The following is a 144,179-nucleotide window of genomic DNA, read 5'->3' as shown; positions in this document are numbered from 1 at the left end:
TCTGTTTCTGTTTTCCTAGGCGTTCACCGCATCCTTATCATCCGAAACTCTGAATTCCTGACTCGTTCTTATGTTTATGTTGTGTGGCCTAATGAAATCAGTTGCAATCACAACTAATTTTCTGCGTCACCGAAATAGAACTTTCCCAATTGCCTTTTGCCGAAAGAGAGATGCCAATTGCCTTTTCAATTGACCGCTAGGTGGTGAACTTTCAATTTCCCAACCCTTACCTTCTTTCCAAGTTCCTATAACAAATAGCCCACTTTTGGGCTGGATGGAAAAACGCATACATAAATAAAACAGCCAACCTCCACTGGTCTCAGTCCGGGCGGAGGTATTTTCAATTTAATTACAGACTAATTTTCTGCGTCCAACCATACTGGTCGGTTTTTCACCACGGAAGTCTGCATTGAGTGCGTTAAGCTTGAGAGCTTTGTAAAAGTTGTGTAGTAATCCAAAAAAAAAAAGAACTAAGTTAGATGAAGCGGAGCCCAAAGACGAATAGATAAACACAAGAACTGGGATGGGACTATTTGGAATGGTTTCGTAAGGTATCTCCATCAAATGGAAAAGAAGATCACCAAACAATCAGTAATAGATCGAACTGCTCCTGGGCTTGATTGATTGTGTTTAATTTTATTATTAAACGGATTGGGTTTTTTCTTCCTGATCTCTCACTTAACTAACCTTGCTTTGTGTTTCGTATTGTTTCGACATTTGGACTCATTGTACTTTTTTTTCTTCTTTACTATGATTTTTCGTAAGACAGTGCCCTAATACAAGTGATCTTGAACTTACAGCAAAGAGTAAAACAACTTTCCCAATTCCCTCCAAGCAACCCGGTTCAGGTTGCCCACTCGGCCAAACTGTCATAATTTATTTTAGTCACAGTTTTCCTCCCCAGACCCGCGTATCCTCGACGCAAGCAATTGGCCAGGCCAAGGGATCGCATCCCCTAGTCGTCTTGCGGGTTCGTGCGCGTGCTTTCGCGAATGTTGGATGGCTCGCAAACCGGATTGCCCGATTTCCAGCACCATAGGAATGGTAAACGCATCCAGGGGCCCCAGTAATTGTCGGTCGCCGTTCGCACAGGGTCGGGCTCGCTTCGGTGGAGAGTAATTAAATTTACGAACTTTCACGAAAAGAAAACAGAACTTGCTCGGAGCCTGGAGTCTGGAGTGTTTTCACGATGCTTCAACGGTTGGTGCAGGATCTTTACGGTAGGATCAACGTGGCCATGTGGCCGTACCGCTTAGGGTGGCTCGTTCTGCTTTTCCTTTCATGATACTTTTTACTTCATTCAAGCAAACGGCAGTGGATGCATTCGGTTGTCGGCAGGGTAACAAAGAGTTAATTTAAAGTTTGAACTTTTTAACTGGCGTGTGTCTGCACCAATGTGACAACTGCATCTGGTTACAAGGAAATCAATATTAAAAAGCTGTAAACCACTAGAAAGTAGGCAAATTAATTTGAAAAGGTATGACTAGTAAAAAAAAGATAAGGATTGCATAAGTTATTTATTCATTGCACGGAACAGTTTTTAAAGAGGGATGTAATGTAATTGTAAAACTGCATAAAATCGAATAGTTGCAAACTAGTTATGTATATTATTCATTGAAATTATTATGAAAGATTGGATAAGTTAGCAAGAGCACAAGCAATAGGCAGAATTGATTTTGAGGCATACGTGTACTTTAATGTATCAAGCTGACACCGATCCAAGGTAACTATACCAAATACACAAGCCATGAATGTGTTTCGCAACGAAACCCTGCACGTGAGAATCGGGAACCCAAAATCAGCAGAACAAGAAGGTGAGTGTGTGCTAGGCGATGGCTTGGAAATTCTGTCATCAGCAAAAGAAAAACATCACAGAGAAAAACTTGCCTGCGACACACGAGAAACTCTCCTAATCTTTCACTCGTCCTTCCGCTACCGATCGTTTCGCCCATCACCCCTCGATCCTCGACCCATCCAAAGTTCGTCGAAGCGGTTGGAACGAACTCCTTCGCAATTTTCGTGGGATGTTTCATTTTTCGGCAGAAGGGGAGATTGTGCCAAAGTCAAAAGAAGTCAAACTACTACCGTCGTCCGAAGCAGTGCTGTTTCGTGTTTGCCTTTCTTTTTCCAACACGCTGGTTCGATGCCGGATCGCTCACAGCTTTCCCACGCCACCGGGGACGACAGCGGAAGCTATTCCCGGTGGCGCTCTTCGCATTTAGCACATATGAATTCCGGTCATGATTTTACTCTAACGAGGCTAGACCACGTATTAATTTGTTTTGTTGTTTTTTTTTCTTTACTTCCAACCTTCCCGCTCGAGGCCTTGCCACACGTTTTCTTTTTGTTTTTTTTTCCATCAATTTCAACAACTTGCCTGTCGCTTTCCGGTTCCATCTGTTGAAATTATGCTTTCCGGCCGAGTTTGCGTCAGCTTAGCGCTCAGTTGTCACATTTGCTCACTACAACACTCCGTAGCTCGCGCTCTGCCCTTGCACTCCGTCCTTGCATGTTGCCCATGGTCCTGCCGATAACAAACACCAACATACGGTCGCGTGACGGGGTATAAAAACAAAAAAAAAAAACATACGACCTTATAAAGGACTCGCGAGCGTTTGATGCGGAAGGCGTTAGTTTGATCAACAAGAAAAGAAAAAAAATGCTCACGCTTAATGTCTCTCAACGAAAGGAAAAACACAAATGAAATCATAAAAACAGGAAGGAAATGAGTGCCAGTAAGCTGGCCTTCCACAAATTTCGCGGAACGCGGACGAGCACCGGTAATTGAAATCATCCCGGAAATATGATTTATTCATACACTGTAACCGGTAAGAAAAGGGGGAGAGGGACGATTTTTGTGTGTGCCTGTTCCATGTCAATGAATAGGTAAAGTATCCGAAGCTCACAAAGTGAGAATGGTTTTGTTTAAGTTCCTGAACAATATTTTGATTTGAGTTTAACGTTTGATGTTGTCCATTCTGGTCTGAAAAAAAAGGTCTTTCAGCTTTGTTGCAAGATTTTTATTGTTTAGTGTGGATACAGCTTATTCTTGTCACTGTCATTTGCTAAAAGACAGATTGTTCAGGTGACATTCTGTTGAAAAGACACTTCTGTTGAAAATAAGTAATGTTCTTTTCGCCATACATGCCAGCTTAACATGTTAATAATACAAGTTGTATTTGAATAGGCTTTTATATTTAGCTTTAAAATGAAGCGCCATGTTCTAATCGCACACCATAATGGTGCGTAAACTGAATCCACCTGAAAAATCTAATTCACGTCCAATCGCCAGTTCGACAATAGAAGTTTATCGCCTTGTGCAGGTGAACTGTACCTTGCAAAATGAACCATCCACCGGGGGAAATGCTTGGAAATAATAAAAAACAAACATGACCAGGTCAGGGCAAGCAGAAAATACACACTGACTCACAAAATCTTGGCCAGTCCTTTGGGTCCCTGTGATGATGAGGAAAATTATACTTTTCATCAGTTTTCCCCGAAGAAATCCGGAGCGCGTTGTGACGTTTGTTGCCGGCGGGCAAAAAAGTTGCCATCTCATAGAACACGATGGCAGCGGGTGTACTTTAGGAACGTTTTGTCAATGGGGGCCGTTGGTTTGGGGGTTGTTTGAATTCGTTTATTTGCGACAGATTACCAGAACTGTGCCTTACCGGTGGTCGTTTAGATGCCGTTGTTTCTTTTCATCACCGCGGTTCATTTTTTTTTATGTTAGAGAATGCTAGTAAGTAAGCATGAGGGAGGAAAGAAAAATACCGAGAAAAAAAATACAACATTGTTAGAACTAGCAGTGGACACAATAGAAAACGGGTCCAGAGCGGAAAATGAAAGACTGCCCGTGAGTGAGCAAATCGGAAAGATTGTAGCGGGGGAAAAGAAACAACGCACAAGCAACTTTGGCAAATGTCTCCAAGGCTTGTTGGCTGCAAAGTGAGCGTTGATGAAATTGAAAATAAATTTTTAATTTCTCAATTCAACGGTCCCACGTTGGCCAATGCTCAAGTGAAACGGGCAAGGGCGAAAAACAACAAAGATTCATCAAGCGCCAGTTTAGTCAATCATCGAGTTCGACCCCCGAGAGAGTTGGGCTTTGTTCCTGATATTGGGTGGAACGGGACCGCCTTTTGCTAAGCATTCCAGCATTGATGCCCAACGAGCGGATTGCGCAGTTTTAATTGACATTATTTACTCAATCATAAAATGTCACGCTGAGCTATACTTATTGATACTGATTTTCTTTTTGGTTTGTGCCATTGACCACTTTATGTTTACACTTAATGAGGAATATACCACCGTCTTCTGTTTTGTTTGACTTCTTCTGGCATTCAAAACGCTATGAGCGTTCTGTTCTTATTTACAATACATTTTATAACATAAATGGTTTGTCGACTCAATTCTTACTATTGATAAATTTATAAGCATTCGAAAATCGAGCTGCCTGCAAGATAGCCATAATGTTTTCTTCACAAAAAAGTTGACAGAGAATGGGAGTGATCCAAAAAATCAAAACAATGATATTAACGAATTATAAATAGCATTTGGCGTAATTATGAACATTTTTATGAAGTTTTGAAGTTTCACGTAATAACTGTTTTATGATCACTGAGGTATATTTTATATAATAAAGAAGTTAGAAATATAAGGAGAAGATCAACATTATCAGGTATGATTTATTATAAAATAGACCACAACGATAGAAAGGCATTTTAAGTTCAAATAGTAGACATGCAATGAATAAAAAACTTGATGAAGTACCTTGAAGCTTTAGAATTCAAAACGTACTCACTAATTAATTTACGAAAAATTCAATGTACGATCGTAGAATTTACCTAGATCAACTGAACCACGATGTAGCGAATGGGGGACTTGATGAACACAATGTTACTTAATACAATTCAAGAGATTTGTCAAAATTACACGATTTCGTCCGAACCCAACCGAACTACAAGTGACTAAAAAGGGCCTGCTTGCACGTGGCTTGCGGAAGAAAAGGCTCCAGAAAAATAGAAATTCCGGAGCCGGAACTCTCAAGAGCATCGGCACTTAGGGACCGGGAATGAAGTGGTTTATTACGCGCAGGAAAGTGTTTAACAGAGTTCAACTGTCGGTTGGGCATAAATCTGCTCGCTTCTGCTACCATTTCCCTCCAGTGTGCCACCCGGCCGTCGACAATCTGCTGCTCTCGACTTGACGTTGGACAGCATTCACCGTGCGGGCCACGAATTCGCGCACGCCGACGATTTATGGTGCTCACCGGAAATGTCGATAATTGAAAAGATAATTCTTTACAGCGGCACGGTTAAAAACGGGGGCGCCGAATCGGAAAAGAAACATTTCAATGGGTTCCAAATTCGGACGCCGATTAAAAGCGCGATCCGGCGCAATGAATAGGGCGACATAATTTACGGCAAATTGGGGATATAAACCGGTACAATATGAATGCTGTGATTTATGCAAAGGAAAATGTTGCTTTGTCAACCGCCGTGAATCAACGAACGTTGATGGTGGATTTTGGAGTTTCATTTACTTGAATGGATATCGTTACGAAGGAGATCGTTAGAAGCAGAATCGTGATAATCACGTTCCACTGATTGTATCTGTGTTTTAAAAATAAAGAAAATCATTAACACAAATCGTTCATCAACTGTTTTCCCAATTAATGAGGGAAACACTGTTCCGACGTTTTATATTGTCCCACAATGCAAATGGTAAATGTAAGGTTTATCCTTCTTTCGTTAATTTATCCCCGATCTTACACGTATTTTATGACCGCTTGGCAAAATGTCCCTCACGCATAGGTTAAATATGTTGAATCTCAGACCTTCATTTTTCACCCAACGGCCATTACAAAGCAAACCTTAAAGACCATGGATTATTGTTTACTTTGTATTTCATCTTTACCGCAACGGACGATACGGGCAGCTGTGGTGTTTTTGTTTGTCTGTTTATCATTGCTTTCTGGCGACTCCCGACGTCTCATCCTCCCTCCTCCCCTTGGCGACCGAGGTCACCTTTGCTGGACCACAGCGTGACCTCGTTAGGCCGCTTTCTGCGGCATGATTAATGCTTCAGAGGCGGCCCAAAATTTAAGTAAGTATGCTCGCGGGTCATGCTGCGACGAGAACGGTAAACAAAGTCCCTCGCTGCGACCGTAGCAGGTTCTGTCGGGTGGATTTTTTGGATGGAAAATTATGAAAAGGAACATGTAAGGAACCCACTAACCACTCGTCAGACACTGGACAGGTCTGAGGCTTTAAAAAATCGCGGTACGGTTGGCAAACAAAACGGTTCAGCTGAGGAGTGGTTTTTGCTGTTTTATTTGCATGTCCCACAGCCCCCGTTTCGAGCTGATGGGCTGCGCGAACCATACGAAGCGAACCATTCAAACGCGACCGAGGGGAGAAAAACGGTAACGACCCAGAAGAACTTTGCGTCATTAAAAACCCGTGAAGGAAAAGAAATCCCCCCCCCCCTCCTCCCCCCTTCTAGCTTGTCAGTCAGTCAGCTTAGGGAAAACAAAGAAAAAGAGTGTCAGGTAAGAAAGGGAATCCATGGCGAGAACAATGTCGTCATTTTCGAATGCCTTTTTGCTTCGGCCCGCGGAGGAACCCATTCATCGTTTGGTTGTCCTGCTTGGCTTTTCTCACCCGCACGAGATATTCCGCCCGCAGTGACAATAAACGGGAAATCATCATTAATTACAAAGGATTACGGCACCATCAAACCGGGGCGGCAGGGGCTTCCTGCGAGCTAAGGAACACAAAAATAAAACGGACGGTATCACGCGGTGAAGGCTTTCCGATCGGAGATGTCGGTTTTTGTGTTTGTTTGCTTGTTTTTCCTTTCCTGCGAAGGTATGAGTCAAAAAGTGAAAATAAGTGTGATACGGACATACGGATTTTCCCACCTGGCCGAGCACCGTTCGAATAACGAACCACCGGTAAAAGCAATCAGAAGCGCTGGAGCACGAGAGTCCTTTGAGTGGGTGAGTGCATTTTACCGAAGCGGAGAAATAGGGGGAGGGGAAATCACGCCTGTCGCCTTCGTGATGTGTGAAGCCATAAATCTTGTGGCCAACCGGTGACAACCTTTCCTGCAGTCGCTCCGGTCGGTACGAAATGATGCCGCTTTCTTATTCGGTTGTTGATTCCAATATGTTTGTGCATTCAGCCTTTCCGAGGGTGTGCTTTGGGCATTATAGAGATGCATTTTTATTTACCTGAATCTAAATCATTTGTGCTTCGAAGAAGGTGGATTTTATGCCATCATTAGTAGACATGTGGAACAAAATAGTAAATTTAGTTATTTTAAAAATATATGTTGGTGCCTTTTTCTTCAAACTCTTTCAATACCTCGTTGTAAATCAATCTAAATTGAATGATTATCACCAAATTGACCATAATATCTTTCAATTAAGGGTACTGACTATGCGAAATGACCTCCGGAAGGACATTCATCAATTCAAACTACCACGGAACATCTCAACCGGAAGCCCGTCAAGCTTTCGGCAAAATCGTAAGGACATAGCTCATTGCCCTCGTCCAGAACCACTTGGGTGTCCCTTTCGGGCATGTTAATGCTGGCGGAAAACACTTCAATCATCGTCGCGATGGCCACGGTTCGTGGGGAGGTGGAGAGGAGGAATCTTCGTTAAGTTATCCGTAAATATATCCGTCCGAGAAATTGAGCATCCACTTTCCCGCGCGGGATGAAAAGGATCGAAGGGACGGATTCTTCCGGGCACTGTCACTCGGCACTCGGCGATCGGAACATTGCGCCGTAGGACCGGTATCGGACTGCACGCTCCTTCGGGGCGAAAGATTTATGTTCCCTATCGGAAGGCCATTATTCATTCGCCCGGTCAATGGCAAAAGCCAAACGAGAATATAGTTGAGACTAATAGTGGACGGAATTTTCGTACAATGTGTCAAGTTGTTTACTGTCAAACGGAGCACTAGAAGTCCGGGGCCGGGCCCGCCTTCGCTCGAACCGGCGAACTCCGTGAAAGTGGTTCCCAATTTCCCCTCCCCAAACAACAGTATCGCCCGGGAGTTTCTTTTCCGTTACCGGGGGGAAATCTCAATTCCTGGTGAATGTGCTCAACAGAACTCCTTTCGAAGGCGTTACCGGCTTCAGTTCGCTTCGGGTGAAGGATTCTTCGAGACGGATATCGGACTATCGAGGGATTTCGTCCCATTGCTCCCCCTCAAAATCGCACAATGTCTTCCAGTCGCTCCGGAAGTGAAACCAACACAGTTGACGATAAAAAAAACGCTCGCTTCCTTAACACCTTTTTCTTGAGCTTCTCCTTCCCACAAACGAAGTATGTGTTTCCTTGACGAATCCTGGCCCGCACTGGCTCGCCATATGTTGTCAATGAGTATTACACCTGTGATTGGCAACCGGAAATGATGTTTTCCCCGCAACCATCGAGTCCGTCGAAAAATTTCTCGCATTACTAGACCTCAGCCACGGAAAACAGGAAACGTTCGTCCGTGTTTATGTTTGGGGTGGAACCAGGAGGTGGAAATACTAAATGCAATGTTGTAATACAAGCGTAATTAAATTTCTGTCACCCATCGTAATGTTTTGATATGGTGGTAATGGTGGCAGCGGAGAATGATAATGTTTAAAATTAGGAGTGAAACCTGGACGCCGGCACACAATACGAGATTAGTTACACGCCTCGTTAATCTGCTTGACCGTGACATGCTTAACACTGTCGCACTGTCACATGCTCTTCGTAGGGGACATTTGTCGATTAGTTTGGTCTGATGGTGTTCTCATTAGAAATGGAGGAAATTGAATTCGGTTTTACAGGGTATAAATCCCCGTCGCGAGTGGTAAATAATGTTTAAGCAAATAAAAACCTTGAGGAATGCGAACCTCACTACTAAATTTGATTATGTTTTGTTTATTTATCAGTAAAATTTGGAAAGTAAAATATCTGAAAACGTTGTAAATCGATAGATTTGATCATCATGAAGTTCCTTTAATAATTTGCATAGTATAGATAGTCTAGGTAGATATTACATCAATTGATTTTGTTTCTTAAATGCACATTTGTACAATACTTCAATTCTGTCTAGGGTAACAGTAAAGTTAAAAAAATGTTAGTTTTATCTATTTTTTGTATATACAATCACAAATTGGATGAGAATTCCCTACCATCAAATATCTCTTATCCGTATAAAATTTGATACAAAAATGACAAAAACCCTTTGACAAGATTGAATATTTATCGCTCAATCACATATTTTTAAGTGTTTGGATCACTATTTCGTAATAATAAATCCTAACTAAAAAAAACTTTATTATTTAACAAAAAATTAAAAGGATAGCAGTTCCATCTCGTATAAAATAACGAACCAACCTATCATTGACTGTTGCGATGGGAAGCATTCGTATAATTTTAAGTTTGTCATTTAACATTTATCCATAAGTTGAAAATCATTTTTTCAACCGCTTTACACTGTTTAGGAAGTAAAAGTCAAAATTAAAGGGAATGTTTTGTATACAATGTTGCTTATTAAAGATCCCAATGAACTCCGTCTGTGACTGCCTCGTATGGTGCAAAACTATAATGCGTAAGTGTTCCATACCCATCTCCACAGCCTCAATCAACAGTTTGTTCCTTTTGAGTGAAACACAAAACCAACCGAAAGACGACACCCAACTCCGATGCCGGTTCTCATAATGTTGCGCATAAACGCCTGGACATGGGGCACAACTTTCACTGGCGTCGCCGCCGGTGGTGGTTCGCATTTCATGCGTCGCCGCGTAACGGAGGGCCCGCATGAATATTATTACTTCTGCCGCTTATCGACGATATGTGCTCGGAATAAGTAAAAAACCACAAAGCTGTCCCCGAAACCCGGCATTCGCCGTCTCATCCTCGGGCTGGCGGACAATCGGAGATATCAACCGCAAGTGTTGCCCTTTTTCCTTGAGGTGGGCTGCTTGACTTTTCTTTTTCGGTGTGGCTCACATGAAACGAAAGGGTCGAAAGAGCGCCGATTCCTTCAGGCGTGGCAGCAGTACGCCGTGTGGTGGCAGCCAAGGAAATCCAACCGGAAGGCACGCAGCGCCGAAAAAATGCCATATGCGGTGAATGACTTTTCACTTTTTAACTGTTATGATCCTTTCATGGCAAATAATATTCAGGACTCGTTTCTGGTTTCGGGCTTCAGCTGTCGTGGCAGCGATCGGAAGATTGGCCGTTTTATTTTCCACTGCTTTTGTCTCTTCAAACCCGCTCGGCTTGGTTACGATTCACTTTCGACTTTGTGAAGCGGTGTTTTCCCCTCACCCAAGAAGAGTAAAAAGTTGCACCAAGGGATATACAGACATAACAAGGGTGTTGCAGGAAAAAGATAGGAAAGAGTTCGTGTAAAGGCATTGCTAAATCCGGTGGCCAAAATCCCAGTTTTCTACCAAGTAACTTGTGGAATTGTCCAAACACTCGGCGTTTGGAATGATATTATTATTTCCCAATTTCAGTGCTGAAGCAAATAAAAAGTACTATCCAATATGGTCTTTCGTTTTACTATGATGTTGTGACATTTGGCCCTAGAAGAATTTTAGTACCGAAGTAAACCGACCGATATCATTTTTGTTACGTTTTATTGTATGTTTGGCAAAGCAGTGTTATACAAGTTTTGTTGTCAATTCGATGTAGTTATGTGGAGGATGTAAATCGAATGCGAATATGGATTTTTTTAAACCAGTTTACTATTTCGATGTTTTATAGACTTTAAAGCTAAAAAAGAAAAAAGAAAGAGTACGATAGTGACACGTTTAAGATTTTTATTTTTTTTATTTATCATGCTGCTGCTTGAAGTTAATTAACTTACTTTCATATTGAAACATTTAAAACATCTATGGTTGTTTGAACTTCAACTGCGCCATCAATTGGAAGCAATGTATTTTATTGAAATTCTTGTTTTAAAGAAAAACTTTCAGCAAAAAATAATACGATTCATGAACTTTCCATCACGCACAAAAAAAAAGCAAACAAGTAAAACACTTCAATTCAGTAACTTATCTCCATGATCCGCCTGTCTCTTTTTCTGCCTTCCTCGAAGGAAGTCGTGCGTGGCGTAGTCCAACTCATGCTGCACCAATTCCGTTCTCGTTCCGAGCGAAGGATAGGGCGATAACTTTTCCCTTTGATTTTCGGCACGCTTCGAGACACCAGACCCCGAGCTAGAAAATTATTATTATTTTCACATTCGTCCACGGGGCGAGCCCGGCTTTGGACTCATATTTTCGTAATCGAAAGTTAGCTTTCGGGAAAAGGAAAAACACCGGAAAAGTTCTCGCTCGTGCAACCGTTGAAACTAGCGCCAGTTAGCCGATGGCTGAAGGGCGCACGCTTTGGCCGAGTGGAGCTGGCGGTAAGCCGGTCCGACGCAGGACGGTGAAAAACAATTTTTGACAGCACTGTTATGAACGATATCTTTTTCAGAATTGACTAGCAATTTTCCCGCTTTTTGCTCGTTCTCGTACAAACTGGTGCAAATAAGTCCACTCCGTTTATCGATTCCACTTGTTGTTGCGAGGTGTGCGGTTGGAGACATGGTTGAGGGGCGGACGAGGGCAATTGGAATGAAAACTACCGTGTTGGTCGGCCAGAAGGAGAGAGAGAGAGAGAGAAAGAGAGAAAGAGTGAGTATATGTATGCGTTTCCGATAGCATCGGAGGTCAATATTTGCATATTTGCACCTCAAAATTGACTCATATTCGAAACCGTCCCAAGCAGCCACATGTCATGATGGTAATGGAGGCGCCCGGTGTTTCCGGTCGGAAGGCGACCGGGCCCGGGTCGGACCGGATGGTAAGTTAATTAAAGAAATTGATATCATAAATTGTCGCAGTTCCTGCACCGCACGGGCCGCTTATGATCGATTTATAGTGTGAAAAGTGTTGCAAAACAATCGAAAACGGTCATCATTCGGTGTTGGAGTTCATTTTTTGTGGTTTTCCGTTCTGTCGCAAGCAAGTGTCCCCATCGAATCCCATCCAATTAGAACTTACTGGCATGTTTAAGCAATTGAATTCAATTGCCCAGTGACATTAGGTGATTTGGTTTTATTTAAGTTGGACACTTGTGGTTATTGGTGTAGCAAAATTTTTTCGGACATATTTATGGCACGGAAAAGTTTTTCAAACACTTTGTTTTTATTACACGGGTACTGTTTGAATGATTGGTTTAGTTTTCTCGATTTTATTTAATTTGTCACTTTTGTTCAGTCTAGCGCTATTATTTACGGAATGAGAACGTTACGAGGTCAAACAAAGTCCATTCGTTTTAGTTATGTGTTGACGTCACTATTTAGCTCAAAGAATACTATAGCAGGAGAAAATGATCTGGACTGACAACAATGTGAAAGCAAAATTGAAAAAAAATACTGTTGATGTTGTTTATAGTGATTGACAAGTTATGAACAACAGGATGTTTAAAAAACTGAGTTATTCATTTGACAGAAAAGGGTTCTGCAGTGTATCTATGTTCTACAAGACGCTGAATTGTTGACCCTCCTTGGAAAGTAATGCTCGTGAGCCAATGATAATAATAATAATGGTTGTCCATCCACCCAGCCTCTCGAGGTGCGTACCGAGTGCAGGAGAAGGAGTTGCGAAAAACTTTTACACACCACAAGTGACCCTTCAGTGTCTATGCGGTGATCCAATTATAGAAATGCTGGAACCACTCGTAATTTTCGAATCAACCAAACTCCTCCCCCACCCACGCCGAAACGGATTGCCCTTTTATTTCGGCCGCAGCCTCTCGAAGGCGCTTTCGTTTCGTCTTTTCGCCCGGGGACGACCAAACACAATCCCTCTGGTTGCATCGCGGACATCCAAAAGCACATCGGGACACCGACCCTCCTTTGCGAATGCGAGCGTCCTTGGGTATTCCGCTGCAGAACCGCTTGCACAAGACCGGCGGAACGCGTTCAATGGCGACCAGCAGCCGGAGCTCTCTTGAGGAGTCTCGACGAATTTTCTCAAGTATCTCATTATAATTTTCATGCAATACTATTCCCGCCGGAAGGTAAGTTTCCAGACATCGACATCGGCGCATGCAGCGAAGACACACGACTGCTGACCATTGCCCATTCCCCACCGGTTGTGCGGGGTTGTCCTTTTCGTTATTTCATATTTCCTCTGGTGGCCGAAGCGGTTGAATCCTCCATTTCCTATCACTATCTTGGCCATCAAATGGTCCACGTAGGTGGAATGCAATTTGCTATCTGCCACGCGAGCCGGTTTCGATGGAAATTATTCAATCAAAAAGAAGTAACGTTTTTATGTGAGTTTTATCTTCTCGTGAATTGACTTCTTCTCTAAGTAAATGTAAAGGTTTCGTCCTGAGGGAATCATCCGTTGCAACATACGTTGAAATTGAACCAATCCATGACTTCGAAACTCTGGGGAACGTGATCCTGATACGCGATTGATGCACGATAAGCGAGAAAATATTGCTATTACCTTGGAAGGAAAGATCAACTAGAAATCGCAAATATCTGGGATTTCTGGTACGCTCTCACTGTAAATATTATTAGGTAGTGTCCAAAAGGCAAATTTCTTCAGAAACAGTTCACAAATAAATTAAATGATCATCAAAAGAGGTAAAATGATCTCCGAAGGAAGCACATTGAAGGGGGCTTAGAATCTATCCAACAGATCAAAACAAATCATAGTCGAGCTGATGAAACATACAAAACTGTTGATACTTCATCTAACAACACTGGAGGCATAAATCCCAAAACCTACATTTGCTCATTATTTGACGCCTGGTGCGAAAGTAGTAGCATTAACATCCCGGAGTAATTATTTTAACGAGATCCACAGCTCCACCGAATCCACTGCGTCGGAAAAGCGCGTTTTGTCCCAACCCCCCCCCCTCCCCCCACCTCCCCACCCATCCGTGATCGCAACAACATCGCGGAAACGTGCACAAATTGCTACGAAAATCGGAAAATATATTGCTGCCACCGGGAATGGCATGTGCCGTTTTCCGCTAGCGCGCCCAAACACACACACAGCACAGCACAGTACGGTACGGCACGGTTTTGATCTTCCCGCAGTGATACGGGAATGTGGAAAATCGGTTTCCGTCGCTTTTCGTGGGCCGCCGCGGCAACGGCCGGTAATTGCATCGTGCTTATCGAGCCGTGAAATAATGAACGTTTATTTTACATCGATTAAACTCCATTTCCATTATCAAAAGATAACAAAACAAAAGGGCCGGCGTCATCATCGTCATCGTCGCCGGCGTCGTAGAGCGCTAGCGTATGTGCCTATGCGCCAACACCTTGCGCCAATTCGACGGGAAATTGTGGTCTTTCCACCGGGGAGCGCGAAATGGAGAATTCGGTTTTCGGGCCACCCTCTAATGAGTGGAACGGAAGTACGCAAATATGTTTCCCAATACACAACGGACCGAAGTGTACGATCGCATTCGCGTTCGGCAAACCTTGTGCGATGTAAATTAGACTCAGCTGAATTGTAATTCTTGTGATGCGTGAGTTGGAATTGAGCAGCTTCGGATGGGTTGGAAATGGGTACGAAAAATGTCAGTACTTGATGCGAGTTCAAACACACGAGTGAACAGGAATCGCAAGCTTGTCTAGGAAATTAAAAATTTAGGATCTGTTTGGTTCGAAACAAAATCAAATCAGTTGGAACTAGAAGTTAGATCCTCCACTCCTTTGGAATGATAATTATATTGGATCATAGTTAGGGAATCATAACATGCCATAACGATTATTTTGTTATATTTCGCAAACACAATAGTCTCAATGGTTCTGGCACTAACTTTCTGGCAAACACTTCATTTTAAAAGCTCTAAAAACGCCAAAGATCATGTAATTACATAAAGAAAAATGCTTTCCTCAGAGCCCCAAATGATCAACGTCACACCAACGGTTTCTTTAATATTCCATTAAAGTATTCCAGCGGCTCGAACATATTTAATTTCATTCTATTTAGCCCGCTCCCAATTAGTACACACATTATCGTGTGCGAGCAGTTTCCAAAACACACGATTACCGATTCGCTTGCCGCCCGATGGACCACAAACAAAACGAATTTAACATGCCAGCGACCATTGCTGCTGCCGCTGTTGTTGTATGGTGAATAATTATGCTGCTTAAATGGATCCGGTAGTATCCCAACGTGGCGCCCCGCGTGCGTTGTCAATACTCTTATGGGTCCTGTTATCTTTGCGAGGCGCGTTTTTCAGGCCGGGTTTTTTTTTTGCTGCTTTTGGATGCTGTTTTGTTTTTATGTTCTACCTGCTCCATCCATCCGACCTGTCGTTGGTGCATTTTTCACTTTTCCACAACGTCACGAGCAGTCGGAATATTATCAACTGCACAAACAAGTACAAAGGGGTGGCGGGGAGAGAGGGGTTGTTTGGTACTTTGTTGCTTTAATGTGTGAAAGTAAGCAGAACTTTAACCTTTTCATGCTCGCTGTCAAACAATTAATTTTGTTTTTATTGTATCAATCTGTTCGCAATGGTGTTTAGCGAGGCTTGAGGCTAGTTTTAGGATGAAATATGCGGGTTTTTTTTTCATGGCCTTCTCTATCCCATCCACAAAGCAGCATAGTTTTCCCTTGATCTCGCGCAAGTAGCGAGATTATGGTTTCGGTGTAAACGATGACAGAGTGAGTAGGCCGTGTGCGATCGGTTTTGTTGGAATTTCGGTTGCGTTACGTAACGGTCCGGTGTTTGCTCCCTTGAGCCTCCCACTGAAGCCAGGGAATCACTTCTGACCACAAAAGGCTGCCCGTGACAGATACTGTTGTATTGTAATTTTCGGTCTGACACGAGCTCGGCCTATTGTTTCAACTCGATTTCGTTGGCCGAATCCCGACGATTCCATCGGTTTGCTTCATTGGCCGGCCGACGGTCGACCATTGCTGGGTGGTTTTGGTTTGGTTGGGCTTACGATGTGTGTGTGTGTGTGTGGGTTTCTGATTCAATGATGCAAAAGCCGGGCCCTATTTCACTCCCCTCCTCCGCCCACGATCTGCATGCAAACTGCAACAAACGATGTACGATGCGTCGGCACGGTGGGATGAGATTCAGCTTCCCGGTGAAACGTTGCCGTTGGAATTCTTGATTTCCCACTCCGACCAGAAAACCAGAGGCCCGAACCAAATGCGTTTACCAAATAACAAAGTGTGCAATGAGGCGCAATGGGGGATGGAATGATTCAGGAGCAGAAAATCGTAACAACTCCCATCCCAGCGACGGGCTACCGAAGGTTATCTGCCGGTCTATAGCCGAACCGGGGCACCTTTACCATCCGCAGAACAGACAGGGCTGCGTATGGCGAATGTGTCGATGCATTGTGCCAATGCAATTACCACACTGATGGTTTATTTCTTTCGCGATTGCATTTTAGATCATCGGCTGTCGGATGGGCGTACGTGCGATGTCTAATGAGCGCACAAAATAATTAACACTTTTTCTAATAGTTCATAATGTACAGCCTTTACGAGGTAAAATCAAAGTTTATCCCGCAGAAATAGATTTTCAGTCGTTTCTACATATTACTACTTATATTTTTGGTTCAGGGGGCTCCTGATTTGTTATACTGGAGTTGAAATCAATGCAAAATAGTCTATTGATCTATTTGCAAGTTCAAACCATTGCCTAGATGTGTAAACCTCCTCTTTCATTCTCAACATTTAGCATATAGTTCTCCAATTTAAAAATCAACATCCTTGAAAGTTATATAACGTTTTATCGTTTGGTTTTGACCATTGAACAAGTTGAAGACAAAGTTTCCAATTTAAATCTTTCTTGGTGGACTTACCATTGCTATCCTCCACAAACTGCACCTTTGCACAATTCTGATGATAGTGTTTTCAAATCAGTTCAAGCAAATACTTACACTCAGATTGAACGAATTTCTTTGACATATATGATAGTTTAGTAGTTTAGCTTTAAAACACTGTCTTTCTGAAACCTGCAAAATTTTTGAAACTCCTACGTTTTGGCAATTCTATGTCACAAAAATCTTTGAAGGAAGATTTGCCTGCAATTGCTAGAGGCTCCATAATAAGCTTCAGCGGATGGGTTTCGGTGGGTCTCTCCTTCTCTGGCTTGAGTCCTTTCTGTCAAATCGGACTTATAGGGTCAGGGTCGGCGGGGCTCTCTCCGATCTTTTCGTGGGGCAGTCGGGTGTTCCTCAGGGGAGCGTCCTGAGTCCCCTCCTTTTCGCACTTTTCATCGCCGATTGTGCCAGGGTTCTGCCACCTGGTGGATGCCTGATGACGCGGATGACGTCAAGTTATTTCTTCCTGTATCCTCGTCCAATGATCTCCTCTCCCTCCAACGTTTTGCTGATGCCTTTTCCTCCTGGTGTATTGCCAATGGCCTCGTCTTGTGCGTGCCAAAATGTTGTGTTATCACTTTTAGCCGCTCCTCGGACAAATTGATACACAACTATGTCTTGAATGGTCTGCCGCTTCCACGTGTGTCTGTCGTGAAAGACCTCGGGGTGTTGCTTGATGACCGGCTATCTTTTGCGCCGCAGCTCGATTCGGTAATCGAGCGCGCTAATAAGATCCTGGGCCTAATAATCCGCATGGCATCCGAGATTCGGGACCCTTCATGTCTGCGTGCGTTGTATTGCTGCTGGGTGCGTCCCATCCTGGACTATGGATGCGTCATCTGGTCTCCCGCTGGTGTCACTGCTCTGGATAGGCTGGAGAGGGTGCAGAGGAAGTTCTCTCGTATTGCCGTGAGGCGTCTTTTGAACGACCCCAGCGCTACCTTACCTCCCTATACTGTCCGGTGCCAACTTCTGGGGCTAGACAGTCTTAAGGACCGGCATAACCGCGCGCGTGCTCTGTTTATTGCTAACATCCTCCTTTCCAACATTGACTCTCCTTCCCTGCTTGCGGCTATTCCCTTTTACGTTCCTTTTTATCAACTCCGCGAGCGTCCTCCTCTCTTTATCCCCACCCGCCGTACGCTGTTTGCGCAGAATGACCCATGGTTGCGTGCCCTGCGTGCCTTCAATGCCGTGAGTGATCGGTTTGACTACAATATGTCCCTTGCCAGCTTTCGCTCCCACCTTGTGTCCCATACGTCATGATCCTTCTTCGTCTCCTTCTCCGCTTCGTTATCCTTCCTTGTTCCCCGCTTTTGTTCCAATTGTATAGCCCTCGGGGCAAACAATTTATGTATAATAAAATGTAAAAATGTAAAATGTAAATAATAAAGCACTTCAACTTTATGATTTCATGCACCATCATCAAAGCAAACAAGCAAACAGCAATTGAAGAAGTGTGTACAAGCGTATAATTTTAACTGCGCGTTCTAACCTTGACATGTCACATGAGCGCTGTAATTTCCAAAACCAATTACTTTGATCTTTGGCACAAAATGTCAGTCCATTGAATAAGGTTGCCATCTGCACTGAAATGTAGTTGATTCGTCATCAAACATGTGGTCTTATCCTGAACGCCTCGTCTTTAAGGTTTTCCCAACCTGTTTTGTCTTGCCTAACGTACCCAAGAAGGAAACGCACTCCTCGCATGTCGAGGAAAATTATTAACAACTTCTAGCGAACCTGATGCACCGGTAGCAAACAATGGTAACCTTCGCCATCCTCCCAGGAACAAGCGTGGTGCACTCTTTAATGTAAACTGGACACAATCTGCCGACAAGAGCATAAACCATTGTGCAAGATAATCCACCCCAGAAGGTGCAGGAAATCTTGATGGATGAAGACCATCCAGGCATCGCTTGTATCATCGATTGCTGAAGGGCAACAACACGATCCAGCTGGTGCGGGATATTTGAGCACTCGGCCATCAGTGTCGTGTGCTGCAATCGGTTTTCCCGTACTCACTTCACTCCATCGATGATGTATCCCCCGAGCTGCACCTCAATCCAACCAAGACAATGGTGTAGATGCACCCTTGAGCTTGTTGTGTGAAAAACACACGAGCTATCGATATCGAACAAGATGAATATTCATTAGGCAACGCTAAGGTTGCACATTTCAATTAAGTTCAAATCAAATTAAGTTCTCCCCGGCGTCGCGCATCCCTTGATTGACCTTCCCACTTGACCCTGGCCATCGCTCGTGCTCATACTTCATACAAAAACACACACACACACACACGCACACACATGCTGGGTTTGTCGTGGAGCACAAACTTCTCCAATGGTTTATGGTTGTTATTAGATCCAAAATGAATTATAAATGCTGGTATCAGTTTTTGTCACACTTCCAGCGACGAGTTCGTTGTTCGTGCCGGTGCTTCATTCGACGTTTTCCGTGCCAACGCGTCCGATGATCGATGTAGAGGCCGTTCGTCCCTTGATAGTTTCTTGGATTCGCGGCTTTAGAAGATTGGAACACAAATACCTCCTTGAAACTGAACAAGACCGTTGGAAAGATGAGCCAAGTTTTGCCAACAAAAAGAGGTGTGATGGCATCTTTAAGAAACTCATCATTTCGGTAGTTTGCGGGAACGGGTTTTGTTCGGTAAAATGAAAAAAATATTACACATATCAAAATAGGAAATAATCAACAAATATGATCGAAAAGTTATGCTTTAGTATTCATTTATGTTACGTAAGTAAAAAGATTTCTTAACGCATTTTAATTTCAAATAATTTGAAGTGTCGATGTAAAACTAAAATTGATGGGTTTTGAACGGTGGTTTAAACCTTGCATTAGTCAACGGTACCGCGAATCATCATTCGCGAGAAAGACAAACCACGCCAGTCTTCTTTTAAATGATACCATGACATCAAAGTGCCATCATTCCTATCGTTTCGACGTCGTCCGTTCAAATTGGTCTGCGTACAACCATTGTACCACCATGCTCCAATTGAATCCTTAGCACAGTCGAGACCACTTTGGTCATTGTTTTGATCGAACGTGCTAAAATTTTTACCCCTACTGAAGCTCATCGAATCTCCTGCCGTTCCGGAGTATGCTCCTAGCTTCTTCAACGCGTAATATTCCGCTTCGCTACCGATCTCAAACTCGTCGTACCTAGCGTATCCGTAGTTGCCCTCCAGATCTTTGACCTCAACAATCAGGTCGTGCGATCGGCTTTTGGTCATCTGGTGCATATATTCTAGGCCCAGCCAGAACTCACCATCGACATTGCCGAATCCATTCCGGTATTCCGTCCAGTTCCGGTAAAAATCTACGCTACCATCATACCTATGCTGTATTACTGTCCAGCCTCCATCGAACTTAGTTTGCTCGCAGAACACCTCGAATGGTTCAGAATCTTCCCCTGAACGGAGCAGATACGTGCCAGATATGTTTGTCACTTGTCTACACGAATAGATAGGATGTACAATGTCATCTACTTGTGTCGTATACTCGATTGCCGCAACCGTTGCCACATTTTCCAGATCGTTACGGTGTTGTTCAACATTATTCGTTTTACTTATCAGTTTGTTTTCCAGTTCATCGAATTTTGACAAGTACTTCGCTTCAGTAGATTTCAGATTTTGCACCCCTTGCTGCAAATATTCATACATATTTGATTAAAATAATATCATATTAAAATGGTATAACTTACCTTCATTGCCTCCTGCAATGTACTGTCCATCGTTTGCATATTTGTTCCTAATTGTGATAACTTCATCTGGAGAGTTACGTCTCTTTCTTTCATATCTTGTTCAAGTTTGGCATAAGTTTTCTCCATACGTTGTTCCGTTTCCTGCAAAAAGCGGCAAGCTCCTTCATTATTATTTTCAATTCCCGCAAGCTTTGGGGACATGAGTTTTAAATCCATCACCTTGATTGAATTTTTCACACTGTACTCGACTTCTTTTAGTTTGTCCTTCAGAGCATCTAATTTGCTCATCAATTGTTCTAACTCGTTGCCACCAACAGCCATGCTGAGCCGGGCAGATAAAACCACTGCAAAACACAGCACCACAAAGTACCCATGAGAATCCATGACTTTGGCACTTTTGGCCACACGATCAGAACGAGTGATGAACGACAACTGAGGTTTACAGCGATTCCGTGGGCCGCGAAAGATCAAGCGAGTTCAGCTAACAGAAACATGGCTTGTGTTTTAAGCGATAGTGTGATGTCATCGCCGAAAATAGCACGATACACATTTGACCAACAGCGTGTACTTACAAGGTGTTTGTGTTATTTTTAATGAGCTTATTTTCATCACATCAAATACAAAATAAGTTATTTTTTTTTTCTCGTGTGAGGACAGCTATTATCCCGAAAAGTCAATATAAGTTTTGTAACAAAGTCGACATAATTCTGTAAAATTTCAATACATATCGCTCTCAACTACGTAGATACCCTGTAGACGAAACATGATTGATTCCAACTGGATTCAGTGTCTCAGCTGATTATGCTGAACGTTATCTCGCTCGTTGTTCACGGCCTTCTTAAGTAACAAACGATCCAAGAGTTATTTTTCCAATCTTAATTTCAGTCTAACAGACGGCTCGAACCGTTTCAAAACACTGGACAAACGTGTTTGGGAGTTACGTTGTGTTTGTTTCAAGCGGAATTATCGCATTCGTTTTGTTCAAAAAGGGAATGAAATAATCTCTGATCGTTCGTTGCTAAGCAACCCATCAATAACTTTTTTTTAAAGTTTATGAAGCGCAAGATTAAATGTTTTGTATTTATATTGGATTTATAAAGCAACTTGTGCAAAGAACAAAGAAGAAAACATTTTTGTAATTGTAATCAAAATAGATTGAGCCTGTAAACAAACATAATTGCAGTTAAATACAAATTATCGCTTAGTAATAATTTTATACTGTTATTTATATTTTTTTATAAAATAAGATAAATCGAACGCTTACAAATCTAAAGGATTTGACTTTTATTCAACATCCCAGACCCCACTGTAATATCTGAAAATCGATTGAACGAACATTTTTGCGCCGACGTCAATTAACAAAGTTTACCGTCTGTCTCTAGCTCAGTTTGAATATCAGTCTGCGGTCGTCTTTGTTTGTAAAGCTACAAAAACGGGTCCTATTCATCTAAAACACACGTGAGATAGAAGAAACGGAAAGCTATCCTTCTTCCAGAGTGACGCAGGGAATTGAACAGAAAAACAGATAACTTGCAGCCACGAATTTCTTTCGCAATTGTGTGGATAAAGTGAAACAATGATCACACTATTTGCACGTAAAAACGATCTATTGATTTTGTCCTGGTTCATGACCGCAAAATCAAACAGTATGCGTATACGACATTCTAAAGTCGGGTGGCTCGTAACTAGAGTTTTGAAAGAACCAAACTACATTTTATAGATCACAGCAGATTGAACTGTCTAGTGCAAAGACTTTTGAGGGTTTTTTTTGTAAAGTTTGATAAAATCATCATTAGTTAAACTAATTTATTAATTTTCCTTAACCAGTAAATTACTTGAACTTCCTTTTCCTTTTTTTATTCGGCTAAAGCTTTAAGTAGGTACAGAAGGTTTTGATTTCGTTGCCCAGCAGGTGAAAGTTAAAGCAAAATAACCATACAAGCCCTCGATTTTACAAATTCTCGTAGGATTTTACCCGATTTGTCTTTGTTGTATTTCATTGTTTTTTTTTATTTTGCTGTTGCTTCCAGCATCAGCACAATGACTACCATTCCACCGGCGGTTCAGATGGCAAATGCCGTATCCGTTTCGCCCGCGCCATGTTTTATGCAAAACCGTTGCACTCGGCCCCAGAACCCGGCAGCGGAAGCGTATGAATTTTAGAGGAAAATCATTAGCACCAGAGTGGGGCCGCGCCGGATCTTTAGCGACGTCGGGACGCAAGAGAATGACAACGATATGGTCGGTGGGTTTTTTTCCCAAATCCCAGGTTTGGCTCCGTATCCGATTGCCTGACCCGAGTTGCGAATATTGCGTTGTGCGTAGTATATTCGCCCGAATCGGACCTCTTCGGTGAGGATGATCTATTTCACCGCATCCCGTTTTTTCCGTTCTCCCCAGCCGGTGATGGCATGGAAGGGGAAGGTTTGAGGATGTTAAAAAGTGAAAAATTAAACACCTCAACAATACAGCAAAAAGTGAATGAAACAAAAAAAGACTGATGGGATCGTTTTGGGACCAAAAATGGATGGAACATGATTTTCCGAACCGATTTCTGCGCGCTTCCGGTTCTGGGAATGGCCGACGCATTCCATCCTTTGGGGAGGTCACAGTTGTAATCGATAATCTGCGACATTGATTTCAACTGAAGCGGTCAGATTTGTGTACCACACCGTTGTTCTGATTGTTCCCGTTTGGTTGGCTTTTCGGTTGGAGTTTTCCCGTGCATCCTGCGGGACACCAGAGGAAGCGCTCGTTTGCAACGAAAGGGATCGATTTTCCCCAGAGCCGCAGTGTAACTAGAGACATTCAGCGGGTATTATCAATTCATTGTGTTTTTATTTTTCAAGGTTCGGATTGTGTTCCCGCGTAAGAGCGGCTATGGTGGCGCAGGTACGTTTGAAGTTGTGTGTTGTCAGCATTCACTTTATTAAATTCTCTCGCGAGCATTAAAACCTACTTATCGAAGTTGATGGTTTTTCTAGTTGTGATAAAATTTCCAACGAAATGTTGAAAGCAATATCAGACCTTTTTCTGTTAGTGAAGTTAGTGAAACATATTATTCCCTCTTCATTTTCAGCATGGAAACGGTTTGGAATACCGACATTCGCTACAACTACATTACTTATACCTCGTTCACCAATGCTCACGTGGTGATTTAATTATAACCTTTTCTATTTCCTACCAAATGTCCTTCAAAATAGTGAATAGTTGAATGAGGAAGTGCATAAAAACCAACCCATCTTACCAACTGTTGAAAGCACGTAGTAAAATACTCCTCGCAGTCGCAAAACTAGTGGGTTAATTCATGCTCGCCGCGAATGAAGAAAAAAACCCCACACTGCAGCCCGCCATTTAGGCGCGCCGCGTCAATGCATTATGGTGAAAATTAATTAGGAAAACCTCAAGCCCCCTCCAAACTCGGCTTGGCAGCCGGCGATCTCGCGCGTACTCGAGCGCACAAACCTGAAGGGCTTCGGCGAGTTGCTGAATGGCAACTGGTCGGGTGATGCAATTGCTGCCATTCGTGCTCGTTTTTCCCCTTTCCTTTCCCTTGTGTTACTCGGAAAACACTCAAGCCTGTCTATCAGTCGACCCTCCACCCTCCAGTCGTGTCCCACGAGTCACGTTTGATGCACCTACCGTTGGCAGTGAATTGGGGATGGGAAGAGTTGCATTTTTTGTGTTTTTCTACTTCTTATGGCACATTTCATTGAATTTGCCACATTGACTCGAACGACCCGGGACAGTTTTTTGCTTCATTTTCTCCGGAAACAGAACGACTCGTCGTACGATCGTGTAATGAAGTGGTGCCACCGGAGTGTCTTTATGCGAGGAATGTGATTATTGCGGCCCGAACATTGCCTGAGAGAGTTGAGACCATTTTTAACGAGGTAACATTTTTGTCCTACACACAACAGTGCCAATGGGAGACAGGAGGCTGTCTTTCGTATAAGCATAGAAAACGCGGTCGGTAGCAGAGTTTTACCCTAGGTTGACGATTATAGTCAACCAATGAATTGCAACGTCGAATGCAATGAGTTGCAATGCTTGCAACGAGAAGGAAAACTTCTGATTAACGAAGCGCACGATGAATTAACCGGGAGGAAAACAGTGTCAAGTGCATTTGTGTGAGTAGAGATTATTTGAACCAACTTAAACAACGATTTCTTTCTCTGGCTGAGTTTTGAAACGGCAACATTTTCGTTTGAGAGGCAAATGTAAACCGCAAAAACTACAAAATTAATGACGGCGTGCCATTCAAAACACTTATGAATTGAATAAGTTAAACTCAGCTCATGTTCTCAAAACTATTGCTTTACACAATGTTTGCAATAGCTTAAATTTTACGAAACACAAGTGCAAACATTCAAAACATATATATTCTCCATAAAAAGTAAGTCACATAAGCAGATAAATCTAATATCTGAAAAACGGAAGATGAGCTTATGAATGTGAGAATACAACTAATGAAAATTTATGAGTGTTATTAAGCGATACTTACCATGTTGTGCCTTAACACAGTTAGATGATGAAACACTTGTAGAATTGCAGCATAATTATTCTTTCATTGCTGCTCAAATAGACCCCAAAACTCGGTTTGCTATTTGCCGCTTTTGTAAAGCAAAATATATTTCAGTTCTGTTATGTTTTAGTGTGATGTTTGTTTTTCCATTTTGAGTTTGTTCTTTACTTGCTTTTTATTTATACAGGGTACTGTGAGCGCTCGTGTGTAACTGTCTGTACGTTGCCTGTGTGTTTGATTTGGATTTCGTTTGTTTTTGTTTACTGATAACAATTGTTTTGCTTGCTGCTCTTAGTATTCTTCTAGCTATGAAACAATAGTTTTGCAACATTCTTGGCAAGCTACACTTTCCACCGTTTCTGCATTACATTTGTAAGTTTTCCAGCTCGTTGCTTCTCTTGACTCATTCGCTTGCAGCCATTGCACCTACGGAGTATTATGGGTAGTTTGTTGTATTCATGTTGCTGTAATATTTCTCCAATATATGTACTTATGATCTTCCACCTCCCCAAGGGTGGCAGATAGAAGAGACTAATTGCTAAGAAACTATGCACTGTAGGTTGGTAACGCCAGGCTCCAGTGGGAACGTAGTATTCTTGTAGTGTGAATGCTATGTCCCCTTCTGGCTTACTGCATATGTCGTTTGGGTGTAATTACTAATAGGATTGTATTTTTAATTCTGCCTCCGTTATGCTCGTTCATCTATCAAATTACTTACAGTTTTTGTATACTCCTGTTCTCCTCTTCTGCAGTTGGTATCTCTACTGTTTTTAGATCAGCTTGAGACGTTTGAATGTTCTGCAGTTCCACCACGCTACTATCACTCGTCATGTTTTCCGTGCGACTATTGGTTGAGTAATATACAACAATACAGATTTAGTTCTATAATGGGATAACATCCACTGTGTCGGTGTCCTTACATCAATTGAAAGAGTTTTGCAAGCATTTCGCTTCCTTCCCTTCGTGCGATCCCAGCTACAATGGGTTTCTTTTAACGATTAGCTTAATGATTAGTTTGATTGATTTACGACCACTTCCGAAACCAAGTATCGTATTTGATGCACTCCTTGCATTTCGCAAACCGTAACGATGTTGAGTACCTGCATTTTTAATTTTTAGTGTATTTTTCACAAACAAATGAACCTCCTCTTTTCCATTGCAAAATCAACCAGCTAACAGCAATAGAAAGATCATATTATATTGTTATAAAAAAAATGTCAACCAAATGTTCATTCCCTCCTTTTTACAACTTTCTTACTCAAACATATAACTTTGAGAGATATTTTATTCAAATGTAGAACCGAAACGATCGTTTTGAGGCCTCGAGCTCCACTGAAATTACGGTGCAAGATTTCCTGATAAACAAAACGGCAATTTGATTTGACGACTGTTTAAATTCGTACCCTTGACTTATGGCTGAGGGAAGAGGTCCCTGGGGGCCTCATAAAAACGTGCCGTTATATACTAACGAGAGGTATTGAGGTACAAGGAAAATCAGCACAACCCAACCTTGCTAGAAAGCAGTAAATTTTAAAGCTAACCAAAGAGTAACCTCGTTCATCAAGCAGCAAAATTGAGTTCGAGTAGATGTTCTTGTATTTCGCCGATCGAAACTGCGATGCTTCAGTGCACAATGACACGGTTGTGCTTGATACTAATCCATAATATTTCTATTTAATTTCCTCTCTATGATAAGGCAAGTTAATATACACACTGCCGAATAACAAACGCTGTGGCGGTTTGTGATTAGCAGAATAATTTTACTATCATGTGTGCCACTTTTACGTGCAGCATTTTCGTTCTTCACTTTACCACCCGGGGGGTCCTTACAAAAGCAGCTCGATAAGTTATGTGTTTCCCTTCTCTTTGTTTGGGCAATCCACTAAGATACTAACTCTATTGTTTGTTGCCCCATCCATGGAACACTCGGTAGCTCACTCGTTTCAATGGTTAAGCATTTTGTTTTTCTCGTGAAAATCTGTGGAAAACACAACGAACCACCGCGTGGGACATTCAAATGTACAGGTCAAATTCAAACTTAACTAAATTTACAAGTCCAAGGATGTAATCGGAACCGAGTGGGACAGGAAGCAGGTGCGGATAATATGGTTACCTATCGAATACAAAGTTACAGTGGATAGATAGATGTTCTACTTTCGCTTCTACCTGGCCTGCACTGCTGGAGCCATATTGCACGTAAAGATGATACAATTTCCCTATAATAGACCGGTTCAAACGTAAACAATGTGTTTCAACAGAGTGGGGGTTCCTTTACTGCACGGCGCAGTCCGACGATGGAAGTCACCGTCACTGGTGCAGTCGGGGAAGGATATGGACGATTAACGCAAAAACTGTCGTCCATCGAACGATGGCTGTGCTTGCTCCTGTAAAAGTGTGTACAAAACAAAGATGGGTTTGAAATTTTAAACTAGAAGCCTTTTGAAGAAATTTCTCTTTTCTTATCTTTGTTCATGCACAGTTATAGGAAACTAACTTTAGTTTGTTTGTAAAATATGCTTACCGTTTACACCCGCTCCATCGTCAACCGATCTGTCCCGATTGGATTTGTTTTCACTGGACTTGTGCTCGGAACGATCTACCTGATTGTAATCCGATTGGAAACGGATCCCTAGACGAATAGAAAAGTAAATCGTTTCTAAGTACATTGGAACGACCTTTTTCAGGCTTTTTTTTGCAACACAAACTCTTAGTGCAATAATGCATTTGATACCATAACCATCAGCTTACCTTTGTCAAAGTGGTTTATCGTCATTGTAGACAGACCGAATGGAGATTCGTACACTCTGGTCGATGCAATCGTCGTTGTAATTGTTTCCGTCGTCGATGGTGGTATCGTTGTGGGAGGACTTGAAGCTGTGGAGAAGAAAAGAAATCAATTTTACTATCTTTTAAAACTGTAAGAAAGGTATAATATTTGTTTGTTGTTGTCATAAACAAAGTGTAGTATATTTATAAAAACTCTCGTTGACTAATAATTTGACGCTTCATGTCCCCAAACATGACCACAAGTCTCGGCGGGGGAACACTTAAGCGTGCCCATAAAACATCCGATGACCCAATCGGGAACTCGTAAAATTATTCCCCATAATCGTAAACATTAGTACCGATTTATTCTATTACCTTCTATTTCCACTTGCAAAATCATTAGCACTGGACCAGCCCTTGCTGTACATCCATCATTTCCGTTCCTCGAGGATACGATTGTTCCTGCACGGCCGATAATCTCTCGCTCCACAGCAACCGTCCCGATTAAAGACTGCTCGAGAAGCTCGAAACAATACTCGCCTATCGCTGTACTTCGGTATCAGTGGAATCATTTTTCTTTGCCGCAAGGCCCTTCCCATCTCGTCAACGGATGAGGGGATAAATAATTCCCGCTCCGATCGCGAACGACAGTGTGTTGATAAGTTTTATTTCTCCACTTGATTGATGTCGTAAAGTGTGTTAACAAATTTTCGTCGGAATAAAACTTGGTCACGATTAAACTGGCTGGTTGTTGAGGGTAATAAATGAGAATCTTAGGAAAATTAGCAAAGGAAAACCCGACTAAAGCAACCAAGAAACGGGCGAGCAGAGAATATGAGTTTTTCTTAAGTTAAGTTGAATTAAACACTAAACACCGATTTACAATTTAGATCGACAACAAGTTTTGTTACATGGAATACGAAAAACATTATATAGTGAAGAAAACATCTTAAAGAAAATCCAATTCAAAGCAGAAGGATGAGTTTAAAATAATATAAAAGAACCCCTTTTGTCTAACTCGTTTTTGCTGCCAATTGGAAGCGAGAAGTTTGTCCTTTCTCTGCCAATAGCACCGAATGCAAACATTAAACATTCTACACTTAGCAGTGCTAGCACTCGTCGTCCGCTCGTCACGCATTGCCAGCAGCTCGTCATCAACGGTCACGTTCGGCAAAGGTGGCTCGGTGTCGCAGAATGTTTGTGTGACTTTGGCAACCGTCTGGCGCTCCCGGAGCGAGGCAGAAGACGTGCAAATGAAATCAAACCCCCAACCGGAAAGCCGAATCCCCGGCCCAAACAAACGCTCCACCGACCCGTTTCCCGCAAAACCGGGTCGGTCGCCATACAAGCTTCTAGAACGGAAGCGTTCCGAAGGCCAACGTTAGCTCGTCGTTTGAGATCTTCATTGCCCGGGATTGGCTGGCTGTTGTTTCTGTGACAACGGATCCAATCTGTGGCCAAGTGGCTGGGAAAACACACTGGGAAAACACATCCACGTTACATGTGCTTGTCATCGGTGTACAATAACACCCTGTTGTCTTGGAGTGACACCCGACCGGGCGTCGGTGAGGGTGGCAAAAGCCAGAAAGTAAGCTTGGCTTAGCTCCTTTACGCTACCACTTGCATGATGGTCGTCCACACCGACCCTTTGCCGAGCTGGAAATGCAACAAGTTGCACCTGGACTTGTTTTCCTCAAGCGCATTGGCTAGCGATTTCTTGTCCGGTATTATGTTTGGCAGCTGGTCGTGTTGTATTTTAATATTCTTGTGAGCTTTACAGCAATAAATTCGTTCCATGTTGAGTTGATATTTCAAAGCTAGATTTAGAAACAGTCTGCACAAGCTTAAATTAATCTGTTTACTTACAGTACAGCCGAATGTTTCCCTCGTTTTCGCCGCGCGGATTCTTGGCGATGCATTTGTACATTCCGTAGTCGCTGTGTTGAACATCGGCTATATGCAGTCGCATTATCGACCGGTAGGACGGTGAATCCGAAACTGTATCGGTTCTGTTTGAAATAAGAAAACATGAAACATTAATCGTGCAGATTTCTGGCCGTAAAACAAAAAGTCTATACTGGATCGAATGTTTATGACTGGGTTTTCCTTTTGCATCGAAGATACTTACTTGTACTTCTGGAAGTCGTGAATCATCTGATCGTTGTCCCTCGTCCAGTAGTTCAGTGAGGTAGGGTGAGCTTCGACGACGCACTCCAGTGTTACGTTGTAGCCGATCGGAATGCCAACGAGCTGGTGAGGTATTGATATCATCGGAGGAACTGCAGTTAAGGAGAGAAAAACAACGATGCAAATTGAGAAACGGATTAGATTTTTCCAGCAGCAACATGCTTCATTTGGTACAGGGACGCTCAGGTGCACATGATTTGATCACGCCGATATGGTAGGCCATGGCCACAGTTCGCGGTACACATACTCACAGTCAACACTGACTTTAATGCGCTTGGAAACACTCGGCGGCACACCGTTGAAGGCGATGCACAGGTACGCGCCCATATCGTGCCGGGACACTTTCGACAGCGTCAGGGTGTCGCCTTCCCATTCGACGACTGCTGCTGAGCAATTGATATGGGAAAAGTGGAGAGGAAAAAAAACGTTGGTAAGTTTATCAATTTGCAGCAGACACGAAGGCACAGCGTTCGAATCAACTCGTGAAACAGTGTGCACGCATTCACCCACAGCAACTTACCACTGTTATTGCGCGAGACGGCAATTTTGGAGCTGTTGTCACGTCTCCACTTTATCGCTGGCGCTGGACTTCCGGTGGCCTTGCAGCGTAACGTCACGTTGGCACCTTCGCGCACGATCACATCACTCGACGAAACTGAATCGTCGATGTTCGGTGGCACTACGAGAAAAGTGAAACGAAAGTTCATAAGTGATATGTAAAGTTCTTCTCTTTGCAAATGTTTGCTTCGACGGGAGAAGTGTGCGATCGTCTTTTGAATCCTTCTAATCTACCGCAACTCCATGAACAAACAGCCAAGTTCACTTTCCGAACCGGAAAAGCCAGTAAGAGGACTTTTCACCCACCGGGTTTTGATCTTTATGACGAACAAATCTCTTTAAGCGTTCAATTACTCCGCAAAGCCGTGTCGCTTAAACCGTTTCCCGGACCTCTGACCACCGTGCATTTACATTAGGTGCGAAGTTATGGCAAGTTTCTGATTCGGCTCTTTTCTACCTTCTTTTCCTTTCGCTTCCACTGCAGGGAAGAAAAATGTTTCTCGAAAACGGCTACCGCACGAACGGAGTGAAAATCATACGAACCATGTCTCCGGCCATATCGAACTCATAAATAATGCAAATTATCTAAAATCAGTTTTCCACCACCGACCGAACTAAACGCCAGCCACAGCAAGCCATGGGAGAGAGAGAGGGAGTGAGAGAGAGGTAGGGATGGTTTGGCCAGATAATCGGAAAATTCGACGCTCACGTCCGTGGGCTAAGCATGATGGAATATCTACCGTAAAGAATTTGGCAGCAGCGAGCGGGACGGAATATCGCCGGTATGGATAATTCAGTCACCAGCACACTTTTTCCCATCTTGATTTTTCCTCTCGCCCCCTCTTCCAGGCCAGGAGTGCATTATGGTTATTCAAATCATGAATGTGATTTCTGTGGATGTGACATTTAATTTACGACAAAATCCCACTTTTTCTCACTTCTTTCCCACTTCGAACCGCCGTGTACGCTTGGAAACTTTTGACGCTGCTTATTTCTCAAGTTTTCTTTTTTCTCTGCACAGTTTTCGTACACTCTTGTCGCGGTCTCGTTCGGATCACTTCATTTGAACTTCCTCCGAAAGTGAGGGCGTGAAAATGACCTCCGATGATGGATTTGCACGTTACTTCGAGCCTACTTTGATGGTTTTGAAGCTTGAAGCAAAAAGCCTGTGTCCCGAATGGTGTACGGAAATTGTAAGTATGAATGGAAATCTTATTTGTGTGTCAAACAAACTCATTCGTAGTTTTTGTGTGACCAGTGATGGATTTTTCTTTCGTTTTTGTTTGTTCAATGTAAAATATCATTTGGCATGACGAAAAACTTTTCTTGCGTAGTTTGACTGAGTTTTGTCGATTTTGCAATGTGGTTAATGGTTTTTTAGAATCTTTTTCATTTCATTTGGCAAACAAAAATCTATCACATTCTATTTTCAAAGGTGAAAAATAACCAAGAAATCCCTTCTGCTGCTTTGTACACAAAAGTGAGCTTCTAATGGCTATCAGCACAATAAGAAACTGAATGATAAAGGACAGTGAAGGCCATTCCAAAGGAAAACTAAACTTGGTGTGGCCTCTTCTGGACGGCCGCTATGGTAAGCATCAGCTGCTTCAAACAAACCGCCTGGCATTCAAATCCACCGAATCGAAGAGAAAGAATGTCGAAATGAACCGGATAAATCTTCCCATTCATCGGAATCGGAGCGCGCATCGGGCGGGCGGTTTCCAATTTTAGGCCAAAGACAAAACTATTTCCTTATTCCGCGCTCGTTCTTAATCAAAACTTATGAAATCATAATAAAAATAATTGCAAGCGAAAGAAACACACCGACATCGGAAGGGTGTCCGCCAGACGGCGGGGAAAAGCAACCATAAAGAAAGGTGGACCAAGATGAGAAAATGCTTCCTCCCCCCCCACCCCAGTTGGGGGCCGCCATTGATTAAACCCGACGGAACGGAGCGTGAAAATGTTGGTGCTAAACGTGCCGAAGAATCGGGTCGGGTGCGCGGGGGAAGAAGTTGGGCACGACGGAATGAACATTTGTCATGGGTTTGACTGGTTTTCGCAAGCCACCGGGTGGCAGTGAAAATGGAAAACAAAAGATAGTGGAAAGTCTTGATGCGGAATTGGTTTCAGCTTCTTCTTCCCGCCGGAGAACCACTTTCGCTCGCAGCTAGAGATTGTAGGTAAATTTAAGATTTATGTTTCGGTGGGTAAATCAGTGCACGTGAACTAGCCTTTAAGGATACGAAATACAGTGAAGGTAGAGTTCGAAAAACAAAGGAAACTATCCAACATTTTTAATGAAGTATTGGAACTAGTAGATGGATTTCGTTTAATCATTTGCTAGTTCGATTTTTATCTCTTATTTTTCTGATCAAAAAGTCTCTTAAATGTAATTAAAAAAACACGTTCAAAACTAATGCCATTAAGTCTTTGAAAAGAGTCCCATCAATTTCCCTTGACATAAACTACCTTCACCGAAACTCAACGCTTTGGTCGGATAATCGAGTCAAGCCTGTAAAGAGGGCTTTCCAGAAGCAATCTCCGCTTTTCAACCCAACATTTGCACCACATCCACTCGAGGTCTTCACACGTCCGGTGCTTGCGTTTTTCGGAAGCCGCTCACTAGTTCGTCAGCTTAATCACTGTCGCTCTACGATTGACTCGTCGGCTTCCGGCCCGGAGCCCGTAATTGAATTAACGTTCTGATAAATCGACAGTAAATGATGAATATATGATAGGCACCGTTTTGTCAATCACCAGCCAGCCAAGTGTGGCAAGGTGCATATGTGTGCATATTAAATTATGCCAGGCGTTGACTATTAAACCATCACCCGTCACTATCGCAACCGGGGAAAACCATCGGGAAGTCTGCGTGTTCCGCTACCGAACCTAGTTCGATCAACCTCCTGCTGCTGGCGCGTGGAGAGGAGTCGATGTTTTGGGCTCGGCATCCTTAACCACAAACGCGGAAGAAGGGCGTTATGGAGTGGGGCAACAGGCCGATCCCCACTTCCTCAACCGGATGGATGTAAATATGACGAATGATGAATAGACGATGTGTCACCGGCAGCCAATTAAGCCCTTCTGCGAACGTCGGCCCGAGCGACAAGCGGCGTCTGATTTCGGACGGACGGACTGTTGATTCGGACCGGAGTGATCGATCCGTGCGCGCAACAAGTGTTTGCTGGAAAGTGTAGGGCTTTGGTTTGGAAATTATGCAGCTCGAGCGGGCAAGGACAATCGGGAGGGGGGATGCACGGAGGAGAACGAATGGGACCAGGATATTGCCTATTTCCTGCCACAGGCTGATGGACAATATTAAAAGTGGTGACAATTTTGTCGAACGGGATGCTGCAATTACTGTGGGATTTTTATTGGATTTTCTGTTAGTTTCAAGGTGCGGAACAGTGTTTCGAATGTGGGAAAACTAACCGAGAGGAAATTCATTGTCACGGGTTTGTCAGCTAGTTTGGGGGAATCAAAAGTGCTTTAAAAGCTATGGAAAGTTTAAATTTATCTCTAATGCTTTTAAATATGTTAGGATTATCTAAACTAAATGTTCAGAAACAGCTTAAATTAAGTTAAAATAAAATAGTTTTTCGATTTTGCTAGTATTGAAATGTACTATGAACGATTCATTGTGTTGCGAGAAGGAAGGAATTGATTTCAAGTATCGTAAAATCTTTAACCAGTGTTCAAACTCGACCTTATTCGGATTTGCTTCAACTTTTCGAGTAATCATTCATAACAATTATTATTTTTGCACTCAAAGCCAACTTACCCACAACGTGCAAATATCCGAACTGCGTTTTTGCCGTCACCGTGTTGATCTGGCACATGTAGCGTCCCTTGTCCTCCTCCTGCACGTTGGTTATATGCAGGAACCACGTTTTGTGCTTGTCGTGCTTATCGTGCGTGACGCTGATCCGTGGGTTTCGCGTGATGACATGATTGTGCACCGTCAGGATGGCCGACTGCTCGAAGTGCATCCAAGCGACCTGTGGATTATATCAAACACAATTACTTTTCGAGCCCAAGGTAACAGCTTCCTAAAGTAACATTTTGATTTATAATAAACTGTATAAAAACCTCATCTGCTTAAAGGCAGTATGTGTTATGTATTAAATTTCGATCCATTTATTGCTCAATTTTTCAATCAAATCAATCAATCGAAAACCCTTTCCTCGACGCAAAGCATACGTCCCGTGTTCAATATCTTAACCGTCGTCAAACCCTGCGATGCCTTTTCTTCTCGAGAGGTGTCAAGGATCTGGAGAAAGGATGCTAATCGAATGTAAACATGACCTCCTTCGTACCGGCCGGGTCGTGCCGGTTTTGGCCAATATTTGTCATAAACAATGATGCCTGCAGACATAAATTTCCCTCCACCAGGTCCGCACCCGTCAAACGGAAGGTTACCGTGGTGGGAGGGAGGGAGAAAGAAAAGGCCGGTCCAGCATTAAATCACGGCCTCTTGAAATCCACGGCTCGCCCGAGGTTTCGACCGTGTTGTTTCGAGCGACTTTACAGCATTCTCCGGCAGCCACCAATGTGTGTGTGTGTTGTCCAGCCGGAATTTTGTGTTTCCCATCGCCGTGCTTCAGCTCGTGTGCAAAAGGTTCCGTAATGACAATCCGGCGCGGATGAACAGGAAGGAAGGGTCACTTTATGGGACTTGCAGTAGATACGCGGACAGTCGGACCGTTTCCGAGCCGGGTGTCTGCACCGGCAAGCTACATACCGGACGGATAAAAGACCTCTGCAATGGCTTGGCTTGGGACTACTGTGCGGCAAATTAGCTCATCCGAATGGGCCATAAGCGGGCCGGGAAATGTCCTTTTAATTGAAACCCGCCAGAATCCCTTCGGGTGTTCCCTGCGTTTTGAGGAAGGAAAACCGGAGCACGGAAAAACGTGTAAACATATGCTAGACTTGGCCTACGGCCTCTACGTTCCGGGGCTGCGGAACGTAAGTTTTCCCTCGCACGCCACGGCCCAACTTTAGGGCGGCCTGAAAATGGTGTAATTTAAATAAAACAAACATTACCGGCTGGGATCGAGCCAAGTGCTTCGTGCACTCGATAATTTTGAGCGTTTGAAGCAGAGCACAAAAGGATGAAAAAGGGACATCTCATTCCGGAATTGCCGAAGTTTTATACGTCCATCTAGTCCTTTTATACGTCTACGTAAATGTTTTTTTCGATAAAAGTGCATATGCATTGGAAACTTCATACGATGCAGAGTGAGACTCTTAAAGAGTAAAGTAAAGCATCGAATGTTTTGTGTTTTAACAAAAAAGGAATTTCTCAAAAATAAAATGAAATTGAAAATGTGTTGTATTCTATCATACAACTCTTCTTAGATATTCACACATTTTTTATAATTTATGAAACACGGTCGCTGTATTGCACTTCTACATGTCGCACCCATCTAACATAACCGCAATGAGCCGTGATCTTGCATAAGCGATCCACTATTGGCATCCCAAGGGCTACAAAAAATGTCCCATCCAACAGGCCATTTCACCGAACGATGGTATCCACCGCTTGCACGTAACCCAAACAACGATTAAACAGTTCCAGCGTTCGAAACAAGCATCGTTCGCTCCTTTGTCTACCTCCATCTCACTTCAACGCTACCATAATTAATAAAGGGAGCTTTAAAATTAAACTAATTTCAAACTGAGTCAACAAAACAGCCAACGTCATTTTCCTCCCATTATCGCTTTTGTCGACCTTTATTGTTTACACCACCGGGGGGGGGGGGGGGGGGGGGGGGGGGGGGGGGGGGGGGAGGAGCAACCTCCGGCGACGGGCGGGCGGAAGGGGAACGAGAACGGGATGGTTTCCGATGTGCTAAGCTTCTTTTATGGTCACCCGAAGCCATTGGGTGTTCGCATGGGACGGCTTTCCACGGCGAAGCGTTTTCATTTTGGCCATTTTTTTGTCGCAATCTGGTTCGAGCCTCAGTGTGGTGTCAATTTGAACGAAAATTTTTTAAAACGAAAACAGTTGGACAGTGGGAAAAATCTGATTAGGTTGAAGTTCTATAATTTTTTAATAAATTTATTAGTTGTTAAAATAATGTGATTATTACACCAGACATAGAAATACATTTCAACAAACGTAGCATAACATTTGTGCTTTTCTCCTAATTTCATCCTGAAGATAATCTATTCTATATCAAATTAAATTTTTTTGGTTTAATAAAATCGCTACCAGATTCCAAAACAAAAAAATCATGGTCATAGGGCACCAAAGAGCAAGGTGTCACTAAATTCAACGTATGTAAGGTACCGTACACCTCCAAAGGTCCCAAGGTCCTTACTGTGGGGAAAACATGCCTTATCACGACCGTACCGTGCTGCAATCTCCAAACCGAAGGCGAAAGCACCACAAACTCCCACTTTTTTTTTCCTTTTTTTATTTTCATTTCCCACACCCACACACCAGCATGGCGGCAACCGAAAGTTGAATGGTCGGCCCCGTTAAAATCGGAAGCGTGCGGAAGGCACAGCTGTATTTTTGATGAATTATGCTCTCTTTAGCCGCTTGTGAGGAAAGGCGAGGTATTGCAACAACCTTGCGCAGTGAATAAAAGACCGTGTTAAACTGCGCGCTGGAAGCTGCTGCTGTTCTACGATAATTTTATTCAAAACGGCTGCCCACAGCATTTGTCTTGGGTGAGGAAGAAAGCCACGTGTAAACGGTACTGTTCATTGTTATGAAGGATAATCAAAGAAATGCGATTCATTGTACATAAGCTGTTAGCGAAGAAAGTACAGCGATAAAGAATACCTTTTGTTTGGATTATTGCAATTATTTGAATTTTTTTAGCAAATTCATCCGTATTCATAAATACCAGGAAAAAGGTAAGATCAAATGAATAAATACAGCCAAGTTCATAAAACATCACACCAATAAATTAGGCAGTTGTAAAATTTTCAAATTTTCCTTTTTTTAAACTCTTTTCTGGATCGTTTGATGATTGTTCTATATTTTGGATTGAACTTTAAATTTATTAAAAAACTTTAAAATCCCTGTACTTCAATTTTACCCAGCATTAAACAATAAACTTTAAATTTTAACCATATCATTCAAACTAAGTAATTCAGATCGAACACAACTCCTTGCATTAAATTTGCAGTTAAAAGGTCGTCAAACAGACATAATCAAAGGTGTAAGGAAGCGCTTGCCAAACTTCAACACCACCACAAACTAATCGATTTCATAACTGTAAAAAGACCAGAAAATACGACCAAATTTGTCCCGACACAAGGTCCATCCACACACACACACTTGACCGAAAACTAACTCGAGTGCTCCGAGTTCGATCTTTGGCCGTTCATAATTTATATCCTATGCCCTCTTAACCTCGAACCATTCACCGGTAACGAGCGCATCCGGGTGGTGGAAAACCGACGGGAACGGGCCTTTGGCCATGGGAGAGGAGGTGTAAACATTCCTTACTTCTCAATCGGAGAAGCTGGGCGCCTCAACCACCATCCACGTGGTGCAAAAACTTCCATATCTGCTAATCTGCCAGCATCGATGGCGACGCACGAGACAGCCGTTTCGAAATGTCCTGCAAATCGAATGCGGAAGCGAATTTTCCAACATTTTCTCCTTCGACTCAGCACAAAACCCGCCCCGCCGAACGTCGTCGGGTCTGGTCTCCGAAGAAGTTAAACGTAGACGAGCGCGCGGTTTTGAACCCGGTCCAGTTCCAAATGCCATCCCAACACTCGCCCCACCCAAACCCCTGGAACGCCACCGCGAGTAGGGGAAATCCATTACATCAGTCTAGCCGAAAAATGTGTGCTGCGAAAATTTCGTAAACAAACCTATAAATCGTCTCGACTGATGCTGGCGGGAAGGGTGAGGTGTCTTCTGGGTGACGCAAGGCAAGGACGGGAAGGAATTTATCTGGGAACCGTGAAATCAGGACAATCGGGAACTCCCCTACCGCACAATCGGAATCCCGGTACGGGAGTGTGCGTTGGAAGGCGTTGGAGAGAAAAACGACAAACTTTTCTCAATGGAATCGAATCGGGAAAGGGAAGAGAATGTGATACTAAAGGACGAACGATTCGTCATAAGGAGGTCAAATTGAAGCAGGTAAAAATGGACTTACAGTGAACTATGAACCAGGGAACTTTTTTATATAAACAAAATAAGAGGGCAAAATAAGGACTAAACAAGTCTAAATTTGTATTTAATGAAAGAAAAGGAATAGTATTTTTCGATTTCATGTAAACTAAACTGATTTCAACTTTTTTTTTCTAACCTTCCCTTATAAATCGTAACAACTACATCTTCCTCTACCACACTTACCTTATACGAGCCGAGATTTTTCACCGAACATGCCAGTTTCACGTTTCGTCCTGCCGGTACGGTAATATTTTCTATAACATCGGTGAACTCCGGATCCTCCAGAACGGCTGCAAATGAAAACAAGAAAAGGAAAAACATTGGAAAATGTTGCGGGAATTGGAAAACACGTCATTTGGAGCACGTCACTTTTCCTTTTCTCGACCGCCCATGCCGATACATAAATATGTTACGTTGCAGAATCCCGATGGCGCACCGGGAACGTGTTGATTTGTCTGACATTTGTTGCTCCAAATGTTACCACATGTTTGACGTCGCTGTCAGTAGGACGAAGTTCCGGCAGGAGCTTTCTATTCGAGGTTACCTGTGCCCGGATCTCTTCGATGGTGTGTCTGTGTGTGTGTGGGGGGTCTACGGTTCATCATAATCGACAGGATCCGGAGCAGAGTTAACATTGAGTTTGACAGAAGCGCAGCATAAAATAACGCCAACTACGGTCCGGATTGATTCTGGAGGCTTGTCAGCGAAGGTGCTTTTGTGAAGGCGCTTTTCCGAGTTGGTGTTATGAAAGGAACATCCTTCTGCTCGATCCGTTTCACAACCGGCACGTTGTTGAACCCAAGGTACGGTGAAAATCAGCACGACCAAATGAAAGCAAACGGACCAGGTCCTGTATCTCATCACGAGCGCTGAGTTGAATTATCTTCCATTACCTTGTTTCATTACGATCGACGCTGACCATCTCCGGTCGGGTGCCCTGTTAGTCGACGAAATAAAACGCACCCATCTTTAAGGCATGTAATGTGGAAAATCCCGACCGAAGAGAAACTTTGCCACACATTCCACAAGCAGAGCGCGAGCTGAGGATGTTTCCTGTAAGCCCACTTTTGTCAGCCATTCCAGCCTTCTCGCATTCGACACCGCCGTCACCGAACAGATGACTTTTCTAGAAATTAGTTTTTCACCGTCCGTCAGCTCGTGAGGCCCGGATTAATGCACTCTCCGGCTGGCGAGGTGGCCAGTAGCACCGGATAATTTTTGCTTTGTTTTGTTATTCCGGTCACGTCAGACACATTTTTTTGTTTCCTTTACTTTTGTGAAATTGCTCGTCTCATCCTGTGCAGAAAAAGATGGACTGACTTTTCCGACGATTTCTAGTAAAATGGCTCGATGAGCGAAGGTTTCAGCAAATGGTTAGAATTTTGGTATTGTGTTTTGTGTGATGCTCATTTATCTTAGTTTTTGAGGAAATTTTAATTGCTAATTAGTATGATTTAGAACTACCGTAAAGACTTGAAACGAATCAATGAAATATAAAAAAATCAACCTTAGTTTGAAGAAAATATTTAAGTATAAACTGTATAGAAAGACAGGCTTCTGGAGAGTTTTTAATTCGACCAATCTTACCCTCGCAACAGTCTCCGAATACTAATCTGTCAAACCTGTTTCCCGCTTCGAACCCGATTCCGTTTACGGCTACCCGGCTCCGAAGTTTCTCCTTGAGCGACAATTTTCCGCAACACTTCCACTCGGGTCTCGGACCGGAATGATAAAAGTTCACTTTCAATCGAAACCGATAATGTCGCTTGAACGACGAACGACGGCCGCCCTCGGTGGTGGAAAACTCCCTGCGCTCGAGCCGGCCCGGTGAAAGGTGAAATCCGTGGCACGTAATCGCAAGGATGCTGAATGAAAGGATACAATTGTAATTCAATTAAGCTTGATACTGAAATGGTGATTCAACCTAATTTCGATTCTTTCAAGTCCACGAGTCGAGGGAAACGGGCCAAAGCAACGGGTGGTAGCGGGCGCTTTGAAAGGAAAGTTACACACACACACCACCGGCAACATACGGACCAGTGCATCCTTCGGCCGAAGGATAGCGTCCCGTGTCGCCAGTGTCACGGCGAGTTTTTCGCATTCGAGTGTATTTATCTTCTGCTCTCCAATGCGCTGAACCCGCAAGTCCGGCCGAATGTGAAACCAATCTGGTGCTGTCCTTCCGGCGGCGCGCGATAAGAGGGTTTGGGTTACGTATTTTCTTTTAATATTCCGGAAATGTCGACAGTCGAAGTAAATAAAATTAAAGGCTGCAGACATTCCTTCCCACACCCGTTCGGAGCCGTTAGTGGGAGCCTTTTTAGCGATTTGGAATGCGACACTCGCCTCCGCAAAAGAAAAGAACGATCTCGGAAGGGCTAAAGGGCGTGAGGGGCGGAGATGGCGTAGGTATTCGGGTGTACAAAGCACACACACACAAACGACTCAAACCCAGCTCAGGAGCAACTGGCGTCCTTGTGGTCCTTTCGAATGTACCAAACCGACACATAGATGAGGGAACGGGAGTCTAATGAAGCCGATGAGTTCAAGATTGTTTTAACGAGCGTCGAATTCAACCGTAGGACTGTCCCATCGGAAACTTTTTGGAAAAACCCGCACACACCCGTTCGTCCCCGTTGCAGGGAGTTTATCTGGTAGAATGGTGTGCGGGACTATGTTGGCTCAGCCTTGATTGAATTCTTTCAACCTCTGCGGACGATTTTAGCGAGTTCTGATTGGAATGAGTTGACAAAAGAATTACAAACTCGATGGGCCAGTTTCACAAAGTGAAATACATTTAATAAATATTTATAAAATAAAATAAAATGAAATATAACTGTTCTACGGTTATTAGTTTTAATCATTGTTTCTGAATATGGTACTATTTGTGTGACATTTTATTTAGATATTTAAAGGATCTCATTGTTTTCTATTCTCAATTCATTTTTGTTCAGTTGTATGAATTTACTGTTCTCATTGGTTTGATGATTTTTCAACAGATTTTAACCTTTTCATATTCGTCCCGCTATTTAACTTCAACATGTTTTCTGGACACATTTCCTTACCCGCCCTCCAACACCGAAATGTCTGAACTGCTGAAGGGCCATTTGTGTAACAATAAATGCAACCTCTCCATTTCCGGGTTTTGTCTTTCCGGGTTGCAGAATTTATGTTCGCCAGCGGTTTTCTGTTTTCGATCAATGCCGGCACCTTTCTCTTTCCCCTGTTGGTGGGACACTTCACCCCTTGACATACACTTACACACACATGAGCAAAACAAAAAACATGCTCGAAAACATCCGGTACAGCTATGGCGACATGTAGCTGGTCGAACGAGAAGGCTGGGGAGGTGTTTTTGCGCTCGGTAAGAAGGAGCATATTTTTCTAAATTAAGCACGCATGAAATACTTTTCGCCCATTTTTCGTAGCCAAACCACGGACGTTCCCGTTCGGCGGGTCGGCGGGGACCGAAAAGCTTTTCCAAAAGTGCGATTTACTCGCACAGGTTTTTCAATAAACATAAACTTTTCCCACCACCTCTGTCACATGGTGTTTCTTTCACTTTTTTTATATTTGTGCGAGAAAAAGTGTGCTGAATCGAAAATGAGCAAGAACTAGGAAAGAATGTAGAGAGCAGTGCGCAGAAAAGAAAAACCCCAAAACACTCTCAAACAACCACAACCGGGGGCGACATAACACGAACGGAAAGCAACCCCACCGGGAGACAAGCGTCGGTAGAAGGTCAAAAAAGCATCGAGCTCTGGAGGTTGGCGAGGGAAAAAGTTGGTAGCTTCGTGCATTGTCGTATGCCCTCCCACCGAATCATCCCAGTGCCATCCTATCGCATTCCGTTCGCGACTTTTCTCTGGTGCTGGCGAACGTGGAAATGAACTGACTACCATTGTCAAATGGTTGCAAAAGTGCAAGGATACACCGCTTCGAGACATGTCGAAGAGCGTTGGGCGCCTGTCGGGGAGGGCTGCACTAGAAAGAACGAGACTCGTAAAGTAAGGGCAGTTCCAGGTGGAATTGTGGGTGGTTGTTGTGCATGTCCTTGATGCTTGGCGTCACGTGGCCGGGACGGAATACTCGAAGGACCGGTTTGGGAAACGAAGGAGAGTAGCAATCGGACGTGGTTTGGAAAGATCAGCTACGATCCAAATGGCATCAGATGGGGATTTCGAGTGTCAATTGCGGGATTCTGTTCACCAAAAAGTTGGTAAGTAAACCTTCAATTGCTTTAAAATAGTGGGATTGTTGCTTGAAGTGGCGATTCCTTGTGCAAGGGAGCGAATTGATATTGCTTTTTCCGTTAAAGGGGCAAAAACAGGATTATTGTTTTTAAAATTACTTGTCCATTATAAACTACTAGAGTGAGTCAGTCTATAACATATTAAAATAGTTTTAAAATAAAATGCAAAAAATGTCAGAGTTTGTCAGGACGGTTCTATTTCTGTTCTATTTCTATTCTAATTCCAGGATACACACTCATCCATCAGTAATATATTTATTCTTTCTCCTTTCTTCTACGAAGAATATAAAAAAAGAATTCCTCTGAAACTTCAACGCACCTCTTTCTATTTTCGAAAGAAGTGCTTGCTTTTTTACAAAGGATACAAGCGATCTACAAAATAACTCGAGCCGAAACTGAAGAGTGAAGGTCTGGGAGTAAATCCGAAAACATACTTATTTCTCGGAGCAAAAACCCGTACACAACACACGGCAAAAGCCATTCTGCCAAATCAAATAGACACTCGGGAGCGACAAAATGCCGAAAAAAGTATCCAATTCTACCTACGGTGCAAAGGAACGAGGGGAGGGAAAAGGGTGGATCGACGGTATGTCCATAAAAGCATCTGGAAAATCGGAGCGTTTCACAAACGAACGCCAGCCCAGGTCCCAACTGCTCCGTCGTGGATTATGATTTTTACGTACTCGCCATTTCCATATTTCGATTTCCTGCTGTCAAGCGATGTCAAAAGTATGTTTCCGCTAGCCGAAAAGTATGAGGTCACGTGTTTGTTTGTGTGCGTATGAGTGTGAACAAGGAGAGAGAACAAACTATAGCGAAATGTACACACAGCAACAAGGAAAAAGATCAACAACTCCAAAGATGCGCCAGACAACAATCATGTGTCCACACGTGGGCCACGGAAAGCGCCAGACCACACAATGTGTACAATATGCTAAGAGCTCGAGCATAAAAAGAAAACCAAATGGGGGGTGGTGGTGTAGGAGATATTGATTGATTTTGTTAAAAGGATCCCCATGGGGGGAAACGTTTTTGCAAGCATTCCATTTTTTGGGAGGAGCAGATAAAATGATTTGTTGATCATATGCGAATGCAATCACTTTGGGAAACCCCCCGTAAGTAATTTGATTAATGGTTGAAAGCAACAATGGACGATTTGTTGGAGAACGACTTGGGGAGTGCCAAGAAGGCCTTAGAGAAGTGCCCATCGATGATTGAATCTGCATTAACGTTAGATATGTTATAAAAAAGATTGTGATCTTAGAGTCTTATCTAGGCACACTAATATAAACTTTTTGATGAAAAAAGTACGTAAAGTTTCTTCGAAAATAAAAGAAAAAATCATCGCCAATAAGAATACAAAACACAGCTGATTTTAATAAAGCAACATTAGTATGTTTTTATTTATTTGAATACTTCACAGTGAAACTTGTGACACTGGAAAATAAAACTTTCTATCTGTGGGGAAAATTGTAATCAACAAAATTGCAGAATTTTGACAAGCGCGATAATGATATTATTACTATCCCTAGCAATTGTCAATCAAAATGACTGATACAAATAGTTCTTCTTGTTCATGTGACAACTGACACCATAAAAATGTCCTGTTTTGTGGAAAAGCGTGGTGATGCATGGCTCTTACGAAACAAAATCAAAATAAAGCGCTTCACGCAGAAATCAATCATACATGTATTTCTGGTCCGTTTCAGCTTCCTGTCGCGGGAAAAATGTCAACCCTCTCGGCCGAGTGATGAATCTGTTCCGTGACCTCCGCCTCTGCTGTGACGGACCATCCGAAAATAGCATCTCCATCCCTTTCGTCAGTCTATTTCCGACGCTAAAACATTTCACGCATTCTTTAGCGTATACGTCCAATATATCGGTCAGATGTGGAAAGGAAAGGAGAAAAAGGCTTAAACGCACGAAAAAGAAAAAGTTGTCACTTGTCACCGGTGATTAGTTTTGCCCCGTCTCCCTCAAACCGCAGAGTAACCACGGTCGACCATTGGAAAGATCGGGAAATGTGGTGACATTTTGGAGGTAAACGAATTCAAAACCCGACTCGTTCGATTTGAGTCCAACGTCCAACGAGCATCATCAGCTGATCGTTGCTCATCAAGCCGGTGAGCATCGAGGAAACGTGGCAAAACATAACCACCGAACCACGAAGCTGGCGCCAACGGAGGAATGCATTTTCATTAGCCGCGTTAACATGGACCGCTACCATGTGGCGATGGGGAAGATTTTCCCTCTGGCACTGCCACCGCCTACCATCTGTCGTCATTTGTGCCTCCGGGAGCCGCATGCTATGCTCATTACACAACATAAATTCCCCGTTTCCCTAAACGAACCGTTTGCGGCTTGTCAACGTTTACTTAAATTCAGGCGAATCTAAAGCAAGTCTTTCGTTACATTTACTTCGCTATGATGAGACTATAAAATCAGGTTTAATAACCACTCTCGCTCTGCTCAGTAAACGAGGGAGATCGAAGTTGTTCGTGCACAAAGTTTTATTTATTCTCTACATCTACTTTATTGTCTTCTTAGATTTTATGTTACCAATACACTGTATTATTTTTTTATTTATATATCTATTACTGCTTATGCCAATAACTCCTCATTCTTCTAGGTCTGTTGTAATATGTTTGCCCATAGATCTCATTTTAAATTATTTTTTGTGCCCTTCTGATGAAATGTTATTGGTAGATTATCATGTTCAAATGGTACAAACGAAATCAAATTATGATCGAGGACCTTTTTATATATATGGTATGGGTATTTAACGCCAGATCACACCCTGGTAAGCAATGATGATCTCCATGACCGTGCTACAGTGATAAAAATTATTGTAAGCGTATTGAAATTTTTCAAACATACCAGAAATTTATATTTCAAACTCAATGGTAAGACTTCGTTGATTGACATTGATTGGAAATTAATATAAGGACCCTTAAACTTAAATGGAAACCATCATAACTTTTCTAACATGATGAATTGATTTAAAACGTATCTATTATTTATGTTCATCATTCATCATCAGATATTGCAATCTCCTTTAATAGAAGTGAAAGTACAAACATTTCCTCCACTGTAAACCTTCCGCTCAGTTTGTAAATTTTCCCCATTTCTATCCGCGTGTACTTTCTCTGATGGAAAATTCTGTTGTGCGGTTTATTTTTTTTATTTGTGTAGAAATAAATCACGCCACCTTTTGCATTGTTAATGGTGCCTTCATGCGTGTAATACATCATGGAAGCACTTGTTTTTGGTCTGTTCCGGTCCATTTGGCACAATGGCAAGGGTTTACATGCGTGGTGTAATGTGTTATCTTTTTCTACAAACCAAAGGAAAAAAGTGGAATCGCAACATAGATAATTCCATTAAAGAAAAATTAGCGATATGCAGAAACATGCATAGTCAGAGTTTAAATTATCCACTTAAAATAAGAAACCAAAATTCCTTTTCTAAAAATGCTTCTAAACACTTCCCTCCTAGGAGGATAGTCATCCATTGCTCCATTTTATTACTGCCAAAAATCGGATACCACGAAAAATACAAGTGTAGCTCGGGAAAGATTTCCGTAATGGCATCTGCCGGATTGGTTTCGGGGGAAAACAAAATCACAAATGCAGAACATTCTCAGTGCACGCTAAGCACTCTGCGGTTTTACCTTTCGTTTCGCGGCGCTGCGGTTACGTTGCCGTGCTTTTGGTTGGAAAATTTTACAGAAAAAGAAGCAAAACCCTACTGAGAAAACGGACTTGAGGATGGAATGGAGGAACTTTGCGAGAAAATGTCTCCGACCCAACCGTCAACCAGTGTTTCGGGGTTGAAAATACAAAAGAATTGAAACAAACATGTTGAGAACGAAGTCATCCAACCCCAAGTTTCCCTTCGTCGCCGGAAATCTGGGAAGAGCCAATAATTTCACTAAATTCAAATCGACAATTTTTCCCCTTTTACCGATTGTGCTTCCGAAGTTTCTGACTCCTTCCGAGTCAAATGTGACTCCCTCCCGGACCGTCTGCGGATTATGTTCCCTCGATGGGGTGGGGGGGGGGGGGGGGGGGGAAGCGCAACGCAGCAGGGGGAGGGGGGGAGGAAACTCATTTTCCTTATGTGACCCGATCCGCTATCTACTCCCATCAATGTGTCCTTTTCGTGCAACTTTTTGTTCGCCAAAGGAACGAGGGATAAGATGGAGACCTTAACGTCGGCATCAGCTGGAGGGCTGGTCGGAGGTTTTGCCTTCCGCAAAAGACAGGCGATGCTGCCAAGCAGGAAGCACTTGCGTGAATTATGTTGGCACACGATCACGGGAACTGCCAGCAGTAAAAGGCTCAATTTGGTCCGATAACAGCTTGAGATTCGCCCAAAATCGAACCCGATACCGGGTTCTCGATACATTTGCCCATAATGTCACGGAGGGGTTTTTGTTTTCCACGTTCCGGTTCTTCCCATTCACCACCACGCGTTTTCTTCGCTGCGAGCAAGGAGGGAAACTTATCGTGAAGGGGCAACATCCTGCGTGTTCGTTTCGTTGCGGTCGAAATCAAAATTAATCCATCGGCACATGTTGCGTTAAAATGTAATAAATTGATAGTGGATTTCTTTTCCCCCTTTTTACTCTTACTCCAGTTGTTGTTGTCGTCCTGCGGGAAAAGTGGCTGTCCTTGGCGTGCGACACATACGACGCCAGTTGTTGTCCTAGGACGATGGTTCGGTTCGATTATCTTATTGTTTCTAGCGCAAACCGTTTCGTTTAAGGAAAACACGCCCAAAGAAGAAACTCAAAGTCTTCGACATTCTAATTGCCATTTTACGTCATCCGTTGAGTGCGTGGAAATCTCGGAGTTGTTTTCCCTTGTTGTGCATCGATTTTTGCAGCAGCTGTCGAGCGCGTAAATAATAAATTTTTCCAGTGAAAGCGCAATTAAGGAGGGTTAAGATGATTGAGTGCGATGATGAAATTTTTTCAACGTGATGTATTCAACTTAATTATGCTAGATATTTATTGATGTTGTGAAGGAGATAGCAGGGTGGATTACAATATGAATTGATGAATATTTTATTAAATGCAATAATCCTCCTCATTTATACAATTCTGAGCAAATCAATATACATACTTGATTTTTAACACGTGTTTGATATGAAAGTATTTTTATACAGAACAAAATAATTCTTGTTTCCAATTTTAAATACTGACGAACGCAAAAGAAGAGTTTAATTTTCTCCATTACTTTTCGTTTGATGTTCACAAAACACAGCGATAGATTTTCCCTTTACTTTCATTCCCTCCATAATAACAATGAAACGTTTATTTATACAGCATTTAACGAGACAGGGCTAGACAAGGCATATTGTTTTATCAAACAAATTAAGAACATTGTCTCGTCGTTAGCGCGCCGTCTCCATAAAGTTTTCCAGAGGCAAAGGGCTAATGATTTATTTTGGTTAACAACCGTCCCGCACCCGCTCTTGGTGCATTTTCTTTAGAAGAAACATTGTCCAACATATGCACCCCTTTTTTTTTTGGTTGTTTTTCCTACCCCAAGTAGAAACCCGACAAAATAAATCGCCAAGGGTTTGTCGACGGATTGTAACAATAAACAGTGAAACCACGCTCTAAACGACTGATGATATCATTAGCCGAAATGAAAACATCCGTCCGTGGATTCAGGTGGAAAACTCACTGCGGTTCTGCCGTTTTCCCGCTCTTTGGCTATCGGTGGGCAAAACATTTCGGATCGGGATCGTTTTCTTGTTTCTTTTTGTTCCCTTTTTTTCCCCGTCTCGATCCGCACGCCACAAGATTCGACACATTCAGCTGCCACAATATGCAATCGATCACGTGCCGCGCTCGTCGAGGAAAATCCGTCCCGACGGTGGAAAATGTTTACTTCGCACACTTGTTTACAGCAGGCACACGGCAGCAGTTTTCAAACGAAGATGATTTTCTCTTTCTCTCTCTCCCTTTTTTCTTATGCCATCCCCGACGGGTGATGGTTTACAACCGGTGTTTGACGGTTCGCTTTTCTGCCTTTCCAATGTAACAATGTTTTTCAAACAGCCGGCTCTAGAAAGGAATCCAACTAATCTTCGCTGCTTTTCCGGGGCGATTGTTGTCGCCGTCCATGTGTGACCCATCTTGATCATTACACCGCGGTCGTTTCGGTGGTGAAAGGGTGCAGGAAACGATACCGATTTCCTGCGGCGTCTTTGGGGCCACTCAAGCTGGTAAAACATGCCACCAGCCGGGTGTTACCGTCTTAATTAAAACGCTTTGTTAACTTTTATAAACGCTCGAAGCTGCAGGCGTTTGCCTTGCCTCGGTTAGGAAACACTGTTCAGGCTTTTAGCCAAGGTGTAAGAGAAACGAATACAATAAATATCAACAACAATTTCGTTTCAACACAATTACTAACGGTTTGATATTGTTTCATCATGCATTAAGATATGTTTACGGGTTTTATTGCACAAAAATATCTAGACGAATAAAAAAGGGATCACATTTTTCAACGAAATCACTTGAATTGTTTGTTAAAGAAACATGTTTGTTCGAAAATAGTTCATGCTATTTGTTAAGTGGCTAGTATATACAATTTGCTTACAATAATTGGGTTGACATTCAACAATGTTATTTTGTTAACATGCTAAAAATCTTGTTTTTCTATACGTTGAAATATTTCAGCGAATGTAAAATTGTATAAAGTTGAACATGAACAGAAGTTGTTTTAGTTTGCTCAATCAATGCTTTAAAGTTTCAATTAAATTACTTTAACATGACTTAATTTAATTGTACGTGAACAAACCCCCTTTTACTGGAAAAATGTAAGATGTTTTATTTTCTTTGGGGATCGGTACTTTCGGCTTCAATTGTGGAAAAAGGATTCATGCAAACGAGACTTCGCCAAACATCGGTCCACCTTTTTCGTTGCATCCTTCGGTGGGCGTATCATCTTCGGTTCGGAAAATGAATCGACCCGACGTTGTCGTATTTGTACTGCTGATGGCGATGTTTCTATTATTTATCATCCCACTGCCGCCACCCGCCGGTCCCATGGCGGGACACCCGTCTACGTCGACCTACGCTGACGCACGCCCAAAACGAAAATAAGCCAAAAAGACGGATCACGAAACGAAAGAGACACACATGGAGCGTCAGAAACGCCACAAATTCAGCGCCGTGGCGAAAAAAAAGAAAAGAAAACCGTACACTCATGAATGTGTAAACATTCCAGCCCACCCCGCCACCCCACCCGACTCGCCTGGTTCGCACCCATCCGGTGGGCATTTTCCGACCGTTTAGGAGCCAACCCGTTTTTCCGACCTTCGCTTGCCGGGCGTGCGAGGGCGGACTCAAACTCGACGCCACTCGACGAGGACGACTTTTCCCCCTTTTTCCGAACCCGACACGTCGGATAACCCTTTTGTTGGTCGTGTTTTTTCGGCCCCCCTTTTTTTCCCCGCTCCCGGGTGGCCTCTTTACACGCAGTGAAAAAGGGTTTCCACGCCAACCTTTCCTCCCGGAACGGTGTGCTAATCGTTCTCGATGATGATCCCATCCGAATGCGTTTCAGCCACAATGAAACGATCGCTACGGGGTGGGGAAAAAACTGGGGGGAGGAGTGTGTGGGTTTCCCGGGGAGTAATTTATGGAAATTATGAAAATGGTTAAATGATATCCCGATAGCTGCTTCCGCCCTGCGCTGGAGAAAAGGTGTGCGTAGGTGAAAAGGCGCGAGGCGTAACGCCCGGTCGAAAGGGGTTTGGGAAACTTGTTGCTACATTATGTTTGTCATCGGATCTGGAAAGGCCAACATCCATTCAACTCTTCCCCCATGCTCCGCACCCTGCGCTCAGTAATGACCACACTTTTCCGGGTGCCTTGTTCGGTTCGGTTATTTGACATTAATATTTTCCAAAATAAATCCATTTTCATACGCTTTTTCTAACAGATTTATGACCAACGGGGTTTCGAATTGCATTGAGTTGGGAAGGCGGAGTGGAATCGTCCATCCCATCTATCCATCCTCGGTTTCATGTACCTCTTGTCGCACCATTTACATTCTCCTTCTTTCTTAATTCACTTATCTGAATGAGGCTTCCGTTTGGGAGAAGAACATCATGAGAAATTATGTTTATTAAAAGTGGACCTGACATCAGTTTTCAATTCATTGGCACCCCATTAAGCACTACGCGATGCGCAGCAATCTATGGTTGCAAAATTGGATGTGTATTTGTGTGTGTGTTCGCTTTTCTTTCAATTTTATTAACCCCTTCCTGAAACGCCTACTGCGCGCGGAAGAAATACGCGACGGTTAAAACCCGATTAAAAACACACACACACACACATGATGATCGCCTGACAGTTGGCGCGAAATGTCAGAGTTGAGCGCAACGTTGGTTGCTTGCACGTGGTTGCTCGAAGGAAATAGCGAACTGCGTTGCAGCCGTCTGGATTTTATTAATAAGCGGGCGATGAAAATAGTCCTCGCGCTAAATGTCAATATCATTCAGCCACGCTGCCCTTCCGCAATCGCTGATAAATGTGAGATCGAGCGAATGGAAATGTCGCGGAAAGCAAAGAGGGTTGCCAACAGTTTCGAAGCGCAAAAATCGTCAAGCGTTAGTCAAACCAACTGGAACATGTATTTTAATGAAAGTACAATTCACTAATTTCGATATTTTTTGTAATGTAAATCATGGGAAATTATCAGAACTTCTGCTGATTCAATAAATTTTGAAAGGTTTAAACATATTATAGGCTTACAGAAAATCCCAGAATGTTAAAAGTTATGAGTTATGAATTACAGGCATATTTATCAATTCCGAGAAAAATGAACAATTGAAACTCATAGCAAATATGTTTCGAAAATGTTAAAATTACAAATAAAATATAGGTCGAAAAGAAAAAAATCGTCGTGTGGACTGACGCACACCAGCATAAATAGAATTTTATTAAATCCATTTTCAGGTATGCACTCCGGCACACAAAATGCATGGGAAGTGAAACCTAAAACGGGCATCGACGTATTCAGTTTCTGAACGTAAGGTTAATCCATGGGAAAATGGCACCACCATTCCTAAAACTAACGCCCCAACCGGGTGCTCTCTAGCTGAACAATGGAAAACATTCAAGCACGTGTAATATTTGCGAGCATCGTGCGCATCCTTCAAACATGCCCCGTTTTTCCATTCCCCCCCTTCCCCGGAACGCTGGAGTTGAGATTGCAATATGATTGCTATTCATGGAATGGCGAAAATTTTAATGATTCCTCCGCTCGATCCCCGGGTGCATCAGGTGTGTGTGCACATTACTGCTGCCTCATAATGGTCCAACAGCTGACGTGATGAGCTGGTGTTCATTTATTCGAGATTGATGATGAATTGTTCAAGCAAGCAACGGAGCACGCCTTCTCCAGACGGATGCAAGCGATGGCTGAGATTGAAATGGGTGCATCGTTGATGCCTTTTAGAGGGTGGGAGGTGGACGCACTTTCGGTGATGCATATGCACTTCAACTGCACTTGACCTGCTGAGCGAGCACTGAGAGATCAACTATCAATTTCAGGGTTTCAATAGGGTGAAGAGTTTTGCACGCGTGTTTTGTTGCTTTTTATGGTTGTATTGTGTATGTTTTAATGGAATCGAATGACGGAGTTAGTTGTAAGATGTTAAAAAAATGTTTAACTTGTAACCATCACATTGTTACTTTAAACCTAATCAAAGCGATTCTCTATAAGTTTAGTTTTATGTTTCCAATAGTTGAATATTTTGTAATAAAATAAAATGTTATACTTATTGCTTAGCAAAACATTCTCTAGTTTGAAACATCGATAAGCACAACTCAAATAAATGCTTAATCCAACAAGACAGTTTTATCTTAAATTGATTGAAAATATAAATAGCTTTTAATTAGTCCTTCCTATTTGTTGCTAATTGACTTCTTTCAGGCCAAATCTTTATCAAATTCTGTAGAAAATGTTTTTATATTTGAAGTTACTAACAAATAACACTACTTCTACAGTCTAAGATCAATTTATTGATGTTTTGTATTGTTTGAACCCATATGAGTGGTATTTCACGTTATGTTTCGCATTTGTGTTTTCTTTATACATCGTTTTCCACACATTCTTTGCCACCGTCAGCTGTAATGGCGATCGATGGAAAAGTTTTACAATCTATCCGAAAACTGTCGGGCGCCTGTCGTGGCTTAAGCACGCCACGAACGAGCGACTTATCAAAACAAATCTCTTTTTTCCCACCCAAAAGCCATCCTCACGGCCGGCTGTGGACGCTGTTTCTCTCCGTCGCCATTCTTCTCCCTTTTTGCTTCGATGCCGGAATGGAAAATCCGGCCCGAACAAATGCGTCCAGAGGCGCGCCCAAACGCATTCCGCAAACAGACAATCCTTACCTTTAACTCCGGAAGTACAATCGGGGGAGAAAAAAATAAAACACCCCCTCACTCGAACCGCCCGTTATCGCTGCAGTCATTTTTCAACCTTTTCCAAGACAACCAGCCGAATCAGCCGACAACCGGCGCTTTACGGACCAACCTGAGCCAACCGGTGTGTTGGCTGGTAATCTTCCACTCCCTTGTCAGGACCCTCCCTCCTCACACGGGTTTCCCACCATCGACGGCACGTGGCCCAGGATAAACTTGCGGTTTTGCTTGACTCGACACAAAACCTTTCCCTGACGCGGGTAGGAACAAAACTCAACACGAGAGGAGGGAAAATACGAACGAGATTTCGGATGTGCCACGAGAAAGGAGCGAGAACAAATCGTGAAGCATATTTTATCGATCACCAACCGTAAGCAAGGCTCACCCGGCGTGCGGGATTTTGCCGAAATCGAACTTATCGCAACCATGTATCGGCGGGAAACGGTAGTGTTTTTTTCGGAGAAAAATCAAACATTTTCCTATCACGCCGCGAACACGCACGCAGGATAAACTTCAGAAGAATCTTGTTTTCTGTCATACTAAGGCCCCCGGCACAAAATGGGAGGCTCCACGGCTTTAAGGCATCTGCAGTTCGTCAGCGGTGATGAAGATGAATGTGCGCGCACAGGTTTTCGAGACGGAATTTCACACGCCACGGTCAAGACGTGGTACAAATAAGCGATGCTGCGTCGGAATGCAACCCGACGTTTGACTTTCTGCATTTCTGAACGCATCTCGTAACCCTCGGTCAATGAAAAACAACACCACCTCCGCTGCAAGCCTCGTCGAACGTGGCAGACTCGAAGTCTAGTGTCGTTGGAATTCCCACTTTCAACATCTTGCACGGGTTCTTAAACTTCTTGTTACCGGGGCGGTACTGTAATGTCACCCGATGATGTTGGAAGTTTTTTTTCCCCCGACACATAAATAACCAAACGCTATTTTTAACACCGTTTAGCTAAACGAGTGTCTTCTTGGTGCCCTTACTTCTTCCCATGTTCCCCGGTGCAAACCGAACCGTCTCCAACATACCATCTTGATGTCGCTGCCATCCAAGGAAGCCACGCGTAAAATAAACCGACCCCGCGATGGCAACTTTATGCGTACAAACATTATGATTTTAATGAACTTCGGTATACGCGGTGTTCACGCTGCTTTTCCTCTTGCTGCTCGCTCGGCCCTACGGCATCATACGGTTCCTCGAACCTCTTAACCTCAACTAAATCATCGCCATCTCCACGCGGCACGGTGCATCATCAAGGCGGCATCTTCCCAGCTCGAGGGCTTCTCAAGTACCGTAAGCGGTCGGATGAACCTTTTTTTTTGGCAGCTCGGTTTGTTATCCATCTGTCGTGATCGCGCCCTTTTTGCTTGGTGCATTGTTCAACGATAGGATGACAACGACACCACGGTTTGGAAATGGGAAGCACCCGAACGGTCTTCGAAGGGTGACACGGAGTGCGTCGGGTGTTGTGTTCGGGCGACGGAAAGGAGATTTGTAAATTGGCTAAATTTAAATGCGATCATCACTACGCGGCAGTTCACGGTTGCCTCGCTGAAGGTCACGTAGGGTGAAGGGAGGTGTCATGCCTCTAAGAGGGTTTGAAGATTTCACGATAGTTAGCTTCTGCATCGTTCGCTTCGCAAAAGTGAACCTTCTGTTTTAGGAAAGGAAATTATTTTAACAAGAAAACACCGCTCGCAAGAGGTTTCAAAAGCATAAACAGCTACAACCTGCCATGGGTTAAAGGGAAGTGCATTGCCGTTTGCTCATTATGAAGCAGATGCTTATGTTAGACATTCTGTTAATAATGTGTACCTAATTAAACCACGTGATGCAAATTGGTTTTGGTTAAAATATTTTAATTTGTAGTTTTTTTGTAAATGACATAAACATTTATTTGTGTAAACCATGTAACGGGCTTAAACCGCAATTGAAGAAAATGAACAACAGTATTTACCTAAAAATACATCAATCCGGATTTGACCATTACTGTTCCCTTAGTGGTTTGGTAATAAATTTTCGTGTCAAATGGAAATGTGTCCGATTTCTTCTGGCATTTCCGACGGTTTCGTTCTAATTCCACTTTAATAGTGTGTCATCGGGGAGTTTTTTTTATTGCTTTGAAAATCCCATAAATTGCCTGAAGAAGAGGGTTTTTTTTTCAACGAATAATCAGTTTTATACTCTCAGAGTTCATTACGCTGTAGTTCAGTAAAGAGAGTTAGTATTTGTTTAAATACCAATTGAATAATCTTCTTATAACACTAATCGATTGTTATAAATTGAATAAACCAAATTTATTTTATTCGCTTTCCATTTTTCTAACAATAAATAAACTTGACGCCGTAAATACGTGTTTACAACACACTTAAGCTACTACAAAAATGTCAGAATCTTTAAAATTGTGTTTCGTATTCATTTATCCAGTCAAACTATAAATATAATACAGTTTGCGAAATGGTACCGATTTCACTGCAAACGAGACGTAATAAAAACAAAAGTCCAACTAACGCGACCAAGCCACTTTACACGCAGCATACATCGTTGACTCGTGAAGTAAAGGTTCAAAATCTGTACTTGCATCTTTTATCTTTTCGCACCCTTACCCCCTGGATCGTTCACGTACCGTTTGACGCCCCGGTAAGGTGCCCGAGGGGTCGAACAGAAGTTTGCCAACAACAGAAACTGTTGTTTTTTTTCTGCAAATTTCGCCACCAAGTGTGCATCGTTAGGAAAGGAACAATACGGAAAGAGAGAGAGTAGAAAAGGAAACCCTCAAAGTGAAGCAGATGGTTCTTAGCGAAACGAAATTACGCCATTGTTGTTGCCCTAATGTATTATGTATCGGAAGGATGTTGTCGGTGCGTTTCCCGAGGGTGAACGTGGGTTCGCATCCCGCTGCAGGCCGCTGCGATGTTTTGTCCTTGCCAATTACAGGCTGCAATTGGGTGGGCGAGCCCGGGAGGCGGAACGCAATCGGGGGTTTGTTCCAATCGATGTCAAGCTGATTGCCCACTTTTACCCGGAAGGTACGAACGAGCGGTCGGCCAAATGGCGCTAACATTTCCGAGGTATTTTTACTGACGACTAGAGCTCGTGTGTTTTAGTAAAACATTATTTAATTTAAGATTATTTTTATAAAAAATTAACAACCAGTGTAAGAAAGTATACTTATGCAATTGAAAAATATCTAAGACCGATCAATCATGTGTTAAAACAAACCAAAAATAGATAAATAATAGAACATCGAGAAATAAAATTGTTTTTAGTAGAACCTCTCATGTAACAAGTGCAAACATATTTACTTCTCCTGAGTGTCGCTAGAATAACTGATAAGAATTTGAGCTGTTCTTTCCCTAGAAATTAAAACAATCCCATGTGTTGGATGTCTGTAATAACTGCTTCTGTAACATTTTGTGCAACGATTGGAATGAGACAAAACCGTAAGAACGTCGCCGTTGAATTCGCTCGTGAATGGAATGACATTAAAAATTTGTCCAATAACTGCCGATTGATGAATGCTACAGCCTTGGCAACCTTGGGTTCCATTCCGGTTCGGTCCTGCACGTTCCCTAGATTCCAGTTGCATTCGCAACTCGAAAACCCATAATCAGCAACCTACTTTTTTCGCTCCTTTCTCACATTTCCCGCAAGCTAAACTGGCCGAAAAGGAGAAATTTTTTGAGATTTGCTCAAAGAAGTGTGTTCGAAAAAAAGGTTAAGAAAACAAAATGCCTTGAAAAGAAAACCATCCAGCGGACGAAAACGGTGCCAGTTGCTTCACGGACGCCGCCCGGAAGTATTTGCAGGCCAAAATTAAAATGCATGCCGCCACCGGTAGACAGGCCTCCTTCCTCCAACCGCTTCCTTCGTCTCAAAACACGGCTGGCCAAGAGGAGTTTTTCCTTTTTAGCCCAGAAATTGGAAAACTATTGACATTTATTTGTATAACTTCTGACTGTGGTCTTCCTGCGGAGTCCTGCAGTTACCGAACTTCCCGCCGGAACGGGGCGGAAATGAGACCCTTCCTCGTCCTCGTCGTCGTTATCGTTGTGTCTTTTGCGTCACGGTCGCACTACAAATGGAATCGCAATCGGAAATTCTGGCCACGCGAGTAGGGGTGGCAATTTTTGTTTCACTTCTCGGTCAGCCCGAGATCGTTTCCGGAATGGAAAGAAAACCCCGGTACCGTTGGCTCCAGCCCGCTCCAACACACTCGGTGCGACTCGGGAACGGCTTCTGGCCGCTCGTGAAGGGGAGTGCTATTTTTGAACGATCGTTATTTATTCCGTTGGCTGCAGTTTTAGAAATGGAACGTCAAATAAAACCACAGCTGACACGACACCGAAGAGAAAAAAAAATGGGAGGAAAGAAAAATCCCCATCCTGAACTTGGTCTCCATGCGGAAGGGAGGAGGGGAAAATGGAACGAAACGACATTTTCCATGGCAACCCCACCCCCGGGCGACATGGTTTTGGCCAGTTTTTAATGCAAAGCTTGTAGCTATTAATTTTCGGTCGGTGTTAAACGATCGCAGATGGCTGGTTCGAGGTGGAAACGTAGTGCAGGCGTGGAATCACGGTCGACCTTCGATCGCAATTCGTAATATGCTGACAGTTTACATCGTAGCTGCCTAAATGATGGGCGCAGCGATCGACGTGACCGTGCGTCGTGGCAATGATTGAGTAATCACACTTATCATCTACTTCGTTTCTTTTGATCACTTCTTGCGCATTAGTTGAGCTAACTGCTTCATCTTTTTTCGATCATTATTGAGCATTTTATGTAATTGATGATTTTTCATCACATTTATACAGCATTTTTTAATTAAATACCACATTTTGTTCGTCAAATTCCAAAATCATTTGATATGAAACTTCAAAGTGAGAAATTAAATTTGATTTGTTTTGTAATTATTTTATTTTAAATATCACACCACTTCATGCATTCTATAAAAATTAAAGCACTCTTAATGCTTTAAAAACGCGCCTTTTTGGAGATTTCTAACGTTATGGAGCAACGTAACTTAATGAATTTAAAGTTCCGCTTAAAAGGACCGTGATGACACACGAAGAATCTTCAGACGGCCGGAGTGTTTTAAATTTTAAGCCAGCAAACATCGCGAAGTGGAAACACCGAGTGGTTTTGCGTGTTTTGGGGTAAGTGATAACAATAAACCGAGCGAAACACAATCAATTCAGTCGCTGTGTGTTTGTATAGGTGTTTGAGGGTCGTGGGCCATTTCCAGATGCTTTAAAAATTCGCTCACCGAGCAAACTCCTAATCGCTGCCGTTTCAACTGGTTCTGGCCGGTCTGTATTTATTTGTTTATTCAATGATTGAAAATGTTGCCCTTCGCCACGCCGAAGCACTCTCCAACGGAGAAAAGGCGCAAAAGTTTACGGTAGTATCGTTTTTCAATCCGGCGAACCGTCGTGCCAACGGGGTGAAAAGTGAACAACAGTCAACACTTGCCGGAGTTTTCGTTTTCCGGCCGGTACGCAAATTAAGAACCAGCAACAAACAAACGAACGTACAAACGAACGAACGAACGAATGGTTGACTTTCCGGCGATGCGTAAAGCCATCGGATCGGAGGCGGGACGCGAAAGGATTGCAAAAGGACACGGACCCCGAACGACGAACGCCTGTCGACCAGTGAGAAGAGACTTTCACCCGCCGGTAGGCAGAAAGGGCTTTAAGAGCAACACGTAGCAGTAGCGGAGGGACTGGGACGAAGGGGGTTTTCCACCGCACGCGACCCCCAAAAGGCGAGACGCACACCGCCGCACGATACGGCTATTCGTTCGATTAAATTATGCAGAAAATTTCACGAATTTCAATTTAATTTTCCAATCTTTTCACTTCACACCTAATAATGGTTAATGGAAGTGAGGCGTACGCGGTGCCTCTCCCTTTCGGAGTGTTGGAAAAGCGGGAAAAAGGCGCGTACGCACATTGCATGAAGCGACGGTTGACGCTGCGAAGGCTTTGCGCGACGAATGTTTTATGTTTCGACAACAATTCCCCCCTTTCGTTGATCCTTTCGTTCGTTCTTCTATTATTCGTTGATCCTATTATTTTCTCTCCCCGCAAATGCGACCTCCACAAAAAAGAATGCGACATTCTTTTAACTCTGTGTTTTCCTCCTTACCGTATTTCGATTACGATTTCTCGGATTCTCGGCTTCTCGGAAAACAAACGAAGCCGTCTAGTGCGTCCCTATCGCAACTGTCAAAATCTTACGTGACTACGTCGATCATTTCGCAGCGATGTGGTTGATAGAGTTGCTGCACAGCGCAGACGGCGAAAGTCATTAACGAAAAAGCAATGACTTGGAAAACGTGCATTTACTCAGAGATTTTTCGATTCAGTTTTTATTTTGTTTGGTAGCTTTCTTTTATTAACATAAAGGATCGAAATGACCTTCGAACGGCACGTATTGGAATGTAATGAATGTGTAACGGGGTTTAATGTCACTTGAAGTAGACGATTTGTATATCAAAAATGGTGGGTTTGATGTAGTTTTCATCTATATCGATTACCTTTACAGTTTTCCTCATTACTTTATCGATATCCATGACAAAACGATTTGTTTTGGTTAATGTTTCTGTAATTCTTTCTTTTGTTATTCGGTTATTCTGTAGTACTGATGCTGTTAGTATTTTGTAAATTTTAAAACCATCAACTATCTCTATTAAAAAAAGTCATACTCATTGCACAAAAAACGTAACCCAGAAACAATTTAAATTTTAAAAAGTAATTGAAACAAATTTAAATTGCATACAAACTGTAAAACGATAAAACTTCAATCATTTCATGATCGAAAATGAGGTTGACTCAGAAATAATTTGATTCACAATTCAATAATGTTTTAAAATGATTTATCATGTACAAAGAAAGAAGAGTTTTGCAAAGATTATCTATGATGAAGATACATTTTTCGGTAATGGACGTGTTTAAAAACTTTTACTTACAGTTTTTTAAAGCAAATATTAGCTACATGCCAAATGGTTGACAACCAACAACTTACTAATTTTTGTTAAATATTTGTTTAATAGTTTTCTATTATTATTAAAAGAGATTTTACATTTTTCTTATAACCCTAGATGAATGATTGAAAGAATAACAGAGTGCGTCAAATCTGGTCGATGCATTTTCAAATCAATTCCAATTCAAGCAATGATATTACTGTTCAATAAAGGTTTGTCTTAAAGGAATATATAAGAACAATCATGCTCATGAAGGCTGAAGGCTCTTTAAAACATAGTCTTTCTACAAGTGCAATCGTTTAAATGATCTCATAAGCAACACAAAAAACGGAAAGCTCATAAACCAATCATAACAACTTGTGGTACGTGCAATTTGTCGTTAACAAGTCCATCGACTTGCTGGTCGGGCTTTGGGAGCAAACCCCTGTTCCACTTTCCAAACACGCACAATAAAAACAAGGTCCTCCTGCCCATCTCCTGGGTAGGGTCGATCGCTTCTCGTCACATCTTGCCGCCGGAAGGGAAATCTGAATTAATGAACTGGGCAGATTATCCACCTGAACCGGAAGCAAACGAACTGTAACCGTCCGTCCACACCGTGGGAGTACCCCGAGCTGGTGGAGAGGGTGCTGAGCGATGAGAGGAGGGGGTGGTTTTTACAAGGTGACTGCCTTCCGCACGTTTTACGAACGAATAAAAAACAACAATTCAGAACACGTTGGCAAAATATGCATATACACCTTCGGCACTCATTTTACACCCCCGTAAGGGGAGCCGTGGGGGACAGGTCGTTGACAAGGCGAGGGGCTGGGTGAGCGAGAGAGAGAGAGGGGTTCAACAGAATAAAATTCCTCTTGCAACATTGTACAAGCCACCGGACATCATTCCTTGCGAGTTCAGGTCAAAACTGGTGAGAAAATGGAAGCTCAACGACTTAAGGACACGGCCTTCGGGTATAAACGCACCCAGAACATGGCACTGCACTGATGGTCATTCCGTTCGGTAGGTCCAGGACGAAGGATGTTTTATTTTCTCCCATTTTTTTTACCTCCCTGTTCTTCACACGACCAGACAGGACTCCAATCCGATCTAACAAACGCCCCCGGATATCTTGACTTGTGGATGTGACCTGCTTTAGAAGTTCCAGCACGGATGAGGGATGGACCGATGCAAAGGTCGAAGACGTTAGAAGACGAAAAAGAAGAAAACAAATGAAGCAGCGTAAAACGAAGAAACACACAAGACAAGCAAACCCGGCGATCGTCGTCGTCGTCTCGGCTGACGCCGGGGGCGATTAACGCTTTAACTTTTCACGTTAAATTTGCAAACTAAACATTGCGCCGGGGAAGACAAACACACTTACACACACACTGATACAAGTACTAGGACGATCGAGAAAGAAAAAAACAAACCCCGAGAAAACCCTCTGGACATGCCGGGCGCACCAGCGAATGCATACAGATCAGCTTGTTATCGCTCGAAATGTACTCGAAGTCGTTATGTAAAGTGCGGTAGGATGCTTGTTTGCTTGTTGTGGATACGCTTCGGATTTTTCCTACCTGTAGTGTGTGTGTGTGTGTGTGTGTGTGTTTTACACTGTCTCTCATTTGTATTTTTTTTATTTAATCCTCTGATTCCGTTTTGTCGTTTGGCGTTCCTTTTTTCGGTTTGTAAAAGTTATCGGACTGTTGGACTTCTTTTTTCCTCCTTTTCTTGCTGTTTTACCTTTGCGGTTCGTCGTTTGCAGACGTTTACTTTTTATTTGCCAAAAAATTCCACCTGTTTTCTTACTGCCTGTTTGTGTATCTCCAGACTAGGTCCGATGAATCCTAAATGACCGAATACCCTCATCCCCCCCTCTCCTTCGCTCTCTCCCATGGAAGCCGTTGGATCTAATGTGCTATTTTAAACCGAAACGTACGACCCGCCCGGCAATTGCGTTAAGCGTTGGATTCGATTAAATTCCGTACCGAGCGGTGGTGGTTCTGTTTGCGTTTCTCCGATTGAGGTTGGTTCTTGAGGAGACGAGAGAACATCCAAAAAAGAAGAAAAAATGGCCGAGAAGAATGGAAAAGCCGAGTGATAAAGTCAACAGCGGTACGTGCCGAAAGAGGCGCTCGTTGAGGCGCTCAAATCAATTGCAAGATTATCGGGCGTACGATAAGGGCAACGTGAAACAATATGGCCTCCCTCCCCCGGCTGGTGCCCTTTGGCTGTTCAAGGAGATGGTGGTGACGTTGATTAGAAGATGATGCTGCACGGTTGGAGGGGTGCATTGCAACAATAACGACCGAACCGAAACCCTCCGATGCCGGTTTGGTGATTATGGCACGAGCACGTGATTGTTATGGGCCGCTTGTGCTATTTTGCATGTGCATGTGAAGCTCGGGGAACGTCAGACATGCAAACATCGTTTCCTTCAAACACCCCTGAGAAGGTTGCAAGGCGATGGCGAATAATCCTCACAATTAATTGCCACCATTGAAGTTTAATGAATTTCGATTTATTGGTGAGACGAAAGGACATGTTATGTGTGTTTGTTGCGAGATGAGATCCTTAAAATGTGATACAGTCAATTGCCGCTAGCATCTCGACGAGCTATCGATCCCTTCCCTCGATCGCTCTTCCTGCGAGGGGATGAAAACATCCTACTCATGTGCTCCTGGCGAGCAACTCTCAGTTCAGGAAAACCGGGTTGGCGTACCTCCGCACTATCGGAAGCGTTCGTTAGCAAAATCAGGTCAACGTTGTCGAGCATTATTCAATTTGTTGCCTCCCCGGGCTGGACTTTGAAACCCGGTCCACCGAAAGGCGACTTTCTTAATCGTCTTTTAAATAGTGATCATCTATTAGCGTGCCACTCGGAAGGATGGGAAAAAGCACCCGGGTTTCTTGGTGAATCTATTTCCGGTCTTTTTACCACCCACAAGAACACGACAAGTACCGGACTTTCAATCTATCGATCCGGCAGTTCATTTACCCACACCCACACCGGCCAGGAACTCCCATCCCACCGGGTGACCGGAACCGAGCAGGAACGTTCGACAAATAGACACCGTGGGCAAACATTTCATCAATGCTAACGAAGTCCCAAGAACCTGGGACGCTGAACACAATGGGGCCGCGAATCCCCTCGACGGCAGCGAACTGGTGTAACCGGCTCCGACGACCATCCGGCGACGAGTTTTTCCCTGCCTCACGGGAAAGGCGAGGGTAAAGCAAAGGCGAAGTAGTGGCACGCGGGGTGTCGGGATCGAAGAAAAGTCAAACAAAACAGCTTATCCCGCATCCTAACCGGGTTGGGGTTTTTTTTGTTGAATGTTGAGAACCACCGTGGTGTGAGTTTGGAAAACGGGGGAAAACAAAAGCGAAGAAACGGGAAGGTGCTTGAGGAACAAGGACGAAGCACGCGAAACGCGGCCGTCCGTTTGAACATCTGCAAAAGCAGCAGGTTGAACTGACATTGTCCGGGCGGTGGAGGAGTCGGTAAGTTGATAAATAGAGGCTCGAAGTAGTCGGTTCGCTTGAGGATGTTTTTCTTTTATTTTCACCCTCCCCAAGAAGTTTTCCTCCCCGAGGGGGAAAGCCTGGTGGGCGATCGCTAAGCTTTACGCGATGGATTAATGATATAAATAAACAAGGATGTCAATGTGCAAATCTGTGACCATGGGATAGGATAGACGATAAGGTGAAAAAGAGTGAGGAAGTACATTTTAAATGACATATGAAGACGGAGAAGTTAATGTATGAAGAACATTCTATGGTGTAGAAAGTTGAAAATTTACGATAAAGAAAGTTGAAAGGTACAAAATAAAAATTCAATATAAATAAAGTAACTTCGATTAAATTTGGTAAATTTTGTAAATGTCATATTTTTTCTTCAGCTGATATGATTTCAACAATATCTTTATCTTATCTCAGAAAAACAAGATCAATGATATATTATACCATATTTTCTCTTGTTTTCACGATTGGCATTTAGCAAAAACAGGAGTTTGAACAACTTAAAGACTAAATTTGTGAGCAAATGATTATTACATATTTTTAGGTTGAAAATAAAATAAAAGATAAAGTCACAAAATATCTGTCAAATACTTTAAATCCTGATGTGTGTGAACAATAATATGAATTTCTCAACATGTAATTCCCTTCCTTTTAACTTCTCATTCAATACATTCTTTTCTTTCCGGTCAAATTTGTTTTTAAAAATTGTAGAGATTTTTGTCCGCAATTACTTACCATTCGCAACCATGTTGTTATTGGACGAAGGTGCTGGACTAGCGATCGTCGTCTGCTGCTGCGCTAGCAGGGAAATGAGCACCAACTTTATCGGCAACAGAGTGGCCATCGTTAGGAAGGCCCCCGTACCGTCAAAGGGGGCCATCCTTGTTGCGGTGAACTAATTACCGGCACCGAACACCACTAGAGAATGTACAGTCGACCTTTAGAACCGTACGATCACGATCACTAAAAGTAATGTGCAGGTTGAACTTAAACTAAAAATTACGTTATTTGGAGTGTTTGCTACAATTATTGAATCACTTTAGTTTAATTTAAAGATTCCTTATCGTCGTTAAGCAAGTTTTGTTGAGATAAACAGTATAGAAACAACAGCACTTGTTTCGTTGTTTTTAAATAATGTATTTCCTCTAACTTCTACTGGTTATGCAATAGAAAACTTTACAGAAGAGACAACGTTGCACATTGCATCCGAAAACCCCGTTATAAAATGATCAATTGGAATTGTGTTTGAAAACACTTGTGCAGAATCAACTTCGTTTCGTTCACTAGCATTATCGAGCCACTTTTAATCACAATCACACGCTGCACTGTGAACATCTAAAGGGACAAAAAGCAGCATCCGATTCCAGTTAGAAATAAATTAAACACTCCCAATCGAACACATTTCCACGAAGTTTATTTTTCCGTTGAATTCTTCCAACATTTCCCGACTGTTCAATTTCTCATCCGCTGGTGAAGCACGACGTTGAACGTTTCGAACGGATGTTATCGACGCCAGTGACGGCCGAATTTCCCAAACCGGACCGGAAAACGGCCTACCAACGCACGCACGGGCGAACGGGAAGTTTGCTTCCACACGACGCTGCATCCGAGACAACACTGAAAGCGCATTCCGGGTGCCGCATCCATCCGAGCGCACACTGCGCTGAACCGCACATGGTATCCGGAGCGGCATCATCACCATCACCATCATCATCATCAACGTGGCCGCCGTCGTCGTCGTCGTTTGTCATTGACGTCGACGGCGCCGTTCGGTTTTAACGGCGGCGCATCATCATCCACGCGAATTTCGGTCCATGCTTGCCACGCGGTCCAACTCTCTTTCTCTCTCTCTGTTTACTTTTGGAAACGTCAAAAATGCCGGACTCGTCGAGATGCGGATGCTGGGAGATGAAATATTTCCCCGGGCTCGCCTTCTCTCTCCGGCAAAGTGTTTGTTTACATTTCACCGAGGACGAGGGAAAACCCGGTGGCATCGTAAAGGTTTCTCTCGTGAGATTTCCTAGTTTTCCCCTTCGTCAGCCGAACGAACGAATTTTCATCCCGAACCGTTTTCCCAGCTGGTGGATGTTTCTGGGGGGTAGCTCATGTTACGGCGCATGCGGACGTTTTTTGGTCGCTTTGGCACAAATAATAAAAAAAGAAACCCGTAAAGTTCCCCTCACCCGATTTCCGGATCGATCCACCAACTTCGGGTATCCTATTTCGGGTGAGAGTAATAAAAACAAAACTAACATTTTCCGAACCATCCGCGGAGGCTCTGCTTTTCTCCTCATCCTGATGAGCGCTTGCCTCTCGGGTTTTCGTTTTGTTTCTCTCTCTTTTCCACCGACCGGCAAAACGTTCCATTTTCCCTATGCTTGCTTCGGTATCGTTCCTTTTGTCGTGCTATTTCACTCACTCCCGCTTTAAATGGTTCGTGAACCAATCAAATTCGTTCTACACGTTGCCCGTCCGCCGTTTTCCCACGTGTATGTGTGTGTGCTTGTGCGTTTGATGATCCTTGTGGCGCCTTCGCCGGTCGGTCTTGAAATCGTCCCCCGTGGAATCGGTTTCTTCCAATCTACTCGCGCGGCGAACACGGACGGCGAAGGAGGAATATCCTTTCGAAGGCGCTTTTCGTACCATCTTCGAGAATCGCGCAAAATCCAATCGATTTCCCTCTCACTCTATCCAACGTGCAAGCACAAGGTAGAACTTCTCCCTTCCACGGCATCCTTAGATTGGTAGAACGACGGGGTTGCGTCATCTGCGGAAAAGCTTCACGTCTTTAGTTTCTTCTTTCCCGACGCGAGGAACTTTTCCGCAGGAGTTTTGTCTTACCGTTTGGGTGTTTTTATATTCCTTTCTGTTTTTTTGTAAACTAGTCTTCGTGGACGTAATCCCTCGGTTGTCCGACGTTGTACGGCGAATGGTTTTCGGAAGCTGCGCATTTCTGCGACCATTGCAGGTTGTCCCAATTCGGCCGGCCGCTCCCTGAGCGAGTGGTTCGGTTTTATTTTTGTTTTTAACCTTCCATTTCTCATCCTGGGCAGATGCAGGAGCAAACCATCTTGCAAGGCGCGTACGTTTCGTGTCTGGTTCGAGCTTTCCTGGGGAAATTGTTCGTTCTTTCCTACCTTTTCAATGATTCGCGACTAACCGATGACAGAAAAATACACTTTTGGGGAAAAAATAGAAAAGAAACAGTAACCTCGAAGCGTGCTCATCCCCATGGTGTGTCTCGTGGATGGAAGGCATAGGAATGCAGTCTCTACCCTCCATCGTCATCAATGCCCCTGCTCCACCTCAATACGTCACAGACTGCGAAGGGCGGGTTCCAAGAGTAACATTGACCCCAAGGACGACGTGCCTGACTTCGTGGTGTCGTTTTCGGAAAGGGAAAAGGTGTCGATGCGGAGGAGAGGGTCCATTGGCCCAACACAAGCGTAATACCCCTGCGGAGATCGGTTAATATACGAAGGTCCATCGCCGGCGGGACAATCTGAGATCAGCTTTAATGCTGAAATGGCTCCAAAACAGCTGTTTCCTGGCGACAAACGGTGACGTTCTATCACGTGCGCTGTTGCGGGAATAGAATAACGCCAGACGAAGAGGACAGCATCGTGATATCAGGTTTGCAAACTGCTACAGTTTATTCAGGATTTAAGACGTTCATCGTGTTCTTTTACCGTAGAATACGCGATGTATAACCCAATCCCGTTCAGTGCTGAATTATTTTGGAGTAAGATGAAAGTACTTAACAGTGACTGTAGTTGTTTCGCTTACAAACTAAGTAAATTGTTGACCCAAACCAGTTTTAAACATATCAAGATTGGTTTATTATTTTCTTTTAACGCTTTTATTACACCTCGTTTTGTTTGTTTTTTTTTTTTTTGTAGGAGCTAAGAACCAACTGTGAATGGAACTAACCCATCCAAAACTGTATGCTACTTTCCTTTAAAAATATAATAAAAGCCATAAAGCTCAAAGTTCAAACGTGACGCCTGTTTTGCAATATTTTTTTTACAGGTTTTATATTTTAAAGATTAACAGCACCTGCGATTCAACGATCGTAACTTTCACTTAACAGCAATTGTCAAACGCTCATTTCATCCAGGTGAATTACTTTACACCTAATTCCCTCCACCTTTAGAGTGTGTTTTATTTTTCATACATCGTGTAGGAGGGGCTAAGCTAGAATACCTATGAGAATTCGGAACCACTTGAACAACTGTTTCAAATTAGTAATTTTTTTCTCGTATCATCATTTTCGTATAAGCCATGCTACGAAGATCATTTTTCCAATTGTGCCAAACCATTGCGTCCCAAGTACTTGTTGAATTCTTATATGGTCCGTTGAGAGTAGCACCATAACCACAGTTGTCATACCACCAGGCTCCACCGGGCCTAGAAACACAATTTCCACTGCTGTTATCATTGTCTCTATCTTTCGTGCTGAATTTTGTGAAATGGCGTATCACAAACGAGTCCCCCGCTGTACCAGAATATTTCCCTAAACTCAAACTATATCCATCGTTTTCGCTACCGACCTCAAACTCACTATATCGAGCGTATCCGTAATTTCTGTGGTAATCTTTCATTTCTATAATAAGCTCGTATTTGCGGGCGGAAGTCAGTCTGTGGAGGTATTCCAATCCAAACCAAAACTCCCCGCCCAGGTTGCCGAAACCATTTCGGTACTCAGTCCAATTTCTGTCAAAGCTAACTTGGCCGTTGTATCGGTGCTGCATTACAATCCACCCACCGCCGAACGCCCCCTGTTCACAATAAACTGATACCTTCTCATGAGGATTAAGTTGGATCAGGTACACACCTGACGTAGATGCGTTTTTACATATCCTTGGGGCTTCCGTTTGGGTTGTTAGGTTTTTGATATACTCAGTTTGAAGTTCGACAAGCTTTTTCGTCTCGTCTTGTAACTTTTTCAAATTGGCCTGTTGTTTCCCTTCTAGATCACTTAGCTTAGCAGTCAGCTTACTCTCGAGATCACCCAACTTGAGACAGGAATGGATCTCGGTCGAGTTCGCAATATGTTCCATCTGAATGGTTTGGTTTTTCCCATATTCTGCTTGAAGGTCGAGAAGCTTTCTAGTCTCACCTTGAAGTTTTGTGAAGTCGGCCTGTTGTTTCCCTTCAAGATTACTGATCTTAGCAGTCAGCTTGTCCTCCAGAGTAGTCAGCTGGTCCTCCAGTTGAAAACTCAAATTGGTGTGTATGGTGTTCACATCGCGCGCTATTTCCTGCCACAGATCGTCCCTTGTTTTCATGGATTCCTCCAAATCGCACACTTTGTTACTTCCTACTTCCTGCAACGAGAACCATGCGCGTTTGTATGACCCGCCAAGACAACCACTTATCTGAAAAGAACTAAAATATTTACCTTCAACGCATGCTCAACTACATCCAGCTTCCCATCTCTTGCCTTCATGCTGAGCTGCATTTCATCGAACTTGTTGCGCAAATGGTCCAGCTTTCTATCCATCGTGTCAAGTAGATTGTGCTCTATTTCCTGCAACTTCTCCTGCAGAAAATCGAGCTTGGCCTTCAACAAATCCGCACCAACATCATCGGTACCCGAGATAGGCCCGAACACCCCCGAGATGGCAAACAACAAACAAACTAAACGCACTTTAGTTCTCATAACGAGGTACGTAACACTAAACTTTTGGCAACCGAATCGAGAACTCTACGCGGGTTGGTCCACAATGGAATTTGACGAACAGTCGTAGAACTTGGAGCCCTTTTATACTGCTATCCATTAACCTTAAAGGCACAGCTGTCGATGATCATGAACATGCGGGATCGGGTAATGTTATCACAGCATGTGGCTTAAAATAGCATCCCAGAATTTCAAGAGTCGCTGGGTTTCCCAATTAATAAGGCAGGACGTTGATAGCAAGTGTGAGGCGTTATACGCCTAAATGCGATTCATAAGACCTACATTTTGACCATTAAAATAGAAATGACAAAAAATCCATATCCGTTTGTTTTGTGAAAACAATTGGTCTTTAATTTTTGGATGAAAACTAACCTGTTTAAAATCAATTTTAATCCCATTCTTTCGGAAGAAATTTGATCAAAAACATATGAATTTGGGTAAATCAACTTAGGGACACAACTTAGGTTCGCCCAAGTTCCAGTTCGTCAAATCTGGAATAGTACGCGACAGAGTAGAGGCAAATTATCGTCGTGTTGTTGGCTGAATTTTGTGGAACGAGACGCTGAACATTCATGCAGAGTTTTTGCACCATGCCCAGCACATTGGTCACCTTCTTTGCCACTATATTTCGCGATATGAATATTTCTTAGTTGTGCTAGGTTGAGGTATACAGTTTACTAGTAATTTAATAGATGTAATTTTCGATTGACTGGAAACGTTAAAATAAATTTAAATTTACTGGAATCCAAAAAATACTGTCATAAGTTTACTGTAAAATTTTTTAAGATTTTTTCACTTTTTCTTTCAGCTGTTGTATGGAAATTTATTGAAGTTCATCAATATTTCAACCAATTTTAAAATAATTTCCATCCATATTATAGAACATGGTGCATTAGGCACGCTTTTTGTTTCACTGTTTCGCCGATATGCTTATCAACACCCAAATAAAAAACTAGCCCTGCAAGACGTTGTTTCATGAACCACCCAAATCCGCCTTATTATTAGGGGGAAGAAGAAATAAAGCGAACTCCACGTGCTTGACACTCGCCCGTTTCTTTTAGATTGTGATGTCTAACACTAGGCTTCAAAAGTTGATAAGTTGTTACAAACTGTAAAGATAAATTCATTTTGTGTATGTAAATTATTTAAATTTCTTATTTGATTTAACAATCATTTATGTCAATCAATTCACATGTTCTATTTGCGAGCAGTAATCTCTCACCAGCACTTTTTGTTTGAATTATATTGCACATGATTAATAAAACAAAAATACACACACTTCATTCGTTTGACAATGGTTCAACTGTATTCAGTCTATAACGTACAAAACACATCTCTTTTTACATATTGTGTTCGTTTTGTGCCGACGTGATGTAGTAGGTTATATTAAAATGTTTTAGTGAATCTTTCAGGTATTCGTCTTATTGATGTTGTGTATCAAATTGCTTTAGTTAGTTAACTTCTCTAAGCATCATTCTCGTGTAGGCCATAGGGAGCCCGTTGTATCGCAAATAGAACCACTTCATTGTCTTCCACTTATCAGTGGTGTTTCCGTACGGCCCGTTGAGATTGGACGTACCGCAACTGTTGTACCACCAGCCACCGTGCATCTGTATGGCACAATGTTCATCGTCGTGATAATCATTCTCTTCGTCCATCGTGGAGAATTTGTTTTCTTGGTGAGGAAGCAACGCATCTCCGGCCGTCCCGGTGTAATGCCCTACCTTCAGACGATACTTTTCCTCTTCACTTCGGATCAAGAACTCGTCGTACCGTGCGTATCCGTACCTTCCTTCGTAATCTTTCACCTCCACCATAAGCTCGTGCTTTCGGGCCCAAGTCAGCTTGTGCAGGTACTCTAACCCAAGCCAAAATTCCCCGTCCAGGTCGCCGAACCCATTCCGGTACTCCGTCCAGTTTCGGTAGAAATCCACTTGCCCGTTGAAACGGTGCTGGATTACAATCCAACCACCTCCGAACGCGGTCTGCTCACAAACTACCGACACGTTCTTGTTGGAGCCGATTTGTAGCACATACCTGCCGGACACCTTGTCGGGTTCTTCCCGGCATGAGCTGTAAACTTTCGCTTGGCCGGGCTGATTATTGATCAGCTTCTCTTCAAGATCGGCGATCTTTGCGATCAACTTGTTCTCTAGTGCATCCACCTTCGCCGCCACAGATGTTTCCAAATCGGCCAACTTGTTCAGCACTTTCTGTAAAGAGTCATACCTTTGCCTTCACACTTTGACCACGAGTTAGTTTGCGCGACATCAAACTTACCTTGAGCGAACGCTCGATTTCATCCAGTTTCCCATCGGATGTTTCAAGCGCTAAGGTTTCGTTGGCCACTATAAAAACAATGATCAAAAACAGACAAATTGAACACTTGCGCAGCTCCATTTGGCTTCGCAGCGAACAGGAAAAACACTTTCACTTTGCTTGACGAACCACGCCCGTCTGATGATGGTGCTCTAATCGCGCAGTTGTTTCTTATTCTTCGGAAATATAATGAAAAAAGGTACTGATTATGTTGGCGATCACCAAGTCTAAAAATAATTCAACACAGTGACGATGGTCAAGGGCGTCAAACCATACAGGGTATATTAATACGAATTAATCGTATTCTTTTTCAGAATCCGTGAGCGTGCCCGACTATGCGGTAAAATTTTACTTTATATTACCAATTTCTCAAAAAATGCAATTTAAAAAAAATTATAAACACACCCTTACCTATTTTCTTTAACAATCCTATTTTTATGCCAAAAAATTTTCATTTGACTACATTAAAAGTTGTCTAAAAAGAACGCCCTTCTTTTACAAGTTCATGTTTTATGAAGGGTTGTTAATTTGCTGCTTTGAGTCTGTCTCACAATTCAACTGATAAAAGAAAGCCATTCATGCTTTCTGGACCATGAAGGGTTAACCCAGAGTGCGATTGTGAGTTTTTCGACGTACGTTTGGTCAAAAGGTTATGCTTGATAAGACTCAAAAATGAACGACCATGACCCAATTTAAAACGCTCTAATCTAACTTGTCGTGTTGTTCACATTCTTCTCCACTTAGTATTTAGCCTTCCTTAAGCACGTTTATTTTATGTTGCATCTTGCATCAAACCACTTAATTCATTGCCAATTATTACCACTAAAGTCAAGTGAATTGTCTCTCTTTCTTATAATTTACCAAGAACTATTTTTGGAATTTGGAAATAACAACCGATTTGAATGAAGGTTCGAAAAGTAAATCATTCCGCTACTTTTTCTTTTCAAGCGAGTCCCGTTTTCTTTTGGTACAACAAACTCCCCCGGAACCCCGCCCTCGGAGGGTTATTTTTCCCACCATCTCCCACTGCGCGGTCGTTGGAGCAAGAAACGTAAACATAACGTCTGCGCATGCGTTCCGTACCCGCTCGAAATCCTTCAAGTACAATCAAAGTCAGCTGTTCGCTGTCATAACGATCCGCTTCGTTGTTGCTATGTTTTTCCTCTTCCTGTTGTTTCATATTTGTCCCCCCTTGATGTACTCGGTTGTTGGTGCTTTCCCCCAGGCCCGATTTTTTTTATATATTTCCTCTCGTCATGGCACACTGTTTGATTGCACTGACTCATCGGCGAATAGTTTTCGTTTCACTCGTACGAGTTTTGTGTTCCGATGTCGTTTTCCCAGTTTTCGTCGCGTAAATTGAATTCAGTTTGAAAACGAAAGGCTACCAGAAGGGGTTTCTTTACCTTTGTGGCAGTTTCCTTACATTTTTAAAGTGGAAAAAACAACCAACGGTGACGGCGAACGTCGCGTGCGATGTGGTGTATGTGTGACCGGAAGAGCGAGAGGACGACGACGACAATGTCGTGCAGACCGTGTGTATAGTCGGTCCGTTTCACTTTATTGATCATGTTCGCGGGCAGAAAGTTGGTGTGCTCGCGTTCGCATTTGTTTGTTTGACGTCTCACGGGGTGCAGCCGTCGTGTTTTCCGTGCTTTTTTCCACCCGCGCCGAGTGCAGTGGGTTGTTTTAGTTTCGCCAGGTTTTTCCTATCGTTTGCAAACCGTTTGCGTACGAATCGATCGAAACGGGAGGTGGAAAACAAAGGCTGATCCATAGGAACGTTTGGGCCTGAAAAATGGTAGTACCTTTCGCATAAGGTGCGCGTTTTCCATTCTCCATCCCGTGACCAATTATCCGCGTGCGGGAACAAAGAGAGTTGTCGATGCGCTTCGAGGTCAGGCACTAGAAAACGAGTTGCGGTGAAAAATGAGTCATTTCTCGACCACTACAAGCTATCGCCCCCATCAGGAGACGTTCCTTCCCGACCCGGAAAAGGGCAAGGAGTGGCCCTCAAACTCGTGCGTGTAATTCGTGTGGCAGTGTGTGCGGGTGAGTGCATGTTCTCTGGTGTAAATTAATGGTTTCCGCTGGATGCGTTTACTCGGACGTGTTACGCGCGTACGCATGGCGTTGGAGGTACAAATTCCGCTGGCCGTCCCGTCATATGATTACGGGTTGTAACACACGCACAGAGAGCAGTTCCTAAAAGGACGCGGGCTAGCGCTTGTTTTCCGGCACGCTGATGCGAAACAATGGGCAACTGCCTCAAAGGATGCCTTTCGGATGACACCAATGGAGGGCGAACGGGGTAAGGAAATCAGCAGGGATGAATGAAAATGGTTGCTAGGAAAACCAAAGGAAACACTCTTCAATTCCTTTTCTGGTTCTTTGTATTTTTGTTAATCACAGTAATCTTACATTTGTTTACCCCAACTTTATCGAACTTCTTTTTTTCCTACATGTGTCTGCGTGTGTTTGTAATCGATGAAAAACCAATCGATCGAAACAAAATCATGACATTCTAATCCTTTCTGCAGCCGTACGCGTTTGAATGCCAGCGACAGTCACTATGAGGTACGTAATCAGAAACCGATCTACAATTCTGATATCAGAATGTTTTGTGATGAAAAACCTCTATTTTAAATAAACCATTTTCCTCCTCAGATCTTACTCGAAGGAATGCAGGGCACGGGAGGGAGGCAGGAGGAGGAGGCGGACTCGCACGAGGCAATACAAATCAAATCAAATGTAAGTGTAGCTGCAACTTAGCTGTTATTCCTCTGTAAATATCGCAAACTGTTTCTATGGTTTTTATTTTTTGCAGGGAAAATGGAACATTTTCCGTAAATTCTGGACAAGAACGAAACCGGTTGACTACGCAAGACTGAACAAAGCAAAACACAATAATTTTTCGCAACGACCCTCGACGGGGCCCAACCAAAGCAAACATAATCAGCATCCTACGTCAGGGTAAGCACCACTGTGGGGGTAGGGGGATGCAACTGACAACGCATTCTATTCTCATGGCCTTCTCCGATTGAACAGATTCGATATTCAACTGCAGTGCCTCGATGCACATTCTTTGCTGCTCGTGTCGAAGGATGGCCATCGGAAAGCGACCGCCGGCTACAACGATCTGCAAACGGACCAAACCTCCACGCCCGGCAGCTCGCTCGATCTGGAGTGGGAGAACGACTACGGCTACCAGCATGGCCAGTGGTGAGTGTCACGAGTGCCACGTGGCGTTGCTGATGGAATGCAATGGAGACGCCCGGTGCTTTATGTCGGGTGTAAATTTATCACGTGTCGAAAACATTCTGGAACTGGAGCATAGGTTGGATTGGCCAAGACCCGAAGGATCCAGATGAACACCAAGGATCCAGATCCTTAGTACAGACTAAAAAGAAAGGATTCTAAATTTGGAGTATAGGTACGATTGATCTGGATCCGGTAGAGTTAACCCACGTCAAGGATCTAAGTACAGATTTTGAATTCAAAAAACAATCGGATCAAAAATCCGAGTTCAAACTTAAGGCATCTGAAACTGAATGGATTTATCCGGATATGATCCCACATCAAGAGTCGATTAGACTTAGATCCCAAGCTCAGATTAAAAATATTTGGCATCTAGATTTGTCTTATTTGGACTGCGGGATAAGTATCCCCTGGAATTAGGATTTGTCATCCGTCACCAGTTTCTGCAGGGATTCGGAACAATCTCAAGTCGGATCGCGTCTCAGTTGAGATCGGATTTTCTTATTCCTTTTAAAGCCAACACGTTAATACAGAATTGTACTTTTCGTTTTCGTGTCTATTCGCCGAAAGCCACCGGTCTATCCAGCTTGTAGACAACTCAGATCGATTCACCTGATGTCTTCATACGTCTCTAAACACACTTATAGAGTGAACGAAGAGAATACTTTAACGTCAACGAAGAGAATACTTTAACAATCTGTTATTCTACATCGTTTACTTCCAAGGTTAACTCAAGAGGAAGACCCGATGGGGATGCCTTCCCATTTGGGCAGCTTTCCAGCGTCGGTACAGGAATCGGTATTCAAGATCGACGAATGGTCGACGCTCAAGCGAAGCAAAGATCGTATCAACGCACTCCGAAAGCGTGACCCGCTCATTCATCAACCTCCAGCGACCGCTCTTAGCCAAGCACGGTTGCGCGCCTCCACCGACGAGCTGGCCGGTTCACTCGAGAGCATCCGTGGGACGGCTGGCGATCTGCTAGGACATCGTCGCTTTCCACCGGCGGTCGCTAGCTTGAGTAGCGTCGATCGGATCGCACACGGTGGCTCATCGGACCTGTCGCACATATCAACGACCCCCGAAGGTTCGCTCGAATGGGACGTCGACCAGGACCGGCAGCTAAAGTCCGAGAACGAGTCGCTCGACTACGACACCAAGGAGCTGCTGCTGGAGATCGAGCAGCTGAAGAACCGCGTCCTCAGCGAAACGGGCGCCACGCTGAAGGTCACCGACGAGCCGACGCTCAGCTGATCGCCGAGTGCGTCCGGAAGCGACCTTTCCGGAGATTGCTTTTAAAAAGCAAGTGTTAGCAGAGCAGAGGGCGATGTGATCGTCCACGAGTGCACGGAACGGAAGAGAACCCTATCAGATCCGCGTTTAGAGTTTAGTATATTTACTGCGTGTTTGTATTACTGTAATAGCACTGTCGGGGAGGGAGAATGTTTAACAACAACAACACAAAATACTCCAAAGCAACAACCGAACACTTAAAATCGCATATTTAAACCTCGTTACTACAAACAAATTAGAACGATCAACGAGCGCGGGACGAACCATATAGTCACGAACCCTGGTTCCGGTGTGAAATTTGTAGACAGTTTCCATTTTCCCGTTTCCTACATTCTGTTACCCGAACGAGTTCTGTCCGGGGGTTTTTCTTACCAAGTGGCGCAGGGAAGCGCGCCGAATATCTAACCGTTGCCTCTACCGTAGCTCGTACGTTATATAGAGAATATATATACATATATCCAAACGCCCGTTCGCGGTTCTGTCTCCCGTTTTCCGCTTCCGGACGGCTTAGGTGCATGCATCGTCGATAGATTTATATATATACACCAATTTATACACTATAAACGTAAGCAAAAGATGTTATTCGGTTTCTTTCCTTCTTTTTTTTTCCCTGTATCATTTCTTCGCCATTGGCGCTCCCATATATCGTCGTTGTAACTAGAGTGCCCTTCGTAGGTTTTAATTTCCCCCCTTCACGGGTAGTTTGTATTGTGTCGTGTTGAAGAGGTTTTAAGCGAAGAGAGCTGAAGAGAAAAGGCAGGTGAGAACAAAAGAGCTGAAAGAACAAAAACTCTTACTAGTAAAAACAAACAATAACGAAATATAAATTGTGCATTTGTTGGCCTCTGTTGTACGGAGTGCAAAAGTCATAGTGTTAAGTGAATAAATATACGAACTAAAGATAAAAAAACGGTCCTATTTTTCTTACTAACAACACAATAACACAAGACACACGTTCGGATCGAAGGCAAACATTACCGAACATGTGTAATTCGCGGTTCAATTGTATTAATAAAATATTTCGTTTTCTCCATATGTGATTTTATTGTTTTTCATTCGTTTTCTTGTTTTCCTTCAGTAATGTTTTATTCTGCACTTACTTTTTTTTTCTTGGCATTCGTTCTGTATTCCTAGTTCTTATTCTCCTTCGCATATTTTATAATTACCTTTATCTTCGCTCATTCTCGTCCCTTAACATATACCGTCGGGTACAAACGTTCGGTATGTACGTGTTGTTGTTCGTGTGTATGTGTGTGTGTGTGTGTGTCTGTGTAAGGGAAGGTGTGTTACATCGTGCAAACAAGTACAGTTTTTCCTCTAGACATTCATCCACATCATTGCATTCATCTTTGCATTGCTGCTACCTTCTTTTTATTTAATACATTTTATTCTCTATCATTACACGCCACCGTTTCAACACGAACTCTCCTTTCTTCTTTTGTGTGTGTGTGTGTGCTCTTATTGTGTATTAGTTTGTTTTTATCATTGTTAATTGATTCAACTAGTCACTCCGCAGTACGAAGGCTCCCTAGTTTTTATCCGAGCCGGGGTACCGCTCGGCCGCAGGTGTTGTGTAATGGGATTCAATGTTGCATTTATGTCTTGGTGTATAGTAAGTCTTACTTTGTATCATGAACGCTAGAGTTTGTCTTATTAGATCGTTTTTTGCCTTTGTCGGTCAACCGGGTTTTTTTTTTGGGGGTCTTGTAGAGCAGGATTATCATGATTCAAGCAGGGATTTACCGCAAAGGATGAATCCCCACATAACGGGACACCCTTTTGTTCGAACATCGTCAACTGAACGCTATGTGTTGAGCTGTGTCTCTTTTATGCATTTGTCAGTTTTTAGATTTGTTCTAGTATTATAAATAAACCATCGTTTCCACAGGTGTTTGAAAGTATATCTACTACCGTCTTACCCACGTCGTGTCTTCCACTTTCAACTGACATGTCGTTTATTGTACAAAATAAAATTCACTTTCCTACCGATCCTAACCCCATCTTCATTTCGACGCGCTTTTCTTACACCAATTAGTCTGATTACCTGTTTTACCACAGCATTAAACTCTACGCATTCGGTCGACAGTACAACCAATCAGAAACAAACATGCATACACCGCGCACGGGAGACGACGGTGTTAGAAAAGTGATCATGCTTTCTGTATTATCTCGAATGGATTGAACGAAAAGAAAACAAACAACAAAACAAAACCCCTAACAACAATGCTTTTCACGATCAACACGCACCCGTAGGAATTGTTAATCGTTCATCGTTTCAGAATGGTAATATCAATATCGCCATATCGCAGTAAAAACAAAAGCAAACAGGAACAAACAAAATAGAACAATAGAAGCTAGCTAACTTCTTAACTCTACCTATCAGGCAAAATCAGGGATGTACATTGTGTTGTGTCGATGAGAGAAAGATCAACTTGAATCATGAAAAGCTAAATTAACCATATTTTTGTTTTTGTTTTTTTGTATTTGCCGCTAACAGACAAATCATGACCTTTGCGTTCCAAAACCATTTCTCGCTGGCAAAATGAAAACATGTATGTACATGTGAAACCTAGTAAAGGACGGTCATCTTGGAAGAGTTACCGGAAGCTCGTCTAAACGGAAAGGGGTGGAGGAAAAGAGAACGAGAAAGAACAAAATGATATAAAAATATTTGCTTTCGTAGGAAAAAAAGAAACAACACGTGATCTCAAACACCGTTTGTTGCATCGATTGCTAATATTCACAGACCTAATTTATATGTTACTATACAGTACAAAGAATGCAGTTGGTGTGTTGTGTCAATCTTTCGTTTAGTTTTTAAGTGATTTGATTGGAAATTAAACTATTATCAACGGTTATTGGTATCATTACAGAGAGGGGTTGGTTATTGAACTGAAAGGAAGGCACGGTAGAAAAAACCTTTACATATTTTGGATCGTTTACGTGGTTTGCATTGATTTTCTTGATTCTTGACTGCAGAAGCTAAAGAAAAGAAGTAGAGTCAAAATTACAGATAAACAATAGGGAGAAAAAATAGAAAATTATTCAACAATACATTTCTCTACTGTCTTTTATCTGCACTTCTGAAAATAAGATTTAAAAAAAAAAAGCTATACAGCTATTTACAAGAAAGGAGTAACAGAGCATGGTACTGCATTTGTTCGTTTCTGGAAAAGGGACGCAAATGGGTGGAATATTTAAAACATTGTAGCAAAACAAGGAAATATAATTTACAGGTTACAAAACGAATCAAAAGCATGTCACGTAGAACTTGCTCGTGGCGGGGTTAAAGTTACCCAAAGCAAACACTTTTAACTCTTTTATTGTGTCGTTTAGCTCAAAAGATTACATTTGAATATGATTTTCAGCAACCCCTTTCACCTTTCTCCTTTCCCTGCTTTAGTTCTGCTAAACACGTTATCATCGAACATGCAACACATCGTTTGTTTCACCATATTCCATTTTGTTGTCCCGTGAATTTTATGTTTCTATTTCATGTTACTCTTGAATCCAGCCCGGGGGATAGCGATCCCACTTAATGTCTAAATAGCAAAAAACGGACAATATTGTCATCGACTTCTGAACTGTGATTACTTCTTTATACGTTTCATCTTCGTTTTACTGTTACTTTTCTTTGCATATCGGTACGTTCCAAATTCGAACGCCATCGGGGACACCTTTGTCTCCCCACAGCCCCCCAAACCTTCTCATTGCGAATCACAATCTACTGCTCTCGAATGGAAAAGCCGACAATTTCACGCAAACAGTTTATAAGTTCTTTAAACAACGAATGATTTTAAGTGTGTAGATATAAACCAGGATAAAACTCATTTCCAGTTCGGATAGCTGGCAAAATGGTGAACGTAAAATGGACCACATTTCTGGCTTGGCGTGTCAAACTAAAAGCGGTTAACCGATTCGGTCTCTATCGCTTTATCCGGGAATCGCTGAAAGTAGACGTAAGGCAGCAAGAAATAGAAATTCGGAATGCAGATTTTCGTTTTTGCTTTTCGGCTATTAGGAACTGTGACCCGAGCCTTTCCTTTTGGGTTAATTTTGGAGGTGCACTAGAAAATATTGTCGTGGGATAAGTTGCTTGCTGCAAGACATGGTTACGCGTCCCAACCAGGTCAGGTATCGGTAGTGTAAAGAAGTTATATGTGAGGGGAGTTACAACATCTAACCACTGCAAAAGTGGGGTGTGTTAGTTTTGAGTGAGAGTGGGCATTCTATCCAGAAAAGTTTAGCAAACTGAGTTTTCGTACAAAAATAAGGATGCCTTTTCGTGGGTGAGAGAGTGTGTGTGTTGAACCGCATGCGCAAAACTGTCACGAGTTTTTTGTTTACATGATAAAATATTAAATACATAGTAGTAACCAACAATCGAACTTTAGCTCTAAAACACCGTTCCATCACCATCAACCACTATCGTTCACCATCATCACCATCATCACCATCATGATCATCCCAGCCAGACACCAACAACGGCGCACCGTCCGGGTAGACCGAGACCGACCACCTGTGTCCAGACGGAACAGAACCTACCGTGTCACCTTGTCTATAAGCGTATTGATTCGCGTCTCGGAAAATCCGGGCACGAGTTTGTGGATGATCTCCTTCACGAACAGATCGCTCACACCCGGACTACTCCGCTCGGCGCTCTCGAAGGCCAGCCGCAGGTCACCCATATCTGAGCCGCTGTTGTAGTTTCGCTGCATCTAAAAGTATAAAAATTGGAGTTACTTTGTTGTATATCTGCATTCTGGAACTGTATCCCATTCCAAGATGTTACGTTTGGGATTGTCTCCTACCTCCGAAAGCAGGGGGAAGATAATCGCCTTAAGACAGCCACTGTTTGCCGTCGACGCCGTCGTGGACGATGTCCGACTGGAGCCTTTGCTGGAGTTATTATTTACACTCGTAATACTGTTGGTTCGCGGGTTGCCATTGCTGTTGCTGTTGGTGTGGCTCGGCGATTCCCGTTCGGCGCGCCGCAAACTGCTGCTACGCTTTTCCGGTTCACTGCCTCCTGCTCCTCCCGCCGATCCACCGTGATTGTGGTGACCACCGTCCGAGGCGATCAGCTTCCGCTGCTCCTTGCTATCACGATCCCGATCCTTTTCCGCACGCTCTATCCGCTCGCGGTGATCCCTCTCGCGATCGCGCTCCCGTTCACGCTCCCGGTCCCGTTCGCGTTCCCGCTCACGATCACGATCGCGCTCCCGCTCCCGCTCCTTCTCGCGATCCTTCTCCCACTCGGCCTCGCGCTCGAGCCGATGGTGATCACGCTGCTGCTGCCGCTCTAAGCTCGCTTCCTTCTCCTTCTGCAGCTGCATGGCGGAGAACTGGTTCTGCATCTCGCGCTCCTTCCTCGATTCCACGATGATCGGGCTGGTGGTGCTACTGCTGTTGTTGGTGGCATTGTTGGCCGCAACCAGCGTCGACGAAGACTGGTGCGATGGCGATGTGGACGTACGTGGCTGTTTCAGAAACGGAAAACAAGCACAAAGTTAGTCTGAGTTTCCATCGGAGAGTCCGTCTCAACCGCTCTGCCTACCTGACTCGTTTTTTGCTGATTCAAATTGTAATCCCTATCACGGTTTGAGCTCACTCCGACGTTGCTGGTGCCGTTATGCTTCACCGGTGAACCGAGCGGGTCTTCCATCACATTTTTGTTAAAGTTGTTAAAATTCAATCCCTTCACCGTCATGATCCACGGTTCGTCGAGATCACTGTCCTGCTTGGAATCCTCACTGGAAACAAAACAAAACGCACACACACACACACACATATGTATTCAAGCTTCTTCTTCTTCTAATTTTCTTGCAGTCACGTTTTCAACTTACGAGTCTGAATTTTCCGACTCCGTTTCACTCTCTTCGCCCTTCTGCGTTTTCCACTTCTTGTACCGATCGATCAGATCGATCAGGTAGGAATTCTTCTTCGCCTTCTTGATGAATGGAAACTTGAGCAGCTCCTTGGCTGTTGGTCTCTAAAATTGGGTTGGAAAAACAAGGAACAACAAGACTTGTGAGTTTCGTGTACCCCAATCCAACCCCACCTCAGTTGTATGACTTACATTTTCTGGATCTTTGTTTAGGCACGCTTCGACAAAATCTTTGAATGGCTTCGTGTAGCTACCGGTCAGCTGCGGTGGATTGTTCTTCGGAATGAGAAACAGCACCCGCATCGGGTGCAGCTCGCTGTTGGGCGGCTCGCCCTTGGCCAGCTCGATCGCCGTGATGCCGAGCGACCAGATGTCGGCCTTCGAGTCGTACATCGACTGCTTGATCACCTCCGGCGCCATCCAGAACGGCGTGCCGACGAAGGTGTTCCGCTTGGAGGTGGTGTTGGTGAGCTGGCCGGCCACGCCGAAATCGGCCAGCTTGACGTCGCCCAGCTCGCTCAGCAGCACGTTCGCCGCCTTGATGTCCCGGTGCAGCTTGCGCTCGGAGTGCAGGTAGTCCAGACCCTTGAGCACCTCGCGCAGGATGATGGCAATGTGCATCTCCTCGAACAGGCCCGCCTTCATCAGGTCCAGGGCGGACCCGCCCCCGAGGTACTCCATGATGATCCATAGCTTGGTGCCCTGACCGCGAAATGGTATGTAAAAAATTCAAATTAGCAAACTCTCACCGTTTCATTTTTTAACATCTTTTCAGTGGCATGGAAGAATCGTTTTAATCGAAAGATATCTGACCGCACGATCATCTTCTCTCACCGTGAGGGCAGTGGAGGTGGTTTACATGGATTTCTCCACCGAACACATTTGTCTGGTGTGCAACCGCACGGAACCGAACGCCAGACGGTACCATATTTAACGCATTCTTTTTCCACTCCAACATCCACCCCGGACCGTGATAATCTTTTTTCCCTCCACGATGGATATACTGTGCACAGTGAGGCGGAAAATTTCGTTCATTGTTGCAGCAGCGCGTGCTTCTTTCGCTTTTCGTTGGGAATGAAAATAAAAACTCTATCCACAGTATCGTGGGTTTCCCTTCCGATGAAAGGGGAAAGTGCTAGCAAGACACATCAAAGGGAATGCATTCGATTGCCAGGTAGAAGTGCAGTCCGATGCCATCGGCAGTTGGTTAAACTTTCCTCTATGCATTCTGATGATATCTTCTACATCTGTATGCGAAAATGTGGCAATGAATATTGCACGATATGATAAATGTATGGCTGAGACGGGAGTAATAAAGTTGATTTTCACATCAACGAATCTAAACGATGGAAACCCAAATTTGTTGGAATTCACAAAATCTATTTTTAAAAGGAGTTACTCTAGCTCTAAAAAAAGTGTATTATAAAAAAAGGCTATACACGTGTGCAAGTTATAAGAATTACATAAAACAAAAATTAACGGAATCTTAAATTAAAATTTGTTGGCATTACTCTTTCAAACAAGCAAATAACTCAAAACGTAAAATAAAACTTTTTAAAATTAAAATTTAACAGTAGCAATACATTGAAATAGTCTAAAAAAAATGTCTTTAAAGCCATCTCTCTGTCTGTGTAAAGCCATCTTTAAAGCCAAGTCCAGAGTGTTCCGAAAAATAAGTAAATTTGCGCCGAATTCCAATGTGCCAAGCAAAACCCGTTGTGCTACTTTTTGGACCCCTTTGCTTGTTTGTGGCCTGTGGGTTTACCGTATTTTGATTGGCCGATTATAGATGCGAATTGCCAAACCCAACGGACAAACACACCTCCTAAAGCGCGTGCCACACAAAAATAGCCCTCCCCCCAAGCACACCTTCGGTATGGAAAGCGATTCCGCGGTGACATTCACGCACGGCCAAAACTCGCGGCGAAAGCGAAGTCGAAAACCAAAGGCAAAGGTAACAAAACCATGTGCGACCATATTTTGCCAGCATATCGGAAAGGGTCACGGCAGCGAACCGACCACTTGGGGGCTTGAACATGGACGATAGTGGCGTATGACTACCGCTAGGGTATGACTCATAAACCACACTCGCGTCGTAGAGTGAACCCACCCTCCTTCCCTTTTGCGTTCGCTGGGGTGAGTTCTACAGTTCACCGTTGTTTCGAGTTTACGGCGGCACGACCGCGGTCGTTATTAAAACAAACACGCACAGCCGGCACACAGTCCTCCCCCCAGGGGTACCTAGGGTTAGGGAACCAGGCACTATAAAGTGCCGCGCGCGACCAGCTTTGTACTGATTTAGATAAAAGTGATTTTGAACCGGGACTCCACGGTGGGACATGGGTTCCCGTGCCGTGCGGAAATAGACACTTGAAATAATCCCCCGAACCAAGCCGCAAGTTCACCACCCAATTCCGAGCGAAGCGACGTTGGGAATACACCTCAACCTGCCAGCCATGGAGCTGATGATGGATACCCGCGCGTTAATTATGCTTCTGACAACCCCATCCATTATCGTTCTGGCATCACGGGCAAACATGAGCGCTTCCCGACCATGGGGAGGGTGGGGCCGAGGCCGAACACAATAACATGCCAATTGACATTCACCCTGCGTAACGCTCGCCATCCACTGACAGAAGGGTCGAAGAAGAAAGCTGTCCGTTAAAGGATTTCAAATGCTACTCTCTCTCTGCGTTAGAGCTTCACCGAATGGTGCGGTTGAATATTTCAGACAAAAATTAGACGAAGAGGGAATGGCTAGCGATGCTAAATTCCCGGGCCCGGTGAACTATGGTTCATCGTACGTGGCTAGGTTGAACGAACAAACAACGGCTTGTGCGCTGCTCATCCTGATCCAGTGTGGCGACCTCCAGAGCTCCCGGTATCTTTCCTTGGGGATCGTGAATAGTCAACTAGCTTGCACGGGTCTATATGTGGCATTAAACAAATTGCAATACCATTTTGGATACCGCATACATCTACATGAGGAGAATACGAAGTGCGTAATAGAATAGTGAATGAGCACCGGATATTGACGGATGTACACAAACAACGGCGATGCACTTTACAACCTGCATGAATGGCTTCTTAAGCTTCCAAAATGGTTCCGAAACCACGAAAGCTAAACAGGTTAACACATTTTTATTTGCAATTCAAGTTCGAACCCATTCCGGGGAGGTGTCAGTTACTTTATAAATGACAAATCGCAACGAACTTATAAAATATGCATTTCATTAGAACGACATTCGATCGCAAATGCGTCCATTCTCAAACGATCAACTGCGACCGTAGATTGCGGTCATAAATGTTTGATTGCAGTTTTTGTTGCAAAACTTACATGGAACCGAACGACGGATAAATTGTTAATAACAAATGACAACCGCTGGGGTAAAGCCGTAAGTCAGTTCGTCACATTCATTCGTCCATTGAATAATGTCACCGATACTGAAAGTAGTGTCCAGCCACTTCCCCCCGCTTGTTCCGATGGGTCACGGTTTATTTTTAAAGCTCCGTCAAATATTGCCTCCATGTTCAAGGTTCCATTTTAACCAAAGGTACCCCACTACCCAACCTACCACCCTTTCGGAACGCGGAGAAATCGAACCAACCGAAGTGGGAGGGGGGGGGGGGGAGTTTTGCCGAACGTCGAATTCGAATTAGCAATTTTAAGTATGCTGCTGCCTACGAGCCATAACGAGAGTGTGTTTATCTGTGGCGAGGGGTTTGTATGCTAATTCTCGGGTACAGATGTGAAGGTATTTGTTTACCGTTGCCACCGGGGCAAACGATCCCCGGGGACGGGGGTAAGGGGCGGACAACAGATGGAGTCGTTCGGTGGTGGACGAAAACTGCGTCTCTAGTGGGACGACGAATGGTCAACGCGTCAACGAAAAGAAAAATACGAGGAGATAAACATACAACACCCCTTCAATGGGGGGCCGGGGCTCACTGGAGATGGACAACGCATGTCTCGTAGGAGACGTTCGTATATGACATCTTGTAACTGATTAGATCACTATCACCTTGCCTGTCTCCTGACGTCACCATAAATTCACCACGGAAAGGTACGACCGGAGGACAGTTGGCATGGAAAGCGGATATGGCTGGATGGAATTTATTACTCTCACATTTTAAATGACACCACCTCCTAATCAACCCCGTTTCGATAGTTATCTTTCGCTTAGAATAACGCCACCGTCGAAAATGAAATCCAATTTAATCGCACACTTACCTTGAGGTATGAACCGAAGTACTTGGTGACGTACGGTGAGTCGCACTGCGATAGCACCATAATTTCCTGCTGTATGTCCTCGATCTCATCTTCGGCCTCTTCTAGATCGATGATCTTTATTGCAACCACCTGCGGTAGACGTGGAAAAAAAGCATCCGTGAGATACGGTAAGGTTGGTAGCCAGATAGAAAGTTAAAATAGGAAGGAGTGTCTGCGATAGGTGGATGGATAATTACAATCCCATGTTCACAGTTCGCAAGTCGCGTCGTGTTATCGTGGAACAACTGGTCGGCTGTGAACTCCAGCTGCTGGTGGAAAGTATGTTGCCATCCGTTTCTGACAACGACTGAACGACACTATTCCACCACCGCCAAGGATGGAGTAGACAGACGGGAGGTTCTGAATACTCCATCCTTGCGACATAAGGATTGCATTACTTCCTCGCGCGCGGGTTACGAACGGTAGGGAGAGGGAGGATATTTATCACCAACAGCAAACGATTGCCAGATAAATCGGGCTCCCTACCCCGCCAGCACCGGCGAGAGCCGGCGAAATAGGACCAATTGTCAACCATTGCCTGGTGGTGCTTACCTGCTGCGTCCGGTTGTCAACACCCTTGAACACTTCGCCGAAGGATCCTTTGCCGATGCGCTCCTGCTTGGTGAAGATAAGCTCTGGGTCGACTTTCTGCAACGGGAGGAGAAGAAAGGAAATGAGATATTAGTCCGGTTGTCAGCAGACCTCGGCTCCAGACGTGAAGCGACCCAGTTAACTACACTACACCAAGAACGGTTTGTTAGAGAGTCCATTTTCCATTCGCTCCTCCATTCGGTGAAATGAATGGTGTACTCCGGGACAAACAATGGCCATGGCGACAAGCAATCTTCGTACAGTGTGTGTTGCTGCCTCCTCACACCGTCCGAGTGTATGTGTATGTGATTTAATTAAAAACTTTTCAATTAAACTTTAATTCGTTTAAGTGTCTAAGTATAACGTAGTCGTTAGGAATTGGGACCTAGTGGAGACTAGAAGCGTTCGTTCTCGAGAGCGCACATGTCGAGCTAAACGAGATGTCAGTGATGTATGGCCTTGGAACGTCCCCGACATGTTCGTTCAGACTTTCATCGTTTCCATAAGGCAAAGGTTCATGATGAAGAAAGTGCATACTTGCGGCTTCTAAAACGTAGAGAGCGGAGACTCTTGAATCAATTTCCATGGCGTTATGATGAATTGTACAAGAAGTGATCAACTTGCGCGGAGATTAATATAGTCTTCAACACATAGTTGCTATATTTTATTGGCAGGACATACTGAGACTCAACCAGAAAAATGAAGTAAAACGCAAAAATTTAGAGTTAAGCCTCTTGGAACCCTTAGTACTTGATAGACTAAAGTAATAGAGTTGTCCGTTTGGTTTGATGACATCCATTTTGCTAGTATCGTCAACTCTTCTTGACCGAACAACCAAATAGACGGAGCAAACGACTCAACTAGGGGACAACTAATGAATGTCCACTTTGAAAGGTCAACAAGGATACATTTCTCACTCCGGCCAACATCGTGGTGATTGAGCGATAAACTATGGGGAGAATGTCCCGTTCGCCTGGATGTTCTTCTTTGAGGCCGAAGTCACAACAAGCTGACGTCACGCGTCCGTAAAAACCCTTCGGGGTGAGTCAGCTGACTTAAAGCCGGAGTCTCCGCCAACGAAATCCGATGCAGGAGTATTGCACCGAACTAAGGGCTAAGACGTCGCACCGACGTTGCTAAATATATGATGTAGGAAGGTTCGATAGTCGGCAAGGCAAGGTTGTACATTTTTTATTCCCCGTGTTTCTAAACACACTTCACCCGCGGGGGTTTTGGGTTGAAGGTACCGTCGTGCCCATCACCACCATATCATGCAAACGGAGCGAACGAAGAAAACGCTGCGGAGGAAGGTAGGTGGGCAGCAAATTGGCGAGGAAAAAATGAAAGTTAAATTACTCCTAATGGCGGCACGGAGGTTCGATCGGCTTCACATTATTAGTGAGAAAAAAGAAACACTTTTATCCCACTCACGGCCCCAACCCATCATCGTGACGTCGGACGGATCTTGGCGTTTACATTTGACTCATAACGTAAACCGTACCTTGATATTTGTGGCCCGGACGAGGAGCCGTCTCAATTCTTTCCTCGAGCAGCCAGAAAATGGCTCGTTCGGAGGAGCGTTAGGAAAAGGAGTAGGAAACCAGAAAACAATAGCACCCAATGAAATTCAATCGCCCTCCGCAAAGGGAGTGGTATGCGCATTAGACTCTCTGCGTACTTTACATACGTTTGCATAGCCTTTTGGTGGCCCTCCACACACACACACACAGCTGACGTTCGTGGAGGCGATGATTTCGCCGCAGAACCGTACAATTACGCCGAGCCTTCCCCAGGCCGAGCCACATTATTGCACAACGTCATAGTGGAGCGGCGTGACAACTTCGGGAACGTCGCTCGAGGTTCTTGGTGTTGGGGTTGTTTTTATTTAAATTTCATACTCTTTTTCCTTCCTATGCCAAAGGTTCATTTGCGCTGAATCATTTTCTAGCGTTACTTTACCCCCGGAACACTGAGCCCATGTGCGACAGCATAACTTATTTATGTCAATGGGGCAGTAGTTAGATAAGTTTCGCTTGACAGGAAAGGTCTACTTGAGTGGCCTGGTACCGCACGGGAACGATGCTCCACATTGTAGCCCTTTCACTACTTCAACGTTTGAAAAACCGTTGTCCAAACCGTAGGATAACGATCAAATTACTCATTGCCAAATGGCGGTCGAATCGGAAAGCGACGTCTTGTTTGGCGTGAAGTTTTTCTCTCCGTACTCTATTATTGTTCTGGACCGCCATTATGCCACACTCTGGCGCGGACTCGTAAAATTATGTCAAGGCGTGAGTCAAACCGTGGGCAAGCCTAACGCTTCGCCAGGCCGGGCCGTAGAAAGGGAAAGGGCATAAGCATAATACTACCAAATAAGGAAATACAACAGCAGCAGCACACACAGGGTGGTGGGTTCCTGTGGGCCGCGTTTAGTGTGTTTAACACCGGACGGGAGGTGGCAAAACAAAGAATCCACTATCTTATCTTACGCGACACTAGCGCAGCAAGCCACCAAACAATAACACTGTTCAAGTGTTCGCCACCACCAGAAGCATCAACGCCAACGCGCGAGGGCCAACGATGTTCGGCCATGGAAGGGGAAGGAAGTGAAACACCTCCGAATAGGGGGGAGGCCGGCACCGCCCCCCGTGTATAGGTAAAGTGCCACCACCCGGTACAGATAGCATCGGAATGTGGGTGACGTTTTCCATTCGTGCGCTATCTACGCCACCTCATACCCGGAGAAACAACATTGCGTTGCCCCACACTACCCATCACCCAAACCCCGCCCGCCAAGGTGTACTCATTTTCCTAATGATTGTTTTATCTGTACCAAGGGTCAGCAGAGTGGGTAACGTTACTTTTTGGATCGACGACCAGATAACGGAAGAAGGGAGTGTTGCTTTTTTTTCTTCAAAATTGAAATCGTGCTCGTGTTTCCAATCTTCATATCGCAGATCAATCGCGACGATCATTGTCAGTCATTAAAATGATTGAAATAAATGGTCACCGAAGCTTTGTAGATTCAAAAATTTACAGAATTATATAATGTTTTCTATCGACGGCGTATGTTACCGAGAAAATCATCCATTTATCGCAGATCTTAGCAGGAATGATTATACGTGTTCAACGCACATACACAATGAAAAAAGAGAATCCGAAATATTATCAAGTAATCAACGATCATGATACCGTGTCGATTCAAAACATCCGCATTGAAGTAAGGAGAAAAAGAACCGATCAACACGGATGTCATAAAGAAATTGTATTTTCTTTATTTACTCAAATAGAAATGGATTCAAAACAGTTCTATTTCTATTTCTTTTCATTGAAACTTTCGAAGCTAATAAATTATTCGGTAATTGACTTTGCCCCTACAGAATCAACAACCCATGTCGAGTCTAAAGTCGGTCAATAATCGAATATTTTCCCGTTACTTCAGAAGTATTTTTCTTATAAAAAACATTTTATTAACTCACCTAAATCATTGCTTCACAAAATAACAAACCTGCCATTGCTTATAGTAATATACACCCCATTTTGATTGTCAGAATAACATGAATGCATCAACAAGCGCTCATTGCAAAAACAGAAAAAAAACATTATTGCATCCGTCAATCAATCTCTAATCCCTTATCATTTAATGTATTTTTTATCGCGTCGCCAATTAAAACAATCTCGCGAAAACAGGGTGTGAGGGAAAATCGTTCGCTAAACAATGACTGCACCCCGCGGGAAGATAGGGTGGAAGGATGGGTTGTTTACAACCGTTTCGAAACCCTCGAACGTCGCGAAAGGGGCTTTTTCAATGTCGATATTTACATACATTGGAGCCTTGTGTGTTACCGATATCAGGCGACCATCGCGCGCCGGAAAACACATCGTACGCGCCACTACCCACAACCCAGCGGAGGAAAAACTCATACAGAAGCGATTAGCAGCAGTAGTAGGCGCTCGTGGCGCTTCCGAATCGGAACTCGAATCGGAAAAAAATCGTGATCCGTACGAATGAGTTTCGGAGCCAATTTGGATTCTCTTTGCTGAGGCGAATCTCGGCGGAGGAGTTCTCCTGCACATTATTGCCGCGAGATTTGAAAGATAAATACCTGCGCCGGCGGTGGTGGCGGTGGCGGGGAAGGGAAGCCGTCGCCGACATCCTGCGGAGGTTGGGGAGACAAAAGAAGAAGAAGAAAAAAAACGAAGCAGACTAAACCTAAGCACACCGTAATGATGAAATCTTCCGTTAGCATAACGTTCGCCCGGGGAGTAGTAACATGAAATGGAAAATCACAACTTTCGATACGCCGGCGAGCGGATCGTTTCCATTCCGGCCGCTTTACTTTTTTTTTCTTTTCTTTTCTTTTCTTTTCTTCCGCACCAGACGCAGGCCATTAGATTTTCCAACCCCCACGCCAAGAAAGGGAAAGGGGGCATTAGCGAGACGAGTGAAAAGTGAAATCAGTCGTGTTCAGTGTTTTGCGTTTTTAGACAATTTTACAAACATAAATTCCGCCGCCCGGCATGGAAAGTTTGACGATTTCATTCCGAAGGGCGGGAGAGAGGGAGAGAGAGAGAGAGAGAGAGAGATCGTCCGATTGAGGCTGCAATGGTAGAAGTAAAAGGGTCCGGAGTAGAAAGCATCGATAAACGCGAATTTGATCGAGAGGGAATTAAGTGTGAGGCGGGAAACCCTTTAAATGAAAATAAATTTGGAACAAAATTCTTTAAATGCTTATGCTTTTTCACACTGTTGTCTTTAATCGGGCATTTCAACAAACGAAAGGGCCACCCAATAAGAACTGCAGCCCTTTCGGGACAGGCAGTAAACGATGCCTTTTAAGGGTCCTTAGCTATTTCCCAACCGAACAAGGCACAACGCCACGTAACGATCGTCGCTCAGCGTAAACTTAACACCAAACAACACTCCGCTGCTAAAGCAAAAGGGCAGATAGCAGAATATGCGCGGAAGATTTAACGCGACGAAACACGGTGGATGGAAAACTCACCCTGCCGTGAAGGTCTCAACTTTCAGTTCTTGGCACAACACCCGGCACCTCCGGTTTCCAACCTTCTCATCCGGCCATCCAACGAACCGGCGCAACCTTGCTAAAGGTGACACGGGCCCGACCGGGCCTCCAAAATGGTTAAATTCCGCGTGGTTTGAGGTTTCTTGAGCGCGAACTTCGCGCGGCTGCGACAAAAAAAAAGAAGAACAACTGACGAAAAGGTTACGACAGCGAACGGCACGCCGAGCGAAGGAGGCCCACAATCTTTCATGTCGGAAAGCGGCGAGTCCCTTGCGCTGCCGACCGATCGAATAAACGGATCACGATTTGTGGCTTCGATTGAACCTCGGAATCATTACTCGCTGCAAGCCGAAAGTGGAACAGGTCACACGGCCGTTCTCGCGGCTTTATGTAATCGTCAGTTAAATTTACGAATTAAATCCACAAATTACTCTATGGAGGGTAATTGTGTTTTTACATTTGTGTTTTTGTTCATGAACGCATGTTTCCAATTATTCCATCATCGCTCATGTTTGGCAAACAAAAGTGTTTATTATTTGTGTGCAGTGTGGAGAAGCTTAATTATTCAAATACACTTTCGATGTCAAGCCTTTTGAACTTTTGTCAAATTTTGTTCCAAGTAATATCAAGCAAAACTCTCGGTATTAATATTTAGTCATCGTGGTTGAGGTGAAATTTCAATAAAACTCCATGGAAAACCAATAAAAAATTTCATCATTTAAACTCTTCGAAAGCATTAGAAATATTCATTACAAGTTTTAAAATCGATTGATGGTTATCAGTTCCAGAAAAAGTCTCAAAGGACGGGATGTAATTGAGCTATTTTTTTCTATTTTGTAGATAAATTGTTTCTCTTTTTTTCATGAGTAATATTTTTAATAAGGTAATTACTACAATTTACTTTTAATTTGAAATGGGAATTGCCAATGTTAAACCATCTAAGAAAATTGATTTAGTTTTCAATCTTCAAAGTAGCATACCACTTAGATATCTTGAATTTTTCATCCAAACAATTAATCTTTTTTGCAAATTAATAATCATTATAAAGGCTACTTTACAATTTTTCAATTATTTTAAGGTCCATAGAAAGGTTGATAAATAAAGTTGGCTAGAACTTCTTGCGTTTTGGTTTTGAAGGGTAAAATGAGAAAAATTTGTTCCTACACTCGAACAACAACTCATTTCTGGTGTTTCATTGCCGTCGATAAATCCAACATCGTGACAATTGCGTAAAATATGAAAAACGATATATCGAATAACACAAACATCCGCATACTACCACTCTTGATTAATTAATGACCACTACCTTCTTCCCTCCACGAAGAGCGTTCAACGTCAAGCCTTTAATTGCCGGGTTCCAGGTGTAATTGTTGAGCACTACCTGAAGAGCCCTGAAGGGGCCAGGCCAAAGCAAACGAACATGGCAAATGGCAGCATGTGCGCTCCTCGCCTTCCCCCTCTCCCCCTGTGGATAATAACTTATTTTATTTATTTACTTCGGCCGCACGCCATTTCAGAAATGCATCGCACCCCCCGCCGTCCGATGTAGGTTACGTAAATAATAAATCAACAAAAACGCAGAACAGTGCACTGCGCACGGCCGCAACCGACGTGAGAACGCGACTGGCGAGGTGGACATAACGCGCCGTCGCACGCGAACGGCCCAAGACAAGACCTTCTTTTCGTTTTATGTTTTCGTTTCGGAGCGGGGTTTTTTTTTAAATCGCGTCACCAGAACCACGATAAGTCGCCATTCAAGATCCGCTTAGGCAGAGGGTGAAACCCTCCAACTCACCAGTTCTTCCGGTTGCTGTAAAAGCGTGCGTCCGGCACCTCCTCCACCACCATCGTAAGCCGTCGGTGACCGTGGGCCCATGCCGTGCTGGTGGTGGCCATTGGCTCCCCCGTTCGCCAGCGGGGGTGAGCGGCCGTTGGGGGCGCGCTGTTGGTGTGGCACAAAGTTCGGCGGAAGGGAGTGCAGCTGCTGGGGACCGCCACCACCGCCTCCGTTGTGATGCAGCTCGTACATCGAGAGGGGCCGGGGTGGCTTCATGCCGTGCTGACCTCCACCCTGTTGGGGGAGCAGGTGCGGGGGGGCGTGGTGGTGGTGCACCGGATGGTGGTACCCGTTGCCGGTGTAGCTGGCGGACGAAATCTCCGGAAACGAGGGTGCCTGCGAGAGGGGCTTGATGTCGTAGTGTGGATAGCGTCCTCCCGGATCTCCTCCCGGATCGCTCCTTCGGACACCTCCCCCACCGCCATTCCTCTCACCACCCCCGTTCTGTGAGCTCGGATGTGGCAAGCTGTACGAGTTCCGGTAGCCCGGCTGGTTCCAGTGCGGATTGTTCGGGAGTGTCGTGGCCGCCCCATTCCCGACGGCCGCTCCGTACATCGGCGGCTGATGGTGGTGGAGCGAATTCGGCCCATGCTGCATCGCCGCCACGCCAATGTCCCGCCACATCTTGCGGGCCCTTTCCTCGTCGCGCTTCATCCCCACTTCGCTTTGGTTACTACTTCAGTAATTTTCTCCTCCTTCGCGCGCTTCGTTTCTGTGACACTCCCAACAACAACAACAACAACACTTTCGTACGTGCTCTGATTACTCACGATCGCTCATCAGTAATGGAGCTCATGATTCGCACACAGCATTCGACCCCCGCGTGGAAACGGAGGCTCGACGATATCGAGATACACCTTGCGGGACGAAACGTGCTGACTAGAGGCCCGGTACCGTACCCACAACCACGACCACAACCACAAAACACTCCTCCAACCGCCAACCCGAGATGGCACACCAAAACCCGATGGTCTGAACTGTCGCGGCGGGGATATGTAACACGAACTCACTTCTCACTTCTCAGCTTCGATATGATGTGCATCGTTCACACACCTGTTGCATTCGCTTCTTTTTACGATTTCCTTCTTTTCACCACTCGTATTTTCCACTCCACTGATGCATTCTCGAGAGCCCTTGATGATCCTACACGCTCACTTGGCGTCACCGTCTTCGTCGTCGTCGTTGGACTTGGAATGTGCAGATGCCGTGTCCAAATGTCATCTAACTTCACGCACCGTTCCACTGATAAGATTAGTTCGTCGAGAAGTGACGTACGATTAGCGTTTGGAGAAGGGCGCGTGGTGGAGAAGATTAATTTTAAAGACAGGTAGGTAAATATTAAAGATTGTCTGCTGGGCTGTGCGATATCTTTCCCGGGTTGTAAATTCTCAAGAGAATCGTGCATAATACCATGAAATTATGCTTTGAGTGAAGAACTAGTCTATTCAGGCCAACACATTATTTGTCAAATTGTTTCTCTCAACTTCTTCCTATGCCCCGAAATTGCTTACCTCAAAAAATTAAAACTAAAATGTATTGTCGAGTAGAAAACTAGACGCTTCACAGTAGTACTAGCTCCATAGTATCATCTGATCTAGAATTGAACTCTTTTAAATAATATGGCTGTTAGAGACAGTCCGGAACTGCGAGTCCGGACTCGCTCTAAAGCATCTGTCATAAAAAAGGGAACTATTGGAGAGAGGAAAAGAGCTCAAATAGGTGCAGAAAGCAGAAAACGGGCCCTTTTTGTTACAAGTAATATTGGTTAAATAAAGACAAAAAATTAATTATTTCTCCAACGCAATTTCCGAACATTTTAATTTTTCCGATCGCTTTGTAACAATGGCCTAGAGTACTTAGACGACAATTTATATAGCTTGTTGTGTACGCTACATTATTAATTTGTATTTACCACATTTGGAGTTCTCATAAACTTGCTTAACAAAGACCATAAATGAGTTCCAAAACTTTGGCGTAAAGATCACCATTTGGATGACAAGGTCGCACAAATTAGCCCCAAATTCACCGGCCCTCCAAAGTATGGCTCCATCAACATTCCACCACATGTCAACAGCTAATGATGATGAAGTAGGTGTTCCAAATCTTGCCAAACAAACACGCCCCGACCACAAATGCAACAGGTAGTGAGCCTCTGTAGGGCTTTCCACATGAGACCGGTGGGAGAGTGGAGGAGTGGGTTGCCTGGAAGCGGGGGCTTCACAGATTTCACTTCCAATCATTTTCACATTTAGTTTGTTTTCTTTCGTTTTGTGCAACATTTGGTGCGCCATTTCCTTCCCTCCGCCCCCTGGTCCAAGGGCCATTAGTGGCAAAGCACCAGCACCACCTGGCGACCATACATCAATCAACAATCTGTGCCACAACCGTGCGAGGCGTCGCGGGAAACAACATCGAACCCGATGTGGTACAGTTATGGATCAGATGTAATTAAAAAATCGTACCACTGGAAATGGGTGTCCGAACGGCGTGGAAAATGGATGAGACTACGCCGTACGCCCGGCGGCGATAAATTGCTGAAAATCAATCAACCATATCGATCGGTGTGTGTGTGTGTGTGCAGGTTGGAGAAGGTTTTCAGGCACGCAAAGGGACCCGCCTTACGTTCGCCTGCACTGGGTGCACAATGCACACAATCGGCACCTCAACCAAGCGCTGTTCCATGGCTTCAGTTCAGAAAACCGAGTCGTAAACGGCAACCAAAAACATGTAAATCACCGTCACTAAAGGGTCTCCACAGCATAAGGCGTGCGGACATGCGTATGCTTCACCGAGAACGAAACAAAAGGGAAACGTGGAAGAAAAGCTCTTTAAATTGACGCTAACCAAAGATGAAGCTCCCTTCGCAACCCTTGTCTCCACAATGCGCAGTTGATTGATTTTACGGTTGAAGGAAGCTCCGGGAACGGGTTTACATCCCAAGGCATGGCTTTTCTTTGGTGCACACAGCGCCACTTCCCGGGGCGTTCGGAATCTCGTTACTGCATTCAACCTCATTTCCATGATTAATAAATGGGGGGATGGGAACATTATTACGACTACCGGGGTATTACGGTCGAGGGCCAGCCTCGCCTCCGGGGGGTGAGAACATTATGAACAATTTCCCCGATTTTGCTGTAAATGACCGCGTGGCGAGGAGAGATGGTTATCGCCTATCGACCCCCCAATGGTGACGATACTACCGTTGGGTTTTACATAAATTACCCGTCCTACGGATCTGCCACTTGAGGTTCTGGTAGTTTGCCTTCAGAATGTGAATATTTTATGTTCCAATCAGCAAATGTCAATACCGTTAGATCACACAGGCCTGCAACGGTGCAATTTGGCACCCTTCCCGAAATCGATCTTGACCTAGATCTTTTGCAGCTGATTTAAAATTTAAATCGTTTGTAAAGCAAAACTTTGGCACGGAAGTTACGACTAATCCATTCCCAAGTGGTGTTGATTACGTATTCGGGACAGAGCTCGTAAATAAATAATAATGTTTACGGCCATCATTTATACAGCTTCACAGGGTCGAACCCTTTCCAGAGCTCAACTGCATCCACTTAGGAAATGCAGAGGACAACACCAACCAACCTTTGAATATTCCTGAAGATGGTGGCGGGCAGTACTTCAAATCCAATTAGAATGGCCGTCCTTGCCGGAGACACCTCAAGAAAGTGGCCGGGAATCGGAACGCTGGACGTAAGAAGTAAAAGGCGTAACAGTCCTCTTGCCTCTAACAAGCGATTCTCATCGCTTTCTGCTCCAAAGACCCTCCTCGCCTTCGTTCGTGCTAAAAGATGAAGCTTCTGCGGATGATGTTTCCATGAGCAGAGCAAAGGAAAAAACAGACATTTACAGCAATCCAAACCAAATGCAATCATAACACAGTGAGTACCGAGAGGGAAACTAACTGGAGGACGTAATACCGGCGGCAAGGAAGGGGGTGGGGAAGTAGCAGAATCATTCGCCAGTCTCCAACCGGCGCGGTACTTACTCGGTACGCCGTCCGCGCCACCGTGAAGTATAATTTAGCGATGAAGAAATCGAGCAAAAGCTGTAATTGAGTTAAAGGTTCCGAGTGTACCTTTCCCAACCTCCCTCGCTTGAGGAGGTCACCTCCCACTTAGAGAAGAAAAAAAGGGTAAAAGAACAACCCGAGCACAATCCATTCGTTCGAGCGATCCGACACAGCGAAAGCGAGAAAGAGCTGCGAAGAGTTTTCAGGCACAGAACGAGCAGTCGAGAGGAAGCTAGAGAAGATTTTGATTTCCTCCCGGGCGCTCGTGGACGGAAATTGTTCTATGGCCTTTTCTCCACCAGCACATACTTATACACACACACAAACTGGGTGGCTTGTGAACGATGGAAACTCGTACCAGAGCACTTTGGGGGACGTGAAAACTTTCAGTTTCCCACGACCCAGCCGGACTGGTCTGAAGGCAGAAGCTTCACGGTCCCGCTGGTTGGTAAGTAATGTGTATTTGTGTGTCTCTGTGTGTGCTTGTGAAGAATAAAATCTTGGGGGTAGGATTTTGTTTTTTCTCAAACCCACCATCAACTCTGGCGTTGAAACTGCGAAAGCTCCATTTCATTCTTTGCCAAAACTGCTTTGCAACTTCGTCTTCGAGGGAGGAAAACTTCGCCAGCGAGAAAAGCTCGAAGACAACGCGGACATAAATTTTGAAAAACAAGACCATTGTTTGCGGCAACAACGCGAACTCTAACTGCCGCCCGAGGCTAGCGTTTCCCTTTCGCTTTGTTTTATTTTTCATTCTTTCTCGCTAGTTTTTCCACTTCGGATGACTTCGGAACTACAACTTCGTGGTGGTGAAGGAGGGGTGTGGTTTTTTTCGGGAAATCCTGCCTGAGATTCCATTCCCACTCTCGTGGTCGTGGTCCGGAAATGAAAATTGAAAAACAATATTTTCCACCCCAGTAAACGATTTATAGGAAGGTTAGAAACACTTGACCAAGGTTAGGCGTGCGGGTTAGGAAGTCGACGTGGTCGCTTCGTTAGCGCTCGGTGAGGTGTTTTATGAGCTGTTTCGCTCGGTTCAGCAGCAAAGTGACACCTTCAGCAGCAATGTTCCGTGGGTTGCGGTGGAATGTAGGTTAGAGCCGGTTCACCATGCTCCACGTGCACACGACACACCTTACGCTGTGCAGGAAGCCGATGGCTGTCGCGAGACCGGTGTGTCTGCTGATGGCCACAGCTCCCGTCCTGAGGTCAGTCGGTCGGTCAGTCAGCCAACTCGGCCTTTCCACCGAGCAGCGGCGTCGACGCGGAACGGCAGTAACAAAATATGTCCGACCAGCTCCGGGACCTCTCCGGGGTGCAAAAGGTGGAGGAAGGCCTAACGACGGCAGAAAGTGGTACAACCACTTCAATCGATCCAAAGCTGGGGAGGCATAAAAAATACAACAAATCTCCCCCCTCGGTTCGAAAAACAGCACACCAACAACAAAACACATAACAAACTCGCGGGCTCAGCATGAGCTTTGGCTCTCCGTTCCCAATGCAACAGGTTGTTGAAAAAGGCGGAGAGGAAACAAAAAATGGTTGTAGACGAGAGCTGTTGTTCCATTGGGGTTGGAGCACCCATCAACAACCCCCGTTTGGATAGACACAGGGTTTGTGTGTGTATGTGACTTTCCATGGCGACGAGTTTCGGTGGATGATTGGAGTTTACGACGATGAAACTGCAACTATGCGATGGACGAATATGTCACGGACCGATTGGTATGACTCTACAAAACCCAACCCTAAACGACCTTCCAACTATCGCTTTCCTTCCACCTGCGACGGCGGCACGGCATGCTTATGAACCAGGTACCACACCACAACGCAGCATTTGCGTGCCAGGAGTCAGTAGCTTGGCTTTCGCACACCGTTCCCTGCAGGGCTATTCGGGGCCACAAGCGCCTGAGAGCGTGAGCTTAGCGACAACGAACCACTATCGGAGCCACGAGAGCCTGATGCACACAGCTGCTTTGAATATGTGCACGACCCGATTGCAAGCTGACGTGCGTGCGTGTGTGTGTCTATGTGGCCATGGAAACCGGGGTTCGGATCGGATCCAGACAAAGTTTCCTAGCAGCGTTCCCGAAGGATTATGCACAGTCAAGTGACACTTGCGAGCGGGTTTATCAGGGACGAGCAAGAAAACGAAATCCTCCTCTGCCGATGGAACCACAAAAATAGGTCAAAAGCAGACAAGGATATTGATTTGAACATCCTGAATGGTTCATTTCCTGCGTATCTACATTTCTAGCGGAATAACAAAAGCTGCTCTTATGTGGTCATTTGTCATGCGACTGAAAATAGTAAATTGAAAGTAAAGCTTACATGAACCTTTTAGAAAATGTCAGACAAATCACGAAGTGATCAAGGATTTTGCCTGGAGTTCTAGAGTTGGGCAATACAGAGTCACATTCATGACTCAGAATGATTCTTTAAAGTAAACGAATGAATCAGAATCGGATCAAAAATCCACATGATTGAATCTCGTCGAAAGATTCATGATTTACATCACATGATTTGTCCTAAATATTATTCAAGGGAAAAAGCATAGACAAGTGGTAAAACTTATATTGAAGAGGTTTTTGGTTTACAGAACTGTATATCAAGAGAAAAAACAAGCTAAAAATAATCAACCGAGTCTAATATGTAACGTGATGTGGCTAAGACACATAAAACAATATTGCTGGGCCTTTTCAATATTTAAAAATTTTCTTACTGAGTCATGTACCTGAACTCATGAAACTGGTAAAACTCATTAAACTACAAAATTCGAGCTAAACATTTCTAAGGCAAAGTTGCAGTACATGACGTCCACCACGTGATTGACCATTTTTTCGCCCGTTTCGTTTAGTTCAATTACATGTCAAACGCCTACATTAACCTGGTTCAATCGTGTTGCGGCAGCACGGGGCTCAGGGCTATCAAGTAGTTTAATAACCGGTGCAGTGTAAGGCACCACACTTCCTAGCTGTCGTTGCGAATAGGAGGTGAGCATAAGCACTCCCTCCGGAGTTTTGGGTTTTGCTAGCGGAGAGGGAGTCTTCAACCTGCAGTGAGTGAGAGAAGGTCGTCCAGAAATTCCGCAGCACTTCCCCACCGGCATTGACCGGTGAGTGTTCGCCACACACCTGAAAGACTTCACCTGGAAAACATGGTTACATGAACTTGTCCGAACCGAATCATCCCTCTGCAAACATTTTTACTTTCGGTGTACCATCGATTCGCCCGAGGACCGTCGTAAATCATCCGACCCTTGCGCAAAGCTCCACCGCAATGCACCGTGGCGTTTGGATCGTTGGAAAAAACGGTCAATCATTCTTGCCTACCGTGAAGAAAATGTAGGAAAAGATGACCAAGAACGCGGCCCCATGCGGTGTGCAACTATGATGGTCGTATTGTGCAAATTATGCACGCACAGTAGCACACATAGTTTGCGAGTGAACGATCGCCCAATGCACATTGCTCTAACGAACGAACTATGAGCGTGTGTGTGAGTGCAATTGCCGGTGCAGCAACGATGATGCATCCCGCTAATGATAGTGATCATCGTCTTCATTTCATGTCATGCCGACTGAATCGCTCGCTTCTCTGGAATTGAAACACGATGATGCTCCACCCCTAGGTGCTTAAGACGATGGGGGAGGGAAATACGAACAGAGGGCCGCACAAAAACCGCCTACCCAAAGAAATAGCGGACGAAGACGAAACCGTCCCCCGCTGGCGAAAGAGGGCACAAAAGATGATGCACCATTGCAACACGATTGCACTGACGCCGCAAATTCCACGCCACCTGCCGAATACCAACGGATGACGTACGAACGTCCGAAAAGGAGGGAGGGAGTTTCGAGAGGCTTAGGGCGGGCCAAAGGGCAATTAGCAACAATTTATGTACGTTTGGATAATTGCTACCAATAGAGAGACACACACGTATGTACGACGGACAACATCGACACCAAACCATAGACGTGTTTTGACAGTTCTTCTGTTTAAACTATTTCTTTGGAAGCAAAAGGAACAGCTGAACTGACATCTGGATACACGAACATTTTTTAAAGATACTAAGTACCAAAAAAGGGCTAACGAAGAACCTTAAATTGTATCGGTTTGACAGTTAACCAAAATAGAACAATTTATGGAACTATAAAGCATTAATTTGATTTAAACCGAAGCACTTATTTTCCACCATAAATTATGTTGACCCAAACATAAAGCTGGAGCTGGAGCGGTTTTCCTCGAGGACAACAGTATCGTATCGTACATCATCCTCAAATTGGCCAGCCTGGTTGTTCGGCATTAACAAACGATGCGGTTGTTGCCAAACCGATGCTCTAGGCATCCTTTTTTGCACAAGCGGCATAGTTCGACACAGGAGCGGACAAAAGTTGCGCAATCTCTTTCGGAAAGTTCTGGGCGGTGCAGGAAACAAAAAATCCATTGGAAAATATAAACAAACCAAAAGAAGCTCCTTGCCACGTGTACCACCCAACCACGGGCTGTCGATTTCCTCGAGGCAAACAATCGTGGGAGAGGTTCGGATCCGTGCCAAGTTGTCGACGTCGTCGTGGCGCACCGGGTTCAACAATCGATAATCAATGGCAGAACAACCAAGGTGGGGAGGGAGAAGAGTTGGGGGGGATGAAGGAGAGCATCCAACCCCTTCGAACTCCTTCAGAACCGGTGCGGTGACCCTAGATTTGTCATACACGACGAATCCACTGGCACTAGGGTCCGGGGTTGTTGACGACTGGAAGGTGTCAAAGTTCGAGGCCACGCCGGACAACCCGTGCCCGAAAGCCCACCCGACACGGTATGACAATTCCAAACGAGCGACAACCGGCAACAACACAATACGTTATACACCGAACAACGTTGCAACTGGAAGTGTGGCCATGCAATCTCGTTTTTGGCACCGGAACGCAGAAGGTGTGCCGCAAGAGCATTCGTGAACTACGAGGCCACGAGGCTGCACCTCAGTTGCACCTTTGTCATTCGGGTTGTGCTGCATAGTTTTCACTGCACAGTGGCGTTGGGGTTGGGACACACACGGGTCCACCCCTGCGTGAGTCCGTGACAGCGCAGCAGAGAAGGGGGTTCATGTTTTACGGACCACTATCCGGTTCAAGGTGAGCAACCTTGAATGTCGTTGCGCGCGGCTCCACCCCAAACCAGAAAACGGAGGGGAAAAAAAACCTTCGAGCCTCAAACCCGAGCCGGAGACCAACCGCAGCAAAACGACAAACCACACACCAGCATACGGCAGAGCAATCGTTTATTCCAATATTCCGATTGCTCCGTGACGCAAACGGTCCGTCGATCGGTTTCTGCGGTTGAGTGTCGTTTTGGCGAAACGGACCAATGTTTCGATGTGGTCAGCGCGCTCCGGGGAAAAACATGTTGCTCGAGGGTAATTTCCATTTCTCATACGGCGTCGTGTGCATGTGTGTGCGTATGTATGTCCAAAACCATCGATGCATCATTTCTCTTTCAGCTAGATCACCGCAATCCAACATCATGTTGCTCCAATCTATCGGCAATTAGTGGACTCTTGGAGCAAAAACAGCACGAGAAACTCGCTTGCACACGCACCGCGGATCAGGAATGTCGTCAGCTCACCTGCAAATGACATGACATACGAGGGGTGGAGGCTCACACGTCGTATTTTTGAGTGATTTTTCGTGACCACACACTCCACCGTCGCAACCATCACCAACATCGGAGCAGCACCAAAATTGTACGAATTTTTCAAAGTCCACATAATGTGACTAGAGCTCGGGCGTCAGCGTTGTTGCTGTGCTTTCGACGACGAAACATGGCGGTCCCGATTTCGAAACATGCATAGCATCGACATCGGAGGTGAGGAAACGTCAGGCTCGCCGAGGCCGACATTGTAAGATCACGCGGGCCCCACAATCACCATCATCATCGTCATCATCATCAGCGACCAAGCGACCAGCGATGGGTGCGTTCGTTACGGTTCGTTTCGGAAATCAATTGGCGCCATAACATTAGCGACGGCCACAGCTTTCCTTCGCTTTCCTGGTTAACAGATTGTTATCGGTGTTTCAGTTAAAAGCACGAAACCTAGGGTGGAATAATTTATTTTATTCGCCCTTAAATTTTGAGCTCGTTTAAGCGCTTGGACTTTCTATTCTGCTCCGGGAGGAATAGAATGCGGCCTATGCGCTGATTGTTGGACACGCCAGGAGATTTGAATTATTACTCTGGTAAAGATCTGCGATATGCTGAGACTACATATTCATGATGTTATAATTAAGCTCGAAAAAGTACTCAGTCAAAGGCTTACGCATCAACGGTACCAAAATCATTCTCAAGTACTCTGTTGCAAACTCTTCCCGAGCAACTAAATCTCCCAAACATAGATCCTCATTAAAACAAACGATAGCGCACCCAAACGCTGCTTTGGTCCCTCCTTAGTACAGATACTCTCCGAAAGCTCGAACCGAAGAAATACTTTCCATTTCCAGCTGTTTGGATCGTGGACTGCTTCTTATGGATGTGTCGACGTGCCTTCACACATTGCTTCCCTTTGATAGCTGAGTTGTTCCAAACCAAGGAGATCGAAACCATACCTTTAGCGGATGACGGATGACGAAACCTCCCGAGCAGAGTCGCCTTAAGGTGGCCCACATAACGCGGGGGATACACTGGTCGTCTACCAGGTGACCGGCATTCCAACCGGCGGAGGCGAACCCAGCTTACAGGGTTACCTAAAGAGAGTAGCAGAGCAGAGACCCTCCGGCGGGCAATGAATGCGGCAAAAACAATCTCGACCATAGCCGGGACCGGCTGCTCTCTACGACAGGCGGTTATATCATAAGCGGCTATTGCTCAAGAAGCACTTTATGCAACCGACTGGATCTTGTCCACACCGCGTGGATGTATCGTTGGCGATATCATGCCGACATCATAAAATGCACGTCGGTCCGAGACATGCTGCTATCGGGTTTTATGATTCGCTTCGAATCTATGTCAGTCCCCCGAGGAGGTACACCACGAGCGAGAGGCGAAACAATCGAACGATTCAGGTTCAAACGGCGATTCGTTGTGCCGGCTGTGCTACTTCCAAGGCTTGTGTGTTAACCTGGCACCGCACAACCTGTTCCGACGGTTCGTCGATAAATGGCTGCCAAACGTCGAACTCCCGACATCGATAATGCCGAATTCAAAGATTCACAGCTCAAAGAGGGAGGTTTTGAAGCACGGAATGGTGCAGTCCGGTACTCGGGAATAAAACTCCAACAACCGTTAGCTAAACGCTGTTCCCAATTTCCTAGCGCGTTAGGCACACTATCGGCCATTCACGTTCCCCCCAGAAGGTCGGACGAAGGGCTTGAAGACCAATGGATTGAATACCAAGATATGGAAATCAGTTTGGAAGAAGTCTTCTACCATTCTGGACCCCCACCAAGAGACCAAGGGGAAGCATTAGTACCTCGAGCGTCGAGTCGAGTTCAGGGAACTGCCAGAATCGTCAGGAACTAGGAAGTAGTCCGATACTGGTGCGATCCCACGCCGGTCGTGTCTCGTGGGTCTATTCGATCCAGCCCAGAGTTTATAGCTTCCATGCGTAAGCATGCCAATGAGCTTGGAGAAGAAGTGTTTTGGGCTACGGTGTTGTCCTCCCTCCCTCTCTCTCTCTCCAAGGCGAAACGTTTTATTTCGGCAGCCCAATGCCGCGACGGCGTGCGTGTTTGTGGGCAAATTGGGCACGAGCGAGCCGAACTGAGCCGCGCGTACGCAACCGAAGGCTGGGCTGAACTCCACCGACGGGGAGGGTTTGCGGCCCGTCCGCGAACGGGGAGAAAGTAGGTTACCTTTCCGCCCTGACCACGCGGCCTCAGAGACGGGCCGTGCCGAGTATTCACACATATTCATCCATCCATCCATCGCTGCCGTGCGCGACGGAATGTTTGGATAGTTTGTTTTAGCCTCTTCTCGCCCCCCGTCGAACTGGACAGAAAGTAAAAAAAAGCAAGGTGGACGAAAGTCTCCCACTATTTCACGTCACCCTCACTCGCCAAGCCAACAGTCCACTCGGACCGCGCGAGATAATTTCACCCGCGGAAACACCTCAAAGTGTAAGTTTTTCGTTTTTCATTACTATTTTGGTCGAGCAGCATTGGTCACACGGGGTGGATCTCTCTTTCTTTCCACTTTTGACCATTTATCAAGCGACCGGGACGAAGATCGGACAAACCGACGTTGATCATCGCCCGTCTACTACCTCCCTCCTCCGACTCAGGCCCCAGGTCTTGTTTATGCGAAATTGAACCTGTCCCGAGCGCTGCGCAACGGACGATATCGAATTCGTACCTCATAAACATAAATATTCATACCACCATCCAAGTAGGTGAAAGACGCCTCACCTTCGCGGGACGCAAAACTGCTTGACCGCACTTTAGTGCGAGGTGGAGAGACAAAAAAAACACAAACACACAAACGCACGCCAGCTCCAACCCAAGAAGCTGATCCGCCCAGATAGCGGGAAGAACCTTCGAAATGTTGTCATTCGATTTCAATACATTTGCATACGAATGACACCACGCACGAAATGGAGGAAGGAATGTGCCCTGGTTAGAAGGATTGTTAGGAAAAGATTACCTTCAAGAAGAATATACACGGAAGATTTTAAATGTGGAGAAAGAACGAGAACCAAACCGTTTTGTTACCGAAACGTTATGAACTCTGAAAAATCTAGATGTTCAATCATAATACACACACCGTCGACCTTCAAAAACCCCTCATGAGTTTCTGCTCAAACGAGTGGAAAATGTTCCCAACATACGAGTTCCGATTTCAGGCGCGACTTAAGCCCAATGAGATTAACAGCGGGTGGGTTTACGGGGGATCGACTTATCCTTGCATTTGCGCACCAAACATTCTTTTCGCACGTATCATATATTCGTTCAGTTTGTTCCTTTTTGTTCGTTAATTCACTCTCACAAAAATCCAACCGGTTCATCGAACAGGTTTCGGTGGTTATTTTTGAAAAAACGTTCCCCCTCACTTCGCCCTCCCGATCCGGGCTGGTCAACGTGTTCCCCACGCACGGACCGTGTGCGACGGTCAACATCGAATTGGCGGACTACTTTCAATGCTATCGTGTTTTAATTGCACGATTATGCTCCTCCGCGAGCTTTCTCGACAGAGCTCAACATGAACAATATTGAAGGGATTTGCTTTCGATCGCAGGATGAAAAGAAACGGAAAGCATCTGGGTAAAAATCGCATTATCCACAACGCAGCATGCAGTTTAATTTCGTGACAATATAAAAAAGGTTCATCATGGCGAGTGAACAATACCACATTTCGATAGCGTTTATGGCCAATGACATTTTTTTAAATGGAAGCCGCTTACTTTACAAATTTCATCTAGTTGATCAATAAATGATTACCAAATTAACATTTTACAAATGTTTTCCATTAGAACATAGCAGTTAATGGTCAGCGAGGGTCATCAATTATATTGCTCTTTATGAATTCCATTACTATGACCAAAAAGATGACATCAATAACGAATGGATGTTCATCCAATATGTATGAGAACTAGGATGATTCACTACCGATTAAACGCAGAGTTAGTTTGCTCACTGATAACAGATGATGACTTTAGCAGACGAAAGTACATTTAGGAGAATTGGTGTTGTTCATGAGTCACTAACATGTAATTATATGATTAAACATTAACAAACATATTTTATGTATGTTTTTCCTTTTGCAGCAGTACGTCATGATTATGATTTTTATTTGGATAAAACCGGCCCAGTATGGCAACAATTCTGGACCTACTAAACCAATGCATTGCGGGCGCATTTTACAAATATTTTCCCTCAACGCATCAAAGTGGCCGGCCACGGTTTGAACCCGGAAACTGTTTCAAACCCGATCCACAACAGCAGAAAAATACAAACAAGCGCTGGAGCACCGGTTTCGCTCTACTTTTTATCGGAACCATCATCGGGCCTCACACAGCTTTACACGAGTGCGAGTTTTCCTCGCAGCGGCGTGCAGCAGCAGCTTTTCCGAGCTCGTCCATCGGCCGCAGCGCAGGCCAGCGGCACTAAATCAATCTGTACCCATTTCGGTGCTAGCGGCGCTATAAAGATGCCAGCACTTTACTCCCTTTTGTTTCGCAGTAGTGCATTCCAAAAAGGGGGTGGTGGTGGTGGTGGCGCAAAACACACCCAAGATAGCCGGAGCACCTCCACGAAAACTCGAAAACACCACACCGGTCCACGTGAAGGTGTGTGGGAAGGAAACAGCTGAATCTGCTGATAATAAAATAGTTTCACAGCCGCAACTTTTGACCCAGTTGTTTGCTATCGAGTTTAAAGAAAATGGGCTGGTGAGGTGCGAATGAAGGTGTGTAAACCGGTTGAAATGTATGTGACTCGCTTGAAAAAATCCAGTAGCGGAAACTCATCTTTTGATTGAAAAAATATCATTTGTTTTCGGTTGAGAATTGAACCACGTTAGAACTGCATTTCATCACTCTTTTCACGCATTGATTCTAAAGAAGAGCATGTAGATTTTCATTACGACTTGACACGACGACAATACCGGAGAAGAAAGCACAGCACAGCAGCACAGACAAGAACAACAGCAATCTTTTACTAGTGAAAGCGTACTTCACTATTTTAAATGGAACAACACATTTTGTGTCTTACAGCTTGGTGTTAAAAAAAAAACAAAAGACAGATAATCCAAATGTACACTTTTCACACTGACTCAGCAGCCGAAAGCGGCATGATGAAGAAAGCGGTACGAGCATCGGGCTTTCTCATTACGGGTATGCTGTTTGTTTTCAAAACATTATACATCACACTTTAAACATTGCCCCAACGATTGCAACGATCACATCCAACGAAAACACACGCCTTTCAGTTTTGCTTTTCACACGGAAGGAGAAAGGACATTTCGACACACACAAACACACACACCCCAACCGAACGGGATGTTTTTTTTTACCGAAGATTTGCCGTTTTACTAAGCAAACATTTGCTCTTGTTTCCTTTTTCACCCACCACCCCAATACTCTGGTTTAGTTTTGGCGACAAATTTTCCATCATCCACACGCGGCGCTCCACCAGAGCAGCCCAGTTTTGCTAAACACAGCTTTCCATCTGGTGGTCGGTTCTTCCCAGAAGACCAAGTTATGCAAACTGTAAAGCAAATATTTAAAGGTAGTTTTATTTGCCTTCCCAAAATGCTGTTCACAGTGAAACAGATCTTCCTCGGGAGCGTTCGGAGGCCCGTGAAGGTAACAACGAGGCAGGGAGGCGGCTGCCGTAGTTTACAGTTTCGGAGGTTCCACTTATTTCCGAATGAAACCTCCAACGGCAAGCGCGCACAAGCATTCACACAATAACCGACGATTTTCCGCCCGATTTTCACACGCGATGGAACACCCGGGGGGTCGGTGGGCGAGTATTCACACGCCCTTTGGTGGGGGGAAAGGGAGCAGGAGGAATTCTCAAATCACTCTGGAAAATATTTCATCGCTTTCAACCGAAGCCTGGGCACTGCGTTACTCGCTTAAACGATAAGACCAGGTATAGCGAACGCTTTGATTGTGGAGACACTTTAAATATTTCACACCCAGATTTGGTTAACCGTTTATGTAGTTTCCTCGAGTACACTATCCGAAAGTAACTTCCGAAAAACAAGGAGGTGCCCTTTATCCCGCCGTACCGATTTCAGCACAGCTTTTCCTATGCGCACGTAGCTTTAGCGCCCGCGAAACATTGCGTCGTCGCGGAGTCTCTCGGCCGAAAGTTCGACTCAAACTGAACGCCAAAACCGATCGCGCGGCGCAAGCGAGTCCCGGGCAACGCGCTGCTTGCTTTGCTGCGCACGAACCAAACACGTCCGCCCGCCGGCTGGAACCAACCCACCCCAGCCCAGCCTCCCCTCCGTTCCGTGCGGACACCCGGGGACCCCAACCGAAAAGCCCTACACGAAAGCTGGATAAACGGCAAACAAACCCATTATTCGTCCCGCGCCAACCATATTCCGTCGCGCCCTTGTGGCTTCGCGTTGCGCACCGTTGACTGAACTCGTGGCAACCGGTGGGAGGTGGTGGTGAGGAGGGCGGGGAAGTAGAGTTTGCTGCTTCTGGGGGAGGCAGTAGCGCAAGGGGACGGGGCTCGTCGAAGCGAACCGGTAGAGAAACCAGCTCGAACACTGAACCGGTTCCCCAGCAGAGATCGTCGAACGAAGCGACACCTACCGTGAAAAAGCTTAAACCAGCTGCAAAACTACTATTGATTCTTATCTATTGTTTTATACTTTGGAGTAATATTTTCAATAACAAAACTGTTTAGTTATTTTGATAGATTGGAGCGTGATGTTTTGAATCTTTTATTGAATGAAGAAGCGTAGAACATATTCAAAAAAAGAATTATTAGTTTTAACAAGTATTTTCAACTGTGATTTTTATGTTTATCTTGATTGGTAACATGTAAAGTTTGCCAAGAACGAGCATACAGTCTATTGTGATTCTCTTACGCGTAAATATTAAATTAATAAAAGGGGAGTAATCTCTTTACTATGGTTGATATTGAAGTCAGTATTCCATGCTTCGTCCATTTGGTAACTATATCTATTTACCCTCAGAAATTTCTTTTATTTTTTATCTTATACACACATTCTTTTGATCTGAAAACCTTTCAAGTCTACCTTATTTCAAATAAGATGAATCAGGGGTGGATTGAAGCATTAGTAGACAACTGATAAATCATAACAGTTCAATTGGAAAACTGTTTATGAAAACTCTTACTTACTCGCATAATTTATTTTGATCGTGTGAATAGAATAGTAAAAATAGATGGTGTGATGAAAAGGACTAAAACTATTCACGCACACATGATATTTGCCTACAAGGCAACACCCATGCTAATTATTTGTGCATGACACAAAGATCCTTAACTTCTGGAACGGAAAACGGGCGCAGGTAAGGCGCTGATCATTTTCCACTTTAAATAATTCAAATTCCAAACAGCAGAAATAAATATGAGAGGACGATAGATTTTCCCAATACACACACACACAAATAATCAGTAAAATCAATCAACAGATCATGATTGCTTTGACTAGCAGAAGCCAAAAGGCAATCGGTCGCCCGTTTGCATGCGGTGACGCAAGATATTTAATTGACGTACATTGACAGCGAGCAGGCGGAGCAGTAATTGGATCAGCTGCAACGCCGCAAGCAAAAATCGTCAAAACAAAACCGACGGCGGTCGTCGCTCGGCGGAACTTAGAACCGAACAAATCGGATCGGCAAGGTTCGATGGTAGCGTTGCCATCGAACCCCCCTGGAGCAACCGCTTCCGTGCGGGGGACACAAACTGCTTGGACTACGATGCGCGGCATGCTGAGAAAGAGGTTCGCGTCATCGTGCCGTTAATCGAAAATCGTGACAGAAGCACCAATGCAGTAGCATTTAAAAATGCATTCCACGTCCAGAAGGCGAAAGAAGAAAGAATCAGTGCTGTGCTGTACTTCACGCGCATTTCGACCCACGAGCGAATAGACGGTAACGATCCGAGCACGACCGGGAAACGGTCGAAGAAAATAGATAGACGAATTTACGACTTGATTGTTAGCTGTGTGCGATTGTTTTTCTGTTTGCAAGCTTTTCCGACGACAGCGTAATTGAAGTAGCGCCGATGACGCACCAATCTATGCTTTTTTCCGTTCCGTTCTGCGAGAGTTGCTCCAAGTGCAACTAAATCATCGTCATGCTTTCTTAATGAAAAAAGTTGTCAGGGCAAGACTTCAATCGACAGGAAGTTGTTCGTTGTTCTAACAGAAACTTGTTCGTTTTTGACACATGTAAGATTTACAGTTTCTTGAAAATGACTCACTAATCCATCAAAAGTTTGTGAAAAGCTCGGCTTCCAGCGGCAAGCTTAACAACTTTAGCTTTTAGCTTAGCTTAGTCTGTTGATGTTTAACACTAGTTTAACACACTTTGAAACTTTAGCGCAAATTATTTTCAATATTACAAAGAAAATTTTATTTTTGAAAACATAAAAATTAACATTCCATTGGATGTGTGAAAGTTATGCATTAACATTTGGTAGAATTGAAGAAATAAATGTGATTGAAAAAGTATCTGACCAGAAAAATGAATGGTCTGGAGTTCTAGTGTTAAAAGCACACAAACCAGATAACAAATAACTTTAATTAAATTAGGAGATTATAATAGAGTGGCTAAAATATTGCACGAACGAAATACACTTATTTATGCTGGTATATTTTGTTATTTAAATATTAATGAACCCCAAAACCACCCTCAAAACCGGCAAATGGATAGTTTAGAAATACAATTAAAGCTATCAATTCACACGAGCGTGATAATACTAACATCACATAGGAACGTGTCGGAATAGCTTCCTTCAGTACATTCCGGCGAATGAATTTTACCGTTTTTTTTTTACATAAACAACAACAAAAACCTTTACGGACTAAAGTCACAACACTCGACATGGTAAAAAATACATGTCCAAGTATTTTGCAAACATAGCTGATAGTTACGTTATGTCACTTAAATCATTTCTTACCCACCGAGTTGCTTCAACGTTAACGTGATCATCGCATACAATTGACACAGGAACTCACCTGAAAGTAGAAAAATAAAACCGGTTAAAATCGTAAAAGGAATAATGTAAAATATAAAATTATTATGAAAACATGTCATCCGGGCAGTGGTGTGTACATTACCATACCCCACCGCTCCATCACGGTCCAATATTTAATTAAGCAGCTATAAATAAACAATTGGGATGAGCATGGAACGTGAACCATTCCGTACACGGGGCGTCGCTGCTGTTAATTACCCTACGTTCCTGCTAGCCAAAACAATGTGAAATGCTTTTTGCACGTGGCACTTATGTCACCAATCCACCATTTCCACCAGGGGAGCCTTCAGCAAACGCCCGCTGATGGAGTGATAATTTCCGAACCCAAACGGAATGCCAGCCGCTCGCGATCGGATGTACCATGTTTGAAGCCTTTGGAAATATTTTTAGCACTTCTTGCGAACCGCCGGGAACATCGAACATTTGGCGACAAACGCCCAACGGGGCACGTTTGTCACGTTGTGTCATTGTGGCCTCGGGTTCCGAGTGCGCTCCGAGCACTCCGAAAGTGTCTGTGTCGGGTGGAAAATGCTATGCAAATACGGCCACACGTCACCTCGCCTAATCCGAAGCCTGAGGAACGTGACATTTCGGTAGCATGCCGGCGATGGGTTCACACTCCCCGCAAGGGAGTTCCAATCCGGATGACATGTGTCAGCACCCGCCAGGTGAAGAAAAGCGGGCTAGTTTTCATTTCCCATTAGTGAGGCGGCTCTCGGTTGTGGTGTTTTTGCCGCACAAAACTTCACCGCCAGGCAGAATAGGTTCAAATGTGCCCACGAAGGTGTTCTCCGCGGTCACAACATCACCCTCACACATACTCTCTAGAGAGCCAAAAATATTGCGGGAAAAAACACCTCCCACAAAGTACCACACACCATTCTTTGGTCGTGCATAAATTTTCTCCCAAAATTGTAGTCCAAGTGGAAAGGCCAAGTTCCAGGAGTTGGTGTCCTTTTTTTCACACGTGGCAGCTTTTGGCCTTACTAACTTTTCCGCCACGGAACACCGTCGCTATCACCGGCAACACCTTTGTGCATATTCCGGTACTTGTCGGGAAACTTTTTCTTTTTGGACAATTTCCACCCCAAAGCCCACCATGCGGCTTTCCCCCCTTTGTCCAGCGACCCATGGATGGTTATTGTAATTAAAGCATCAAATAAACTTCACCGCAAAGACCCTCGTGCCGACCCGCCCGCCGGGAATACATGCCACCCCGAGCGGGGTTCGGGCATGATTTTCCATATTCCATATTGGGGAGGGGAGGGGAGGGGGGATGGTTGCGGCCACTCGGACACGGCTCGGACCCACATCATCATTTTCCCGAGCGCCACTGAAGCCATAAAAGCTTCCCGTGTAGCAGCGCGAAAACATAAGCTGCTCTTCGCGATATTGCATTTTCCGGACGGTGCCGTGTGGGTAGGGAAGGGGTGCGGGAAAGGGTCAATATTGGGCGGTTTGCAAGCACCCGAAAATGGGCGCTTTGGCGTAGGCAATAAATTGTGCGCGATAGTAAATAAAGGGCACAACACGCGATGCAACATCCGTTGTTCATGCATCGTTTCGCGGATCGACATACCACCGATGAATAATATATCGTCTGCGTCGTAAGCACCACAAAATACCAGAATGATCTCAATGAAAGGAGATAAATTACTTTGGGAAAGAGTTCTCATGGGTGGAAAAACTATTCGAATAAATTCAACTTGAATTCAAATTTAATCAACATAAACGTAGTGACAAATATATCGTTAATAAATGCGAGTGATAATCTAGTACTAAATGATAAACCTGTTTTGGACACACTATCGAAAGGAGTTATAAAAATGAAAATATCTCAATTAAATGGAAAACACCATAAAGGTGTTACCGGGCGGCAGTGAAAAAGTGATAAGTGCTTTTAAAACGGGACTTCGACGTGAAATTAATAATGAGGCCAGACTCTTGATTACAATATTCCTGCCAAGAAGCGATACTCCATGCGAAGGTAGGGTTCCCTTTCCTTTTCGAAAAAAAATTACACCAGCCAACCGGTACCGATCGATCTCATCGATTCAGCATCGCCCCGGCCGGATAGGGGAAAAGCAAACAGGCAGCAAATACCTCCCGTTCGTTTCCAACGATAAATGAGTCCTTTCGCCGAACCTAATAACACTGTCGTCTACCGGGAGCCGAACTGGTCTGAAGAAAGTCGTCCAATCTTGCGGTCGTCCAGATTACAGGCCTTGCAAATATTTCAGGTGAAGCGGTCCATTTGCATTTAGGATCAAATGATTATTAAGCACAGCTTGGTAGTGAAAAAGTGCTGGAAGTATTCCGGATAGGTGAGATAAGGCAGGTACGAAAGGAAAGTAGCCGATATTGAAGGATCATTGCCGAGGCTTTCACACTTTGGGCAGTACGTATTAACGTAGAACGGTGAACAGTATCATGAGATTTTTTAACATAAAATGAAAGCTAAAAGATCTCCCAAATGGCTACATTTTTGTGTATATTTCAAGACATTTTTAAGCTATTAACTAATATTTATTGGAGTGAACATTATTCTTTACAAACCGAAAATCAAACATTCAATTATAAATTGAGTCTTAAGAAAATTATGCACACTTTCACCAAGGTAAACGATGTGATGGATACGATGTAATTTAATTTTACAAAATCAATATCCCAAACGCTCTCTACAAACCTTGCTACTTTCCCAAGATGGTACTACGGTCAACTAACGATGTTATTTTAGGAACAACGTGACGATATTCCCGCTCAAAACGCAAAACACATTCCAAAAGGCACGATGGAGGCTCATCCGAGAGTTGATACGCGCCGGGAAGCGGAAAACGTTCCCATCCACAAGGAACGCTACCCTATTTTTAGGGCCTATCGATCGGATGCCGGGCGGAAATTAGCACCGGAATGTGCCGGTGGAGGGGGGGACGAGGAGGGTGGTTTCGCGCTCGACGCGTAAAGGAAGGATTGCAAAGTATGCGCCGGACGTTAAACGACTTGTCCGCCCTCCAGTGGGAGGCTTTTCTGAACGAGAACTTTTTGAAGTTATCCATCGCTTTTCGTTGTTCGTCCCAGGAACCAACGTCAAACGGAATAAAAAAGTGGGAAGGTCGATGAGAGCCTATTTTAGGATCAACTTTTCCAGGTCACTTCCAGCCAGTTGAGTGGGACCAATGCGTCACAGCGTCGAAGGAATCAGGGGAGGTGAGTCTTAAAGCACTTTTATGGCTTGCCAATACGGGGGGCAAATCCTAACGGACGACCTATTTGAAAAGGCGAAGAATAATATTCAATATCCGTTACTGTGGTATTTGTGTTAAACCAGCGTGCAGGCATGAAAACAATTCGCAGGAGATCATCACAGCATGACGGCGCCGGTGCAAAGGTGCTTCAGCTCAAAGTGCTTCAGAACGATCAATACATGTGCTGCGTACTTTCGACGCCAAGCTCCCAAATCGAACCGGCCGGTGGAAGGATCGGGCGCCCGGAGGTGCATAGTTTGGACGATAAATCACTATTATCACCCAATCAATCTTTGCTCCACGTGCCGGAGCCTCCTCGGAGGGCAAACACAGTTGCTGGCAGGAATTATAGCCGACCTCGCCAGAATCACATTACATTAATGAAACTTCCGCCCTCCGGGTATGTGCCACCGGATGGCGTCGAGTGCATGGTCCTTGCACGATGGCTGCCCGATCCTTTAAAGGTTAGCCTCCAATACAATAAAACATAACGTTCATGACCAACTCGAAGATGTAACTTTTCTAGGAAAAATTGTTTATCATCCCATACCGTGTGTTTCATTCCCTTAGCCTTAATTGCATCGGACGGGAGACCTCTTAAGAATCGTAAAAGTCCAACGAAAGCGGGCACATTCTTACGTCCAAGAAAGGCTGACATTTAGAGCAAGGCTCTACACTCGAACGTTCCCCGGCGATGGAAAAGCAGTTGAACCAACGGAAAAGGTTTTTCCTTCCTCGGGAAAATGGCAGCGCGTTGGGCAGAAAAAAAGAAACACGACGGGCGTGTAAGCCGTCCCCGTCCACGGTCGATCTATTTTACACCCATCCGGGTTCGTGTTCCTGTAGCCGAAAGGATGGAGAAGGCAAAACACGTGGCAAGCAAATAAAAGCATAAGCACTTTTTCAAATATCAACGACGGTCCAAACTATTACCGCAGGAAAGGAAAAAAAAATGAGAAGGAAGGACGGGGGAAAATAAAAGTAAACTTTAACATGCAAGTGGACGAGGTTTCCACTCGCCGGCAATATAATCCAATAAAAAAGTTATTATTCATATTCGTAACTCTCTAAATACCACATGATGTGAAATATGCAAATATACAACCGGAACGCTGCTCCCGTCTCCTTCGGGCCTTCGTCTCCTCGTATGGTTACACACACACACACACCCGCCCACCACACAACAACCAGGGTCATGGACGAACGAAGCAGGGAAGGAAAAAATCGATTACAATTTTCGCGTTACAGGGCATTTTTCCGGGCTTTTCTTCGCCTCGGTTTCCCGCTGAGGGAATGAAAACTAGCCGGGAATGAACATACACTGTGGGAGTGGAAGGCCGGTCCAGTGGAATCAGCGTCACACACGCAGCAGGATTCTTAGTGCAAAGGAGATGGGGTTCTGGAAGAAGGGAATTTTTTTTTCAACCCTCCCACAAACGCTTATCCAGAAAGAAAACCCACCCATACTGAGCAGTGCTGAGAAAAGTTGTGAAACGTGTAAAAAAGGCCGGTCCTTCGCGAACAGACGACGCAGGCCGCCCTCACAAAAGTAATAAGGAAAATGGGTGAAGATTTTCGCATCCTCGTTTCCGGTTGGGGAGTGTGAGGAGGAAAAAGGAGAGAAATTTCCCCCCCAAAACGTACCAAAGACATGCGGCATCCCGAGCTCGCAGCTTTCGTCCTACGACCAGAGGCCGCCGCCGGCTCATTGTTGTTGCTCGGCTGCTGCTGCGAAGGTGAACGAACCGAGGAGAAAAACGACGCACACACCCCTTTCCCCCCCGCGGTCGGCGGATTTGCCGAGGAAGAAGGATGCTGCCGCTTTCCGCCGGCCCGTTTGCTGTTATTCTTTGCGTCGTGATGATTCACGGGCTGGGATGAGTCATGACGATGGTTGCCGTTCGATTCATCCGACGCCGCAGCCGCTACCCGGTTCCGGTTGCAGTCGATCGATGACGAGGACGATGACGAGGGCGATGCAAGGATGAAGCCACTATTATTCCCATTGCCATCGACGGTCGAATCGCTCTGCCCGGTGGTTCGATTATCGACCTGACGGTTGTGGTGGTAATTGCGGTCGGGGAGCGTTGTCCCACCGCCGGGGGAGGTGGCGGTGGTGGTGATATTGTTGGCACCACTGGAGGCATCTTGGAGCACCATCGCGAACCCACCGGGCGATGGGCACTCCTCAGCCTTGTGGACCGTTTTCCAACGGCGAAATATCGTAAACGACAGGATGTACTTGAAGAAATTGATCCTTCGCTTCCTCTTGCCACCCCCGCCGCTCGCCGCTTTAGTTCGCCCCGTCCGGTGATTATCAATGGTGGCACTTGGAATCGGGGGGAAGCGAGGGGGGAGGGAGAAGACCGTGTACCACGAAATAAAAACGGTTTGGCAAAGAATAATCCGAAGGTATCCCCTCCTCTTTCGGTGGTTAGAAGATCGAAGTAAACACTCCGGAGGATAAATGCACGATACAATTTCCGAATCTCACGCGAACACACACACGCACATACACGCCAGGCAGTTAATTTTCCACCTGCGGCCTTAATTACCGACCAAAATACCGGCACGCACTGGACGCGAACATATGTTTGCGATTGCGGCGAACGCTGACTAATCACTCTCCGGGGTCCGGTTCGGGAAAAACACGGAAAATAAATCGACGCCTCGCTACTGGGAGGGAGGGAACCGAAATAGCGACACACGCAACGAGGGGGTATGGGGGATCGAGAAAAGCAGCTTTTCCACAGGATAAAGCCACGCCGGCACAAAGGCACGGAACGGCACGCACACTCACAAACGCGGATGGTCCGACTGGATAAAAACAAAGAACCCGTCGAGCGAACGCGGATCGGATGTTGCTGTGGCGGAAAACTGTTTCCGGAAAACGGCACCAGTTGGTCGAAAGGAAATTTCGCAACGCGAACACCCGTCTGCCACAAGTTCTGAAGGACTTCTGACTCGAGGCGAGTCACTCGTGTCAGCTGAAACCACCAGGTCGGGAAATTCCGTTCGAACGCCGGAAGCCGACCCGACGGAAGGATAAGTCGAGCAGTTTTATTCGAGCAGTTGCCGAACGAACGAACGACCGAGTGTAAGGTACGGAAAAGCGTATTGGCATTCAGCGTTCTTTTTCCGTGTGCAAGGATTATGTGAATACCAACAAGACTATGCGAGAAGAGAAGAGAGGGCGAAAGAAAGAGATAGCAAAGACTGGATTTTCCTACTAGAGGGGAGATGAGTCGGAGCTGGATTATATGGTTTGATCTGATTCTTACAAGGAGTTTTACAAACCAATCCCAATTGCAGTACGATTAGCTCCTCATGCTGTACCTACGAACATTTTTCCTGCGTCATAAATAGATACTAGATCTAGGAACGAATGAGATTTTGACATTTTTTCATTTTGAAGGAATTGCTAAGGATAATTCGCTCTGGAGTAAAATTCAGTTTATTGTTGTTTATCAATTAATCGATCCAGATCGAAATCGGTTACTCGCATTTGAAAACTAACTAATGTAAAAAGTTATACAAAAACGCACTTGTCAATGTAAACCAGAAGCTAACAAAGGGAGATTCGCTCCTTTGTCGGATCGGACTTTTATGACTCGATCCCTTCCTGGAGCTTCACTTCTCATCACTATTTCCTACAGCATAGTACAAGCACATGGAAGGGGGAGGTTGTATTTTCCTCGACCGATGCGCGTGGCGCATGCCGACAAAATAAATAGTAAAAAATGCCGGTCGACGACGCCGCGTTTCGGTCGCCTTCGGTTTGGAATGAACTGGTAAGTCTTTGCGAGGAGAGACAAAAAAAAGGAAAAACGGATTTCCACTTGGCTGTAGTTTTGGGATTATTTTCGTTTTGCCCCTGGTTTCAACAAACAAGCCAGCGGACCCTTTACTTGATGGCCGGGGACGTACTTAATACTAAACGACGCTCCATAAAGAAAGACACCGATAAAGTGCACACTGATTCTAATCCAGCTCGGACGATTAAGGTTTTTTTTTTCGGAAAGTGGAATAAAAACATTGAATCTTAACAACATGTGTAAAAATTAAACTTTTCTTCCTTTCCCTCTAAATCTCTAAATCTAATGCGCGTCCTTTATGATAAAAGGGGTGAAAATATCTTATCGAATATAAGATCACCTCACCACTCACTAGAACTTTCTAGGGGGATGGGAGAAAACCGACTCCCAGAGCCAGCAGCAGATCGTTGCAGGAATTTTAATAAGCGAACTTCGTCAAATAAACGCATTTCCTGATTGCCGACGCGATGTGCGGTGTGGCGTGAAACTAAAGGACATGTTCACATCCCGCAGCGAACGGTTCTGTGGTGTGCCGGAAAAGCGGATTCTGCTGCTGGCTGCTGTTGCTGATTTATTACCATCTCGGGCAAACACCGCACTGGTCCGCCCGGCCTGGTTATGTGTATTCATGAGCGATTTAGAAATCAGAAGATAGAAAACGAAGGCAATAAGTCTTGGGCCGGGGCGACCTCAAATGGTGATTGAGTGGGACAGGAATTAATTGCCACAAAAAAAAGAAGGGTTTGCCATACAATTTTGAATCTAAAACGTGAGCAAAATTATATGTGATGTTTAGGTCTTAAATCAGATTCTACAGAAGAGGGAGAAATACTAATCGTATATCCTATCAAGTTCATATCAACCTACTATTAGATCTCTAAGTTTATCGTCTCTAATCTTGTTTGATAAACAACTAATTTTTGATCATATTTAAATTTATACGAAAAACATATTTTAATGTTTCAATGACATTGCAAAATCGCAACTCCACAAAATAGAAAATAATCTCACTCCAATCACATGCGTTTAAATCACGCCACACCCAGATGCACCCGGACAAATGCAGTGCGGTGGATTCCCGATGGCGACGGGTTGATACCACCATGTTTAACTTCCGCCGAGGCCGCAAACCATAAAGCAACCCCCCTTTAATCGGAAATTCGTTTGCCAGTGGCCAAAAGCGAAAAATTCAAAGCCAAACAACGGAGGGCGAAGCCAAAAATGCGTTCCAAATGAGCCTTTGTTTCTTTCGGGGGGGGACATATCCTTTGGACGGGAGCCATCGGATAGTCGGAGAAGGAAGTTCGCAATGGAAAATGGCTACCACAAGGTTGGGGATAAGCAAGGCATGTGGCGTTTTTTGACTTCGCATTGCAATAAAGTGCATGTGCAGACAACAATAAAAATATGTTGCGCCCGACGGTTAGAAGATGCATCGAACGTTCATTTGGCAACATTTTAGTCTGTGTTTTGGTTTTATTTTTATATTATTTTAAAATTGAAACACACGCATGCGTTTGCTCAAACAATTTACTTGTATCACCCAATTCCCTCTTTCCGCAAATAAAGTCCTCTGCTTTAAGCTGTCATTTCTTATCTCGGTAGCCATTTTTCATCGATTATCCACACGACAGCGGTTGTGGACAACTAAGGGCAAAATGGCAGCAAAAAAAAAACACCGTAACCTAAATTGATAGATAGCGAGCGAATATGAGTAAAATGTAATCTCGCTGTAACGCCGCCTCGCCGGAACCGGCAACGTTTTGCATCCTACCACCATCCTTCGTGCCAGATTAAATTTATCGTCATAACTCGACCGAACGGATCCGAACCGAAAGGTGAACGAAGGATTGCGCTAAATTTGAACCAATATTGTCCCCTTGACGAGCGGCGCTCGGCGGGTAGTAGCGCTTGCCCCCCTTCGGTTTTCCCACTTTACACCAAGTTTTACACCGAACAGAAAATCGATACCATCCATCCATCCCCTTCACCCCTAGCGAGGAAAGAGGGCCATCCGTGGATTAGGGATGTGAAAATTTAATTACTTTTCATCGATTCACAACCGGTGACCCGACGGGGATGAATGGAGGGGAGAGGGGCGCGAAAGGCACATTTTTTGTGTAATCTACACACACTACAACGTGGGATACTGGTCGAAATTGCGAAAATGTTCATTTCAATTACAGTTGCGACGATCACTGGCTGGTTGGAAGTGAAGGGCTGGAATGATGTGACACGAAAAAGAGCGCTTTCTATCCGATGTAACACATTTCAATGCTAGCTTTTTTTTATGTTGCTGGAATTGTTCTAACGCAATTTGCAATGTGTGTCACTAACAAATTGAATTTTCTCCTCCCTTTTTAGTAGAAAATCCATCCAGGAAAATAGTTCCCGATCAACATGAAACAAATAACAACAAAACTAAGCAGGGTGAGGGTTATATTTTACCAACAAGTTCATCTTCATCATCAAAGCATAGTTTACGACACTTCCGTGGCATGTTTTTCCGCTTCCTCAATTCCAAGAACATCGGGAGGAAACACCTCGTTACCCACGCGACGTTTTCCCGGATTTGAAAGCAAACACTTCCAACCACGCCAACGCAAAGAAAAAACGAAAAAAAAGTGTGCCAAACGCTTCATTCGATTGCGATGGTGGGGTTTGTTTTTCCGAAGCCGGTCGGAACTATTTTCCTAGCCCCGAAACGCGCGCGGCAGAGTTCGGTCGCTGCAATACCCGAACTAGGAAAGAAAGCCCGTTAATGAAGAGGAAATAATCTTCCAGCTTTTGGGTCGTTAAACTGGTGGCCACCACCGACACCAAACGCCACCCCGGGCCCGGCCGTTGAGTGAAGTAAAAGTAAATGGGAAAAATCGTACAAGCTCTCGTACTAAATAACGACGAAAAAAAGAAGAAGAAAAAACGACCATTTTTCTCAGTGCAGCTTTTCCACCGTCACAATGAAGCCTCCTCCCCCTGCTGCCGCCCATGCTTTCGAGCTTAATGAACTAGTCTATGTTCGGGCGCAAACATCACTCAAAAAAGGAAAAATAGAACACTGTTCCCTCATCGTCTAACTCCTCATGCCAACGGATATGTTACGTCGGGGTATAGAAAAGGAATGATTTTTTGTTCCATCTCAACATTCACAGCCAAATTCCTCTCTGCACCAAAGGAGTTCACAAAATGAACACATTTTTATCCCCTTGAAGGATTAAGTTTTAACTATCGTTCAAAATGGGAAGTAAAAAGGCACACACACACACACACACCAACCAGATCCACTTACTTACAATATTTCATTTATAGCCCGCCTGTTACATCTTCGCCGTTTACTGCGCTCGCCCTCTCCCGGTCGCTTTAGTCGCAGTCTCAGTCAATCTTCAATGCGGAAGCAGCTTTTGTTTTACAGCAAACGGAACTAACTGACCGTGCATAAGCATTTCCCAACCCGGCCGCCGGTCGCGTTTTACATTTTCTCTCCAATTTTCCCACCACCGGCAGAGCAACGCAGACCCAAGCCAGGCGTCATTGAGGTGATCGAATTTTCTGTCCGTTCGTTTTGTTTTCCTATTTTTTCGCATTAGCTTTCTCCCTCGAGCGTTAGTTCCACCTCGGATGTGGTGTGCGACGTTTGACAAAACGACAAACAAATTCCAACCATCTCGCCGGAGTGGCCTGTCATGGAAAACCGAGCTCAAGCCAAACCCTCAAGCGGAGGCAACAAAGTTGAAGGATTGGGAAGGGAAAATACTGAAACCAGCAAGAACTTCGAAACAAGTGCAGCAACGGACGGGCTTTGGCTCGAGCAGGGCTCGGAACAATTCTTCAGCTAATTTCAAGCACCCTCCACCCGGGAATGCTGCATTCCACGCCAAGACAACCTATTACCGTGCGGAACAAAAAAAAAAGCAACCTGCGCCTCGCAACCGGCAGATGGTGGATATGGCGAGGGATCGTCAAGATGAAAGCTCTCAAAGCGGACTCCTCCTCTCCACGTTGGCCGCGTCGCTGTGGCACCGAGGAGAATCCGGTTCGTTTTCGGATGGAAGAAGAAAATCCTCCCCAGCACGTCTTTTTCGCTGACGCCGCTCTTCACGATTCATTGGTCCCAGAGTTTTTCTTCCTCTCTTACGCCTGCTGCCTCATATAACTGTACAGAGGGCGGATGGGAATACCCCTTCCCACCCCCTGCCATTCCACCTCCTTCTGCTCCACCTTCTTATCATCACCACTCAACTCTCCCGAAAAACAAAAACACACGCACGGGAAACACATCAGGTGTGTTTCGTTTCCCGCTTTCGCCGCCAAAAACACAGATTTAATGATCTTCCCGATCCGGGCCTCGTGGTAGAACAGACAAGCGTGTATCGGCAGCCTAATGATTGATGATAAGTCAAAACGTGGCAGAATCGTTAAAGGGAGGCATTAAATAGATGAGAGAAATTAAAGAGAACCGTTTTGGGGATCGCTAATAGGAACAATTTGTGGACAATTATAAATTTCTTAAGCTAAAGATTCTAGTAACACGATGGTAGGTTATATTGAGATATTTGAAAGTTACAGTACAACGCTCACAAATCTTAACATAATCATTTTTTTTTTTTGATAATCCAAAGATTTATTCAATAATGAAAAAGCCTGAGAAATGGATAAAAAGCTGAATGATTAGCATAATAATGCAAAATCATTAGCACCTTACTGTAGTTGTTGACAATTACTAAACAAAACAAATTTATTTAAAAAAATCAAACACTTACTAACATATCAAAAGGCTTTTAACATCGCTAGTATGATTAATGAAACAATTCATCCAATTTAGAAAACAGGAATAAACAGGAATCCAACGAAATCAAGAAAGTAATCGATGAGAACACAGAATTTTCTTACAGACAGCGATAAATCCAACTCTAGGATGTTTTGTGATAATTACCAGTGACTTATTAACAGTCTCCAGACAAGGTGTTTTGATATTCATAAATGAGTTTGAAAGAATCATTTGAAGTGGCTCTTCTAATTCATTTGGCGACAACATGTTTACTACTAGCAAACTAGAAAATTTGTTAAAAAACTAAAAAAAAATGTTAACAATACGAATAGCAAAGAAAAAAAAGAACAAGAAAAAGAGAGCGTGAAGCCAAAACAAAAACAAAATCTCTAAAACCCGACATACTTTCGACGGCCATTTCTCCCCAAAATTCCCAGCAATGGGCTTTTATTTTGGCGTTTGGAAAGCCGTTTGTGCTGCACTCGTTTTCGGACCGCCGAATGGTTCTTTCGTTTCCCCACATTTAGGCCAACGGCAAAGGCACCGGCGGCAGCAGCAGAAACGCCAGCAAATCCGGCCCCGAACGAACAGGAACGAATGAAAGGCAGAAAAAACCAAAGGAATCCCCAAGCAATTCGATACCTGTTTTTCCTGCTGATGATGATGCTGGTAGTGCTGGTTAACGGTGAACTCTTCCGTTGCCGATTCGATGCCACTGGCCGTGGACCAGGAGCCGGAATGTGGCCGCGGCGAGGGCGTCGACGGGGCGGAAACGGGGAGCCGATGGCCGTAGCCTTCGCCAGCACCGTTTATCGGCGAGCTTATCTGCCAATCGTGCACGATCGTTTCGTCGACCATCGTCATCGTGCGTGACGTCATGTCGGTATCGGGGGCTGTTGTTGTGGTCGCCGCTGTCGGTGGCGTTGTCACCGGATCATACGATGCGCTGGCCAGGAAGGATGTCGATATGGAGTAGTTGTTGGCACCGTTGTCACGGCTTGAGTACACCATGGTATGGAACAAACGCCGGGTAAAAACTAACCATACAATTGGACACCACAGCACAACTCTTATTTGGCACGTAAGATTTAGAGGAACCTCTGTCCCCCGACAAACTACACCAGAACGAAGATAATTAACACCTTTTTCTCAGCACCTTCACCTGTTCTTCACAACGGTGACAAGGAACTAACAATGTGACCACAGCTGGAACACACGCACCCGGCAGGGAACCGATAATCGGAACGATGTGCCAAGTGTGACTCACATCGCGAACTAAAATGTGCACAGCGGGGAGTGACGACCGCGATGGCTCAATAAATTCTATCACCACAATGAAGATAACTTTTCCCGTCTCCCTCCCGTACACCACCACAAACACCACTTTCATTCGACAAAAACGCAAGATAGGGCCGTGTTAGGGAAAATATCATTTAATCAACGTGAACTGAACCGCCCCACTTCATAAGCAAAAAGGTGACGAGCCTCGGCTGGCCCTGTTTCCCGGCCACTGCGACGCACATTTGGCGTCGTGCTATAAATCAAGCGCACCGCGAATTGTCGCCATCGGAACGGGGGATCAGTAGTCGACGAGTCCAAAACTCGATCGAATCCGGTGACGAATTTTTCACAGTTACTTGATTGAGCAGGTTTTAACCCACTGGCCCGATATTTTTCCGGTATCTCTCGCCGAGTGCGCCGAAGGTGGTACACATCGAACCAGTTCCGTTTTGGATCGCGATTTTCCTTCCCAACCGCAACCACGGAACGGAAATACCACCCCTTAGCAGGGGAACGAAGCAACAAAAGAAAACACACAGCCACAGAGAACGGGCGCGAGAAAGCAAAAAAAAACGGTTTCGACGGGAATGGACTGACGCTGCGCAAAACTGCACACGACCGCGTACCGCCGATGGGAGCAAGATACTGAAAGCGCAGCTGAGTCTGCGTGAGCCGGTAAGCTCTGCCCGGCACAGGCCAAACCCATTGGCCATCATTGATGACGAGAGGGGAAGGGAGGAGACGAGTGGAGGCGCCTGCTGAGGAAGTCGATGACGCCTAAACAGTTCAAAGCGCGATGGAACCCGCGCTGCACAGTGAGCCGGAACAGAGCCAAAGGGAGGGCAACTTTATTTTTATATTTGTGGAATCTTATCTCGAAATCGTTTTAGCACACAATCTCATTGAATAGAAGATGGCAAAAACATTAAATATAACTTATTATTAGTCGTTTTGATTTTTCGATACGTGTTTTTAAAATAAGCAAACTACTATCCAATGATGGAAAAGGCACAAAGTAAAGTGAGAGGTTTTACATTCGCTTCCCATATACGATGAACTAGGTTACCGTCCGGTATCGTAATATTTGAACATTCAGTTATGATATTACAAAATTATATCCGTAGTAAAGCTTGACTCGGTTAAGTCTACATAAAGTAGATCGTGGAATATTCTATGTATGTGGAAAAAGGCTATTGTAAAATACACTAATTTCACGGATTTATTGACCTACAAGTTTGTATGTCATATAAACATTTATAGTGGAAGATTTGAGTTTAAAAGGATGGTCAACAGAAAAGAAAATACGCAAATTTTTTATTGTATAAAACCCATAGTCGTACGTTGACTGAAATGTTTCTAAACGACGAAAAGCAAAAGACCAGACAACAATCAATAATAGAGATACTAATCAAATCCCACTGTGCCTCGTGCAGGTGTGTTTTCGCTGAATGACGAGCGAGAAAGGCAAGATCGCGGGATTGGAGTATTCTTTTACCCCCCGAAAGCTCCCGGCTCCCGTGGGACACTTTGTGCGGGAGAAATTTGCCCAGGCAGCATCCAATCCATTGGCGCGGCCCAACCGGGACGAACAGTTTCAGGTGCCCCGGACCCACTGGCAGTGCTGTATTTGTGTCAGAAGACCGGTCCTTCGGGAACGGCGGGGTGCGTGTCGTGAGGTTGCACCAACACACACGCACACACGTTCCAAAGGAAGAGTTCCACCGCATTCCGACCTGTCACAATAAGTAAGTCAACGGAACCGGGGAGGGAAGCCACGACCGGGGACCGGGCCTGCGATCTCCCGTTTGATCTTGATCTTGCGACTGGGCGGACGTGGTTCGCGGACACGCTGGTGTGTGTTCGCCGAGCCCAGAACCGCGGACGCGTCGTCGTCGTGCGTTCTCGCAATTGGACGAGTTTTCGATAATGGGCTCTTCCCCTCGTCGACCGGATGGAAAGTCGGCATTGGTCCGCACAACAGGTTGGATGGATGCGAGGCGCACATGCCAAGAGTTAACCTACTTTTACTGCTCAATTAATGATAATGCGATGATTATCATATTGGTTCTTCTGTTTCTCGCTCGCCTCAAGTATAGGCGTTTAACAATTACTGAAAGATGGTTCATGTTAAAAGAAGCAAACAGCTGTTTTCGAGAAATGGCTTCCATTTCAATGATATGAATCCATTTAACTAGAAAAGACGATAATTTATGAAAAGGCACTTTTCCTTTGCGTTAAAAAGAGTTACATTGAGGCGTCATTTAAAATTCGTTCATCAAACACGGATAAAATCCAACAATTGGTTTTAATCAAATACTTTGCTACCTTTTAAACAACAACATACCGCTTGGAAGAGTACTTGTTCATTAAAAATATGGGTAAAAACACAATACCCATATCATCGTCCAGGCTTCGAGCATCCCTTATACTTAAGGTGTCCCAAAACAAATGAAATCTGAACTACTAAACGATTTCGTCGAAGCGATCAGCACTCAAATCTTTACTCGGCGGACTCGGGACCATTACTGGAGGCCGATCAATCGTAGACCACACGAACGCCGGCAGCGACGGGGAGGTGAGGAAAACGACGAGCACTGAACCATTCCATCAAACCATCTACGGCGGATTAGGGTAATAAGTGCTGGATTGAAAACATTGCCTTCGGAGCCAAACCGCGTCCGAGCGTCCTACAACGTTGCCATCCTCCATGCACGTCCACACTGAGACCCTTCAGATTCCAATTAAAAACGCGCCGGCCGAAGGCAAGTGAACTAATGGACGCGAAGGATGGCAGAGCTCTGTTGCTACCGGCACACAGGAGAGGCAGAAGACGCTCCGGTGTTTGGGACGGGAAGGCACACTCGAGTGGCATACACTTTAGCCCGAATCGCGAGGATTACACGTCCCGCGTGCCCATATATGATTAAAATGTTTATCTATGCTGTGGCGGTGGTGTGTGCTTCGGCAAACACTACTCGATACTCTTGCTGACCGCGATCCTTCGAACGATCAATCAATCGAACTGCAATGTGGGTCTTGTTTAACCTGATCATTTACCCAAACAAGATTAGTTAATTTCATGTGAACCAGATTAAGCTCGTTGCAAGTCGAAGGGGGCTTAGGGGAACCATTTTTCGGAACGCGTAGCGATGGGAAACGATAACGAAGTGATCATTAAATCAATAAGCGTCAAGTAGTATGTCTCAACCCATGAGCTCACCATGAAACTAGAATGAATGTTTACAAGATTTCGTCCAGGGGATACGATTCATCAAATCGTCCAGAATAACATGAGCCCTCAGTTTCCCTCGTGGCGCATTTTATCTCAGACAACTTCTCCGTTGCAGATAGAGCATGCAATAATGTATGTAAACTGCACACAATGCAGCACATGTCGGAGCGGCGAAAGTTCATGCAAGCGAAAGAGAAGAAAACAAGTTCCGTTCCCTTGCCGAGGTGGATTTTACTCGATATTCCGAGGGATATTAGCTCGCGCGTGCATGTGGCGCAAATGGTTCCACTACACACCTTTGCGACCTGCTAGACAAAGGAGAAAACGTTAACCGGGAACCTCATTATCATTATCAGCAACAGCGCTACGCGCAAGAATTGTATGTTGTGGGGAAAACGGGTAGCAGTGCCCCATGCGTGGCCCGTCGTGCATAAGCAGCACGCGATCAATTTGCTACCGGAGGATCACTTGGCCTAAGAGCAAGACCTGTTGCAGCCCCCGTTCGAGTGTGTATGTGAGTGGTTCGTGGTCCATTGTGTTGTGCTGCATCGATGCCACCGTCCCCGGTGCATTCACTGGCACTGGATTTCCTCTTACTTTTATTTTCATTTACGACGACGCCATGATTTCGGAACAGTCCCGTGCTCCCAACAACCGGTAGCGCAGACCCCTTTTGCATGGTGTGCACTCGTTGCCACAGATGCACTTCACCATCATATCGTGTGTTGAAAGAGGTGGGAAACGAAGAACGTATTTTGCATCGTGGTGTGCAACGATCGGGGAATAGATTTCCCAACCAAACCCAAAATTCGACGCCAGACAATCCAATTGTATATTCGAGGGGGATCGAACGGGTGTGGAGGAGACATGAGGGTGAGAGCCGCAGCGCAATCGAGTGAAACCATTTACTCAAGATCACATGGAAAATAGTTCGTTAGAGCGCCCGCTCACCGGCAAGCGCGCGATGTGTGGACATCCGGTGAACGGGCGGTGGTGGCGTTAGCCGTGAACGGACGCACTAATAAATTGGGATTCGCGTTCCGGGCCGCGTAACAAGAACGACCATGTGGAGCTGGTGGTGCAATATTTTGGTCGAAATGTTTGCCACCAACTAAACTAGCTTTTAGCATTCACTTTCAATAGTGACAAACCCCGATTCCTGCTGGCTGCATCGAAGCACAAATTCGTCGCCTTATCAGTAGTATTTCGATTCGGGGGTGCAAACGAGGTACAATTACTTATAGCATTACTTCCGATTCCGGTTACACTTTATCGCCACTCGCGACTGATTTCAATTGCGAAGATAAGTGAAACCATAAATAGACGCAAATTAGGTGAGCTCAAATGTCGAAGCATACGGCAACGATTTCTTATCAAGTTCGCGGACCCCGGGGCTTATCCAGCGGCGCACAAACGAAACGCAATATTTGCTATGAACCGAACGAACAGCGATATTAACCTCGCAATGACTTGCACATGGAAGCAAAGGCCGCTGTTCGTTGGCCGTGGAATGTATGATTCATTCATCCTAGACAGGGTGGGTAAACAGAGTTCGCCGTAACGCGAAAGCCTGAATCCTCCGTTAGTTAAACTTATCTTTAACGCTAATCCGCATGGGAAAGATTATCGCTTTCTTTCCAGACATTGTGCAATAGGTACGATTTTCGGTTCACCATTTGAAAAGGATCCTAAGGCAACCGGCAGAAAATTTTCATCATTTTTCCCAACTGAGATAATGCACACTTTCCTTTGGCCTGCCTTGAATTGATACAGATTTAGCTCATCTTCAACTTCGGTAACCACATTCGCCTACTGCGAATCATCATTCCGAATTTTCCTCGCTGTTGCCCGACTTTTCCAAAGTTATGTCCAACGCGATTTTGCACCTGCTTGTGTCGTGGAACAAATCCGCTAATTTTAGCACATGACTTTTTCACTCCGCACATCATCACACAAGGATGGAATGTGTCAAAACGCTAACGGTGAATGGAGAACCTAGTCATAAAACCGTTTCTCGTCTTGCACGACGTACAGAACAAAGATGGTCGCTATAAAAACCATCCTTATCCGAGCTACCGATCGATCATTGATGACGCCATGCTGAGGGCGCGACAAAAGGTTCAAGATATCTTATTCTTCGTCGCCTCGACGTGTGACGTAAGCACTTTCCTTCTCAGCTGGTAATGGATTTGCAGCCGCCGAGCTGCTTACGGTCATCCGATCCGAACGTGCGAACGCAAATGGGATGCGGAGATTTTTGTTTGGAAAAGTAAACTTTTTCTCCGAGTCAACGAGTTAGTCGTTTTTAGGTATCATTTGTCTCGCTTCGAATTGCTCTCCTCTTGCATTTTAACCGCATCGTGCCGGTCATGCTTCCCGGTCAAGGTCCTTCGAGACAACCCGATAGCCTGCAACTTTCATCTGCAGTCTAATCCGCAATTAGGCCAGCCCGTGCCTTCCCTTTGGTGGGAATTCTTGTCCACCGTCGTGGAGTGTAGACGCTAGGGGATTTATCCCATGTTTCTGTACGTTTGTGTGTGTGCTAAAATTGGTATACAAAGCCAGATTAATAGGTCCAACGGAGTAGCGTCACTTACCTCGTTGAAAGCCATTGCTGCAGCTGCTCCTGTTGCTCCTGCTCTTCCTGCAGGATGACGATGCTGGTGATAATATGATGCGCTTGCAGCTTTCTCCGGGTCCTTCTATAACTCGCCGCAGCCACAATACTGACCCGGATCCTGATCAAAAGGAATACTTTCGCTGGACAAGCACACGTCTGCTCGAGGAAGGTTGCTCAGAACATAAACTCATTCGCATCACAGGTCACAGGCTTTCACAGAAGAATGGAAAACATTCACCAACAAGGAGACTCACTGCTGCTGCTTGCGTTCGTTCCTCCACGCTTTCACCACGATGGACAATGTTTGTAGATTCACTTGCCACTACACTTGCGGTGACCTTTCTTGCTTTAGCGAAAACAAACGCGTCGTCGAGCTGCTGCCAAAGGTGGTAAGAACTGTTAGTTTACGACGGCAAGGATGTCGGAGTTGATTGTGCTGACGGTGGCAAAGCGGCAGGCGCAACAACATCCAAGGTGCCTCTGGAAAGCTGCTGCCACAGACGCAAATGCACACGACCGAGCTGCAGTCGTGGAGGATGGACCGTGCTAGTGGGGCACCAAATCGAAAACAACTGGCGTGTGACCAATTAAGTGTGACGTTCTCTACCGTCCGGTGCTATTTACCAACTCGACCACCTTCCCTCGGGCCGCACTACGAGACCGCTCTTCTTATGTTGCACCTTGGCGTTATATTCGCGTTTCGCGTTTTGTTTGAGACTAAGCAACTGCACTAATTGACACGTTCGCTTGGTGAACCGGCCGCCGCCGCCTGCTGCTGCGTTCCTGCCCGTTCTACTTCTACTGGCGTCACCCAAGGACGATTTCGATAAGCAGCCAAACCACTGCTTTTACACTTTACCAAATCCAATTGTAAGCAATGGGTTCTTTTTTCCCAGCTCGCCTACTATTATTACGTAATTACAGTTTTGCCATTCTGCGACTGTTTTTGACCGGACGGAAATACTGTCCGCGATGACCGAATCGTGTCGACTGCACGAGCCGATGACAATTACGGCAATAAAAGGATGTCCGGAAATAGAATCACATGAAGGTTTATGATTTGGGGAATTGCAGGAACGCCCAGCAGGCCTGTGTCAGTTTAGTTTGGACACAAATGTAGCGGAAGTCACAGGCAGAAAGGGGATGTCCAGAGAAACAGACAAAATCATAAACTGGTGTAGCAATATGTACTCAAAAAACTAACTGCCAATGCTAGTTCGGGTACGCAATCAACGCAATTTTTCAGTGCCACGACGGGTCGAACGATGTCGAAAACAGACCACTACTTTCCGCTGCACCCCCAGGACCGTTGTTCTATACGTTGCGCTCGTACGAGAATCCGTTACAACGGACGTGGGAATGTCAATAACATAATAGCTATTCTCACCAGCAAAAAACCACCTCGGGTTGCCTCATCGATGGTGCCACGGAGAAGATTTCTACACTTTCGAAGTTCGGTCCACCGAGAGGAGGATAATATTCCAGCAAACGGTGGCTTCCGATCCGGTATGTTTCGCTGGCTAAATGTTTTCTTATTCTCCGTTACATCCGTCTTTCCACAACATCGACCGTCGATGCTGTTGTGGCGCAGAACATTCCGGCAGAGTTCGGCACGAACGAACGAACGATTTTCGCTTCACATCACACACTCGCAGCGTTCTCTCCCACGGCACCGTGCATTTTACACAACTATTTACGGCACTTTATTCTCGGTTTGCTGCAAACTGGTGCGCCGTTTCAACCCAGCATTCGTGGGCAGCAGTTTCCTTCTAGCTTCGCCAAATCGCGACAATCCAAAACTTGTTTCAATGTTTTTTGTTCGACCTACAGTTTTTTTCTTCCCATCCTCGACTAGTGTTGGCAGAATCAGGATTCGGAAGATCCGAAGATGCAATCCCTTGACGTATTCTAAACGATTGATTCCCATTTGACGGATTCGCTGAGGATTTGAATCAGATTTGATTTGTTTAGACTCACTTTGATTCGATTCTGCCTTGATTTGATTCAGACTTGGTCCGAATCTATTTAAAAATGATGTGCCTCAATTCAGACACGAGGTGCGTCAATGTGATTAAATCAGTTAACTCGAATCGAACGCTAGAGATAGAGAAATACCATCACATTTATCCCATGGAGTAACAATGATTCCAGATTCAGATAAAGTCTAGTTAATCAGTTAATGCATGCATATTTTCTACGACAGTGCAAGAGTGTTATTGTTATGGGTTTGATCCGAAAGATTCGAGTCCCTGCAAGGATTACATTTTCCCACCACTATCTCCAACTGCGACGAATCGCAAACTGACATAAGCATTGACAGTAGTCCGCGACCAAGTTGCATAAACTGCAAACAGCTTGGTCATATTTTGAAATAACCGGTGAAGAATCCATTTTGTAAATAACGTTTTGAGGCTTTGAACAATAGATCCGTAGGAAATAAAGAGTCTTTTCAAGAAGCATAATTTGAAAAAAATAAGTTTTCCGTCTTTTCCTTAAAACTGAGTGTATTGGATTTGGGTAGATCCGATATTGATCGAATTATTAGCTAAATTAACCAGTTTCTTTATAACTGTTCAATCCCCCAACCGATTTGGACGTGTGACCTCTCAAATGAATGGTCATTTTAAGACAAATAACTTTGTGAAAAATGTGATTATGCTATGCTTTGTAGTTAATATTTAATCGTTCAGTCACGATTGGTTTGAAATTGATCTAAAAACTAGGAGATAAAACCGTTTTATTTAGATCGGACAATTTGAAATTAAATATAAATTTTGCTGTTGCTTTTCCAATAATAGAAGAATTCTTTCACATATAAAGAAAGCTAACTAATTTACGAAATCAATATCATAACCTTAATAACTCAAACAAATATATGGAATGAAGTGGAAAGAGAATGTCATAAATCGGGGACGTTCTTTGAGCTTTGTTTCAAGATGTAAACCAAATATTGTTAAACGAATGATCAGATCAAATTGCTTTTAGTATCTGCTATCTTGAAACGAGTGCTACTTCACTCAAATACATTTTAGTATGAATTTACATTAATCAACCATTAAATTTACTTGATTAGTAAACTGCACAATTGTGGAATTTCCCAACGACCCTTAAACGTGTCGATATTGTTTCCCAACGGATCATCAACCTGTTTCTGTATCACGAATACTATCGCCACGTGGTACCCCATTCAGCATTAGCTTCGGTAGAGCTCGGGATTTCCTTCCATCGGCATGTCCTTGCGCCGCGGGAACCGAACGCCAACCTGCCTAGCCAGTATAAAAGCGAGCCAACGTGCCCCAGGAGCCGCCAGTATTAGCGCCATCGTGAGTCCACGCGGACGGTTCCCCGGGAAGCCACGATCCGGCGCTAGAGTGTTTATCCTGTTTGTGTTTCTTACTTGTGGGTAGTTCCGAAATCGCTGGATGTGGGGGAGGGAATAAGAGTATGGGGTCTGTGTGCGGGGTGAGTGAGTGTGTGTGCGTGGGTTGGGTTTGGGGGTGCATGGAAAGGATTGACGAGCCTCCACGTGATTGTGGAGGAACCAGTTGGAATCGCGATACATCCGAGTGATACGGTTCGTGGTGTTCGGAAGGGGTTTGTTTGTGGTGCTAGAAGGACTCCAGCGGACGGACGGAGGAGACAATCGTGCGAAGGAAAGTCAGACTAAACCATGTGCCACGGTGGGGAGTAGAGTAGACAGCGATTTGTGTAGCGATTGGCCGGGGCGTTAGTTGTGATAGTTGCAGCGGAAGGCAGCACTCAGGACTCAGTCGGAGACGACAGTGGTTGAACGGAAGTAGAACGGTTGCTTGCTTAGTGTTGGTTAGATGCTTAGTGTGTGTGTGTGAGTGGGTACAGAATGCGGACACCCGTCCGGACTCCACCATCCAGCGCCTATGTTTTCTGTTTTGTAACCCTCACTTCATTCCTCCAACCAGTTTGAGGAACCGGAAAGGAGTCGAGTTGTAGCCGTGCCGTTCCGCTAGTGCCGCGTGTTTGTGTGTGAGTGTGTGTTTGTGGTCCTCAGACAGGGGCTGGCGTGCCGATTGTTTTGGACTGGGGGGCAGAAAGAAAGCGCTCCCAAAACCCTCCTCCCCTCGGACTGGCGGGGAACCGAGAAATGGGAGCTCCACTAAGCAGAAGTTGATACCTGAGGAGGCAAAAACTAAAGCCAGCTAGTATCCTCATTGGCCAACCAAACTAGACCAGCTGTGAAGGCCCAGCCCCAACTCTTTCCGTCCCCGTCCCCCCTCGAGACGGCAAGGATGAGCCGTCGCGCGATGAAGGTATGATCGTCAAACTTTTTGGCGGAATGACACAGTTCCAGGCAGCGTGCGAGGTACCGACGGCGAGAGTGATGTTGCGCCTGATTTGGACCCATCGACGGCAGCCAGCACCCATTGGCAGCCCCTAGGGCAGAACGGAGAGAGGAAGGAAGGGGGTTCAAACCGGGTGGCCTGCTTTAGTTTACGGCCGCACCGGACCGACAGTTCGATGGAAGGTTCCGACGGATGCGGAACGTCTGAGTCGCTGGTTCCCGCTGAGACATAGAAGGATACTCTCACCGCAATCTCCATGGGGATGGAGGAAGAGTTGAATAGCTGCAGCAGCAGCGACAGTGGTTCCAGCAGCAGTAGCAGCAGCCGGGCGAGCTGTAGCACCAGTAATAGTACGACGGGCCGCGCTAGCCTCAGCAACAGCAACTGCCACAGCGACAGTGATAAGGCCAGCAGTGTGTGCAGCAGTGAAAACGATAAGGATAACGAAAGTGAATCGGAGAAGAAAGTTACCCAGCCCTCGGGAGCTTCGTCGGAGGAGGAAGAAGAGAAGGGAGCGGGAGGAAAGGAGAGCGGTACTAGCTCTAGTGCCGGTGGAGATGGAGAAGGGCGCAATGAGCCGGAAGGGCAGGGAGGTGGTAAGGCGGACCGGGCGGTCGCCATGGCCAAAGTGATCGAGGGCAATCTGGGGCCGCTGACGGCGACGGTGAAATTCATCAACCCGTACAAGAACAACTGGATCAATGCCGACCGGTTGAACGAGCTGCGGAAGAAGGTGCAGGACGCGACCAAGCACCACCGGGTGTTCCTGCTGCGCGGGTCCTTCCACACCGTCCGGCGGGCGCTGGTCGAGCGCGGCTGGGTGGAGAAGCTGGACGGGTTCCGGGTGAAGGCGCAAGCGTCCACCTCCTCGTCCGGGTTCATCCTGGAGGACCTGGTGTCGCAGCTGCCGGAGCGCAAGCCGGGCGAGTCGCGCAAGAACCACATCGCCAAGTGCGAGCGCAGCATCATGTCGCGCTTCCTCGAGCACACGCCGATCGACTTCCTGTGGACGGCGCGGCGCGAGAAGGCGGACTGGCTCGACCTGACGAAGAACTCGGCGCTCATCATCAACCGGTTCGCGAAGGCGCCGTTCACTACGAAGGAAGGCCTCTGCTCGGCGCTGCACGATTTCCATTGGTTCTACGAGGAGGGCATGTCCGAGACCTACTTTCCCCGGTGCTACAACGTCTGGAACCCGGAGGAGTTGAACGAGTTCGTCGACAACTTCCGGCTGACGGCGTCGATGGGGCTGCTCAAGTGGCTCGTCGAGCGGCACGCGACCGAGGAGGGCCTCGGCGCCATCATCGCAGACGATGGCAACGTGCCGAGCACGTGCATTACCTTTGCTCTGACGCGCTGCAAGGAGTACCTGGACTACTGCCTGCACAACGACATCGACCTCGAGGAGGACGCGAAGGTGTGGGACCACGACTGGGACGTCTTCCTCACGCACCACTACCTGCTCACGCACGAGGACAACCGGATACAGCTGCTCAAGGAGGAGCGCGACGCGGACGCGATCGACCAGTACCTCGCCGAGGCGAAATCAGTGCTGGAGCAGATCAAGGGCTACTGGCCGCAGTACGCCCTCGACGGGTACCTCAACATCTGGATCGTGAAACCCGGCAATAAGTGCCGTGGCCGCGGGATCCATCTCATGAACAACATCAAGCAAATCATCGCCATGGTAAATCCGCCGATCGTCAGCAAAACACGCTACGTCATACAGAAATACATCGGTAAGCCTTTATTCCTCACGGGACTGATAACTTGATAACTGCAAGGGAATCTCCACACCAGGACTACGTTGGTATTTGTGAAACCACCTCTATGTCCTTCGTTCGATGAAGAAACAGGCGGAAGAGTTGTTAGTTCCTTTTCCGGAGCTTCGACAAGTTGTCTACGTGCAACGAGGATTTCCCTACAAAAAAGCACACAAGCGGAAAACATGGTACCCTTTGCTAGTGGTAGAGCGCCTACTGCCGCATTTTTGGGTTGCCATAGTAACGTTGTTTATTTTCCAGCTGTTTTGCACGCCTTTTGTGTTCCGTTCCGTGCGGGGTATGGCTTTTCCGTGCAGTTTTGCATTCCGCCACATTAAGTAGTGGTGGAAAATTTGAATAGTTTCTCCCGGGGAATATTGGGAGTTCTAGAGGGAAATAAACTGTGGGAAATTCTAAAAAGGGGATTACTACATTGGCGTCTTAATAATAGAACCGTTTCGTTTTAAGTTTCTTAGTTTTATTTTACGTTTCTTAGCTTTGGTATGTACATTCAATTAGTGTATGTTACTGATTTAATTCCTGGAGAATTTCATTTAATTCCTAGTCCCGTTTTATCGTTTGGACTTTTGATAACTTTCAACGACAACGTACATATGGAATGAGCACCTTTGCTTCTTACTTAGCATTACTTTTCGATCGACTCATTTAACTGAATGTGCTACCGATTTGTTGGATGGGCTGGTACTTTCCGACCCACTTGCAGAGCGGCCGCTCATCATCCACAACACCAAGTTCGACATCCGGCAGTGGTTTATGATCACCAGCGTGCAGCCGCTCAACATCTGGTTCTACAAGGAAAGCTACCTACGCTTCAGCTCGCAGCAGTACAATCTCATGAACTATCACGAATCGGTGCACCTGACGAACCACGCGATCCAGAAGAAGTACCACAACGCGGTCCGGGACGAGCGGTTGCCGCACGAGAACATGTGGGACTGCCACACGTTCCAGGCGTACCTGCGCCAGATCGACAAGTACGAGATGTGGTCGGAGCGCATCTACCCCGGCATGCAGAAGGCAATCATCGGGTCCCTGCTGGCCTGCCAGGACAACATGGACCGGCGGCCGAACACGTTCGAGCTGTACGGGGCGGACTTTATGATCACCGAGGACTTCTACCCGTGGCTGATCGAGATCAACTCCAGTCCGGATCTCGCACCGAGCACGAGCGTCACGGCGCGCCTTTGTCCGCAGTGCGTTGAGGATACGATCCGAGGTAAGTTGCACCGGAGAGAGAGTCGTCATGGCCCTGGGGAGCGATGTCACACTGACCATCGGACCTTTTTCTTGTCCTCCGACCCACGGGCAGTGGTCATCGACCGACGGAGTGATCCGAACGCGTTGACCGGCTCGTTCGAGTTGATTTACAAGCAGGTGATACCGAAAACGCCGGCCTACATGGGACTGAACCTGCAGCTGCGCGGCCACCGCATCACGCCGAAGAGCTCGATGAAGAAGGACCGCATGCGAATGCTGCCACTGAAGCCGGTGCAGAACGTGCTCCAGGTGTCCCGGCTGGCGACCTCGGCGGCGGCCAGCTCCGTGGTGAAACAGGCCGCCTCGCCGGTCATCATGGATCTCATCGAGTGCATGCAGTTCCGCGACGGCAAACCCGACGAGGACATGGTGCTGCCCGGCGGTGCCGGCCGCCACCACCACGTCCGCGCTGGACCGTGTGGCGTCACCTCGGCCACGCTCTACAAGCGTTCGAACTTTTCGCACAAGAGCACCAACCTGCGGTACGACTTCGAGAAGAAGAAATCGTACATCATCTCGAAGACGGGCGAACTGTTCCGACGCAACGGGGCCACCGGGGGCGGGGCCAAGTACCTGACCGACGGCGAAACGTACATCGACAGCGTGGAGGCGTGGGAGCGGGCGACGACTAGCTTCTTCCAGCACAACTTCTCCGGCGCGCTGAGTTCGCAGCTAGCGGCCGCCATCGAGCCCACGGAAGCGCGGACGACGCCTCGCTGTTCGATCAAGATCACGGACTGCTGCGACGACCACCACTCGCTCGGGCTGAACGGTGACGCCGAGCGGCGCACCGGAAGTGTGGAGAACCTGTCCTCCGCCACCACCACCGGAACCGCCAGCGCACAGCAGCCGAGCGGGTTCCCCACGGCCATCCGGTTCGGGAAGGCGTCGGGAGGCCCCCGGTCCTCGGCGGCCACCACCTCGAACAACTTCTACACGCTCGGGTTCAGCCTGCGGGCGCGGCCACCGAAGCTGGCACGCTCGGGCACCAAACTGCACCACGCACAATCAGCCGAGGACCTCTCGTCGTCGTCGGCGTCGTCGTCGTCGCTGTCACCGCCGCACCATGCGGCACGTTCTGGCACGGACCACCACCACCACGGCGCCACCGGACCGTCGGCGGCTTTCTAGCAGCCGTGGAACACCGCCGCCCGTTGCTGGGGCGGAAAGAACGGTGACGAATTTTCTCAGCTACTGCTCAAGTCCACCACCCTCGCACCGACCAAACCTCACAACACTTTCTTGCCACCCTACCACAACCACCACCACCACCACCACCAGGCACCGTCCTCCTCCACCACCAGCAGCACACCCTTCCCGACGCCCAGCCCGCCGTCCCACTGGCACTCGCGCTACAATCTTCCCATCACGCGTGGCCATCACTGCTTCCTGGGCGGCAACCCAGCAGCAAGCGGCAGTAACTACGGTTACCGACTCGGCAGCCTGAGCAACAGCGGCGGTTGCTCCTTCCCCGCCAAACACAAGCCAAACGCCTTCCAGCACCCCACCACTGCCACCGCCAGCTGCCGCGCTTGCCCGAACGATGTAAAGCAAAGTAGACACAGCGTCACCACTGCCCCCAACGCCACACGTTACCACGAAGCGCTTTTCCGCGTACCACTGGTGAAGATCGAAGGTTCCGCCTTACTTAAACCCAATTTTGTGTTTCAGTAGTTTTCCGTAGTGTAGTGTTTACTCGGTGTGTAAGTGTTTGGCCGTCCGGCTCCGGAACGGATTTGGTTGGTGTTAATAGCGAATTCCGGGCCATCCCGGAAGTGGCCGCGATGTTGTGTGCTATCGGAGAGCGTTGTTGAGAGGTGCGAAACATTTAAGAGACCCATTATTATCCATAGCCTGCCTAGTTTAGCGTAGAGAAAGTTTTAACGAAAAAATCAACCCCCGCGTGGAGATCGTTCTCCCCCGGCTCCAGTTGTTGTATTTGACCCTGCCCGCTTTTAATCGAATATCGCCGTGACGTGAAGTTCTTCGTGACCGGTGGAAGGCACCGGAAACACACTCACAGGGAGGACACTCTAGTTGGAAGTAACGAAGTATATAGTATAGCCAAGCGAAATGCATTTAAAGATAAAACTTGTTAACAGTGATGTATGGGACGGTGATCCCGGTGTTGACCTGGCGGACATAACGCTCGAGCTGGGCGACACCGACTACGGTCGGCGGCAGGTGGACCAGCGGTTCGAACAGGCGCCGGCACAGCTGACCCGGCGCTTCCTGCGCGCCCTGCCGGCCGTCGAGCGGTCGCCCGATCGATCACGCTTCGATCCGCAGCACACCGATGACGATCGGGTGCTGTCCCCGTTGTCGTCGAGACCGTTCCCAGCGCCGAGTGCGCACGTCCACACGTTCCCACGGATGGCACCGTCGCGCCTGCATCCGTTCGAGGACGACGACGATTCCAACCGGACGCCGAAGCACCGCTTCTTCCGGAACTACAGCTTCGACTTTCTCAAGCAGAAGCAGCTGAAGACGAAGATTGCGTCGGCGGTGGAGAAGAAGCACATCTTCTCGATCGTCGGCCACTATCCGGCGCTGCGGAAGGCGCTCAAGACGCGCCACTGGCTGGAAAAGCAGACGTTCCGGAGTTCGCTCCTGCGGGACCTCTCGCACCATGCGCTCCTGCAGAAGGCCTCCAATGGGAACGAGTACGAGGAGGCGCTGGTGTCGAAGTTCCTCAAGCCGTACCTGCCGTATTTCATCTGGCAGCATCGGAACATGCGCGACTCGAAGCAGGACCGCTTCTACGCCCCGTTCCGTAGCCGCATACACTACGAGCGGCCGTACGATTTCGCGGTGAAGGAGAACCTGATCCGCCTGATCAACGCGGCCCACTGGCACCAGGAGGAGGGCTTCGCCGAGCTGGACTACCCGCGCACCTACCTGCTTGACACGGAGGACATCATCACCAAGTTCCAGGAGGACTACCAGCTGACGATCGTCAGCAGCTTCCTGTACCACATGTCCAAGAACCTGGAGCACGCGTTTGATGAGGAAGGCACGCTGCCCACGGACGTGCTGATGACGGCGATGAAGTACCTCCGGTACTACATGGGCTGCGTGCAGCACGAGGACATCGACCATGAGGAGTTCTGCGAGCCGCTGCTGACACCGGAGAACCGCCACGAGATGGAGCGGATACTGGCGGGCGAGCTGCTGTTCGCCAGCATTCCCGGCTACGAGGTGCTGTCGCTCGTGGCGCAAGTGAAGAAGCTGGTGCACGAGGCGGCCAAAGTGTTTCCGGACATGAAGATCGACGGCACGCGGAACATGTGGATACTGAAGCCGGGCAATCGGTGCCGCGGGCTCGGTATCATGCTCTTCAACGACGACCGGAAGCTGCTGGAGCACGTGGACAGTAATCCGGACATAAAGTACGTTGCCCAAAAGTACATCGGTAAGTGTGCGCCGCGTAAATATTCATTGAAGCTTTGAACAGAGAAGTATGGTATAAGGTAAAGTGTAAAATATGTTTAGTTTTGTAAGACATTATTGGGTTCTTTAGGAAGGTCTTTAGGAAGGAACTGAAGAACCTTTCTCATACTCCAACGTACATTTCCCAATTTAAGCTACACATTTGTCTCACATCTCTTGTCTGGTTGTAACCTTGCCCAAACCATTTTGAGATACTTTGTTTCCCATTCAGTTAACTCATTCTCGTAATTATGATGGATGCCTCGTAATGAACCTTTGCTAAATACATCCCCAATCTCCAAAATTGGCAAAAATGCGATGCTGTTGGAACAAACTTCCTTGTCCACTTACCGCATCTTCTAACGTAAATTCCTATCGTTTGTATTCGTACTCCTACCGAACACGATTTCGACATGATTTGGTCGAACACAATTAGCATTTCGGGTTTCGATTGGCCCACAATTTTGGGCAAGGGGTTCCGTTTCCTCACAATTCGGTTCCCATATCAGAACATTAAATCAACGGTCCACTTTGCTTCCTTCCTCGTCTTTACGACGTACCCTGCTTCCTCGAAACCGATCCAAACAGGTAATGGCCACCAACAAAAGGATGTCGAAAACGATTACTAACGCACGCTGGGGTTATAAATAGTGTAGTCACAATTTTGGGTATTTAGACTCGAAACGATTGGTCCGGGGCTTCCTGATGGGTCGCGTAACGTACGAAACTACCATTACTTTATGACCCTGTCCTGTCCTCACGCTGGAAAGTCCTGGAACGGAAAAGAAACGACGATAAAAAATCGTTTTGGTATGGGGAAACAAGAATATAGTAAAGCGGTTTCGCAACGTTTGCATTCCTGCTCCGGAAAGCGCCGGAACCCGATGACTCGTGCCATTCGTTCCATCCTTCCCGTCAAGGAGGATTTTGTTGCTTGCCGAAAGTCTTCCGTCGTCCATTTGCTTAATTGTTGAAGGCTTGTCCTCGGTGTCTCTTCGTTGCGCAGTCACAGTGGAACCGGGTTTGAACTGATTTCATTACCTGATTATCCTTTTTATTATAGCGTGGAAGAGCGACGGTGTTCCTCCGTCCCGGACCCGGAAGTTGTTGGTTTTCCGAAACACTTTACCACACGGTCGATCAATGCTGGTTCAATTTTACCCGGTCCACAGTTGGGTTTTATTTTCCCCCAAACAATCGAAAACCAGGAAGCGCAGGGATCGAATTGAAAAGAACTGCAAAGTTCCCATGGTTTGGAAGGTCATGTAGAGGAACTTTTGTGCTTCTCAAAAAACTCCACCCATTTGTAACGCTTCGCGGATTATGATTGTAAATTAATGGCGTTTCTATTTTTGGTTTACATTAATGTGATCGGGAAAATAATGAAGGATTCACCTTGAAAAAAACACACCGATTCGTTAGGCATTTTAGCAATGGTTGACAATGAACTTTATACATTTTGTCTGCTTAAATACTCGCTGAACTTTGTGTTTCTTAGAACACCATATAATGTGTATAAAAACAGTAGATAAAATGTTAAATTAGAGCGATGGCCTTTGGATCCCTTTTATCAGTGGTCAGACCATC

At 45.1% G+C, this 144,179-nt stretch overlaps 7 protein-coding genes across 7 annotated transcripts in view; 3 read left to right on the top strand and 4 right to left on the bottom strand.

Annotated features, from left to right (window-relative positions):
* Positions 1 to 5,595: 5,595 nt before the first annotated feature.
* On the bottom strand, positions 5,596 to 20,919 carry LOC131293002 (angiopoietin-1-like). Its single transcript, XM_058321082.1, has 3 exons — positions 20,599 to 20,919; positions 19,957 to 20,539; positions 5,596 to 5,615 (listed from the first exon to the last, which is right to left on the bottom strand). Exons 1-3 carry the CDS (start codon positions 20,917 to 20,919, stop codon positions 5,596 to 5,598), a joined length of 924 nt encoding a protein of 307 aa, XP_058177065.1.
* A 6,511-nt stretch (positions 20,920 to 27,430) lies between these two features.
* On the bottom strand, positions 27,431 to 64,867 carry LOC131294913 (lachesin-like). The gene is made up of 10 exons (XM_058322968.1): positions 64,723 to 64,867; positions 38,970 to 39,076; positions 34,419 to 34,635; positions 30,597 to 30,755; positions 30,328 to 30,459; positions 30,018 to 30,168; positions 29,756 to 29,898; positions 27,872 to 27,997; positions 27,645 to 27,752; positions 27,431 to 27,507 (listed from the first exon to the last, which is right to left on the bottom strand). The coding sequence occupies exons 1-10, from the start codon at positions 64,865 to 64,867 to the stop codon at positions 27,431 to 27,433; spliced, it is 1,365 nt and encodes a 454-aa protein (XP_058178951.1).
* A 6,251-nt stretch (positions 64,868 to 71,118) lies between these two features.
* LOC131293001 (ficolin-2-like) lies at positions 71,119 to 73,166 on the bottom strand. The gene is made up of 3 exons (XM_058321081.1): positions 73,070 to 73,166; positions 71,948 to 72,015; positions 71,119 to 71,880 (listed from the first exon to the last, which is right to left on the bottom strand). Exons 1-3 carry the CDS (start codon positions 73,164 to 73,166, stop codon positions 71,119 to 71,121), a joined length of 927 nt encoding a protein of 308 aa, XP_058177064.1.
* Positions 73,167 to 74,241: 1,075 nt separating this feature from the next.
* Positions 74,242 to 76,498, top strand: LOC131293000 (uncharacterized). The gene is made up of 6 exons (XM_058321080.1): positions 74,242 to 74,297; positions 74,527 to 74,563; positions 74,654 to 74,737; positions 74,814 to 74,959; positions 75,035 to 75,208; positions 75,970 to 76,498. Exons 1-6 carry the CDS (start codon positions 74,242 to 74,244, stop codon positions 76,496 to 76,498), a joined length of 1,026 nt encoding a protein of 341 aa, XP_058177063.1.
* A 2,608-nt stretch (positions 76,499 to 79,106) lies between these two features.
* LOC131283028 (germinal center kinase 1) lies at positions 79,107 to 94,803 on the bottom strand. Its single transcript, XM_058312589.1, has 9 exons — positions 94,108 to 94,803; positions 87,247 to 87,342; positions 86,656 to 86,784; positions 82,617 to 83,126; positions 82,384 to 82,529; positions 82,095 to 82,290; positions 81,349 to 82,017; positions 81,083 to 81,255; positions 79,107 to 79,149 (listed from the first exon to the last, which is right to left on the bottom strand). Exons 1-9 carry the CDS (start codon positions 94,801 to 94,803, stop codon positions 79,107 to 79,109), a joined length of 2,658 nt encoding a protein of 885 aa, XP_058168572.1.
* A 41,575-nt stretch (positions 94,804 to 136,378) lies between these two features.
* LOC131292999 (tubulin glycylase 3A) lies at positions 136,379 to 140,294 on the top strand. Its single transcript, XM_058321079.1, has 3 exons — positions 136,379 to 137,861; positions 138,610 to 139,122; positions 139,216 to 140,294. The coding sequence occupies exons 1-3, from the start codon at positions 136,379 to 136,381 to the stop codon at positions 140,292 to 140,294; spliced, it is 3,075 nt and encodes a 1,024-aa protein (XP_058177062.1).
* A 942-nt stretch (positions 140,295 to 141,236) lies between these two features.
* LOC131281965 (tubulin glycylase 3B) overlaps positions 141,237 to 144,179 on the top strand; it is a 6,654-nt gene continuing 3,711 nt past the window's right edge. Inside the window, exon 1 of the mRNA XM_058311342.1 lies at positions 141,237 to 142,575. Coding sequence (XP_058167325.1) covers positions 141,237 to 142,575 — 1,339 coding nt within the window. The remainder of the gene's footprint in view (positions 142,576 to 144,179) is intronic.

The sequence above is a fragment of the Anopheles ziemanni genome, chromosome 2 (genome assembly GCF_943734765.1).
Source record: "Anopheles ziemanni chromosome 2, idAnoZiCoDA_A2_x.2, whole genome shotgun sequence".
NCBI lineage: Eukaryota > Metazoa > Arthropoda > Insecta > Diptera > Culicidae > Anopheles > Anopheles ziemanni.
This window is presented reverse-complemented; position numbering and strand designations above follow the sequence as displayed.

What these genes read in the sequence shown, in the direction of transcription:
- LOC131293001 (XM_058321081.1), bottom strand. Translation starts at nt 73,166, where the DNA reads ATGAAACAACAGGAAGAGGAAAAACATAGCAACAACGAAGCGGATCGT. An exon ending in ACTTGAAGGATTTCGAGCGG is followed by an intron (nt 72,016 to 73,069) that starts GTACGGAACGCA and finishes TTGTTTTTATAG; the next exon opens with TGGCCAACGAAACCTTAGCG. An exon ending in AAATCGAGCGTTCGCTCAAG is followed by an intron (nt 71,881 to 71,947) that starts GTAAGTTTGATG and finishes GACTCTTTACAG; the next exon opens with AAAGTGCTGAACAAGTTGGC.
- LOC131283028 (XM_058312589.1), bottom strand. Translation starts at nt 94,803, where the DNA reads ATGAAGCGCGACGAGGAAAGGGCCCGCAAGATGTGGCGGGACATTGGC. An exon ending in TACAGCAACCGGAAGAACTG is followed by an intron (nt 87,343 to 94,107) that starts GTGAGTTGGAGG and finishes CTCCCGTTGCAG; the next exon opens with AAAGTCGACCCAGAGCTTAT. An exon ending in TTGACAACCGGACGCAGCAG is followed by an intron (nt 86,785 to 87,246) that starts GTAAGCACCACC and finishes CGTCTACCGCAG; the next exon opens with GTGGTTGCAATAAAGATCAT.
- LOC131292999 (XM_058321079.1), top strand. Translation starts at nt 136,379, where the DNA reads ATGGGGATGGAGGAAGAGTTGAATAGCTGCAGCAGCAGCGACAGTGGT. An exon ending in CGTCATACAGAAATACATCG is followed by an intron (nt 137,862 to 138,609) that starts GTAAGCCTTTAT and finishes ACCCACTTGCAG; the next exon opens with AGCGGCCGCTCATCATCCAC. An exon ending in CGTTGAGGATACGATCCGAG is followed by an intron (nt 139,123 to 139,215) that starts GTAAGTTGCACC and finishes ACCCACGGGCAG; the next exon opens with TGGTCATCGACCGACGGAGT.
- LOC131294913 (XM_058322968.1), bottom strand. Translation starts at nt 64,867, where the DNA reads ATGGCCCCCTTTGACGGTACGGGGGCCTTCCTAACGATGGCCACTCTG. An exon ending in GATAAACCACTTTGACAAAG is followed by an intron (nt 27,753 to 27,871) that starts GTAAGCTGATGG and finishes CTATTCGTCTAG; the next exon opens with GGATCCGTTTCCAATCGGAT. An exon ending in CGATGGAGCGGGTGTAAACG is followed by an intron (nt 27,508 to 27,644) that starts GTAAGCATATTT and finishes ACACTTTTACAG; the next exon opens with GAGCAAGCACAGCCATCGTT.
- LOC131293002 (XM_058321082.1), bottom strand. Translation starts at nt 20,919, where the DNA reads ATGGCTGTTGGTGGCAACGAGTTAGAACAATTGATGAGCAAATTAGAT. An exon ending in CATTGCAGGAGGCAATGAAG is followed by an intron (nt 20,540 to 20,598) that starts GTAAGTTATACC and finishes GAATATTTGCAG; the next exon opens with CAAGGGGTGCAAAATCTGAA. An exon ending in TTCGATGAGCTTCAGTAGGG is followed by an intron (nt 5,616 to 19,956) that starts GTAAAAATTTTA and finishes TTTAAAACACAG; the next exon opens with ATACAATCAGTGGAACGTGA.
- LOC131293000 (XM_058321080.1), top strand. Translation starts at nt 74,242, where the DNA reads ATGGGCAACTGCCTCAAAGGATGCCTTTCGGATGACACCAATGGAGGG. An exon ending in CAATACAAATCAAATCAAAT is followed by an intron (nt 74,738 to 74,813) that starts GTAAGTGTAGCT and finishes TATTTTTTGCAG; the next exon opens with GGAAAATGGAACATTTTCCG. An exon ending in GGCTACCAGCATGGCCAGTG is followed by an intron (nt 75,209 to 75,969) that starts GTGAGTGTCACG and finishes TTTACTTCCAAG; the next exon opens with GTTAACTCAAGAGGAAGACC.